Source organism: Ambystoma mexicanum, chromosome 3p (genome assembly GCF_040938575.1).
Source record: "Ambystoma mexicanum isolate Mex_15411 chromosome 3p, UKY_AmexF1_1, whole genome shotgun sequence".
NCBI lineage: Eukaryota > Metazoa > Chordata > Amphibia > Caudata > Ambystomatidae > Ambystoma > Ambystoma mexicanum.
Genome location: NC_090925.1, coordinates 525,882,330 through 526,026,508, shown reverse-complemented (window position 1 = coordinate 526,026,508; position 144,179 = coordinate 525,882,330). Strand labels below are relative to the sequence as shown.

At 46.3% G+C, this 144,179-nt stretch overlaps 1 protein-coding gene across 3 annotated transcripts; it reads left to right on the top strand.

The window, feature by feature from the left end:
- Positions 1-31,777: 31,777 nt before the first annotated feature.
- ZSWIM3 (zinc finger SWIM-type containing 3) lies at positions 31,778-129,692 on the top strand. Of its 3 annotated transcripts, XM_069651232.1 has the most exons (4): positions 31,815-31,864; positions 32,746-32,953; positions 49,590-49,732; positions 125,500-129,692. In XM_069651232.1, exons 2-4 carry the CDS (start codon positions 32,873-32,875, stop codon positions 128,654-128,656), a joined length of 3,381 nt encoding a protein of 1,126 aa, XP_069507333.1. In that variant the 5' UTR covers positions 31,815-31,864; positions 32,746-32,872; the 3' UTR covers positions 128,657-129,692. The 3 variants fall into 3 exon arrangements, with proteins under 3 accessions (XP_069507335.1, XP_069507333.1, XP_069507334.1); XM_069651234.1 differs by lacking the exon at positions 49,590-49,732 and having other exon boundaries at positions 31,778-31,864; XM_069651233.1 differs by lacking the exons at positions 31,815-31,864; positions 49,590-49,732 and having other exon boundaries at positions 32,667-32,953; positions 125,500-128,839.
- Positions 129,693-144,179: the final 14,487 nt, after the last annotated feature.

The window sequence follows — 144,179 nt, the reverse complement described above, 5'->3', positions numbered from 1 at the left end:
AAACCACACCCGATGGATGAATCTTGCTTTGCGTTATTCTGCATCCTCTGCAGCAGAACGCTCATCGTGTCTTCTGCATCTGATCCTGGGCCTAAGGAAAAAGGCTTACCATCCTGAATCCAGTCTTCAGCAACACCTATAAAGACAAGAAAGAACAGGTTAGCATTACGGTCTTCAGTGACAGCTCTTCACTTACCTGGTCCATCGGCTGTCACCAACGCCTTGCGCTGCATTCCGGCATCTGAAAGACAAAGGCTTACCTACTCTTCGTGCGCTCCGGAGGTCTTCACACTGCATTCCGGCATCTGAAAGACAAAAGCTTACCAACTCTTTGCACGCTCCGGAGGCCTTCGGCGCTGCATCCCGCATCTGAAAGACAAAACAAGGTGCGTTTAAAGACATTGGGGAAATTTAATACTCACGTGCCATTACTCCTTTCCACATCTAACCCAGTGGGTATTCCGGCACCCTGCAGCCGCTCCGAACTTGTACCTGCAAAATAAAAAGACAGTTAGAGCGCATCGTGAAGCAGGCAACAAGCGCTTACTTACGTGCTTCCAGGCGCTTCTATTCATCACACGGGCTCCATCTTCAACTCACTTCAGCCCGTCATCCGCCATTGCCGGAACCCTGCAAAACAAGAAACATCATTACTAAAGACTTTAAAGACATTAGAATTACTCGAAACTTACCGTTCGTGCAGTAAACGACGGACAGCAGTCCTCTGAAGTCAAGAGGCCTGCTCCCCTTATCCGATGAAGAAACTGGTTACAGCACCCTGCCCCGAGGCAGATGGAGAGCACGGCGTTCACTTACCTAAGGTGAGAGCGTTAACCTTGGGGGTTCTACAGGAGAAGAGAAAGGGAAGAAGAGAGAGACATTCAATAACCCAGTTCCTTAATCCCATATTTTCTATCTGCAGACATCTTACCCTTCGAGTCAGACATACAGTGCACATAGGTCCAGCCCAAAGAGCCAGCCGTGTGTTACACATCACCTTTGAAGATACGGTATACGCCCAGTCAAGACCGGCGCCTCTACGGGAATCAGGTGAGCGTTACACCTGGTGGCCGTCAAATTAGAATTACCCGCTAATATGCAAATTCATCCTGTCTTTCATGTTTCACTTCTAAAACCAGTTCAACCCGGGACAAGATTAACCAAACCACCTGACCCCATCCTAATAGATGGAGAACCTGAATTCTAAGTAAAAAACATCCTGGACTCTAAGATGGTTCAATCAAGACTGTTTTATTTAATCGACTGGAAGGGTTACAGACCACAAGAAACGTCATGGGAACCTAGTGACCACGTTCATGCTCCTCGGTTGGTGAAAAAATTCCACCGGAACTTCCCAGATAAGCCAGGGCCAAGGGGAAGAACAACTTTTGGAGGGGCCTTGGGGGGGATTGCTGTCATGATGCCTACCCCCCGGCATCCAGATCGAGTCCATCAGCCCCGGGAGCAGGCATTCAGATACTTATTAAAACCCCAGCAGCCCCGGCTGGGGGCTGTTTGGGTTCAGTCCTGGCGCCTTAGGCACCAGGCTCATCTTAGAAATCAGTCCTGGCGCCATAGGCGCCAGGCTCATAGACATTATTTACCTCATGCAGACCATGCTGCAAATGAATCCAAGCCAAAGTCAGGCCTGGATGGGACTTTTTTATTACAGGGACTATTTTATACTCAGGTGTGGTTCTGGAGAACTTCTTACCTGGAACTACTTTGGAGGCTATTTAAACCACGCCCGAACAGCAGCACACGCTTCGCGTTATTCTGCATTCTGCAGCGTAACGCTCACCGTGCCTGCAAGTCAGCATCCAGTCTTCTGCCACGCCCGCCTCGAATCCGGAGCTCATAGAAAAAGGGGAAAGAAGGAGAAAAGGTTAGATCACTGACATTATTTTAATTCCTTACCTGATTCCAGATCCAGCACGTCTCCGAGCCTGAAAGGACATTACTTCATCACGCGTCGCATCGCCAGCAGCAGCGTTGCGTCATACTCACCAGTCCACAGCATCTTTCGACTCGGCGCTGCCTCCATCATTTTTCTTCGTCGAACTCCAGCACCTGGGGGAAAAACAAAAGGAATAACAAGGTGAGCCGAGAGAGCCGACAAATACAATCGCTTTTACCACCATAGGCTTACCTGATTTACCACCGGAGGCATTACCCTTTAATACGCCACATCTTCTTATGCCGCACCTATAAAGGGAGAGAAAACAAGTTAAACTCATGCACCTTTTACCGGACTGTGTTGGGTAATACAGACTCTTACCTGAACGACATCAGCTGCCTCCAGGCAATATTTTTAGCTGCAATTCAACAAGGGAATGGAACAAGAGTGAACATCGGCAGAGGCGTTGCTAGGGGGGGGCTAAGGGGGCTATAGCCCCTGGTCTTTTGGTTGTAGCCCCAGATAGAATCTCAGGAGCTACAACCAAAAGACTAGCTAGCCCCCAGTCCCAACAGTTCCACCATTAGTCTAGCCCTGGGTCTTTTCCAGACCTAGCAACACCCCTGAACATCGGACATATTGAACTCTTTGAACTTTATAAACCCCAGAGTCAATATTCGTCCGGAACTCCTCCAGTACCTTCAAACCAGTGAAGTAACTGGTATCTACGCGCCCCTGAATGCCACGCAGATGGAGAGCTCATCATTTAAAAACATAAGGTGAGGTTACTAAAAGGGGATATCGGAGGTGACTAGTGGGGAGAACGAGAACAGTGGGGGGGGGCATCACTAAAATCCACGGGTGGCTAAATCCCTTTCTCCACTTGCAGGAGAATACTTCTCCGGGTCAAGCAGACAAGATTAGGCGGGCCAGTCCAGGCTGTCATCTCTGCACTACGCATCACGTTGGTGGAGACCGCAGCTGTCCGGGTCCGATCGACGCCCCTGTGGGAACCAGGTGAGCGTAACAATATGTCAGTAAAGGAAAAAAAGAGGGTGCAGACATGTGATGTCATCGGTGATGTCATCAATGACATTTGTGATGTCATCTTTGATGTCTTGGGTGTTAGTGTTAGCAGTGCACAATGGTGCGGCCAGTTATGGTTGATTAGCCTACCATAACTGGCGAATTTCAGGGGGTTTTCAGTTTTACTTTGAACCATAAGGGCACAGTTGAAGAGGTTTTTTAGTGGAGGGCATATATATATAAACAAACAATATATATTGGCACATGGTATTTTACAATCCACACACTCACAATCACAACTCAGTTAACACGCACACTCCCTGTGTTGTTTTCTCCCGCAAAGGTGCACTTACATCTCCCAAACGTCTCTGATTTGGGGGCACTGTCAATATTGCCTGCATAACTGGGCACAGCACACTGCTCCCAGTAGCAGTCAGGCCTTCTGGCAACACAACACCTGCAAAGCTCTTCTAGTAGTACACGGGTGACTGGTCACTGCAGACGGGCGCTGCAACCCAGGATGCAGGGTCAGGCAATTACTGATCATTCCGCACACCTGACTTTCATCACACTTCCCCACATGGATAAAAAGCGGAGCACAAAAGCACACTCTGAGCAAGGCAAAGAACACAAGGAATCAGCTGTTCCAAAATGGCAGTTTAATACATGGCAAAAGTTGGCAAGACCGAAAAGGATTGCAAGGACGGAAGTGCCCTTGACCTTTCCACCGAAAGACCGTAACTTTCATGAGCCTTCGAGAATAGGCAACTTAAGACCTGGAATCAAAGCTGAAGAATCCTGCATTATGTGTCGGAGGTGGCTACCACCTATATGACATGCTAATGCCCCCCTCTGGTCTGTGGACCGATTGGCCACACCTTATCTAAGCCCATTTCCCTATGCACGTGGTCCACTACATCGCCACTATTCAATCCTAGTACATGATTGGCTACCGGCACATACAAGCTACACCCTGCAACCTTGTGCTAAATTTACTGGCATCACCTCTGCTCCTCCTATCCCAAATCATCCTTCAAAGGGTGCATCCTTACCTACCCTCCCCATATTCAACATTCCATTCCCAACGCCTTTGAGCTTTGCAAATGGATACAATTAGTGTTTATCTGCACCGCGTGGGTGCCTCTGACCTCGGCTTCTCTCTTGGGGGATGGAAAGGAGATTTTTCATGGGATTCAGCTAAATATAGCCACAGCTCCACATCAAGGCCTTCATTCTGTTCATCCTGTGCAAGGCCTTGAAATCCAATATGGCAGAACTCTTGTCATATGGGCCCGCTAACCTCCCTTTTACCATGATACCTTTCTAACTTCCTCTTCTCTCTCCACATACTTCAGCTCCCTTCTCGCACCTCACTCAAAACATAACCTTGTGTACTATGTCTAAATACAGGGCCTATAACACACTGCCCTATCTATAACCTCTGCAACTGTAACATTAATACATGTCTTGCTCATTCTGCAATGCTATATGATGTATCTATTTGGTGTCAGAACTACCTACAAGGGATACATGCTCCTTCTGTCGTGCAAAACTCAATCTTCTCACACGGTGGAACTTACTAATAGGTTTTTCTCATCTTAAACCCTTTTACTTGGCTGAGACGCTGTATGTACATCCTAACAAGTGTTACATCTATTTGTACCTTTCTCTATCTCTCCCACTATTATCTCTCTCTCAATTGCACTATCCATTGCTCTCTCTATACATATCTCACTATATTTGTCTTTATTTCACTCTCTCCACAATCAACCCTTCTCTCACAACAGGACATCTACTCTTTCTCAATATTTCTCTGTTTCTCAGCATGAGACCTCTCTATGCCCATCTCTCCATATAAATCTTTCAATTTATGTATCTCTATACATCTATCTGTCTCTATATTTCTCTCTTTAACTCCATCGCTCCTCTCTCTTTATATCCCAATCTTTCTCTTCCTCCATCTCTATTTCTGTCTATCATTACCTTCTCCTCTGTTTCTGTCTATTTATATCTGTCTGTTTCAGTCGTTCTTGCTGAAATGTCTATGGGCACGATTTAGTAAAGAGTTTTCAATTGAAAAATTACATCAGAAAACATCTGGCACAATGTAACAAAGCCTACATCTCTACTACCTCCATGAATTACTCAGGAACCGTCGACCCCGTCGGCATCTCAGTCTTTGTCTGCGTTTCTTGAATCAGTCAAAAAGGACATATTTTATTGCAAAGGTTACATAGAAATGAGTGGAATGGAACAAAGTGAAGCAGCAGATGAAGAATTTGCCAGTATTGTTTGGACCTGTTCGGATCGGGAGGCCCCAGGAGCAGAACTCCTGCCCCTCTTAACATCAGGTAAACTCCCTTGAATATGTGTTTCACCCCTCTCCCCAACAGCCCACTCCTACCTTCACAACTCATCAGCAATTATGCCGCTCACCAGCAGCATCATAGATACCGCATCGCAGCAACCTCACCCACGTCACCATACATCCCATTACCACTCCAGCATCCACCACTACACGAAAACTGCAGCCCGTCAATGTCCGCTCAGCAATCAACCATAGAGCTGCCATCGCCGACCTTATCACCACACATGACTTGGATGCCATCTCCATTACTGAGAACTGGCTGACATCCGCCCCATCCACATCCTAGATGTCCTCCCCCCAATGGCTAAAGAATTCTACAAGACCCTCCAAACAAGATCGGCTGAGGCCTCACCATCATTCACACAGAATCACCAACTAGACATCGCTACCATTAGCTCTTTCGAAAACCCATCCTATATCTGCTGCAATTGGACCCACGTTGTGTCAATGCAGAGACTCTCTTCACTGGTCTGGGCTTCCTCTCTCGTGCACCCATCTTGTCTGCAACAGTCTTGCTGCTAAGCCGCCTGGCCTTCACCGGAGAGGAAATCTACCTACCTGATGGCATCATTGACTTAAGAGCCTAAGCCTTCATCTGCTGCATCATCGCATTTGTCCTGTTGGAAGGAGGGCCTGACTGGTTGTTGCGGCCCTGAAGAGTCTGGGAAAGACACTGTCTGCACCTGTCTATCATCATCTGTCTGCTGCTAGGCCGCCAGGTGAGTTTGTCATGCTTTGTGCACCTCTCTGTTCTTTCTCCCCTCTTTCTTTCCATCTGTCTGCTCTCTCCTTCCATCCATGGTGCTCTACATCTCACCTATTTACTATTACTAATCTACCCGCCATGAAACTTCCAACGGGTTGTTTATTTTCCTCTGGTAACTTTACCTACACTTACATTCCTGCGAATATTTATGGTGGTTCCTGTGCATTAACACAACTCAGTTTGATGATGTTTCCTTTATAGCCTGTGATTCATCGAGCTACCCTTCTGTTCATCATTTTGGTCTGTCGCCAGACTGTGATTCTAATGGAAGGGTGTGCTGGGAATGAACGTGCGAGAGACAAGCTGGGTTTTTCCACTATTGTCTGTATTTTTCTGCTCTTGCCTCCCATGCTTGCAGTTTGTCCTTCAGCCAGGGGCAGTCGGCAACTTATGAGGGGCAGGATTTGTCCCCCTTAAGAAGAGAGGTATCCCGAGAGGAGACAGAGAATTGGAACCCCCTCTGATGAAGTCTCACTGAGAGGGAGAACGCTGTGCTCCAGGCCCCGTTAGTTGAGGCATGATCTCTCTGCCTAACTGCCTTACGACTGGGTAGTGTTGTTGTGGCCGAGATTAAGTTTCTCCTACAACTGCACTAACGGTGATGTAGATCTATCATACCTGTCCTTGTTCATGTATCTATGTATAACCAGTGGCATTTATTCTATAGTATATGTATGTTTGTGAAGTGTGAATAAAAGGCCTGTAAAGAGCAAAATGTTTTCTAACTAATGGTCCGAGTGTGCATGATTGCCTTCCTGTGTCCAAGAACATTTAGTCCGCGTAATAGGGTGAATAGTTCTCAGTTCATTACACATGTCTGAAAAGCATAACAGTTGGGTCAGTTGGGAGATGACAACATTCTCCAGGAGTTTGCCCAGGAAGGGGATAATGGAGATAGGGCGATAGTTAGCAGGGCAGGAGGGGTCAGAAGAGGGCTTTCTAAGGAGAGGATGCACAATGGAGTGCTTGAGGGGTAGAGGGAAGCCAGGGAATGCGCAAGGGAGGCAATTTTGTCATTGATAGTTCTGGAGGAGCAGGGGAGCACCGGTTTGGAGGAGACTTTCATAGAGGGGACTAGCCTAGAGACCTCATTCACTGCTATGGGAGAGAAGAAGGGAATGGTAGAGGAGAGTTAAGGGAGGTATGACTGCTGAGGAGTGAGGAGGGAGTGGAGTAGAGGAGAGTGAGGACCGAATGTTCTGGGTTTTGGAAAGGAAGTGGGAGGCCAGAGAGGTACAGAGGGTCAGGGATGGCAGGAGAGATGTGGAGACTGCAGATGGATTGGCGAGATCCTTGCAGATTTTAAACAGTTCGCCAGAGTTGTTAGTGGCCCCAGAGATGGGGGCTTGAATGTGAGCCCTTTTCTTTGAGCGAATAGGGAGTCTGTATTGCCTTTGGAGCAGGCGACAGGCTAGTTTGTCAGAGGATGCGTCTGATGCCCGCACTTCCGCTCACCTACTCTGCACTTGCGTTTCAGGGGGGGTAAGTCGGAATCGTACCATGTGTTGCGCTTGGAGGCAGGCTTCATTTGGATCCTCATGACAGGAGCAAGGATATCCAGGCTGTTGGTTAGGGAAAGGTGAAGATTTGCATGGGCAGAGTCAGTGTGGGGTTTCATGGCAGGAGTGGGAGGGGGAATGAAGGTGGCAGCAAAGGCAGCAACTGACACTCACTTCATTGGTCGAATGACGGAGAAGGAGACAGACAGTGCAGGCCGAGGCTTAGCAGGGGGACCTAAGAGATCCAGATGAGAAGACAGGAGGGAATGGTCGGACCAGGAGAGAGGTGTATTGAGAAGGTTGGAGATAGGAATGTTAGAGGAGATTAGAGCACCCAATGTATGTCCGGCAGTGTGCGTCGGACCGGAGGGATGTATGGTGAGGGAAAGAACATTGCAGAGGCTGCGGAAGCATCCAGTGACCACCTCAGAGGAGTCACGGTGAATATTGAAGTCACATATGAGGAGAAGTTTGGCGGTAGAGTCAAGAAGGGAAGAGGTGAGGCCAGACTACTTAGAGAGGAAGTGGGTGACCGGACCAGGGGTCCTGTAGATGGTGATGAGATCTAGGCAAAGGCTTCGAGAGACACTGAGTCTGCAGAAGGGGCATTCAAAGGAGGAGTAGGACTGAGTGGGAATGATAGTGGCAGGGATTCAGTCAGGGAAGATCAAGGCCACTCTGCCTCCAGACCGGTTAGGCCTGGACTTGGAGAGGATCTTGTAACACTCAGTCAAGAGGGCATCAAAAGCAGTGACAGAGCTGTCAGGGAACCACATCTCAGTGAGGTCGAGAATGTTGAGTTCATCGTCTTTGTGAAGGAGACAGATATCAGAAGTGTGTTTGACGGAAGAGAAAGAGTTGAGGGGAGGGAGAGTTGAGGTTAGCTAGGTGGGCCTGGTTACCAACTTTGAAGGTCTTTCGAGGGGGATACAGGGACTTGGTACGCCCATCGGAGGTGGAGAAGGAGCAGGGAGGGTGGTTGCCAACGGAGGGTTGGCGGGAGAAGGGAGTAAGTTGATGAGAGATGGAAGACACCCATCAAGAAGGGGAAGGTTGGGCTGAGAGTCCTGGGCCTTGACAGTGCCTTTGTGATAGACATTATATATGCACTTGGAGGTTCAGAAGCCTGCCATGAGTAGTTCTCATCTGGTGCCTCCATTATTGGGACAGGAGGAGAAAGGAGAGTGGACAGAGACCATATTAGGAGTCCATAGGACCGGGGAGGGAGCGACAAAGAGGATGTCGGCGACAGTCTGCCTGGAAGAAGCGTTGACTTAGGTGTCGGCGATGGGCATGCACCTGTACATCTCTGACTCCCCTCTCGGCTCATCCTTCAGTGAACAATGCAAAAACTGTCCTCCATAATAAGCTCATCTGCTTCACATTAAAATATCGCAACTGTTGCAGAACTCATGGTTGCCTTCTAACTGAGCCCACAAAAACGTAGAATTTCATTGCAGTTTGGAAGTGAATGTCCAAAATGGCTGCGCGCCAGCACCATGTTTTAACTCATTTTCCCACACTCACTACAATCCACCCTTTGGACAATCAACTACCATATCCCAATGAAACAAAAGACGGTTTCCGAAACTGACAAAACATCCCTATCAAATTGGGAATACAAGAAATACAACAACAAACAACCAGAATAAACACAATTCCAAAAATACAAATTAAAGCATAGTTCAACGTCTCAGGAATCCAAGAAAACAATTGATCCCGCCAGCTCCCACCCTGATCCTGATTGACTTGGGAAATCATGTAATTTAAACTACCAATATGCTTCTCAATAGAACGGAATGGTCATCCAAATCAAACCAAAGCATCCCTTCAACGGCATTGCAACCCAAATTGTGCTTCAAAAACAAACAATCTATAGCAGCCCTGTTTCGCAAAATATCCTTTCTAACATTTCGGTAGTCCAACAGCAGCTATGTCAAAGCCTGAGAGGTCTCATTAAGCCCTTTAACCACAACAGAGGCTAATGTAATCAAGGATTTTTAACCACCAGCAGCCAACCCCCATACACCCACAAAGGAGAAAGCAAGCGCTAAAACCTCAGATTCAGACAACAAATGTACATTAGAATCACAGTCTGGTGACAGACCAAAATGATGAACAGAAGGGTAGCTCGATGAATCACAGGCTATAAAGGAAACATCATCAAACTGAGTTGTGTTAATGAACAAGAACCACCATAAATATTTGCAGGAATGTAAGTGTAGGTAAAGTTACCAGAGGAAAATAACCAACCCGTTGGAAGTTTCACATGTCGAAGATGGCTGGCAGTTATAATAGTAAAATGACATAACATTGCATTAGAAACATCAGTACAAGCATTAGTAAAACGTGCACATAACGCTTCTCAAAATCAGTTCCACTTCCCTCATCCATCAAGTCCAGTTGTTGGCATTTGCCAATGCATCAAGGATCACAAGTCATTACAGAGCAGACATCAGCCGGAGCAATGTCGTAGGTGACAATAAGCGTCATATTTCTCTATTTGCACTCAGTGTCAGCCCAAAATTTGCAGTATTCATAAACGGAAAAAGAATTTCACACATCTGAATCCTCTACCAAGGAATCATTATGCAGTACCCCGAAAACATGTCACAGCACAGGGGCTGGCATAGGTACGGCCACAGGACACATTGAACTCAAGTTTGCAGCATCATGAGCATCAGCTAGGCAAAAGTGCAAGATGTTCAACACTCAATAGGCTAGACAAACCCATACATTTTTAGGCTGTTCAACAATCGCAGCATAGCCATGCTGCACAAAAGACATGGACGTCGCGGAAGAGGGCAAAACATCACGCCCATGACCACGTTTTTTCAAAAAGCTGCGGTACACTACAGTCAACTAGGCATCAGGCAATGCAGTAAGATCCAAGCTCCTAGTCATCATCCAGATCAGTGGATTCAGTTGCAGGATGGAAATATTCACCAAATCCTTTCGCATGTCCCCGGACTCTCCCGAATGGAATCCACAAGCGCAAACATCATACACAGGGTCTGGAGAAGATAAAATTACAAAAAAAACAAAGATATCAGTGAAGTACATCATTCACGTAAATAACATTTGTCAGCGGGAATGTGGCTCCATTTCCTCTTTCCTGGTTCCATCACTAGAACAACTTGATCCACCCCTACCACAATTACATCTGACGGAACCGGCACACCACTAGGTTTCTCAACCCAAACTTTCCCTCCTGGAGCCATTTTGTCTGATGAGCCAAAATCTTTATCCCCACGTGTAGTTACCACAGCGGTTGGCTCTCCATTCTTTACCATAGACAATTTCACAGGGAAAATAATCAACTGTGCCACCCTATCACCTTTATGGATAGGTAGCATTTTCTGTACACTATTGATTAGGATCACTTTTATTTCCCCTTGATAATCCGCATCAATAATCCCTCCCAGTACCTGGATTCCTCTCAATGCTAAACCAGATCTAGGGGCAATTAATCCCATATGTTCTGATGGAATTTGTACTTCAATTCCCATGTCAATTAAACTGATTCCACTTGGTTCAAGTCCAATCTCCTCCATAGCATGTGAATCCACCGCTGCAGACTCTGGTGTCACTCGATAAGAAGCTAGAGCCCCAGGTGACATTTCTCAATACATCAACATTTCAAATGCCATGTTTGGTTTCATTTGCAAAGCTAGCATTAACATACGCATCAATGGACTCCATCGATTTGCAATCTGTATGTTATTCAACACTTACACTGCATTCAGAATGCGCTCACGCCACTCTTTCAAGTCACCATCACCAGTCTTTCACAACTGTTCTTTCAACAAACCACTCATTCTTTCAATCAATCCTGAAGCCTCCGGGTGATAAGGGACGTGGAAAAACCATTCAACGCCCTTCTCTTTACAATAGTCCTGAATCCATTTTCCTTTGAAATGTGACCCATTGTCACTTTGAATTTGTAAAGGTATACCATAGTACACTGCCACTTGATCTAATAATTTAATGGCATTCAATTGCGTAGCTCTTCTGCATGGTAATACCATCAAGTATCCTGAATACGTGTCCACAATCGTACACGCATACGGACATCCTCTGCTGATTGGCATTGGACCAATGTAAGTGATCTGCCAAATTTGTCCAGGTAATTTACCTTGTTTCAATGTGCCTTGAATCGCATGTGGAATAGATCTCTGTTTCTAATGCTGGCACACTGGACATTGCAAAATCACTGTGTTCACTATTTCTAGAGGAACGCTGCTCAATCTTGTGCCCACCTGATAGTAGCCTTCTCTCCAAGATACCCACATTTCTGGTGTGCCCAAATCCCTTCCAGATCATCTTCATCAGACCTTGTGTCCATAGCTGAAATGTTGGCATGTTCATCTGCAACAGAATTGAACCAACGTTCCAATGAGTCTGTCGCACAATGTGCATCTACATGATACACAGTCACTGTACTATGCATCAACATTATGGCAATATCTTGCCACCGTTCTTTTCCCCATAATTCTTTTGCATGAATCTTCCATCCATTCCTCTGCCATGTAGGCAGCCAAACAGCTAGTCATTTCGCCACAGACCATGAATCAGTATATACATAACAATTACCAGGCGCTTCTTGCTTCAATGCCTGATGAACTGCATACAATTCTGCAAACTGACTGCTCTTCCCTTTCCCAGATGTTGTCAATATTTTCTTTGTTTTTCGATTATATGACACTGCCTTCCAGTGTCGCTCATTCCCGACATATTTGATTGAACCATCCATGATCCAAGCATGTTGAGTTTGTTCACTAGTCACATCCCCATAAGGGACTCCCCATTTCAGTGGAGACTCATAGATTTCGGTCTCATCGGGTGGTTCCAAATCAACAAGCGGAAAGCCAGCCACTTGCTTGTGTAATTTTGCAATTCCACCTTTCCCTGTTTTGGCACAATCCTGAATGTACCATTTCCATTAATGATGCTAGCCTCTTGAGCATGTTGTAGTCAATGTGTTTAAGGAGAGCTCAGTACCCATTGCATGATCGAATTTTGGGTCATATCAATACATCATGACCCACCATAATTTGCTCTGCCTCTACAATAGCATGCCAACAACTGCTTTTCAGAGGGAGTGTATCTGTCACCAGATTCGGGTAACTTACAACTCCAAAATCCCAAAAGAACCTGCTTCTGGTCCTGTTTTTGCCACAAACTCCAATTGGTATAATAGTCATGCACAGACACATTTAATGCAACCTCACCTGGCCTCAATGGCCATAAATCAAGCACTTTTTGAATCGTATCTTTCGCCAGTTGAAATGCTTTCTCTTGTTCATCACCCCATTCAAAGTCGAATTTCTTTCATGTCACTTTGTAAAGAGGCACTAGAATCTGCCCCAAATGTGGTATATGGTGTCTCCAAAATCCATAGAACCCTATGAACTGTTGAGCTTGTTTGTTATTGACAGGTGTAGTAAACTCTGGAATCTTTTGTTTGGCCTTTGGCACCATTTCACGATGCCCATTATGGCAATGAATTCCCAGAATAGCCATGGTCTCTGCTGGCCCTTGAATTTTAGTTTCATTCATTTCCCACCCTTCTTTTCTCAATCCTTCAATAATTACCTCTAGGTGTGTCCGCCCACTCTGCTCATCCTTTCCTTGAATCAAAATGTCATCAATATAATGTGAGATCTGCACATCAGGTTTCCACGGTATCTTATCCAAATGTTCTGCCACCAGCCGGTGACAGATATTCGGACTGTACAAGTATTCCATGGGCAAACGTTGAAACGTATACTGCCTCCCATTACAAGAAAATGCAAACTGCTCTTGGCGCTCTTCTGCAATTGTCAACGTAGAAAAATGCATTTGCCAAATCTATCACCGCATAGAAGTTCCCTCGAATTTCTGGACATTTTCAATCAAAGTAACAGCATCTGGGACTGCGGGTATTAACGGAGGAGTGTACTTATTTAACTCACAATAATCTGCAATCATCCTATAGCTCCTGTCAGGCTTCTTAACCGGCCAGACGGGGTTGTTCTAAGCCGTGGTTACAGGACGCAACACGCCTGCTGCAACATATCCCGTGATAGTATCTGATATTTCATTATGCCCCCCAGAAATACGATATTGCTTCATCGACACACGTTTTGTTGCCAAAGGAACCAGCACTGGGGGCATCTTCAATTTTCCCACAATAACAGAGGTACACGTCAATACACTCACTCTGAACTGATAGGTCTTACCTCCAAGCACTAACGTCAATCCCTCCAGAATATCAAAGCCAATAATATATTCAGGGATAGGAACAATCAACACTTGATATCTATTCCTTTTCAAATTTCCAATTTTCATATCAACTTTAGTCTGGACTGCAAGGGTCTCTTTTCCTCCCAGCCGAGTTATGGTAAAATGAATACCATTAAATCTCGAGGGATTACCATTGATCAATGAGGCGTCCACCCCGGTATCAAACAAAGCTCAAACCTCTTGTGTATTCCCTGATCGCCAGAATAGTTTCACATTCACATGAGGCCGTCTGTCTACCTTAATCCGGGCAGACTCTACCGGAGTTTGACCACAATCTTATCTGTATTTCAAATGCATGTATTTGGACTCTGTCTCCAGCATCGCACTCACCACTTTTCATAAATCAACATAAGTCCGTTGATATGGTGAAGGCATCCCCATGTACTCTTCATCCATCTCCTCTTTAGGCGGTGCAGAAGGGGACTTGTCCTCAGCTCGCTTGTTCACATCTTGCCTTTTCAATTGTTTGTACCGCTTTTTCCCTTCAAGCCCTCGCTTCTTATACAGCTGGTACCGTTTGTCACTTCATTCCTCTCTCTCCATTTCACTGGGTCTCTCGTCAGCTTTATCCCATTCCCCTAGGTCTGCTAACGGTCTGATAGCATCCACCACCTCATCTGTTAATTTACCTGTCATTCCCACCAGCAAGGTCATAATTACATTCTTATAGGCCGGTGGGGCGGTTCGAATGATTGTATTTCATGCAAAGACCGACAATGCCACTACTCCCATATGTTCTGGATCATCAATATGGATGGCTTCTTTCATAGCATGTTCCCTAAACCTTTGGATTGCCTCTCACTGTGTGTATCACCTCTTCTCCTCGCTAGGTCAGTCCCATGTGATCCGATATTTGAGATTACATCCTTGAGCACCTAAATGTAACAAAGACACACGTGACTCTCTCCCTTGACCATCCGGAGGCGGCTCTGCACGCAATACTTCTTGAATATGGGTCTCATGGGACAATGGCAAAAATGTTGGAGAATCTGTTGGATCTACAAGAAGGCCTGCCGCACCTCCATCAAATAACCTAACCATCCATGTCAACTGAGACTCACCAGCCCTCTCTTTCCATCGATAATTTCCCCAACCTCTTGTTGAGAATAACCCTCCAACGTTGTCAAATCCACTGGACCACCCCCGGGATTATTAGGTGGCCCAGCTCACCTATGTGTAACTGGTTTAACAGTCACCTCTTTCCTTTCAGGCTCTGGTTTAGACAGTGTTTCCCTGTATGAACCACTCTCTGAACTAGTGCTGTCCACTATACTAAAGTCCCATTAGTCGGATCCCAATCAACCCCTGCGGAGGCAATCACTGTTGCCATTTTACGGTTGTTCACTCTCCCTCTTCTCTTTCAATACGTATATCGAGTCACTCTTACAGCATCTCTTTCGGCCACTGCCTGATATTTATCTGCCTTGTCATGATACAATTTCATCTGAATTTGCTGCATTAACGCAATCTGTTTCTCAGCAGCCAGCTCTTTTTCCAACCTCAATTCTACATTCTGCTGATGTACCTTTCTGAACGCATGCAACAAAACCCAGCCTCTTCTGCCCAAAGCTGAGCACTCCTTTCCATTCTCTACGAGTACTTGTTGCAAGCAAGCAGCCACCTCAGCCGGACTCACTTATCCTATACTTGTATCCCAAGTCTCACTCAAACCTGCACCACATGCCCAAGTCTGTGCAGGTTTTTCATATGGGCTCTTTGTCCACCGTGGAATCATCACTTTGGGACAATCTCCGCCTGCAGAACTTCTCTTTTTCCTAAATAAGGAGCTCATTGTTTCAATGAATGTTTCACGTCATTACCAAAATACCTCAAACACAATCGCGCAATTCACAAAACACACAGGAAAATTGCCCTTCTGTGTCCAAGCTTCAGATTTGTTTAGTATTTTGAACCAATTTCAACATAAATACCCTTCTCAAAGCACCACTATGTTCTGCTTTTCAGACACGTGTAATGAACTTAGTATTAACTCACCCTGCTACACAGACTACATGTTATTGGACACAGGAAGGCAATAATGCACACTCTGAGCATTAGTTAGAAAATATATGCCTCTTTACAGGCCCTTTATTCATACTTCACAAACATACATATAACTATAGAATAAATGCCACTGGTTACACATAGATACATAAGCAAGGACAGGTATGATAGATATACATCACCGTTAGTGCAGTTGTGGGAGAAAACTTAATCTCGGCCATGACAACACTACCCAGTCCCAAGGCAGGTAAGCAGAGAGATCACGCCTCAACTTACAAGGCCTGGAGCTCAGCGTCCTCCCTCTCAGCAAGACTTCATCACCTGGGTTCCAATTCTCTGACTCCTCTCGGGATACTTCTCTTCTTAAGGGGGTCAAATCCCTGCCCCTCATAAGTTGCTGACTGCCCCCGGTCAAAGGACAGACAGCAAGCATGCGAGACAAGAGCGTAAAAAGCCAGACTAGTCTCTCACATGCTCATTCGCAGCACCACTCATCAATGCACCTGCACATCTCTGACTCCCCTCTCGGCTCATCCTTGAGTGAACAATGCAAAAACTGTCCTCCATAATAACCTCATCTGCTTCACACTAAAATATCGCGACCATTGCAGAACTCATGTCTGTCTTCTAACTGAGCTCACAAAAAAGTAGACTTTCATTGCGGTTTGGAAGTGAATGTCCTCCAACTGACCTTCCCAGTTTTAACTGGGCCCTTTTCTCTGCCCTATCACTCTATCCACCTGCGGTGTCCCTCAGGGCTCTATCCTCTTGCTGTGGCTTTTCAACATCTACCTTGCCGCCTTCGCCCACTTGATCTCTTCCTTCCAGTGTTATGCGGATGGCACACAGCTCTCCATCAAGCTTCCTTCCCCTTCCTCCTCTCTCATCCTTGATTGTTTGACTGCCATTCAGTCATGGTGTGCTGCCAATGATCTCTGCCTTAATGCCAGTAAGATTGAGATCATTTTCATTGGGACCCTAGCTCCCACCTTCCCCCTCCCTCTGGCCACCCTCTATGGGCCTCCCTCCCCTCACCTTCTTGTGAGGAAAAAAACTTGATGTCATCTTTGATTCCTCTCCCTCTTTCTCCCCTCACATCGTGGACCTTGTCAAGAAGGCCCACTATCAGTGGCGCCTCCTCTGAGGTATTCTCCCTTTCCTCACCTTGCCCCAGAAACTTAATGTCTCCAGAGCTCTGGTCCTCTCTAGGCTTTACTACTGTAACAGCCTCTTCCTCAATCTTCCTTGATCCTCCCATCGTCCCCTTCAACCGATCCCGAATAGGACTGCAAGACTTATTCTTGGCCACAAGCTGTAACGCTCACCTGGTATCCACGGGGACGTCACTCCGCCTGTTCTGACCTCTTACGACCTCGAACCCTTCCCTGGAGTCTCCTCGACTGGGGACTGGGCCTGAAACACAGGATTGGTAGAGTTTAATGCTCTATTGTCTTGGTGTGCTTGAACCCCTTCTTCCCCGGGGTACAACCCTTCCCTTTCATCCACAGCTCACCTTGTTTTCTTGGAAAGTGTGCTCTCCGTCCTGCTTTCAGTGCAGGGGCGCGTTGATTGATGCGGGCTCCTTGCTGCCTAGTTACTTCACTGGCAAGAGTCCGACAGTTAAGTATAATGAGTCTTTTGAACTGTTCTCTAACTTCGTTCCTTTCCTTCCTTAGATGATGGCCGGCGTCCGGGGATGGCGACGTGCTGCTGAGATGAGTAGCGCTGAAGGTGAGTGAGAGCGCGGTGTGCAATGCGACCCTTTCGTATTTGTGTTGAACTGAGTTCTTTTTCTGTGCCTTTTAGGTGCCGCAACGTTTTCAGCGTGGATGCCGGTTATGAAGAAGAAATGCGGTGAGAAATGCAGCGCCTCTAGACTTTTTCCACGCTAACCTGGAGTGTCTTTTCCCTCTTGCAGATGGATGAGAAGTTCCGGAGACAGAGTTCCCCCAGAGCGGCTGGGATTCAGATAAGCGTTTGAAGCTCGTACAGTATTTAAAAATAAGCGTAGATTTGCTAAATGCTTACTAATGCCTTTTTTCTGTTCTTTTCCCGTTTCCTTAGGAAGCGGCGTGCCGGGATGGGAATGACACCGCCGAAGATGCCCGTAGAACAGAAGAAGCGATGAATGATGGGCAGAAGCGCCGCAAGGTAAGGCTGTTCCTAACAGTGTTCTTGTTCTTGCAGGTGCTGAGCGCAGAAGAAAGATGCAGGCCTACTGGAGACCGATCCGAACACGGTGAGTGTCACGCTGCAGGTGCAGAAAACACAAAGCATGTTTCTCAGCCTGGGCGTGGCTTAAATAGTCTCTGGGTATCCCAGGTGTCTCTGGGCTGAACCACACCCAAAAGACTGGACTGCACATGCAGTTCTGGCAACCAAAATTTGTGGGGGCATCCATCTTGTCCCCATCAATGCACTACAAGTCCAATGCCCAATGTTATCCTATGGGAGTGAGTGAGTCTGGTGCCACAAGCGCCGAGTCTGACTCCAAGTGGGTCTTCGGAGGGATGGAGAGGCCCTTGAGGGCCATGTAGGTGATTGTGGCCTGGCTCCAGCCTGACATCTTGGAGGGCTGGGGACATGAGGGGCAGGAATCATGACACAAGCCCAGGGATCGCATCTCTCCAGCCCTTATTCTCTCCACTGGCTCCTGGATGCTGCTAGGATCAAATTCAAGACCCTCTACAACATCCACAAGGCTTTCTGGGGCCCGGGACCCCACTATATCCAACTCTCTCTCCCTAAATACCTCCCTGCTAGAGCCCTTCGGTCTGCTAACTCCAACTCTTTGCGAATCAGATGCTTCTCTAAGCAAAGAGTGGGGGGATTGATGTCTCGCCTACGCAGGAGCATCCCTCTGGAATAGCCTCCCGGCCCCTCTGAGGCTTGAGCTGGTTCTCCTTAAGTTCTGGAAGCGCCTCAAGAACCTTCTTTTCTCCTCCTCCTTAACTCTCCCCTCCCCTGCTAACTTCTTCTTCTGCCTCAGTGAAGGGCTGCCTGGTTCGCTCTGAGAGCTACATGGCTCCAGTTCTCCCCATAAGATCCCACCCTCCATTCCCTGCACTTACCTGCATTCCCTGGCTCTTGCCCTCTTGCCTCCCCTTAGCACTTGCACTTCGCCCCGTCACCCTTTTCCCTTCCCACCTTAGCACTTCGTTTTTGCGCAGAACAGCACTTCCACCCTCCCCTGCACTCCTTGTCCTGCACTTGCATGATCTCAATGTTTTTATTATTATATTTATTGTATATTGGTTTACAAAAACCTTTACAAAATACCAATAATAAAACTTAAAAACATTAAAACACAATTCTTTACATTTATGATATCAAGTATACACATTCATTATTGAATTCGAGCACGATTCTTTTTCTTTTTGATAATTATACACATACATTATTGAATTCATTATAAATTTCCCTTATCTCATATATCATAAATACGTCATCACAATAAGAATAAGGCTAAAAACCATTTTCTATTTACATCAACCATATATCCTTTTCATTTCAATTTTTCGGTTTATAGTAGTAAAAGTTCTTTATACACTTTATATTCATAATACACCCAGCACCATTCAAGCAATACAATACAATATATAAATCCTATCAAGACACTTTGCAGATAATCATTAAAAATGCTATAACTCTGATCTTTAACGACATGTCATACCCATGGAGCATTTCAAACCATATGTTCTCTCTAGAAACACATGAAGTATCATCAACGAAATCTGAAAAGTAAGCAATCCTTTCATTACTCAACAAGGGACAGACTAACAAAAGATGTAACAGTGTTTCAATGGTCTCCTTATTCATACAGAATCTACAAATCTTCCTATTTTCAGGAATTAATTTCCTTATCGAACTAATTTCATTGGTATTCATCACGTTGAACCTGAACCGCATAATACTATTACGTGATTTACGAGATGAATATTTTACAAGATAAGACTCAAGTACTGGGAACCATTTCCACACAGATAAGGCTTGCCAATACAATTTAGAATTCATGATCACTGTATTGTTAGCTACCCAGTCAAACGCTTTAATCAGCATTTTGATCTTAGCTGGTCTCTCTATGAGACATTTCATTGTGACTCCGATATTACACAGAATATTTTCTACCTCTATTTTCAGATTCTGCATGTGTTTCTCAGTTACATTGTTATTAAATATATGATAAATCGAATTCGATCCTGCTAAAATACACTTTCTATATAGCATTGTTTTTTTGCATTCCATACTGCTTTTCAAAGAGTTAAGACCAAACTCATACCTTATGAGTTCGATTGGTATACATTTTGGAACAAAAAATAATAATTTTTTCCAAATTAGGGATTCAATGGTTTTTAAATATGGTGTAAGTTTGTCAGGGTAGAATTCTAGACCATAGGTCAATCTTGGGATGACCTTCATTGTATAAAAATCCCTACAGGCCGACATAGAGAATTTACCAAATTTGCTTTCAATTACTCTCATTTGTTTTCCGGCTTGACTTGCTTTATACTCCAGGCATTTCATCATAAAACTTTTTGTCATAGTACTTGAAAAAGAATAGCCCAAATACCTAAATGCATTCTGCAATCGTATTGCAGTTCCTTCCACAAACCACACAGGATTGGATCATTTCTTATTAGTACCACCCAGATTTATCACAACTGTTTTCTGTGGATTGATTTTCAGTTTCAATTCTAATATGAACCTTGAAAACCCATCTATAAGCCTCTGCAGTCCTATTTTAGATTGATCAAAAAGCAAAAAATCATCAGCATAGGCGACCCAGTTGATTACACTTCGTCCAACCTTGGGAGATAACAAGCCAGAGGATTCAAATACTGCATTTGCTCCAGACACATACAAATTAAATAAGATCGCCGCCAGGGCGCAACACTGTTTGAGACCATTCCTAGACCTTATCTCCTTAGACATCAAGCCTTCCTTGTTTAATCTAACCCTCAAAACAGTATTAGAGTGTAGGTGAACAATCATAGCAAGTAAACCTCTCTCGATGTTTAGAGCAGCAAGCCTTCGCCATAGTGAAGGTCTATCCACCATGTCGAAGGCTGCAGAAAGATCCATTGAAGCAGCATATAAAGGTACATGCACAAACTTTGATGCTTGACTTTGAAGGATAGAAACTAATAATCCCCCTGCATCAGTCCCCATACCTTTCCTGAATCCAATTTGCCGTACATCAAGGATTTCATTGTCTTCCATCCATTTTAACAAATTTTCCAGAATCATGGAAGAAAATATTTTAGTTTCAATGTTAATCAATGAAATGGGTCTATAATTCATCGGACTCTGTCGATTCCCTTTCTTATATATCAGTAGAACATGCGAAACTTTCCAAGAGTCCGGCATTGACTGCATTTCAATCACATCTCTAAAAATAAAATGAAGTATTCTTGCCCACAAAAAACCATTTTGTTTTAGCATCACAGAGGACAAATTATTTGGGCCAGGAGTGGCAGAAGCTTTCATTTTCCTAATCATAATTAGTATTTTTTCCACAGATACATCCAAAACCCATTTATCAAATTTCCATCCTATAGAAGACTCCTCGCAACTGGAGGGCGCATATAAATTCTCAAAGTAGTTACAACACACTAATTCACTAATAGGATTGATGTTCAGTTGTGTTTGTGAAGTCTCTGTGCTATTGATAAGAGCCCAGTAATTTCTAGAATTAGATTCCTTCATTGCTCTGAGCATTGCTTCACCGTCCTTCTGTGTTAAAGAAGCATGGTGATGAATCCTCCAGTTCTTATAGGCCTGACGCCTCAAGCGACACTGTTCCATTAGATTAGCAGATGACAAGTGCAATCTTTTTATAACACGCAGATCCTTATTCATCTGAGCTCTCTGCCGCTTAACATCAAGATCAAAGACGTGTTCATGAATTGATTTCCTAGAGGTTACTTCCGAAGGTGGCTGCATATGCCCAGTTATCATAGTTCCCAGTAAGCCACCAAATGCGCCCACCGAGTAGGTATCTTTTTTTGATTCAAAAGATCTTTTCTCCAAATCAAGTAACATCCGGTTGTTAAATTTGTCTATTTTTACAGTGTTCCATTTAACTCTGGTGCCCCTCACATTAACAATCGTTTGTGCACAATAAACCCTTCTGTGATTAGTTTGCTTTGTTAAATTCAGATCAATTGATAACATAGCATGATCACTCGCCTCATTGGGTTGCACCAGCATATCACTCACAATAAGATATTCACTTGCGAAAATGTAATCAATGATAGAGGTTTCTCCCCTGGCATTCCAGGTTGGTTGCTCATTAAACATCTGTGACAAGCCCCACGATTTGGCGAAGTTACACCACAGTGCTCCTCTATAACGTTTGTTGCCTATTTTCAGATTGGTGTTCCTTATAGTCGTTAAGCTCCAATATATCTCGCTGCTTGATATATTACAATCTGCATTCATATCACCTGCCAAAATAATATAACTATCCGGAGTGGAAACTACCCACTCCTCTATCAATGTGTTCAAGTCATCAATTAACTTTTCCAACATTCTATCATCATAGTCAGCATTATTCCAGTATATGTTTATCACCATTAAATGAGCATTACGATACATGGTTGTGATCTGAAAAGTAGCAACTAAACAGGATGTATACAAATGTTTCTCGCTTAACAATGAAATATCTTGATTATTGCGAAATGCAAGTGCCAGACCACCCTTAGGGCGGCCTCTTGCACCGCAAGTACCAAGCATACATAGAACCACATAACCATCCCACAGCAAAGGGCCACATGCCCATGATTCCTGTATCAACACAAAATCAAAATTCTCTAAAGATTTACATACTTTCTTGTTTAGGGCCAGGTGCAAATACCCCCTAGAGTTTCATGTGACAAATTTGAATAAAACATCATAGCTAAAGGGGCCTGCCCATATTCTTCAGTTGATCCAAAGAGTCTCTGAGAGACAACGCCAAAGTTCTCCATTCCCTCATTTCATTTATAGACATCACATTAGCAGGCCCCTGACCAGAGACCCCTCCCTTTACCATTTGGGAAGCGTTTAGAGGTGCATGCTCCAAGTTACTTTCAACCCTGGTTGCTTTTTGCTCTTGATACTCATAAGTGTCAAAGCCCCTCTTCTGTAGAGAGCCTGCTTCCTTTAATATCAAAGACCGAACTAGAGGAGACACAATCACCAATCGTACAAAGTCAAACCTGTGTGGGTGGATGTAATCCACCAATTGTAGATCAGATGAGGATATGAGTGATAATTCAGGTATATCCTGAAACAGACTCAAAATATATGATTGTTCAGGATGGGAGAATGTCCGTCGTCAAAAACATAATACAAGATCAGACTTGGATCATTTGGACAATGTGGTTGACACAGATTTTCGTCAGGTCCACCATTGAGGGCTATCCCCGTGCCCTTCTTTTCATATGTGTTGTCAAAATACCTACCCTCAGGAGGAGCATGCTGAGGATTCCGCCCTTCACTCACTGCATTCTTATTCGCCACATTAAACTCCGCCTGCCCACTGGTTTCAAGATTTGACCTTAAGCAAGAGCTTTTCTCTGCTTCAGGGATGATATTATCAACAGAAATGTTACTAGTTCCAAGTAGAGGGCTTTTTGTCTTGGGCAATCTTCCAGCTTTCTGCATGAGTATGTCCTTAATTATTGTTCTCACAAAATCTTCTGTGAGTAAATTGCCAGTAGTGGCGGACTCTTTAGTTGGAGTGGGGTTACTATTTGTCATAGGCTGGTAATTAGGTGGTAACCGGAATACTCTGGTAGATCTCTTTACTAGCCAACATCCCACAATTTGAGGACATCAGCTCACCAGTCATAACATTCGAGCTTAAACCATGGTTATAGTTCTTTTTCCCCATGCCTTCTTGGACTCGTACCTTTGTCGCCTCAGGATTTTTTACTGCCTGACATGGCCCAACCAAATCAGCTGGGCACACATATCGTCCATTCTCATCCCTTGGTGGTATCTCTATACGGAATGGAGCATCAGGATTCTTAAATAGGTCAAATATATCTAGGATGCCCAGTTCTAGGTTTTTTAGGTTAGTATCAATTCTGTCAGTGACTGTTTTATTTTTTAAGGCATCCGACAGCTTAGTTACAGCATCTGAATAGCCGTGCGGATTCGGCTCATTGGAGCTGTCAGTGGCTATCATTAATATAGGTGTCGCCTTCGCTTGCTCACTTGAACACTGTTCAGCCGAAGCGTCAACCACCAATATTTCCCCATTCACCCCATGATCTCAATGTCACAAAGCCCATTAGGACTGTTATTGGATCTTTCTCACTTACCCCCACCCGCCATTTGTCTTGTGGCGCCTTGAAACCCATCTGTTGTGTAGGCGCCTTACAAATATCCAATTAAAAAATGAATCAAATAATTGCTTCCCATTTTAAATGCTCTGATATAACAAAGAGAAGTGCTAAAGGGAAATTTTACAGATCTGACTGTGGGCAAGGGCCCTGTACTGCCTGTTTCTTTGATGTGTTTAAATGCAAATGAAAAAAGAAATAGACCAGAGCAGAACTCAGAAGTTAGTCTCTGCATGCTGGGAACAGCTGTTTCCATGCCCACGTGAGTCCCCACTTCACCCGCACACCTCGCAGATTATCACTGTGGGTACAGTGTTTTATGTGGGGCTTGAAGTGGTCCAGGGCTTGCCATGGCTGAGCCCTGGCAGTCCCTGAAAACTGTGTCTGAGATGGAGTGCTGCCGGGGCTTCCTTAAGTCCCCTGTTAACTCCAGCCCAACAGGCTGGGGCTTTTTTCTAAAGCCTGAACCTCTTGTGCATAAGCACGAGCTTCAGGCTTTAGAAAGAAATACTTTTTCTTCCTGAAGTGTGGCTCCAACTCCCATCAGGTCCCCATTTAAACTAGAGATGCAGGGATAATCACCCTCCCACCCCAGGTGAGAGGGTAATGATTGATGCAAAAGGGTGCCTGGTGGGGTGTTGGCGCACAAAATGAAGTGAGGAAAAACATAGGGCATGCCGCTTTTAGACCCGTAAAAGCCCCTGCTCGATATCTCCTGCCACTTAAGGAAATGGCTAGATGTATGCTTGATGTGGTGCTGCCCCTTTTAGGGTTCAGCACGCAGCGGAGTGACGTTGCACTACACTGCATGCCTTTAAATAAACGGGGCATTCCCGGCTGCGCAGAGCGACCGGGAAGCACGAACTGTGAAGGCCGTTTCCTGTGTGGGTCTGTAGGGGGAGGGGGCTCACGGCAAACAACAGGGCCGGTGATTGACCCACAACAGTGGCGACGAGGTTGAGTCCACACCCGGGCACGGCGGTGAACAGTGAATATTTTTTTTACCGAACGAGGTGATTTTCATCTCGTTCCATGCCTTGGAGACGGAGAGGAACGCGCGACTCAGCGGCCATTTTGTTGATACGGCTTAGGATGGTCGCGGCCCTCTAAAAGGGTGCTTGTGCACCATCCAGACCAAATTTTTGGAAATACCAGCAGCGACAGCTGTCTCTGCATGCGCTGCACATCAGAAGTCCTAATTTCGAATTTTGACGTGCATTTTCATTGAGTTGAGGTGAGGTGCTGGGGGTGGTCTGCTGTCGCTTTGTTGGTCCCCTAGGCCTGCCTAACTCAATTATTGGAACCACAGGGACAGATCTTTCTTATCTTGTGGGTTTTCTGCCATACATTGTCTGTGTGTTCTGGACTGGTCTGGTGGGAGTGACCCGTGGCTTCATTTTGACTGTTGTGGTGGGGGTGAAGATCAAGGGAGCCGGCTACTGACTCCATTTCAGCTGGAAGAAAGCTCCCTGGGTGAATTGCGGCCCCTTCTGTAATTTAGGTGGGGTGCCTGTGCGCTCACACCCATGAATGACCGGCTGACCAAGCAGCGATCCAACCTGCGAATCCACCTGTGATTCCTGCCCCTGTGCCTCAAGCATAGGCCCAGATGAGACCACTGGGGGCGCTGCAAACAATACCTGAGTTTGATGTGTCAGGTGCCCCATCCAGCCTGGGGCCCCGATGGAAAAGATGAATAGATCATCTGGACATGTACTTCCGGGCCACCATGGAAACAAATGAGGACAGCAAGCTGGCGACCCTTCTGTATTCTGTGGGGCCTGCGGTACACAAAATCTTTGAATCCCTTCAACCTCCGGATGCCTCAAACGGCGCAGCAAAGGCTGCTCTTCAAGACTACTTCCTGCCTTTGGCAAATGTGGATTATGAGCGCTTTGTAATGACTCCCACCCGTCAGAAGGACGATGAGACACCTTCTATGGCCGTCTACGGCAGCTGTCAGTGGCATGTGCCTGGGACAATCCAGATGCAATGGTCAGGAATCAGCTGATACAAGGATGTACATCGGGCAAGCTACGCTGACAGGTGCTGCTGGAGCCGGGCATCACCTTACCTCGTATCCTGGAATTGGGTCAGTGCCAGGATGTGTCTGAGGTGAGGGTGTCCAGGATGGAGGCTGGATTGCGCCCAGGCAAAGTGGAAGAGGTGTGTGCTGTAGACCATGGCGCAGGTGGCAGAGGTGCCAGGAGGCCAGAAGGCAATGTCCGTGACAGGGGTGGAAAGTCAGGGGAGTCATGTCTCAAGTGTGGGTATGACCTGCCCCACCCTCCTGAGTGCCCAGCTGCAGGGAAAGTGTGCGGCCGGTGTGGTCTGTCCTATCACTATGCCCGCATGTGTAGAGCCTCTCTACCGCTGGTGGTGCCAAGAGGTCCTATCTGGTCTGGCTATTTTCGGCAGTCACGCCTGCCCAATGTAGCCCAGGTGGAACAGGGAGAAGAAGGCACCCGACCTGAAGAGGAGGGGGAAGAAGAAGTGGAGAACCTCTTCTTCGTGCCTGCGATCAAAGAACAGGCGGCAACTGCGATGTCTGGTCACAGTCAATGAGTCATCCATCCCGGTCCTGGTGGACACTGGGGCCTCCGTAAACGTTAGGGCAAGGGAACATTACGATGCCAGGTAGATCCCTCAACATCTGGTTGCACCTAAGGCCCGCATATTCACGTTTGGGGGTCACAGCCAATTCCCCTTGATGGTGCCTTCGTGGCTGATGTGTGACATGGAGACTCTCGGATAAGGGCCCGCTTCTGTGTAACACCTGTGAGCAGCAATACTTTGTTGAGCTGCGCGGCGGCTGAAGCCCTAGGAATTGTTAGTTTTGCATACTCGGTTGAGGACATACAAATGCTGCTGGACAAATACTCCCGACTGTTTGAGGGGATTGGGCGAATGGCAGTAGACCCGGTGAGGCAGCACATTGACGAGTCAGTGCAACCCATCGCTCAAAACATTGACGTGTGCCCTCCCACTTGCAGGAGTTGGTGGATAGAGAACTGGACAATCTGGTTAGTCTTGACATCATCGAGAAGGTTGAAGGCCCAACCCTGTGGGTGACCCCATTGTTGTTACAAGAAAACTGAAGCAGCCACACCCGGTGAAGATTTGTGTCGATATGCGTCTCCCCAATAAGGCTATCAAGAGAGAGCGGCATTTAATGCCTACCATCGATGATATCATCCCTGAGCTGCAAGGGGCCTGGTTCTTTTCCAAACTAGACCTCAGAGCCGGATACCACCGGATACCACAAGGTGGTGTTGCACCCTGAATCACGGTATATCACGACATTCACCACCCATAGAGGGTTATACCGTTATTAGAGACTGAGCTTTGGGTGTCTTCTGCAGCAGAGGTGTTTCAAAACATCATACGTGGTTTCCTGGTGGACCTGGATGGAGTCCTCAATATAAGTGATGATATCCTCGTTTTTGCCAAGTCAGAAACAGAACACTTGCACAAGCTCGCCAAGACATTTGAACGGCTTCAGTCCCTTGGCCTGACTTTACACCGTGAGAAGTGTGAGTTCCTCAAGTCAGCGATCGAATTCTTTGGGTTTGTGTTTAAAGAAGGGGGAGTGTCACTGGACCCCCGCAAGGTTAAAGACATTAGGGACGCACAACCACCAGAGAATGTGTAGGAGGTGCAGAGCTTTTTGGGCATGGGGACATACTGTGGCTGTTTCATTCAGAACTTGGCCTCTCGATCGGAGCCTCTGCGAGCCCTTACTAAGAAGGAGGTCTCGTGGTAGTGGGGGCCACCGGAACAGGTGGAGTTCGAGGACATCAAGAGCACTCTCACGGCCGAAGACACCATGGCGTCTTGCAGTCGGAGATCGTTGTGGACACCAGCCCGTTTAGCCTGGGGGCGTTGTTAACGCAGGTTGACACCAATTCCGTGGTCAGGCCAGTGGCATACACCAGCAAGGCTCTATCTGAGAAGGAGCAGCAGTACTCCCAGATAGAGCGGGGGGCCCTGGCTGTTCTGTGGGGCTGTAGGCACTTTAGGCTATATGTCCTGGGACGGCTGTGACAGTAGTGACTGACCACAAACCGCTGCTGCCCATCCTAGTGGGCTCATCCTCCAAACCACCTGCGAGGATTGAATGGTGGATGTTGGCACTGCTTGAGTATGGGGTCTCACTGGTTTATCGGCCTGGGAGTAATAATGCGGCTGATTATCTCGCCATCCCAGAGGAGACCCGGAAGGCAGTGTGGATGACTGTGGGGAGGAAGTGGATGCACACATTCGTTTGGTGGTGGAGGCAGCAACCCCCAACTCCATGCAGCTGGAAACTGAGGGACGAACTGTCATTCTCCAGAGCTGGCCTCCTACTCAGGGTTGACCGGATCATCATCCCACAGGTGAAAGTTCAAGAGGTCATTGGATTGGCCCACCAGGGACATCAAGGAGCTGCCAAAACAAAAGCCCGGCTGCACCTAAAAGTGTGGTTTGCTGAGCTGGAGAGACGTGTGGAAGAGTTTGTTACGTCATGCGTCTGGTGCCAGGCGGCGTCTCCAGCACAGATGGAGCCTACCGTTGAGACCATGCCTCGAGGTATGCAGCCATGGGAGGTGGTGTATGCGGACTTTGGCTCCATGACCCGGGGTGCACACTTCCTGGTGGTGGTGGACGAATGGTCCAGGTACCCTGAGGTCGAGTTCATATAGTCTGTCACCTTTGAGAATTTGGTGGTGGCGATTGAGAAGATATTTGCTGGTCATGGACTCCCCAAGGTGCTGTGTTCGGACAATGGTGCGCCTTTCCAGGACAAGAGTTTGTCGCGCTGATGGAGGGCTGTGGAGTTCATCACAGGAAGGTCACCCCACTGTGGCCCGGGCAAATGGGGAGGCGGAGAGAATGATGAGGACTCTCAACAAAGTGTTCTGCATTGCGCAGTGACAAGGCCAGTGCTTGCAGAGGGAACTATACCAGTTTCTGCGTGTATAACGGACCACCCCGCACACATCTACGAGGGTGGCGCCTGCAGAAGCTCTCTTCAAACGGTGCCCGAGAGGGCTGATACCCGAGGTCGGGGAAAAGGAGCCGGCTGTCATTGATGACCAACAAGTGGAATGTGACCGGAGGCTAAGGACTGAACAGGAGAACCAGAGAAGAGGTCTCAGATCGCAGCAACTTGTTCCCGGGGATGAGGTGCTTATCAAGAACAGGCACCCACACGGGAAAATGTCACTGACTTATGAGCCAGAGCCGCTGGATGTGGTGGCTGTCAAAGGGTCCATGGTAACTGCCTCTGATGGCAAGGCATCTGTCACCCGAAACGTGAGTTTCTTTAAAAGACTAGGGGAACCTCAGGCGCAGGTATCCCCGGACAAAGACATTATGGTAGTTCCGGATGAGGGCGGGGGTGTGGTCCTTCCTCCCTGCTCTCCAGCCAGCGTGATGGCCACCGAGGGATCCCCACTCCGGCAGGCGGGCAGGAGGTACCCCCTGAGAACAGGGCGAGGGAAACCTGTCTGCCTCAGTGACTATGTGTTGGAGCCATCAGTCCGGATGAACCGGCTGGGACGCTGAAGTGTCACGGGAGTCTGGGTGGCTGTGATTAAGGGGGTCTAGTGTGGGTTTGTTTTGCTGTGAATATGATGGTTTAGTAATAGTGTTGTTATTTAGTTTGTTGGTTGTACTCATGAAAAAGGAGGAGTGTGGTGCTGCCCCTTTAAGGGTTCAGCAGTCCCTCTGCCGCGTGCCTTTAAATAAACGGGGCGTTCCCGGCAGTGCAGAGAGACCGTGGAGCCCGAACTGTGAAGACCATCTCCTGTATGGGTCTGTAGCGTGAGGGGGCTCACGGCAAACAACAGGGCCGGTGATTGACCCACAACACTTGAGACACGCGTGGGCTTTTGGTTTCACCAGAAGCAAGAGAATTTGTTCATGATTCCATGGAAATCCAACCATATTCTTGCACTTGACTGATAATGCCGAAACTGGCATTCCTTGGTGTATCTCCTGAATAAACACAACAGAATCTGTTTACAGTGCCTACAGGCATGGAAAAACAAGGGTAAACGCAAGTGGGCGAGATTCTTATCAAAGAACGGGCGCTATCCCAATTGCATGTTTTTGAGACTAGGAATCAAAAAATGTATTTGTTCCTTCAAAATAAATGAGTGTCCATTCGGCGTGCTGAAGCAGGGATCCTTGTTGTCAGCGCTGGTCATTGGGCCGGATTTTCCTGGATCCAAGATCCAGAAAAATTTCTCTGAGAACTCTCAGATCTGGCTAAATGTCTCCTAGGATCTTGGATCCGGCAAAACAATGCACTGCCATTCAGGTGTTTTAATGTTTTTTATTTGTTTTTGATGCCGAAGCCAGGATTGAAACACAGGTCTTCGGGGTAAAAAAAAACACTAGACCACTTGTGCGGCTATTCACTGCGTACACATAGCTCTCAACTCACACGCTTTTGGCGGGTGTCACCTGCCTTGTAAAGGGCTGACTCACCCGCCAAGCCTCCTGCACGGCCATTCATTCCAATGGGCATCTCACCCGCCAAAAACAAAATCGGGTGATTTCACCTGTATTTGCAACGCAAATGGTTGAGAGCTATGGGTACATGTGAAATGCTTGTTAGGATTGCATTCTGTATAAAATATTTACGCAAGCGCTGTATGCTTAAACAGTGAGCACCTTTTATACTTTGCTTGCATCATCACAGGAAACACTCCTCTCTCCTGTTTTTTTTTTACAAGTGTTAATATTATTTAATACCCTGAAATGGAAATGTTTATTTGGGGTTATGGGTGTTTAGAAGAATCTCCCGTGTTCACCAACTACTCTCCCTCTCCCCAAATGGTGTCACTTCTCGGTACAAGGAATGACACCGCACCTTACTTTTTTTAGGTCTTAACCACAGTATGTTTAAAATGGAAGTAGCAAGGTCCATTTGGTTTCACCCGCCTCCTCCAAACTCCAGTGTCTTAAACTCTTCTGGATATGAATCAAGATACGCATCTTAGCGTCCGGAAAAGATGCCTTTGAAGTTTACCAGCAACTCACAAAAAAAAAAAACAGTGATGGGTAAGGTAATATATGACGTGTGGCGTGCAACGTGCCTCGCAGCGCTAGTCATAGAACCAGATTATGCAGAATGTTTTTGTTCTCTCAAAGTGGTTGATACATTTTTATTGCTCAAGTTGGGATTCGAATTTAGGGCAACAGGACCACAGTCAAGCGACTGCACCACTATACTGAAACGTCTCGTGACAACCTTTCTAAATCTACCGGGATTGGACCATGCAGAAAAGAAATAAGTACAGATTTCTACGTTTAAAACATGTGCACCTGTTAAGATAAGCGCCGTTTTATAATTTGCTTGTAACATTAAAGGGAACGCTCCTCCTTTGGTTGGTTCGTTTTCAGCTGTTAATAATCATGTATTAATTAATTAATCAAATGGAAAAGTTTAGGGGGTGAGGGATTCTTCTCATACAGAAAGATCTCAAGGAATTGCACAACCGAGCGTGAAGTGACGTGTACATCGATCTTAAAGTCACAAGCGATGGACGTTGCATTGAACGTAACGTGTATGTCACGTGAGGATGAGATGTTTCTAGGGCCGTTCCTCTAACGGGAACTAGTAGTTGTTACTCTTACCCGGCTGTCTTTTACTTATATCTTGGAACCCTGTTACTCGGAATGTGTAGATAAGCGGCCCGGGTTGGTAATTTAGACAGGCGATTTAGCACAGGAAGTCTTTGCGGTTCGAGGGAAGCAAAGGGAGCCGGCAAACCAAATTAGAGAAGAATGAACAAGGCAGTCTAAGGCGAAGCAGCACACTGATTACTTTAAAGAAACTGGGTAGGGCGGGCAGACTGTTATTAGGAGGGCAGAGGGTAAGATTTTCTACAGAGAACATTGCTTGGCACAGGCTAGAGGCTGCTCAGGTGGCGGGGATAAACGTGTGGCTATCTAGGACTGAGTTACAAGGAACGGGGGATGAGTGGAGACCAGCAAAATTCCAAAACACAGGTCAGAGAGCTGCCAGACGTCAGGGAAATTAACTGGGCTAGGAGATGACGGAAACTACGGAGAGCACTGTGATAATAAATACGTCGACAGTGTGAAAAACGCCCGAAGAAGTGGGTGACTGGCATTAAAGCATACGAGAGGGAAGGGTGAATGCAGTAAATAATAGGTGGGGGAAAGGCAGAGCTAGAATGGAAGGGGCATACTGGGAGGCCAAGCATGAGAAACTAACCGCACTGGAGATATACCGGCGACACTGTGGCAAATAGGATGCTAGGGAGTATGATTCACACATCAGAAAGGGGTTACATATTGCAAAGCATACACGAGGAGTGTTAAAAACCAGAATAAAAGAGCAGTGATGGGTAAGCTAATATGACTGGGTTGACGCTACAGAGACTGTACATAACGTCACCACTGTTGAGTATTGCGGTGAAAGATGTTGGCAGGGTAGCGAAGCAACCCATGTTAGTGTGATTCAACACTGATGCAATATAATGGTGCATTTGATTATGCTATGCGATCACAGTCTAGACATTACTGGCTCACTTTGAGCTCTTTGTTATGCTTAGGGTGGGAGACCCCTGTGGGGTGAAGCGCGCCAAAGACTGAAGTGCATTCTGCTATGGAGATTGGTAGCTGTTTTCGGGATTATGATGATTTTAAAGAAAGCTTCATCTCTTTCAAGAAGGAAACAAAATGTCAGTATGGTTTACGGACCAGTGTGACAGTGAGAAACCACAACCGAAGAAATGGAACCAACATTCGGGAAGAAATCACGTAAGACTTGGCGTTGTTTTGAAGTTTTATCTTTATTGGATATTTAAAAGGGGAATGCATGGAAATTCGTGTAATTTACAAACCGAGAAGTATAGCCTTCGATGTAACCGTAAATGTTTTGAGAAAAGACCATGTAACTACCTCTAATTAAATGTATTGTGGTTTTTGTCTATCACAACTCTTGGCATTTTGGTATTTGAGTTTTAGCTAAAGCAAAACTGTCTAGAAACCAAACCATCACTGTACATCTAATTGAGGGCAACATATGGGCTAAGGACGTTAATGTGTTAGATGCACCTGCCATGGGGGTGGGATGTAATGTAGGAATGCAAGGTGGGACTTAGTTATTTACTCAAGTGTAAGATATGCAGTTGCTTCCTGAACTGCAAGAGCGTTGGTGCAGTCTCGATTGCCACTGTGATGGTGTTCCAGAACGAAAGGGCATAGCACGAGAAGGTGATAGGCTTGCGAAGCAGCATGGCTCGTCTGAGCTACAGAGTTTGCAACTAGGAAGGCAGGTCAGTGCTTGCTTTCTAGTTAATGCAGGAAGTAGTATTCAGGCTGGGATGGGAACCCAGTGCAGCACCCTTAGGATGGATGACATTTGCTTATATTTCTTGTTTCCTGTTATGAGTCATGCACTGCGTGTTGGGCAGCCCTAAGTGGTGTCAGCTGTTTAACCGAAACACTGGTGTGGAGGACGTTTTCCGATGTGTGAGATTACCACAGCCAGGGCTGTGGTTTTGAAGTCCTTGGTTGGAAGAAAGGACATGAAATGCTATTCGTTTTTGCACACAACAATCTAACCTGCCCAGTTAGTACCAACCACACACAAAGCGATTTTCGGATCAACACACAGGTAACGGGTACTGCCAACAACCTACATCCATCAACACCTAAGGTTTCTGCATCTGCCTTCCAATCCAACTAACGCACCCTGCCTTCCTTTCTGATGGAGCCATGCGCAGCGAGGGCAACATTATAGGCAGAAGGGCGTTATATAAGACCACTTTAGATTACAAGGGTTTGCTGCTAATATGCAGTTTGTGCCTTTTTATTGATATGTTTTCGGAAGGAGACCGTGCTGTCTTTCCTGCACCTGCATGATTTGGATGCCAAGGCCATGTGAAGTGTGAAGGCGTCAAGGTGCATGTTATTTAACCATCTTTGAATGGCTAGATGAGTGACCATGTAGGACACATTCTCTTTGGGGGGGATTAAGCTTCAGGTATGTGCTTGCCATAAAAGTTTCAATAGAGGCAAGGCAATTCTATAATAAAGTAGATGTCCTAGTACCACTGACTTTTAGGTATTATTGAGTGTCGTCCACATATTGGTGGAGTGTGGTGTAAATATATTAAAGATGGGTTTCCCGGTTTGCCGTTTTTATGGATTTTGTACACATGCAGACGGAAATTAATTGCTTTCCGGACTGTATTTATGTTTAAAAGCCATAAACAATGGAAAGCATGTGTTCACATGCTGTCAGGCAGCATGACCAAGGGCGCGCAGACTGGCAACTTGGAAAATGTAATCAAAGGAAGTGACTTTCTTTTCTAGACAGAGGTGTATTCTGTGCAGGGCCCCTTGATGGCCTGGTATACTTTTAATTCACCCTTTGTTTTCTGCACTAATTTGTAACGTGCAGCCCTTTCATCTGCAGATCAGCAGCGATTGGCGAATCAATGGTTGAAGTGACCATGGTCAATCTGCAGTTGTTATAAGATTTGTGCTTTCGGAACTTTTAGCACTAAATTAGCAACTGAAAGCCAACTATTTATGCGCTTCAGCTGCTCAATCTATGCCTCATCCCAAACCCAACTAAATGTGAATTGCAAAGTAAAGCCTGTGACCATTTTATTCTCTATGGTGATTTGAGGTGTAGAGTAGGCCGTTGTTTCTCAGCATTGCCACCATAATGGTATTCAGCAGTCTGCGTTCTCCTATACATCTTAAATTTGAAAATGCATCTTCAAAGTGAAAGAGCTCATGTCAACATTTGATTTGAAGAAATGTGGAAAAATACGAGTAAAACTTGTAAAAGAAAATAATAAATGCGAATAAATACAGATAAAAAGACCAAAAAATAAATATTGATAAATACCGATGGAAATGTAAAAGAAAATACCATAAAACCGTGAGCCTTTATTAACGGGACTCTGCAAGTGACTAGGTGGTGGTCTAAGTTGACCATCTGTATAGCTTGTCGCCTGTCCGAGAGGTAAGTTGTGAACCAGTTGACAACTGCCCGAGAAGCCTATTGTGTTGTGGACAGGCTGGTCAGTGTGAGGTGGTCGGCTGTGTTGAATGTGGCGGAGAGGTCAAGGAAGACTAGTAGGGCCTTTTCTTTTTCATTTTTTTTTTCCGGAAGCTGCAGGGGTTTCCCCCCTCAACCCACCGCTCACTATACTGTTAGCAGCCCCCGTTTTTTAAATGAATTTTAAATGTTTTTTTTTCCTCAGGTGTGCTGCGGGGGTGTCACCCGCAGGGTATTGCGGGGGACACCCCTACAGCACCCAGGTTTTATTTATTTCTCTTCGTTTGACGGGGGGATTGGTGGGTTGTACCCCGCAACCCCCGCTCACTGTTGTGAGCGAGTTGTTGCAGGGGACAACCCCCCAGCCCCAGGTCCGACCCCATCGAACATCTAAACGCACAACACGAAAAGTTTGAACTTTTTGTAGTCTGAACGTTTCGTGGTTTTTTTTCGTTTTAGGTCTTTTGGTGGGGTCGTACTTTTATAGTCTGTCAAATCGTACAATACCGGCTGTTTGAGGTCTACAATTTGGTCTGAGTCCAGATTGGTAATTGCAGAGCAGGCTGTGTTGATTAATCACATCATGTAGTTGGTTGGCGACTGTCTGTCTAAATCGTTTTCCAATTAATGGGAGCCTAGTGCTTGGTCAGTAGTTTGCATTATATCCTGGGTCCAAGTTTTTTTTAAAAGGAGTGGGTGGTTTAGTCTTTATCGTAAGGTTTTTTGGAAAGTCTCCTTGTATGAGATGGGCATTTACTATTTTGAGGCTGGGGCTGAGATTTCCCCCCTTGATCTGCTTTAGGATGACGGTGTGTAAACAGTTGGTGTTAGCAAGATCTTTGGGTGCCGTGGGGAGAAAAGGCGGTTCAGGTTTGTGTTTTGCTTCATAGTATCTGCACTAGAATCAGTGACTGCCATTTGTGATCACGTGTTGGGAAGCGCACACAAGGATATGAATGGGAGTTTTGAGAAAAGCCAAGACATTCACCCGGAGTCAAGGGTGTGATGTTTTTTGATCATGAAGAGGAGCCTACAATAAAAAACCTCACACTTCAAACAGTAAATAATAAAGATATTATGAGCTCCACCATTATTCTTCCCCTTTACAAAAGGAAGAATTCTCATTGAATAGCTTTTTTGCCATAATAAAAAAGAGGAGAGCGAGAGGAATAAACACCAGAGGCAGTTTCAATTGAATTAACAAAAGCATAATAAAATAGCAGGAAGGACAAAAGAAGGAAAATAACAAAAGACTTACCCCTGGTAATGTTCTTTCTGTTGGATGTTCCTCCAACAGATTCCTCTTCTTAAATATATTCTTCTCCCGCTTTGCTGTCTCAGAAAACTTTTCTGACAGCAGAGTGGCACTCTGAGGCATCAGCACCGCTGTGCTTTGGCAGTTACCATTCCTGCGTGCGGATTTGATGTCGATAATAGTATAAGTAGCACGCACCGCCCTATTGCATCAGTTTCTAGTTTTTCCTCTCTTCTGCTCACCTGTCTTGAGGGGTTATGCAATCCGTATGGGCATTGACAGAGAAAAGAAACAAAAATGTGCTCGCAGTCCGAGGGGTAGGCTGGGAGGGCGATGATTAATCTTAAAAGGAACATCCATCAGAAAGAACATTAACAGAGGTAAGTAATTTGTTCTTCTAATGAATTGAATCTAAACTTAACAAACAAGATGCAAACACAGGCAGGTGAAATAAAATCCAAGTACGACTCTCTTTCCAAAATTGGTTTCAAGGAGATAATCCTGCCAGTTTTCAATTTTAGACACAAACAAGGTGTTCCTGGGTGTTATACTTGACAGAACATTTCACACCCCCATCAGACAGTAATATTTAAAGAAAAGGTGTTTTGGTTCGCATGGTGAGCTTGCTGTCTCAACAGCCCCTGAGATCTATATCATCCAGGTTACCTCAGCTGTCTTGTTTGCAACCGAGATATGGGGATGTTCCAAATGCTCTAGTCCGGGGATGCCGAGCAAACATTTCTAAAGAAGCTCCTTAGACTACCAGTCTGAGTGCCCCATTAATGATGGAGTGTGGATTGGTCCTGGTAGTCTTCCAACTAACATGGAAACTGGTCTTTTACTGGGTTAGGCTATGGAGCTCATGGAACTTGGCAAATATCGGGAAGCGCTTACCGATCTGTTGAGATATCCGGGTGGCCGCTCTCTCCATTAGCTGTGCCACGTAAAGCGACAACTTGCATTAGCAGGTTGGGAAGATCCTATTAGTTCAAAAATTGATGTGAAATGTTCTGTCAAGTATAATACCCAGGAACACCTTGTTTGTGTCTAAAATTGAAAACTGGCAGGATTATCTCCTTGAAACCAATTTTGGAAAGAGGGCCGTACTTGGACACTTCCCAGAATTCAACGCATAAGCAGCCAACCTAAGATCCTCCACGCTCAAATCTCTTTCCATACACTCCAAAGATTCCAAACTCACTTTCTTCAGATGGCAGTCCTCAATGAATTGTCCAATTGTACTCTCCGTTAAGTTGGTTTCTGAAGAGTACAGGGTTTTGTAATATGACAGAAAAGCCGCATTAATCTCAGCAGGATCAAAAGTCACCGACCCATCCTGTCTTTCCACTGCATTGACAGATCTGCCATTATCCATAACCCTCAATCGATGTGCCAGAAGCCGATCACATTTTTCACCTGTTTCATAGTAGTTACTTTTGGTTCTAAAAAGCAACCACTCAGCCTTTGAAGAATACAAATCTTCCAATCGTCTCCTTTTCTGCTTTAATACTTCTAAAGTCTCTCCTGAAAAGTCTTGCATATTATTTCTCTTAAGATCCTGAATGTCATCAGTAATCTTTTTCACTTCTGCCTCTCTCATTTTTTTCTTCTTGCTTGACAAACCAATCAACAATCCTCGCATATATGATTTAAAGGCTTCCCCACACAAACTCCACCCTGACTTCACCAGTCCAATTCACAGATATAAAGAATCTCGCCTCTTGAACAATTTTGTCCACAAGTTCACCATCGTCCAAGAGGGAAACATTCATCCGCCAGGTGTTAGACTTAGGAACCGGGAAGGTCAATTGCAAGTCTATGGAGATTGGAGCATGATGCGAAATAAGTAGTGATCCGATGTCTTCCCTTCGGAATGATTGTGTACAGAGGCCAGAGGTCATAAGGAGGTCAATTCTCGAGTAAGCATTATGCCTTGCAGAGAAGAAAGTATATTGTCTCATTGAAGGGTTTTGCAATCTCCAAACATCTGTGAGGTTCCATTCAGCAATTAGTCTCTTTAATGCTGTTCTTTTCAGATTGTTGGCACTGTCCGCACCCCCCACACTTTTCAAGTTCAGGTTCCAAAACAACATTGAAGTCCCCTCCCAAAATTACATTAATCGCATTTACATTCTGCAACATTTGCGCTAATGCTACAAAGAAACTACAATCACCCCCATTCGGAGCATATATATTGCAGAAACAATACTGAGCATCCTGAATATGTGCAGTGACACATACTATCCTTCCATCCGCATCCTTCACACACTTCACCCCAGTGATCTGGAGACTCTTCATAAAAAGAATACACACACCCCTAGAAGCAGTAGTGAACGACGAACCATAAACATCACCAACCCACTCCTAATTGTTTATTATGTAAATGATGATACTTGACAAATGCCAATAAAAACATTTAAAAATAAAACAGCATGGAATGGGGAAAGCTACTAAGAGCCCCAAGGGTAGATACTTGAGAAGATAAAGGTCCATCCGTGCCATATATACCTTTCATTTTCATCATGGGGAGTCAATTGATGTCCGTCCTGATGAAGGAGTAGTCAAATTGAGGGATGACGAAGATAGAGCCACCCCCCCCCCACCTGCTAGAGGCCGAAACACACGTCTGTCGACACTGTTTTGTTTGTTTAATACACAGTGCATTAAAGAAAAGATATGCAGGTCTAAGACGGAGCACATGACCTTTTGAAGGTTAGTTTAGATTGTCATGTGTATGCCACTGTCAGTTTGCCAGAAGAAGATATTGTAGTAGGGTATGAATATTGTTACTGGCCAGTGGAAAGGCATTGAGGTGACAAGTCCAGACCAGTGTCTGTGTAATTAAATTAAATTATTTATTAATGTGTTATAGCTTAATATAAGCTTTTCACATAACATAAATCAAAAAATTACTAAAGTAAAATACTATTATGGTGTCATACATCATATTCATAAAAACAAAAGCAAAAAAAACATTATCATAATTAACCAAAGCAAAAAATGATAGAATTACAGTAATCATAAATACCATAATCACCTTATAGCAAAATATCCAAAATGGAGAATCAATTTAAAATGTCATCATACTGATGTTTCGACATGACGTAACATTGTACTTAATTCACCTGTATACTGTACATTTACATCAGATTTGTATTAAAGCTATAACATTCTTGCAGATTAACTGCAGGTGTAGACGCTTAGACATACAGTATCAAAATGTTGTCCCATCAGTTAGGGGAAGGAAATTCTATATAGACACAAGCCTCCAGATAAGGTGCGTACTAGGCATTTTTATGCATGAAAATCTTGTAAATACGACAGCTTTATTATTTTCCTGTGTACATTTACACACAGGTTTAGAGCAGAGGGAAGTGCAAAGGTCAGGTTACTTGACAGAAACCAGAAGGCTTCTTTTGATTTTTATCTACATGGATGTAATTGCAAGCCACCTCTGAAACAGAATGCATTTCTCTGAAGCCTTTCAAAAAAAGAAACTGCACACTCTGATAAAAGGAATGGTTTCCTAACATTCTGCTTCAGAAGCACTGTGCATATTTTCCTAGAATTTTAGGATTGTATAATTAATCAGATGGAAAACTAAGTTGCAATTAAGAAAATATTTTGTAGCAAATTATGCTTTTTTTACAGTGAAAGCAAACCAACAGAGTTCTGGTGCTATGTGCATAATCTTGTAGAGGCAGATCATTTTTACACTTATAATGTAATTTACACTCTAATTATAAAAACTGTGTGTAAAATGACTATGCACAGTATAGTTTACATCCATTCAACCTTGCAGTCAATGGGGTACATTACTATAGAAGGTCAGTGGCGGCAGAGTCTTTGCTCAAGGGTGATTGTCATTACACCAATCACAGGTGTTCTAGCCTCTGAAATCTTCAAGGCTACCATTAAAAACATCCAAAACCTGACTCTCCAGGAAGTACAAGCGCTGTTCAAAAACAAACAAAGGAAAGTTACATTGGTAATTGAAAAAGAAACTCGGCAAAACCTGTTCCTGTGATAATCATGATAGGCATTTAACTGTCTATAGCGCTTCATAAAGTGTTCGTCCAAAATCTAGGTACTGTCATTATTATACCTCAGTCGATACTCAGTTAACCGATCTCTGAAGGATGTTAGCCAATAAGATGGCTCAGCCGGTTGTGTACTCGTTGCTGCAATCTGTGCATGATCTGTAGGTTGCAGGTTCGAATCCCGGCAAGGCCAACTCAGCCTTTCATCCTTTCGAGGTCGATAAAGGAGTACCGACTTTGGTTTGGTGATAATTGTGATAAATATGTTCTATGTACAGCGCTTTGCCAAAAGCGATATATAAATAACCATTTGGCTATTAGATTAGATGTAGAATTTAGCATGGAGTCTGTGCCTCTCTGCACTGTTGTATCATAACATTGGCATGCCAATAGGTAGTAACTCCAGGAAATTAGGACTTTCATTAAACATCAAAAGACAATTCTGCTATCGAACGTCAAAACACACAATACAATTCATGTTTGCTTTACTATTTAATTGGCTAGGTTTTTTTATTTCAACATTTAACTATATACAGGAGGGATCAAATGTCCAGACCTTAGAGAAATAATGAAAAGTGTATTCTGTCACAATGCAGAAAGCTGCAGCATAGTAATGATTTCCATATAGTTTTTGAACTCTTTGGCTGGATGTCACATACATTTTACTCTCTTCCAAAGGAGAAAAGTCATGTTTACTCTCTTAAAATCACATTTACTCTCAAAGTTTAAAAATAGGGAGTAAAATACTCCCCACCTTAAAATCTTATCTGGAGCACTGTATAGACATGTCCAATAGTTTCTCTACTGTCCCAGGCACTATATAGCTATGTCCAGTAGTTTCTCCACTATCAGCCACACGTTATATAGTGCCATATAGAGTTTCATACCAGTTGCATTCAGCGCCCTCAACCAGAAATCTTCGCTGCTGATTTGATCCATACAGTGGACGAAATCTCCATTGCCTATTCTATACGTTTTTGCATCGAAGGGCATCTAGTTAGAACGTATTCACCCATTTCAGTGGCAGAGCTATTCATGCAGAGCCGGCAGTAGCGATCTGGTTTGGTCAGGTTGCTCATAATTCCGCTAATAGCCCGTACCGGTAATTGATCAATCCTCAATAAAAGGATAAAGCATCTCAGTCGCGGTCAAGGACACAAAGATAAATAAGCAGATGGCTTTTTAAAAGTGTATCTCATATGTTGAACACATTTATAACGTTTCAAACCTTCTAAGTGTGCAAAATTGTCAATCCAGTCATCTAATTCAGACTTTTTGGTCAAAGCGCATAGTATATTGGCTTGATCTCTATAAGGCCTGTTGATCCAGACGATCTTTTCCAGATAGTTGACCATCTGTTTTTCCATAAATGAGAATGTGGCAGATTTATTGATTTCATTATACATGGCTTACAATAGAGAGTTTTCTGCTTGCGGTGACATCTTTAAGTATAGTGCGGCCCTTTTCCTGAGTACTTGAGCTTTCAGCGAGATGAGACCCAGTTCCAGTCTGAGGATAGCCACTGGTATACTATTCGGGAGACCAAGTATTTTCTTCCAGAATTTCCCCTTTAGTATCTGGAGCCATCCCAAGTCCATCTGCTGTAAGGCTTCTAGGCCATAGGTAGTCATGGGGGTTAAGACCTGTTGATACAGTTGTCGTGCAGCCCAAACAGTATACCCACAATGAGACGTGGAAAAATGATATATCAGGGCACGAATTTGAGCAGCATGCGTAATTTGAGCTTGCTTACACATGGTATAATGGCCTTTGGGCTCTATTTCAATGCCCAGATATCTATAATAGGGTGTATATTGTATTGTGGACCCATGTATTTTGGCTATCTTCTTGCTGCTAAGGACCATCACCTGTGTTTTATCCAGATTAATTGTAAGGCCATTTCGTAGGGCATAAGTCCACAGTGCCTCTGCAGAGTTTCGAAGCCCACTGATTGTATGATCCATGATGGCTAAGTCGTCCGCATATGCCAGAACCGAACAATGGGTCTGGCTTATCTTAGGTGGACAATTGTGGACTGCTGCTATGGATTTAGGTATATCGTGAACAAAAAGATTGTATAATATCGGGCCCGTCACGCAACCTTGCTTTACGCCACGTGTTTGATCAATCTTGTGGGTCATATTACCCATGACGTCCAGTTTCAGAAAGACTGTAGTATTACAGTGTAGTAATCTGAGGTAGTACAGTATACCTTTGGGGCAGCCCAAGTTCTCAAGTTTGGACCACAGCAGATCTCTAGGTACTAAATCGAAAGCTGCCTTAAAATCAATGAATAGTATATACAATGGTGTATTCCCTGGAGTTCTGGCCTTATTACGGAGCATATCCATTACAATCAAATTATTCACTGTTGAATATCCGCCCCTAAAGCCACATTGGCATTGGTCTAAGATCTGTTCTCGATCCATCTATTCTTGTAGTTTGTGTAATAGGTATGTTGCGAACAATTTTCCCGTACAATCTAACATGGACAGTAGTCGATGGTTGGATGGATCTGTCCTGTCTCCCCTCTTATAAATAGGGACCAGGGTTGCTGTCGGCCATGATTCCGGGATACATCCGTCATTCAGAGTCTTATCAAATAGTATTGTGAGGACCTCTGCCCAATATTCAGGATTGTTTTTTAGTATGACGTTGGCAAGGCCATTTGGCCCAGGTGCTCTTGAAGATTTCAGCTTTTTTTTCATGGTAGTCAGTGATTCTGCGGATACCTTGAAAGAGGGAGATGGATGATCCAGAGATGTCTTCTCCTGGGTCAGACCTGCTGGGTAATGATTACGACCTCTCAAAAATTCCTCCCATTGGCCCACATCGAGAGAACTACTCGTGTCACCTCTGGCCTCAACAGTCCCCATATGGAGCGAGAGTTACCAGTGCAGAGTATCTGGACTGTCTTTTGCCATTTAACTAATTTGGCTGCATAACGTTTCTGCCTAAGCCAAAGTCTAAAGGTATTTTTGCGTTTCTTACTTGCAGTCTGGTCCCATGTGATCGAATTTTTACGTAGATTCTTGAGTTCTGCTCTTAAGGTTCTTTTGGCACCTCTGAATTCAACATCAAATATGTTAGATGGTTTGGCATCTGGGGCTTGCATATTTGTGTTAACAGTTTCATAGTTTTGCGAAAATGATGTTATCCACTCTTCGATCTCGTTGTCAGACATAGTGTGGAGGGCTTCACAGTCCATAAGTGCCACATCATTTGTGGCTTCTGCTGCTTTCCTGATGTTTTTATCGGACCAACAGATGTTAGAAGAGGTATGGTTCATTCTTAGTTCACCAATACGTCTGGGCTGGGCATGCTGTACCGCACAATTAAATAATAGCGTGAGAGAAGCATGATCACTCCAGTCATTATTGTTGTTCCTCATATCGATGGCCAGTTTTGCCATAGAGGGACTTAAAAAGATATAATCTAGTGTGCTTCTAGATCTGGTGTTACTCCATGTAGGTTGACCTGGATAGTCGCTGGAGGTTCTGCCAGTTAATATTTCAAAGTCCCATGTCTTCAAGAAGTTTAGCCAAAGTAATCCCTCAGGGTTCTCCTCTGCGTGCCACATCTTCCAATGTTCTTCGTTAAGGGATTTTTACTTTTCCCCGCTGGACCCACTATGTGGCAATTAAAGTTGCCTGCCATTATTACTAGATTATGTTCAGCATTGATCATCCAGTTAATCAGCACATCGTGGCAAGCTTCCTGGATAATATCTCGGCAGGAGGAATCAGGAGGGTTATAAAGATTGATCAAAAGCATCTTGTCCACTTTACCTTTACCGGGAAGTTCTATCTCAACTGCGAGTACAAACTCTTCCAAATTAGAGTTGATCCTAGTTGATTTTAGAGGATGTAATATTGCAATAAGGAGACCTCCGTAGGGTCTTCTCCTGGGTCCTTTTTTGGCTAATTCCTGGTGCATAGAATAGCCGTTTAAAAGGGCCCGGGAGGTAAGCCACGTCTCCTGTAGACATATGCAGGTGTGACCAACTAACATGGGGGTTGAGCCATCTTTGGATAATAAATGGCTAAATCCACGACAGTTCCATGTAACTAGGCTTTGATCTCATTGGGTAATTGACAGAGCAGGGAGAGACTCAGCAAGCCATTTAAGAACATTCTGTACATCTGCTAACTGTATTGAGTTGCCTTTAGGTATCTGTGGAACTGTAGTTTCGCTGCATTTAGTGCATGGCGTTTGCATTGGCCACTGTGGATCGATTTATGTTAGGGTCAGCAGCTACTTCAATGTCAACTTCCCAGAGATTGTCTTTGTAGTTGCGTATCAGATTAGCTGTTGCTAAAAATTTACAGTGTATTGCTGATATGTTGGGATTCCTAGCTTTCAATGGTTCAATGAATTCAAAGTCTTCCGATCTCAGCACTCTCAGCTGTGGGATGGAATGTAGTCTAATCATCAGCGCAGATCTCGGGATCCAGTCATGGTCATTATTCTGGTAAAGATTCTTGATAATGCAGGTTTTTCTGCCTAGTGGTGATATAGTGTTACCTTTGTCATCGTGTGGCGGCACAATTAACGGAGCAGGTATAATATCCATTTGAGGTGGATTGGTTGGGTCAATAATTGCGGCGTTCAAAGCGGAGTTCTTCTCCGGCTCATTTGGGCAATATGAGGGCTCTAAATCAATTTCAACCAATAATTGTGAAGTGTAGCTGTTGTTTAGGTCTCCCTCCTTAGCCGGGATTACCGCTGTGCTCTTAACGAGAATGAGCCAACTTGTCAGTTTACCCTCCTTGCCTGCAATACCTTTGTTCGTTCGGCCGCTTTCCGTTTAGATTTTTCCTTATTCAATATGGAGTGCTACCTTTTGCAGGTCTGGATATTTCCTCTTCTGCTCTGCTGTGTCAGGTAGTATTATGGCTGCAACTTGGCGCTTTTTTCTTGCAATCACTCTTCTGGTCCTTCACTGCTGTTTGCATGAGAAATAAACATCCGCATTCGTTGTTGTATTTAAATCATGGTCAGCAGTTTCTGGGCATACTGGTACTGGCATGTTCCCTTCATTTAGCACTGGCTCCAGGTTACTGCTATTTTCTGTGTTTCCTGCCGGTAAGGTAAGAGTAACTTCCAGTATTCTCCCGCACATCTTTAATAGAATATTCAAGGTGAATTGTAGAGATGTGATCGGGGATTGCAGGTCCCCTAAAGTAGTTTGATTTTTCTCTTGTTCTCTGCTACTATCTGGTGCCGATGATTCCAAGCGTACATCCAGATTGGGCGACGCAGATAGTCTAACAAATGTTTCTCGTTGGGAGTCGATAGACAAACGTTGGTAGCTATTGATTTGATTGCCCTGGTTGCTACCTAAATGAGGAGTCCTCGATCTCTGCATAGATAAGCACAGGTCCAGAAGTGAGTTGTTATCTATTGCACTTTCTCCTAGTGCCTCTATGGTGTTATTCATATCTTGGTTTCCTGTCGCCTTTTCCGCGGGGAGCAGTGAAATTGTTATATTTGCAATATTTGCAGTATCAGGAATCATGAAAAAGTCTGTGATAGCCCCTTTCTCCACAGTCCTTTGCATCCATTTATTTTTGGTATCAGTGTTCTGCTTCTTTGATTGCGAAGGTTATATCTTGTCGCTGAGCACTTTTTGACTGTCAGCATTGTGAGTCTAGTGCCTTTGCTCAGATCGGTGATCTCTCGTAGGTCTGTGCAGCGTGGTTATGAATAGAGGGGCAGTATTGCAGGGAGGGCTAGTAAAACCGTAGTTTAAATGCACCTTTCTCCTAGGTCTAGTCAGATCCAGGTCGTGCTAATAGTAGGGGCCTGTTAACTTTTATCGTTGTTTTTTTATTTAATTTTTAAACTATAGGGCGCCTTAATCCTTCTTCAAGTGCACCTAGTGTCTCGCTACAGGATCTGGAATGATGTCAGTAATAACCTATATGCTGAAGTGCAATATTTAATTGCTCCTTTGTCCCACTAATTTATAAAATCCCTGAGCCTTCCTCCTTTTCCATACTGCTCCAGCTGGAGCCAAAGGGAAGTGACTGGGAGATGACAAAGTGAGAGATGACAAAGTGTCTATCTATAGGGCACCCAAGTCTACTTCTGCTACTCTGCAGAGTTGCTGGAATCCCTAGTAACTAGGGTTACAGATCGAGTGGTTGCCGTGCATTATAGAGTGTAAGTAAAGTGCAAGCATTCACATAAAACATCCGGAACTGTTGCCACGTAAGGAAACCACCAAGACTGGGGGGTACCTTTTCCAGAGGGGGTAAAGAGGGATTCCAGGGGTTACTGGGGTAAAGGGGGGAATTGCAGGACCCAGTAGGAGCGTATGGTGAGCGAGTAGTGAGCATGCTCGTATAGTTCGCTCGCGTGTCACATTCACACATGCCGCATCTCACCTTCCTGATGACCCCAGCGGGAAGCGCATCGCCTAGCCTCACCTCCCCGTTTCTCTTGCTTGAAGATGGGGATGGCACTGGGGGGTAGACGTAGCGTCCCAAGCCGGCAGGCTTCGGCTCTGCTTCACTTTCACCTCACTTCCTCCTCCTCCGGAATCGGCCTCTGCTAGAGGAAAGCACCTAATGGAGCGTAGTGCGTAACGAGAAAAGATCGTCAAACCGCACCAACAAGGTTTCACACTGAAGCCGTGGAAACAGTGGCCGCTTCCGACAATCTATGTCTGTGTAATAAGAAAAGTGCATTCATTGTTAAGTGTAATATTTCTGTTTTCTGAGTCACTTTTAGTAACCCCATCACCCATTTTTGTGAAAAGTAGCCCACAAGAGTGGACTTGAAACTCTGTTTTGGTCCTATTGAGTTTTTAAATCTTTCTTACATAATAAAAATATGTATTTTTGTACTGTAAACCATTGAGCACAGTAATGTTTATGCAGGTCGAACTTTTCTGAATGGAGTGTGACTGAGTGAGAATGATGATGGATGGCTGGTCAGAGTCACGAAGAACATGTCTCTCCCACAGGTGTTCTTTTTTTTTTTTGTAGAGCTATAAACCTGACATTTTGTTCCCTAATATTTATCTGAAACTCTTCTCCTAAAATGTGTGCAGACTTGTGTGCACCAGAAGCTGTGCGTAGAGGAGTGAGAGGAGTATGCAGCTTCCTTCATGTCATAATTTTGTGTGGAGTTTGGTGATGATCTGACCCCTGGGCGGTTGCACCGCGTGACCAAAGCAGTAGGCAGACAGTGTAACCAAGGCTTTTTCAATGTATCACAAAGATTAGCAAGCCTTTGATTTAGGAGGCAGTTCATCCTCTCAACCATCCCGTTGGCCTGGGCGGGAGGGGTGGTAAACGGAACAAAAGGCACATTTCATTGAAGAAGTAGATCTCGTTGTCGAACCTGATGATGTCACAAATCCTGCATCAGGGAAATACCACGCACCAAAAATCTGGCAGTGCATTTAGCATCAGGGCTGGCACAAAGACCTGCCTCGATCCATCGTAAAAAAGGACAAACTACAACAATGAGGTAACAATACTTACTGCACCTATTATCCATTTCGACATAGTTGAAGGGTCCTCATGGGCGGAGCAAAGGTTTCTTTGAGTGTCCTAATGGGCTCCACCATTAGCCTGCCTTTGGCACGTTATGCAGTTTAAGAAATCAGTAACAATCTCTTGGAGATTTGGAGTGAACCATTCCTCTTTCAGTTCTGCTGGAATATATTCTCTGGACACTTGTGCCAGGAAGTGCAATTGTTTGAGGACAATGGTGAGAAGTGCTTGGAGCATAACAGGTTTCACCAAAATATTTTGTCACCAAATAAGCTCAGAAGAAGAAAGAAAGCACCCTCTCTTGGTCCACAAGTCTTTTTCCTCTTGGGTTGTCTGTGTTTGTACTTCAGCAAGCTGGATCAGTGAAAGGACATTGCAAGGAGCTGCGCTGTTGCTGGTTGTAATGACCTTCGGGATGGGATTTTCTGTATCGTCTGGTGTATCAGATTGTACTGCTTCTTTTGCTGCTGAGTCGGCTGCACTGTTGCCATAAGCAACGGGATCTGTATTGTTCGTGTGTGCTGCGCATTTGATTGCAAGTTCTGCAGAGAGGATAATGCATCTATCAGCTGGGCTAGTAATACAGCGTGTTGTACAGGGGTGCCGTCCGATTCTTTTTTTTTTCTTGAAAGGTCTGAGTGTACTATGGGCGTGACATACGTGGAGTAAATGGTGGTGGGACATCCTATGGACAGTTCTGGCGCTCTTATTAGTGCCACAAGCTCAGCTGCCTGCGCAGAATAACTGGATAGTAAGCGCACTTTTGCCAACACCTTGTATTCCCCGGACTCAAGGCTCACTACCGCTGCTGCAGTGTGCCTTATTTTGATCAATCGTCCATGAACCGTCAATGAAGAGCACCTTCCCCCTCTTCGAGAGTGTCTTTCTTAACACGTGTAGTCATCCGTGGTGTTCACATATGTAGTACAATCATGTACTGTATCATTTGACTTTACTAGTTCTGCGAGAAACGCTGCTGGATTAATTAACAGTGTGGCCCCTGACAGCATGAATGGAGGAGTTCAACAAAACAACTTCATATCCTGATGCTCTTTGGGTGTTGAGAGCAGATTTTGATTATTCTAGGATTGCAAAAACTGCATCTTCTACATTAAGGGTTACAGGTTATCCCATGGTGATGATAGAGGATTTCTGGATGGCGAAAGCAGCTGCTGGGACAGCCTGTTTGCATGCGAGTATTCCCTGCATTACTGGGCCCAGGAGACTGCTGTAATAAGCCTGAGACGTATGTCCCACTGAGGTCTTCTGTGTGAGGACAGCTGTCGTCACCTGACCGGTGGAGTGGGAGAACAAAAATAATTGCTTATTGTAATCTGGTGTGGCTAGAACTGGGGCACTGTTGAACAGTGTTTTAAGCTCCTGAGATGATTCGATAACCTGATCTGCCCAGATAATGGGCCCTTTTGCTTTCTGTTCTTTTAAACCTTGCAGTAGTGGTTTGGTGTATAATGAATAGTCAAATATCGGGAGGACGCTGTTGTGTGGCTACAAGATGGCTACTGCCTGAGAAGGCTCTGACAGGTGGCTTGTAAATCCTTAAATATCCTTCTTCCCGCAGATTACTTGGCGGTGTGCCTGGTCTATCAGGACCGGAGTCCTCTGTGCACTGATCGCACCTGGTTTCAGGCTCTGGAACGGCCTCGGGGCGATGTGCACCGTCGCGTGTGCTGACCTGCGGTGGGCCACCAGCATTGAAACTTGGTGAGTGCATCCAGTGTGGCGTGCATGGAACTGTGGCGCTCTGTGGCCATCTGCTGGCAGAGAGCCAAGGCTGCAGACGATTACCCACCCCTGGTTGGGGTGCACTGGTGGCTGGAGACCCAGGCATTAGTTTGTAATGATGTAAAAAAAAAAAAAAAAACTAATTCCACCCCTCCCCCCCCAAAAAGGATAGTCAAATATCCATGCTCGACAGTAGTTACATCTGGGTGCAAAATGTGCACTTGTCACTAGCCATTGGCTAGTGACGTTTGACTCTTGGCGAGTCAGAAATGGTGTGCTATGCATATGTATAACATTCAGGTGGCCAGTGACTTTTTATGGCTGGCTAGTAGCTTGCAACTTACATTTTTTCCCCTGGTTGCATAACCCTAAAAACTGTTGCATGTGATTGGCTGTGGTGTATTCTCTACTGCCATGGCCCTTTATGGAGTTATTTTTCTACCTGCTGATGATGATATCTGTTCTAGGTACACAATTTACTGCAGTTTGTCCTTGTCCACCTTGTAACCTTTGTCTGCCAGTAAAGTCACATTTTTACTGAATCCTTCCTGCACAGCTCCTCTGTGATACTACAAACCAGATCATACACGTACTGGATGACAGTACTCTGTACTTGTAAGTTCTCTAGATCCATCTGAAATACCCTGTTAAAGATACTGGGAGGCTCACAGTACCCTCAGGCAAACAAGTGTGTTAGAATCCTTGCCCTCTATAGGTGAATGCAAGAAGTAATGGCACTGGATGTAATGGGATCGAGAAAAAGACATTCTTCAGGACTATTACTGTAAAACATGTTGCTTCTGTGGGGATGTTACCCAAAATGGTGGCAGGATTGGGGACCACTTGGAATTCTGCCTCTACAGTGCTATTCAACGGGCGCAAGTCCTCCAAATTGTATTGCATTCGGTTATTTATATAGCACTCTTTCCTCATTTGTATGGCCTCAATGCACTTTTTTACAGCCCAGAAAGAGGCCAGGCATGTGGTTGGGCACTGTTGGTGGTTGCAATAGAGTGCTATTGTTGAGAGTCGATGTGTGGCCAGCCATACTGAATTTATTTTGTGGGTAGTCGCCGTATACTAGTGGCAGAGGTGTTGCGGTACGTCAGAGGTTTCAGTGTGAACGGCTGTATGTTCTGCTAGAGCGAAAGCATAGCCATAGCTGCATACTACAGTGCATGGATGCTTGGCCGTGCCTGAGGCCTGTGTCCACAAATGTGGTGTAAGGTATACGTACCGTAGTCTTCGGAGTTGTTCGGCTGGAGTGAACTTTGTCCAGTGTGGGCTGCGTGGTCTCATTATTCATGGTCTCTCTAGTGCAAGGGTCTGAGCGTGCACTGAGCGTGGGTGAGTTTATTGCGGTGTGGCTCAGTGAGGGCTGCAGGCTTCCCTAGTCTATTTGTCTCAGTATTCGTGGTCTCTCTTGTTCAAGGGTCTAAGGGGCGGTGAGCGTGGGTGAGTTTATTGCGGTGTGCCACAGCGAAGGCTGCTGGCTTCGCTGGTGTATTTGTCAGGTGGGAATGTTGTTGTGCATGGGGTGATGGTGTGTCAGGTGAGCCGCTCCGGAGCTGCCGGCCGCTGTGTTTGTAATTGGTGCCAGGGATGTTGGTTTCCGCAGTGTAGTCTTGAGGTACAAGGGTTCAGGGGAATATCAGGAAAAGCCAGGATTTTAGGGCCTTTCTGAATTTCAGGTGGTTTTCAGTGTTGCGAATGCGTAGTGGTAGGGGGTTCCAGATGATTGGCGCTTGGACGGAGAAGGAGGAACCACCCAGCCTGGAGGAGTTGTGAAACGGGATCACTAGGCGAAATGCTATGTGAGATCTGAGATTCCTAGAGGGTTGGTACGGAACAATTTTGTCTCGGAGGAATTCCGGTCTGGTGTTGTGAACGGCGCAGTGGGTGATGCACATGGCTTTAAAGCAAGTGCATCGACTAATCGGGAGCCAATGGACCACTCCGGTAGGGCTGATGTGTTCTCTAGCGGGTAGGTTAATGAGCAGGTGTGCTGCAGCGTTTTGGATTCTTTGGAGTTTCCTTAGTTGAGATGCCGGGGCACCTAGGTAGTGGCTGTTTGCGTAGTTTAGGTGGGACAGGATGATGGAGTTGATGGCCGAAAAACGGTGGGGCTAGGTGAGTTAAGGGAATATACTCCTGAGAATCCATAGATGAAAGAAGCAGGTTTTGGATCCGATAGTGGTGTGTTGGGTGAGGGATAAGTCTGAGTCCAATGTGCATACAAGATTATTTACGACGATAGACATTGCCGGTGCTTGTCCTAGTGGATTGGGCCACGGGATTGGTTGGGGGTGGAGGGCTGTTTTCCCACAAACTAGGATTTCAGTTTTCCCAGGGTTGAGAATGAGTTGGTTGGTCATCATCCAGTGGTCAATATCCGAGAGGCATGACGGCAGGTCCGGACTGCAAGAGCCTTGAGATTTTCAGATTTTGAGGATGATCTGGGTGCCGTCTGCATAGTTGTAGCAGGTAAGATTGTATGAGCAGATGATCACCGAAAGCGGTTTTAGGTAGAAGTTAAAGATTAGGGGTGATGGGGATGGTCTTTGTGGGACACCTTTTACCAACTGGTTGTGATGTGGATGTGAACTGGTGGAGGTGCTTGATTTGTGATAGATTAGAGATAAAGGAGGAGATCCGTGAGAGGGCCGTGCTTCTGATTCCTAGTGTTTGTAGCCTGTCTAGTAGGATGGTGTGATCAATGGTATCATAGCCATCTGCATCGGCTGTTATTTTTAGGTCGTCCCAGATGGAGACTAGGGAAGATTTTGTTCCCCTTAGTGGTCTGAAGCCTGATTGTGCAGGTTCTAGGAGGTTGTTGGCTTCGGCAAATTGGCCAAGCTGTTTGTATACCGCGCGGTCCATGAGTTTGGCGATGAAACGTGTGTTGGAGATAGGCCAGTAGTTCTGGGGGAGGAGTGGGTCGAGTATCGTTTTTTTGAGGATCGGTATGATGTAGGATGTTTTAAGGGCTTTCGGGAAACATCCTGATACGAGAGAGTGGTTAAGGGTTGTGCATGCGACACAACCTGCACAGGTGGAGGCTAGGATGTTGTTGAGGAGTGACGGTGGGCAGGGGTCATCAGGGGGGCATGACGGGCGGCTGGCTGCTACGAGCAAGAGGAATTCTAGGTGTGTGATGGGAAAGAAAGAGTCGAGGAATTGTAGCTGAGGAGTGCGGGGGGGGGGGTTTGGACGTTGGTCTGTGGGCGGGTGGGCGGCAGGGGTTTGTTTTAATTTAGAGATGATGGCGTAGTGTCTTTCATTTGCGGCATTGTGGAAGTGGAGTGATAAGGTGTCACATAGGGCTTGGTGGGGTCAGGCGCAAGCATGCAGGGGATTTGAATTCGGCTATGATTCTATGTAGTTCCTTACTCGGGTTTCCAGCACTTAGGATTCGCTTCCCATAGAATTTTTCTTCTTGCTGTTTTTTTATTTCCCGTCTGTATGTTCTGGTTGCCCTTGCTAGGGCGGTTTTGTTCTGGGCAGAAGGGTCGGCTCTCCAGGTCAGTTCCTGACGGTGCTTGAGAGTTTTGAGATTGGCGGTGAACCACCTAGGTGTAGGTCCTGATCTCTGCGAGGTCCGTTTTGTTCAGGTGAAGGGGGTGAGGACATTTGTAAGCCAGAGGTCGAAGGATTCGATTGCTGGAGGTCCTTCCTTGAGACAGTGTGTGGAGAGAGTTGAGGAGTGAGTGCTCTAGATCTGGGGTGTGCGGCCTTGAACGCTAACCGCTGTGCTCAGAGGTATGATGAAGCACATTGCTGAGTGATCAGTTCAAGATAGGGAGCGGGGGGTGCTGGGTAGATATAGTCGTGGTGCTGAAAGCGATCTGGTCAAAGGATTTGATGGTGAGTCGAACTATATGTCGAAGTCCCCTAAGATGGTAAGTGTTGCGAGTAGGATGAGGTCAGCGGCCAGTGCTTCACCAAGTGTCTGCAATTTTTTGTTGTAGCCTGGTGGTCTGTAGATTCGGAAACTGTGTGAGGTGGAGGGTGTGAGTTTTGATTCATAGTCTGTGGTGTTGGTGGAGGTGTCCTTGATTATTAGCTTGAATTGGTGTTTGTGTAATATTATGAGGCCATCTCCCCTTTGTGATCCGTTCCGGACAGTGAGGCTGTAGCCAGGTGGGAAGGTCTTGTGCGCGATGGGTCCGTAGTCGTCAGAAAACCAGGACTCGGTAATGAAATTGATGACTGGGTTTTCATCTGTGATGAGGACAGAGATGTGGAATTTGTTTTTGGAAACTGACCTGGCGTTGATAAGGGTGCAGGATATTTGGTGGGTTGCCCTTGTGCGTGCTGGATGGGTAGGGTTGTAGGGGTTAGCGGGGACCCATGTGAGCGCGGGCAGCGCAGTGGGTGTGGCTGGGTGAGGGGTGCTGGTGGAGAATGGAGAAGAAGGAACAACTGGAGTGGGGGAAGAGGGAAAGGGAGCGGTGGGTGGGGAATAGGTCTAGGACCGGGTTAGGTATGGATGGTGAGGATTCGCTCCTATACTGCAGTGGCAGTAGTTGCGAACTGTGTTGGAAGATGGGCGAGGATAGGAAAAGCATAAGGTGCCGTTGGTCTAAGCCTTTCCTTGACATTAGGACTGTCCTAGGAGGTGTGTGGGTGAGAGTTGGAGGGGCTCTGGAGCTTGGGGTTTTGGCCAGAGCTGCTCTTGCTGTGCTAAGGCTGTGGAGTTGGAGGTGCCCTTAGTTGATTGGAGACAGTGTGAGTAAAAGGTGTTGGTGGGCGGGGGTGGTGTGTGAAGGGTATTTTATGTCCCTTGCTGTGTCATCCGGAATGTTCTGCAGGGGCAAGGTTCTCTGCTCCCTCTCTCCATCTTGCCATTCTTAATTGCGCACAGCGGGATCTACATTTGGGGGAGGATGGGGTGAGGTGGGTTGGTCTGGTGAGGGGGAGGATAGGTGTGGTGTGAGGGGTTGTACGTTGAAGGTGTGTAGTGGTGGGGAGGTGGGTTGTGTGTTGGCTGGGCTAGTGTTGGGGTGCGAGTTGGCGGGGGTAGGGAATGACTGCAGTGGATCTCATTGGGCCTACTGGCGCGCCAGCGTACTGCTCTGCTTTGGCCAGTGGGGCATGGTGCCTGTCTGGTGTATGGCAGTTAATTGGCAGAGTTTCGTGGGTGAGGCTACGTTTCACAGAGCGGTAAAATGTGGGTATGGGTTTCACAGAATCCTGTGTAGTGGGAGAGAAGCCTAAGTTTCGCAGTACAGTATGTATTATAAAATAGTTGGCAGATATGTGGAAAACACATTTAGAATTGAAAGCCCTGTATAGTGGGAGAGAGGCCTGGGTTCCACCAAACACTTTAGGTTTCACAGTATAATAGGCAGATATGGGGCACACACCTAGAACTGAGAATCCTGCATCATGGTAGGGTGGCCTAGGTTTCACAAAACACTTTAGGTACTGGCAACATAGCTAGCATTGAGAATCCTGCATAGTGGGAGAGAGGTCTAGGTTTCACAATACAGTAGGTTTCACAGTATAATAGGCAGCTATGGGGAACACAACTAGAATTGAGAGCCCTGTAAAGTGGGAGAGAGGCCTAGGTTTCATGAACACTTTAGGTACGGGAAACACAGCTAGCATTGAGAGTCCTGCATAGTGGTTTCATAATACAATAGGTTTCACAGTATAATAGGCAGCTATGGGGAACACGGCCTAGGTTTCACAATGTAGTACGTTTCACAGTATAATAGGCAGCTGTGGGGAACACACCTAGAATTGAGAGCCCTGTTTAGTGGGAGAGAAGCCTAGGTTTCACAATGCAGTAGGTTTCACAGTATAATAGGCAGCTATGGGGAACACACCTAGAATTGAGAGCCCCGTATAGTGGGAGAGAAGCCTAGGGTTCACAGTATAATAGGCAGCTATCGGGAACACCTAGAATTGAGGGCCCTATATATAGTGGAAGAGAGGTCTAGGTTTCACAATACAGTAGGTTTCGCTGTATAATGGGCAGCTATGGGAAACACACCTAGAATAGAGAATCCTGTCCAGTGAGAAGAGGGGCCTAGATTTCATGTAGTGATATCTGTGGGAAGTTTTTCCTACTTTATACGTTGATGCCGGTTGGCGGCGGTCTGATTCTCAGAAAGGTGCGTTTGGTCACTGTAGCCACGTGGTTCTGCAGGATTGCGTGTGCGGTTATGACTTTTCAGCCACCTCGTAGTTGGCTGTTGTTGTGGGGTGGTACGGTCTGACACTGTACCCGGGCAGTTAGGTGGGGGTGCTGCTGGTCCTATTCTGGGCTCAGTGCATTGAGCAGGCTAGATGGACTGGGCCAAGGTGCCTCTTTGGTTGTATGTGTTGCTGAGGGAGTTTGGGGGCGGTTGGTAATTAGGCTAGGTTTATGTGGATGGCTGCTTCCCCTGCCGACACCTGCAGACACTGTCCGGAGCTGCTGCTGTAGGAGCCACCCTCAGCCTAGGGTCCCTTAACCACAGGGGCTGTCCGGGCAGATGGGCAGATGGGAAGGTGGGTTAAGAGCGGTGATTGGTTAATCGGGATAGGGGTGCAGGAGGGAGGAGGAAACTAGGGCCGGGTCCAGAAGGGGAGGGAGAGGGAGGGAGTGAGGGATACCACCACTCGCAGAGAGCGCTTTATAGATCCTATTACTCCGCAAAAACGTGCACAATTTACTAAATCAGGGCCTGCGAGCAGGATGTTTACCTCGAGGAGGAAGGACAGCAGCAGAGTCCTTTCGCTTTTTTTCACAGGATAAGTAGCAGTGTTGCATGGTGATTTGGACAGTTGTATGATGACCTGCTGCCATAGGGCCTCTAGGGTGGAGTAGGTACCTTTCTCTGTTTCTTTTGACATGGGGTATTTCACTCAGGGCCTGGTTTCAGTTGAATGTGCACCGCCCCTACACTTTTTAGTAACCCTACATCATGCTGGCCACTGGTCCACAATTCAGTAGGCACTTCCTTAAGTCTTCCTGCAAGGTGGTGATGTTGTTTCCGCTATAAGTAGGGTGAGGGGAACATCTCTGTTTTCCATTACTACTTGACAAGGGATGGTCATTTCAAATATTACCTTCCCCGCCCCTCTTCAGTGTGGGGTCAATGCACAGGACCGTGTGCCATTCAAAATCATTGTCCTTTCCTGCGCGGGCATGAGCATGTGACCCATCCTGTGTGAGAAACCTGAAGGTGTCTCACTTCCTAATCCCCGGGGATCTGTCATACAGGTGGCCAGGACACAGCCATCGCTATTGGAACCAGTTCCTGGGGGTGGACCAGTGAGGGCAGATGACCTTGATGGAGGGGTGGGTGGGTCCTCGGGGAGTGGAAGTGGGACACTCATGGGTGAGATGCAATATCTCCCTTCTTCTCCAGCATGGGGTCTGGCATGGATTCACATGCTCATGAATATTCCCCGTCGTCAGGCCGGGAATCCTCGGTATAGAAAAAAAAAATCAGTATCAGTTTTGTTTCTGATCTGTCTTTCTTAGTAGTAACCAATCACTGGTCTCTGGGTCATGCTGCCCCCAGCCAATGACTGCCCTCTCCCCAAACCCCGCAGCCATCTTTAGATTTTTACTGCACGTTCAAGTGTTGGGAGTCCTCGTGCTGTAGCTCTCAAGCTTTTGCTGCGTTTCGCGCTTTTTCAGGAGATTTTTCTCATTATTTGGTTAAATAGAGCCTCAAGCTCCACAGTTTCTACATCCGATCAACGGGGATCTGTTTCAGAGTTTTCTACGCCCCCTCAAGGGTGAAGATTTCGTCGAGTTACGCTTTTGGAGGATTCCAGAAGTTCCGAGGCCTACCCCGAACATGGCCCAGGAGAAAGGAAGCTCGACGCCCGGGAAGCTGTTCAGGACCTGGCAATGACGGGACATGTCCCCCGTCGCCCCCTGCTCGGACGTCCCCGCCTGACGAGATTGGATCCTTTCATGCCATGATTTCCAGGGCATCCAAGCTTTTCCAGCTCTGCCCAGAAGAAAAGAAGAAAGAAGGGTTCCTTTACCAACGGCGCGAGGCTAAGAGGAAGACGGTCCTCACCGTACAGCTTCTTGATGTCAATCTGGGATTGACGGGCTCGCCCTGCTCAAGAACCCTGCCACGGCGCCGGCAAAGAGGGACCGGTACGAGAAGAAGTACCGGGTCCCCGACGCTGCCCCCTTGTGCCTTCGGGCTCAACCTACCCCGGATTCGGTCGTCTCGGCGGCGCCAAAGAAGAAAGCTGGGGGGGCATCGGCCTCGACATCAACTTCCCCGCCGGACGGCGAGGGCAGGAAGTTGGACACGATGGGACGACGGATCATCTCATCCGCAGCGACGACTATCAAGGCGGCCAACGCCCTGGCTATTGTAGCACGCTACGACCGGGAGTTGTGGTTCAAAATCGCCCCTCTGTTCGACTTCCTTCCGGACGCCAAAAGGGCTGAGGCCCTTGAAATCCTACAGGAGGGGGAGATTGCTTCGGACCACGCCATCATGGTGGCAACGGACATCGCCGACACTGGTTTCCGTAAGTTGGGCAACAGCGTTTGCTTGAGACGACAAGGATGGCTCAAGGCCACGGATTTCCGCCAGAACGTACAAACTAAGGTTTTGGACATGCCCTTCGACGGGAACAACCTGTTTGGGAAGGCGGTTGATGAGTCCCTTCAGGCCATCAAGACAGACACAGAGACTGCCCGGGCACTGGGAGTGCTCCAACAACGACGGCCGTCCTTTCGGAGCTCCGGAGGCAGACAGGTGCCTCCAAGGGATCAGGCAGTGGCTCCTCCACTTACCGCCAAGCGGCAAGATCTTCATCCCAGGAAGCCTACAGGGGACGCGGCAAATCAGGTGGTGCCCGTCGTCGTCGACAAGGAGGTCAAGGAGGCAAGGCGGCCTCCAAACAAGATTGAACCGACCATGGGGTCGGGCCTCCGCCGAAGCACCCCGGTGGGAGGCCGGCTGGCGAGGTTTGTCAGCGTGTGGGAGTCCATCTCCACCGACCGTTGGGTGCTGGACGCCCTGGCCCAAGGGCACGCCCTCGAGTTTCAGAAGAAGTGCCCTCGCGTTCCACCCATGGCCAGGAAGGAAAATCACGTCCCTCAACTACTGTTGGAAGTAAGGGTGATGCTCAAGAAGGGTGCCATCGAGCTCGTCCCAAAGAGGCTTCGGGGCTCCAGAGTTTACTCAAGGTACTTCCTCGTAAAAAAAGAAGACAGGAGGATGGCGCCCCATCCTGGACCTATGACGACTGAACAAGTACATCAAGGCACAGAAGTTCCGTATGGTCACCCTCCAGCATGTGCTGTGACAGCTGGAGGAGGGTGATTTCCTGTCGTCATTGGACTTGGAGGATGCGTACTTCTACATCCCCATTCTAAAAAGACACCGAAAGTTCCTCAGGTTCGTGGTCCAAGAGCGGCACTACCAGTTCAAGGCTCTCCAGTTCGGATTGAAGTCGGCACCCAGGGTGTTCACCAAGTGCCTCGCACCGGTGGCGGCGCGGCTGCGCCTACAAGGGATCCACGTCTACCCCTACCTGGACGACTGGCTCATCCGGGCAAGGACAAGGGAGCTCGCCATGGAGCACACTGTGAAGACCGACCAGTTGCTCACAGACCTGGGATTCTCCATCAACTTTCCAAAATCCCACCTGGTTCCGTCGCAAGTCGCCCTGTTTCTGGGAGCCAAGCTCGACAGAGTGGCGCGGCTGGCCTCACCGTCGGAGGAAAGGACCATTCTGGGCAAGGTGCAGCGTCTGCTGGCCACTGACATGGCCATGGTAAGATCCATCAAGTCCCTCCTCGGGATGATGTCCTCCTGCATTTATCTGGTGCACCTTTGCAGGCTTCGGATGAGACCCTTACAGGAGTTCCTCGACGCCTGCTGGATCCAGTCGACGGGCAGCTTCGAGGACAGGATCCCTCTCAACGAGACGTTCCGTCAGGCAATCCGGTGGTGGAGTACCCGCTCCCATCTGTCGGCGGGCACGGACTTTCAGACCCCAGCTCACCAGGTGACGGTGACGACGGACGCCTCCCTGGAGGGTTGAGGAGCACACTCCGGAGATCTTCGCACGAGAGGCCTTTGGCTCACGGAGGAGAAGTCTCTCCACATCAACATCTTGGAGCTCCACGCGGTGTTCTGGGCCCTCAGGTCCTTTCTTCCGTCCCTCAAGGGCAAGGTGGTGAGGATCTTCACCGACAACACCACCACGATGTTCTACATCCGGAAGCAGGGCGGAACCAGGTCCCTGGCCCTATCCAAGGAAGCCCAGGATCTGTGGCATTGGGCCGTCGCCCAAGGGATGTTTCTGGTGCCTCTTCATCTGGCAGGAATAAAAAACACAATCGCCGACTCACCCAGCAGGGAGCTGCGCTCGTGCCACGCGTGGGAACTATGCCAGGATCAAGTCGATCGACTCTTCCGACGATGGGACGAACCCCAAATCGATTCTTTGCGACTTCGACGAATTCCAAGTGCCGGAGGTTCGCCAGCAGGTTCCCCCAGCCGAGGAGCATGGGCGATGCTTTCTCGTTCCCCTGGGACGGCCTATTTCTTTATGCGTTCCCTCCATTGCCGCTGCTGATCCGGCTCATCAACCAGCTCAAGAGGTCCCGGTGCAGGATGATCCTCGTCGCACCGGCGTGGCCGAGGCAGATCTGGTTCCCGGACCTTCTGGACTTGTCAATGTCCCCACCAGTCAAGCTGCCGACGGACGCGGACCTTCTCTCCAGAGAAGAAGGCGCCATTCTTCACCACAACCCGGAGTCGCTGAACTTGCAGGCCTGGCTCCTGCAGCACTAGAGTTTGGAGGGTACGACAGCCCGGCCGACTGCAGAGAGGTTCTTGCAAAGGCCAGGGCGTCCTCAACTCTCAAGTGCTACGGACATAAATGGAAGAGGTTCTCTGGTGCCGTGCACAGAAGATTAACCCTCTGCGGATTGCAGCCCCTCAAGTACTGCCGTACCTACTGTCACTGGCCAAAGCTGGACTGGCTCACGCCTCCATCAAAATACATCTGGCTGCAATCTCCCGATTTACCAGGACGACGGGACGGGCGTCCTTGTGGTCTCATCGCCTGGTGAAAGAATTCATGAAGGGACTATTCCGATCATTCCCGCCGGTGAAGGCTCCTGCCCCGGCATGGGAGCTTAATGTGGTGCTGACCAAGCTCATGGGGGGCCCCCATTCGAGCCTATGCATTCGGCGTCTTTGAAGTTCCTGTCGTGGAAGACAGCTTTCCTCGTGGCCATCACCTCCGCACGGCGAGTGGGAGAGATCCAGGCCCTATCTTGCAAGCCTCCATACTTGACTTTTCATGACACGAGGGTGGTGCTGAGGACACACCCATCCTTTATGCCCAAGGTGCTGTCGGACTTCCACCTCAACAAGCCCTTGGTTTTTCCAGTTTTCTTCCCGTCGCCTTAGTTGCTGGCTGAGAGGACTTTGCACTCGCTGGATGTAGCTAGAGCGCTGAGCTAGAGCGCTGAAGTTCTACGTGGACCGCACAAAGAGTTTTTTGAAGACGTCACAACTGTTTGTGAACTTTGGGACTGTGAATCAAGGGAAGGCGCTCTCGAAGACTTCCATTTCCAGATGGCTCTCCGGCTGCATCATGCACTGTCACCGGTTGGCAAACTGACAGCTGCCCGGCCGATCGAGAGCCCATTTGACTAGAGCTATCGCTGCTACCACGGCGTTCCTGTCTGGTGTGCCCCTGCTGGACATCTGCAGGGCTGCGACGTGGAGGTCAACGCACACCTTCACAAGATTCTACTGCGTCGATCGGGACTCCAGGGAGGAGTCCATGGTCGGCCAAGCAGTGCTGCGCAACCTGTTTGCCTAAGGTGAGCCTGGTGAGGAGGTAAGAGTTCCTTAATGTTGAGTTGCTGTATTGCTTAATGTTGAGCCTGTTGCCACCTCCCGTGGTTGTGCATGTGTGTACTGCTATGTATTCTCTTATTCATGAGCATGTGAATCCATGCCAGACCCCATGCTGGAGAAGGAACAAGTTACTTACCTGTAACTGTTGTTCTCCAGCATGGGTCTGGCATGGATTCACATGCGAACCCTCCCGCCTACCCCTCTGCGGCTCTTCACTTGGTCATACTGCCACTTTACGTGCTACCAAATCTGAAGATGGCTGCCGGAGGCGGGGCTTAGGGAGAGGGCAGTCATTGGCTGGGGGCAGTATGACCCAGAGACCAGTGATTGGTTACTACTAAGAAAGACAGATCAGAAACAAAACTGATACTGATTCTTTTTTCTATACCGAGGATTCCCGGCCTGACGACGGGGAATATTCATGAGCATGTGAATCCATGCCAGACCCATGCTGGAGAACAACAGTTACAGGTTAGTAACTTGTTCCTTATAACACCTTTTACCCATCCTACCATGTAGGATACTCTTAACACTCTACCCTTACACCACGAAAGACAACGTACTAACACCACAGCCGTTTACCGGACATGCAGACAATTGACCAGAATCGCACACACACCTGATGTCCCTGTCCCTTTCCCTTTCCCATATGGATAAAACGTGGAGCGCAAGAGCACACGGAAAGCACGCCAGACCACATAACGAGACAGCTATCCAAACACAGCCGTTCAAGAGTAGGAGAAAGGCGGCGAGAATCGAGAGGGTAACAAGGTGAGATGTGACCTTGCCCTTTCCGACCCAGACCCATGAAGCCTCTGTAGAAGGAATCGTAAGACACTGAACAATAGCCAACGTTGTTGCAGCAGATGTCAATGGTACACAGAGCATGCCTATGCTGATAAGCAGGACAGAGAGAGATGCCTGCTACCGTGGTTGACTCCAGATGCAAGTCGAGGGCAGAGCCGATAAGAAACCGAACTGTGTTGAACGAAAGACGCAAAGTAAGAAAAGTTCAAAGAACAGTTAACATTAAGAGAAAACGAGCTGCAGAGGGGTCCAGCACCAGGTGGGTGCTCACCCGAGAGACTGATTGATCCCACGTTTGTTGATACTACCGATACCAGAAGGTCTTAGGAGAGCCGCAAGGAAATGGTCAAAGTGGTCATACAGGGGTTTAGAAAAATCCTCTGTATAGTCGAAAGTCGTTGACTGACAAACCATTGGAAAGCTAATGGAAATTGATCCCGAAAAGTGAGAAAGCAAAAGGAACATTGTGTTGACAACAGTGAACCCGACAGAGGGAGGTCCATAGTGAGTTGTTTAAAAAGACATTAAAACCTGTGAATGCAACAGTTGAGATCGTTTGGAAAAAAAACTGTAGTGAACCCAACGGAGGGAGGCTAACATTCGAGAGGGGTCTGAGCCCAGAAGAGGGGGGCCTAGGGGTAAAGAATCATCTTCAAAGTACAATCAAAAAGGAACTTTTGTTTATAATTTTGAACATTCCAGGTCCTCGGAAGCAAGAGATCTAACCACCGAAGGTCCTGATATCGTGAAGAAATATTTGTGGATCTGAGCCCGGAAGAGGGGGACCCAGGGGTGAAGTTATCACCCAACGTACATTGGAAAGTAACTTTTTGTTTGTTATTTTTGAACACATCAGGTCCTCCGAGGCAAGAGACTTTTTGTAGAAAAGAGACTTAACCACCAAAGATCCCGATACCTGAGAACGGACTGTTGTCTCGCGTGGGAAAGCTCGAGCGCGTGCTGTGCGCCAGAGTCCTGCCTTGTCCCGTGCTCAAAGCGTGGGGAAGGGAGACCTCGGCTACCACATCTTGACTTATCATTTACAAAAACGTATTTCTTTCTTATGAATCCTATCCCACACTCTTTTTGTATTTAGTTGTAAGGATTGGCAATAGTTTTTTTTTTTTTTGTTTTGTTTTTTTTAAGTAAAGGCCCTTTTCTTTGACAAGACGCCACTAGGACTACCTTATTCATTATTTGATGGCGGTAGCTTGCTCCCATCTTCGATTTAGGTTTAGATTAGGCATTTTTCCATCTTGCATACACAGTTTAACCCTTTAAGTACCATGGGTATTTCTCCTCAGTGCCAGGGCCTTTTTTTGGTGATTTCGGTATGTGGCCATTCAATGGCTTGTAACTTTCTTGTTACATGAGCTATCTCGGCCAAATTTGGCTCCTTTTTTTTCCCCACGTGTAGGCGGTCGTAACGCCACCCAGGAATCCTAGGTTGCTGTAGGGGGGTGAGAGAAAATAAGCAAAAAGGGCGAAAATTCTGGGGTTTTTCAAAAAATGCCAATAAAATGATGTACAAAGAAGCCTGTGGTTCTTTTCCTTGTAAGAGCTAGGAACAAATGGTTTGCTGTGCTGAGTTCCCCAGTTTCCTGGCTTTCCAGAACAGGTTGAGAGGAAACGAAAAAACATTATTTTGATGTGGTTATCAACCGTTTTGTGAGAGGTAGGCGATTCTAGCCATTTTTGCCAATTGGACATGCATGGACGGAATGGAAGAAACGGGTTGGAAAGCCGAATTGGAGGACAGAAAGGCATATATTTCTGAAAAATAGACAAAATTCTGAGTTTAGGAAGGGGTGATTTGCGTAGGTCAGGCAACAACTAGGTAGGGGAAACTGCCATAGATTGAGGGAAAAGCGGGAAAATGACCGAAAAAAAGGTATGCGTTGGACATGGTTGGCTTGATACGGCAATGGCTTCTATGAATTTTGACAAAAGCAATGCTCCGCTACATTCCCCCCGACTCTTGCAGTTAGGAAAGCACACATTCTTTGTAGTGTTTTACAAAACGAGCAATACCACAAGCCCATGGTACACAGGAGTTTTATGCTCACAGCCTGAACAGACGCACTTAGCATGTGTAAATCCGGAAAACCAATGTGGGGAGGAACGGCAAGCATCCATTTTCTGAAAGAGCACAGGCAGACCTTTTCAAGGGTAGGTGACTTGTGCAGGTTACAAAAGTGTATGGTGCCTAAAGCAGCGACTAAATGTAGGTCACATTTGGGAAATGAAAGGGTTGTGTGACAAAGGGCACCAGCAAATGGGTCAAAACGTTATGAAAACCACACAAACACAACAAATGTTATACTTTCCTGCGTTCCCACAGGTGTCCCGATCAAAACGGTACGTCACATGTGTGGGTGCTCCTACCTGGGTGCCAAGGGGAAAACCTAAAACACAGGTAACTCCAAGTCTGTTTTCACACCTGAATTTGACACTTTATCCAGAAAAGTGCAACATACAGATATGGGCCTCGGGTGTCCAAGCCACCAAGGAAAACAGGGAACCCCATGCATTTCCGAAAAGAGGACACCCGTGGGAATCCGCAGAGGTATGATTTTCGCAAATCGGCCCAGAATTCATTACCCAGACACCCCCGCAAAGTCCGAAATGTGGGAAAAAAATGCATTTTCCGCACATTTCACTCGGCGCACCCATAAAAACAGGCAACCAACAACACATGGCCTACCGTCCCGGGTTCCCACAGGTGTCCCGATGAAAACGGTACCTCACATGTGTGGGTGCACCTACCGCGGGCGCAAAAGGAAAAGGCTAACCCACTGGTAACCCCAAGCCTTTCGCCACTGACCATTTGTTCATGTAGGCAACCTACAGATTTAGGCCTAAGGTGTAGAAGCCAGCAAGGAAAACGGGGAACCCAATGCTTTTCCCAAAAGAGGACACGCGTGGGAATCCACACATGGCCAATTTGGAGGGGCGGTCCATCTCATGTAGCCCTCCCCAGGGGCAGATAAGGGGGGGGGGGCTGTCCTGCACTTTTCCCTGGGCTCAGGGGTCCGTTCCTAGGAGCAGATATCTGGCCCCAGGGATGACTGCATGACATCACAATCTACTCCGTCATAAAGGCATGGATGGCAATTAATGGCCTCTGCCTCAATGGTGACAAGACTGAAATCATGATACTAGGTCAACAGAACACCCTAGACAAACTTGACAAACTATACGCCAACTTCTCCATTGACAACTCCATCATCCCCGTATCCACAGCCGTAAAGACCTTGGGAGTATACCTTGACTCCTCTCTATCCATGACCAGACAAGTCAGCGCAATCACTTCTGCTTCCGCACACACCATCAAGCTTATAAATGCCATCAAGCCCTACCTCTCCAAACCTAACTGCCTCTCTGTAGCTAGAGCAACCATTGGAGCCAAATTGGACTACTGCAATGCACTCCTAGCCGGCACATCTGCCAAAAACATAAACAGACTACAAGTCACGCAGAACAATGCTCTTCGGGCCGCTCTTAGTATCCCAAGAAGAGAGCATATCACACAGGCCAGGCACTCAGCCCAATGGCTCCCGGTCAAAGAACGGATCACTCTCAAAATCCTCACCCTCACTCACAAATGCCTCTCTCTCTCCGCCCCGTCCTATCTATCAGAAACCATCCTCAAACCTTCCTCCTCCCGTCCTACCAGCACGCAATACTCTAACCTAATCTGCATCCCACTCATCAAAAAAGCCAAAGCCAGAGGACTAAGTTTCCCCTACATTGCAGCCAAGACCTGGAACGCCCTCCCTGCAGACATTAGCGCGGAAAACTCTCTTCCCATTTTTCGCAAGAAGTTGAAAACTTCATACCTTGCAAAATAACTAAAACGCTCAGGAATCCATGTAAATATACTGCATCTCTATTGTATACATGTCCACTGTAATTTTTGTATTATATGTAATTACTGTACCCTATGTAACTAAGATTTTGCCTGTAACAAGCACCGCGATGCCTCCGGGCTGACGCGCGCTCTACAAATTTGAATAAATAAATAAACATGGCACCCAATCCATTGCGGGGGGAGGGGGTCAACGCCCCATCCTGTTAGAAAATTCCTCGACCCTTTGGGGTGCCCCGCAGCCCCCCTAAAAAGCGTTCCGCCATTTTCACTTTTTTCCTTTGGTATCCCAACTCCCCTTGGTGCAGAGAGGCACACTGGTGTGCCAATCTGGCCATGGGGTGCCCAAACCTTACTGCCCCGCCCACTGGGGGCCCTCTCCCCCCCTCACTCCAAATGGGTGGCGGGGGCACCTCATGCAGGTCTCCCTGGGCCTCCTACAAATGGCTGCGTGAGGTACACCCCCCCCTCCATTTGGGGTGGGGGGGAGGGTTCCCAAAAATGGTGGGACAGGCCCCCAGTGGGTGGGGCAGTAAGGTTTGGGCACCCCAGCGCCGGACTGGCACACCAATGTGCCTCTCTGCGCCAAGGCAGGTATAGTAAACAAAGAACACAATTCAAAATGGCAGGCTGCCCTTTCGCAGGGGCGGAGGGGCCCCCTACAGCGCTGTGGAATTTTCTTATGTGAAAGGGGGTGCACCTCTCCACCCACACCCCAATTGAAGGGGCGGCCCATCTCATGTAGCCCACCCCAGGGGCAGATAAGGGGTGGGGCTGTCCTGCACTCCTCCCTGGGCTCAAGTGTCTGTTCCTAGGAGCAGATATGTGGTCCCAGGGAGGGCTGCATGACATGGCACCCACTCCATTGCGGGTGGGGAGGGGAGATTGGGTCACCACCCCGTCCCATTCGAAAATTCCCCGTCCCTTTGGGGTGCACCCCTAAAATGCGTTCCACCATTTTCCATTTTTTTCTTTGTTTGCAAAACTTGCCTTGGCGCAGAGGGGCACATTGGTGTGCCAATCTGGCCCCGGGGTGCCCAAACCTTACTGCCCCGCACACTGGGGGCCCTCTCCCCCCTCACTCCAAATGGGTGGCGGGGGCACCTCATGCAGGCCTCCCTGGGTCTCCTACAAACGGCTGCATGAGGTACACCCCCCTTCATTTGGGGTGGGGGGGAGAGGGCCCGCAAAAATGGTGGGACAGGCCCCCAGTGGGTGGGGCAGTAAGGTTTGGGCACCCCGGCGCCAGGTTGGCACACCAATGTGCCCCCTCTGCGCCAAGGCAGGTTTCATAAACAAAAAAATGAAAAATGGTACATTACACTACACTTTAGGGTGGGCTGAGGGGCACCCTAAACTGCCAGGTAATTTTCTAATGTAATGGGGGGGTGACCCTCTACCCCCCACACCAAATGAATGGGGGGGCATCTCATTCAGCCCTCCCTGGGGGCAGATGCCCCTTCTTAGGAGCAGATATCTGCCCCTAGGGAGGGCTACAAGGGGTGCCCCCATTTCCCCTTGGGGTGAGGGGGCTACCACCCTTTTCTGTAAAATATATCCCTGTTGGCTAGTGGCCCCCCACTCCCACCCAAAATTCCATTTTTGTTTTTGTGCTTCTCCTTTTTTATTTTGCCCCCTTCCCTGGGGGCAGATGATCAGCCATCTACCCCCAGGGTTGTACACATATGTGCCCCCATGTTTTGTGGGGCATGGGGGGGCGAGAGCTGCTTACTGTAAGCAGCCCCCCCCATTCAAAGACATCCCTGTGTCTAGTGAATCTCCGCTTTCCAAGGACACCATTTCTGAAAAAATCCCTGGTGGCTAGGGCCCCCCCCCAAACCTCTTTGCAGGAATCACACAAAACAAGGTGCCAAAAAGGACGAGCTATCTCGTCCTTGGCACTGTGCATGCACTTCCAAGGACGAGATATCTCGTCCTTGGCACTGTGCATGCACTTCCAAGGACGAGATATCTCGTCCTTGGCACTTAAGGGGTTAATAAACACCCTTGAACTGTGATCACTTGGGTCTGTCCTTACTGTTGCCACAATGAGTTCCTTACACCTGGTGATTATTGCCTCTAAGTGCAATTTAAGGATGGTTACAGGCGCCCTCTTTTGCTCTACTGCTGGCCTGAACAAAAACTGACGGTATGTGCAAAGGTTTGTTTCGAATCTCTAGCATTTGTCCGAACAGAATTGCCCCCACAGAGTTAGAAATTGCCAGGAAATGGGAGCTATTTAGCTCCTGGTTAAAACCAAGGGGAGCCTGGTTAGCTTGAAACCAATACCTACCTGCAGCTACTTTTGAATCCTGTAACAAGTGGTCTCATACATACCTAGCTATGCGAAATTAACTCTGTATGTTTGGATAATGTATTTAAAGGAAAATAAAGAACACATCCAAGAGACATTGGAGCATATTCAATAATATAAAATGGGCAAAAAGGTACAGTTTGTATGTTGTGCAAAGTTAAATTTGCTGTACACTATATTCTAGCTCCTGGTTAACCAGAGATAAATGCTACCTAACTGGTTATGCCTGATACCCAGGAGCTGCTCTTTGCTCCTGGTCAACAAATCCCAATTTCAATCCCTGCCCAATAGAGGAACAAATCCGGATGGAGTGGTGCTCCTCTAAGCGCACAATGCTTTTATTACTGTGGTGGCCCTTGTGTGGTAAATGCCTGATGTGGAACACACACTATACCTTTCGCTGTAAATGGGATGGTCATATTCAGCTTACACATTAGGTCTCTACCCAGGAGATTAGTCAGAAAGTCTTGTAAAAATAACAAAGAGGTTGATAGTTCATGCATACCCACGGTGGCTAGGTAAGTCTTCAGTGAAAGGAACCAGTACAACTCCGGCCCCAGAAAATCCATGCATGTCCATTATGTTGTCCGACATAGGGATCTGCCCCTCCTTAATGCAGGGTTTCGTTTATCCTGTGTCGACCAATAAAGTGAGTGTTCGATCTCCCATCTTCACTCCGACCTGGGGTTCCTTATATGGGTAGGTGGTTACTGATAGTACTGGGCACACCAGACCTCCCTGTGGGCTGTCCTGTTGAGAAAATATGTTTGATCCTAGGATTTGGAAAGGGTTGCCCCCTAGCATGCTTTCCTCAGTGTAGTGAGTTACTGTGCCCTATGTCAGGGAGTTCTTCTCTCACGGCTATACAGGTGAAAGGGTGAAATCTGGTGCCAGGGTTTGCACTTGCTGTTGTATAGGGCCTGGCGCATAACCAGTGGGGCTTGGGGCCTGCAGGGCGAACTCTGGTTGTGGGTTGTATTTAGGCTGTGTGTTGGAACGTGGGGCGGTATGTTGGGACATTGTAATTTAAGGGCATTGCTGGTCTGCCCCTCTGTAACCTTCCTCTAACTCTCTGAAAACTTCCCATTTCCCTCCTCACATCTCTGGGTCTCTCTGGCCATCCCTGCTGGGCCTCTTGCTTCTGTTGCCCTCCTGTGGCACTGGTTATCACTGCCCGCTCCACCTCATCTTCGCTAGTTTTTTCTGCACCAACTTTGCTTCTGACCTCTGTGCTTTCTCTGTCTGGTCCTTGTCCTTTTCCTGCTTCTGTCAACAGTAATGCACTATGTGTGCCTGTATTCCCAGCCATTCATTTGCTTCTAATCCGACAACCTTATTATAATCTGCGTGTACAACTGCAGGGAGTCCCCTGTGCAGCAAATGGTAGAAACCAATAATATTCTTGTCCCACGCTTCCCCTGTCTCTGTCCACCACATTTCTTGTATCTGCTGTGTATAAGCAGTGGGGTCTTCATCTACCTTCATTTTGCAGGCCATGATAGAATGCATATCGGGTCTGTCAGGGTACATGTCTCAACACTGTGCACACGTGTGCTCTGCATTTATTAAAGAGGGCGCCATCCTGAGTGGTGGTGCATAACATTAAACCTGCATATCGTGCCTTTTTCCACAGCTCGTCTGCTTGTTCCCCTAGCAGGGAGGCAAACATACTTTTTATGTCTCCCACCGTTAAGGTGATACCTGCAGTATGTTTCTCGAGGGCATACATCCACTCGCCTGCTCTGCAGTAAGGTAGGGCAAGGTGTTCATTATGTTTTGCAGCTTCATCTAAGGCCAGGGCACATAATGTGGTCCCCCTGTCTCTTTTGCAGCAACAAGAACTGTGTTCTGTGAGAAACCAGAAGGTGTCTTACCCGCTTGTTCCCGGGGATCTCTGTCCCAGGCGGCCAGGGCACGGCCATCACCTTTGGATCCAGAGCATGGGGATGGACCAGTGCGAGAGGATCACCTAGGTGAGGGGCCTTTGGGGAGTGGGACACCTGATGGCGAGACGCGGTATCCCCCTCCCTGTAACACCTTTAACCCATCCTACCCGATAAGATATTTAGAAACTCTACTCCCTTCCCCCTTTTCCCTTCACGAACACTGTCACACAGACAACCCACTCTGGGAGAAAACAGACTCACTAATATGGTCAGGCAAGGTCAGGCAGTTACTGGTAATCACTCACACTTGACTTCCATTAAACTTGCCCATACGGATAAAATGCGAAGTATGAGAGCACACTCAAAGAGGCAAAGCACACGAAGGAACAGTACTTTCCGGACGGCAGCTGAACAAAGGAAGGAAGATGACAAACCAAGAAGGGTACGCAAGGAGGGAGATACCCTTGAACTTTTCTGCGAGAAACCGTTAATTTCCAGAACCCTTCAGATTAGAAAGCATAAGGCCAGGAAACCAGATTGAATAATCCTGTATTGTGTGTCGGAGATACCCAGGGTACTCGGCTGACTTGAGTCTGGGAGGAACAGCAGCCACAGTGGTACTGTCCTTGGCTCCAGGATCAAAGCAGCGCCAGAGAGATCAACAGAGCCAGTGAGGTGGGGAGACTGATGCAAGACAGGTCTGTGTTGCAAGCGGCACATTGTATAAAGAGCGCAAGAGCGCAGATTGAAACGCGTGTGATGAAAGACGTGAGGAAAGCTTAATTGATGATGAATGTTTGAACATTAAAGGAAAAAGATACAATACCAGGGACAGTGGTCCGGCACCACAAGGGTGCTCAATCGAAGGTCTCTGTAAGGTATCCAACCAAGAAGTGGCAGGATCGAAAGCAGAAGATTGGCAAGAATTTTGTGTGAAGTGAATCGAAGTGGTCCTGCAACAGTTTATTCAAAACCAGTTGCACATTCGAAAGTCTTCGATGTTTGATTTAAGAGGAAAGCGTAGAAAGTGCGATTACATGGTCCAAGCCCAAACAAGGTAGACCAATTGTGAACATTGTATTAAAGGGGACCGAGCCAGAAGGAGGAAGACCCATGATGAACACTGGAAGCTAGAACTTATGAATGTGAAAATCCTGATAAGAAAGGAACTTTGGTGCTTGTTTTGTTACGACAGGCCCTCTGCAGTAAGAGACTGTTATTGGGGAAAAAGGTTTTGGCAGAAGGCCCTGATACCTATTCTTTGAGCTGTATCCTTGTGACAGAGAAGCCAGAGTGTGTGCGAAGCTCGAACGTGCCGGCTTGCACCATGCTGAAAACGTGGGGAAAGGAAGCCAACTGCTAAACTATCCTGACATATTAGTTACTTGAACACTTTTCTTTTTGCATACACTATTGTCCCACACAATTTTGTATTTACAAGTAAGGATTGGCAATAGGTTTATTAGTATAGGCCCTTTTATTTTGACAGAGACTTGACTAAGACTGTTATTTGTTTATGGTCGTAGCTTGCTCCCATTCTTAGATTTAGGTTTAGATAGCTGTTCAACCAACCTATTGAAGTTCAATAAACACCCTTTAACTGTGATCACTTGTCTGTCTTCACTGTTTGATATCATGCCTTCCTTACAGTTCCCTGCTGCTTGGGTCGGGCACCTCACACCTGTTTTTGTCTTTGCTATGGCCATCCGAATGGGCAACAATTGGAGTCTTCTACTATATGGTGTTAACTCCTCCTCAGAATCTCACTCACTTCTTTTGTCCTCCTCCCATTCCCTAAAACTCCTGCCCCTGTACTAGTCAATATCCACATCCTGCAATCCCTTGCTTGCGTTGCACACAACTATCCACATCGTCTATGGGTGTCTGGGTGACTGAAACCTGGCGGTCGTGGATCTCTTTACTATCAATCCTAAGGAGAATTTGTCCTGGCCTCCATTCATTATCACATATATGTGCACGCTGCCCTACCCCTTGTCCCTATTGTCTGCTTTTAATCCCCAGTGCTCGTGATGGCTCTCTTTCTGCCTTTTTGTATTGTCTCATATAGCTGTTGGTGAGCCTGGTCTTCAATGTCGGTAATCCATGAATCTCTGGTGGCTCCCTCCCCACCCCTCGATTTCCCTGCTGTTGCTTCTCCACTGACCTCTCCCTCCCCCCACCCCTTCCTCTGCTGGGGGAGAACCTGGGGTTGGTGTATCCTACGACAGGTCATAGGGGTAAGAACCGTATGGGGGTGGCAGGGTACATGTTCGTGGTAGTGCGCTTGCATGTTTAACCGCTAAAGTGGATCCCCTCCCACCACTGTCGGAGGTACTTTCTTGTTCTACAAACATTTGCTATAAATGTACAATACCTTGCCGATTCCTCAACTGTTTCCGCTTGTATGTGGATCACAAATATTTATGTACATGTTCCAATAAACTTTTAGAATGCATGCGTGCCTTCTTGAGGCCATGGTGAAAACATTTTCCCTATTCCTTGCACCCACTCTTTGTGGTACTTCAAAATCTTCTCTTTATACTGCGGGAGAGCCTTAACACGTGTGCTCCAATGGCGTATCCATTTTACTGCAAAGCTCTGCCCCCCCCCCCCCCTCCCTTGCCTATTGACAGCACCTACAACCAAAAACATCAAGAGTTTCTATCTCCAATGCTCACAATCGGACAATATTAACCAGTGTTATGGAAGCACTTATGGGTGATTGACATGCTTTTAAATATGATGTGTTCTCGTATAGGCAGCCAGTGTGCTGGCCTTCTGGCTGCAGTTATGTTTTCTTTTTTTCAAATGTTAAGAGCTGTTCGAAGGGCATTGTTTTGGATGAATTGTAGTTTCTGTAGGTTCCTGGCTGAGGTACCTGGGACGTTAAGTAGTCCAGCCTCGAGTCGATACCTGCTTAGGTGATAATTAGGCAACTGTCTGTGGATTGGAACTGTTTAGAGGCGTTTAGTAGTTTGGTAGTGTAAGCAGCTGAAGAGGCGATGGCACTCACCTGGCGAGTCAGGGAAAGGGTGGATGACTAGGGTCTTTACTGACGACGAGACGGGGATCTGGATGTTGTCAATTTGGAATGCGAGTATTGTTGAGGTTTTGTAGCACTGCTGGAGGTCCGATCAGAAGGATTTCGGTGTTGTCCCCAGTAAGGCAAAGGCAGTTAGCCGCCATCCATGTCTGAAATGTGGAATAGGTGTCATTGATGGTGTTAGTCGACCACGTACTTACATGTAAGTGGGAGAAGGATTTGGCTGTCATCGGCATGGTTGGTGTAGGCTATGCCGATGGAGTCTAAGATGACCAAGAGGGGCCTATTGAAGATGTTGTTTAACGTGAGGGATATGTTGGAACCTTGCCGTACCCCACAAGGGATAGGGGAAGGCGAGGCACTGGCGTTCTCGGCAAAACCTCTCATGACTCTTCCTTAAGAAAGGAGGCAATCCAGGAGGTAGCCTTTGGGGAGAAGGTTAAGTCAGCTCTGATTGACTTGCATGTAGAGCAGGCCTCGCAAAATCTCATCGCCCACTCACAGTCGATGGGATATTATTAAGGACGAGTAACTTTTCTGTGGTGCTCGTCCTTGCTGGCGTGTAAGGGGATATTTGATGTTAAAATGCAAACACTTTCTGCATTAAATGGCAAACCTGCGTGGCTGGCCACCGGTGGCAGCACTGCACCAGAAATTATGTGCTTATGGTGACCTGCACAGATCAGGGCGTTTAGAAATTCGTCTTTTGTGCGAGGTTCGCTTGCAGTAGAGCCGGTCACAGCGCAGGGGCCTATCAGCGCAGCAGTCATGGTGCTGCTGAATTTGTAAAATATAAACCATGTCTATGGATAAAACCTCTACTGCGCTGTAGCCTACAGAACCATGTGCAGAGCGGGCACTTAGCATGTTCACTTAACGCTACATTACACTGTATGCTACAGAACGGTGTGAAGGCACTAAGTATACTTGGATTACCCGCTACAGCAATTGTCTATAGCACTGTGTACTTTGTGATCACAAGACATGTATCTGGATCATAATAAAATTATAATAATAGTTATACCACATTGATGCTGTGTGTCAAGATAACTCTGTGAAATCTTATGTCAGCCTCATGTAGATCGAAGTGCGCTCAGTGTGTTTTGATTAACTCTCCCATTGCGAGTGTACAGCACCATGCACACACATTTTTGAAGAAAACATGTACTTCCCTTGCGTGCACACAGCACTATGTACATTGGGAGCACACTAATATATCTTTACACGTTGCCAGCCACACTAGTGTACAGCTACACATTGGATGTCCTTACACCTTTTGTCAGGGTAACAGCATCACTTTATATTGTACTGCACCATGCACATTTTTATCACACTCGGGTGGTCTAGATAAGCCAACCTGCTTTAGTATACAGCACCACATGCACCTTGAACAGTCTAAATAAACGACCAGGGAATAAGAGTTAAAGATCTGCACATAATGCAAGCACACTCAACATGCCTGCTTAAATAATCTCATAGCTGCACTTTTGAGTACAGCATCATGTACAGTGTATCACACTGAAACATATCTGTGCAAAAACTCATTCTAGTGAATAACACTAGATACACTGTAATCCATGCTAGTATAAAGCACTGTAAGGAACGCATGGTGGCAACAGTAAAGACAGACACAAGTGATCAGTTGTTTATTAAACTGTATGCAGGTTGGAAAAACGCCTAATCTAAATCTAAGATGGGAGCAAGCGTCTGCCATCAAATGAAAATAAGGCAGTCCTAGAGGCGTAGTGTCAAAATAAAAGGGCCTATACTAAGAAACCGATTACCAAACCTTACAACTAATACAAAAAGGGGTGGTAGATGGTTTTCAAGAAAAGAAAGAAGTGTTCACAAATTATATGTCAGGATGTGGTAGCTTGGGTCGTCTTTCCCCACGTTTTGAGCACTGGGTAAGATGGGTAAGATGGGATCTTGCAGCACAGCACACACGCAAGCTTTCCCAGCACAAGTTTGACAGTTCTATTCCAGTTTATCAGGAGCCGCGATGGGCAAGTCTCTTTTACTTTCAAAGTCACTTGCCTTCGAGGGTCTGACGTATTTAAATAATAAAACAAAAGTTCCCTCCAACAAAATTAAAGTTTGTTTCCTGGTTTTACTTAGGGTGAGGATGCGTCCCCCTCTTCTGGATGCTGACCCCTGTTCTGTTCTACGTATTTCTCAGGTGATGGCTTCACCCCTGGTTCCCCCTCTTCCAGTTGCAGACCCCTCTTAATTTGCAGCCTCCCTACACCGGGTTCACTTTGGCTTTTCTCGTACCTAATCTTAATGTATTTTTAAACAGTTCTAGTGGACATCCCTCAGCCAGGTTCACGTTTGTCAACGCACTGTTTCTTGGGACTTTAGACTTTGCCCTCTCTTTGTCAGCATCCCTCGTCCGGGTTCACTCTTGCCAACTTCACATTTACTTTTGCTCTTAATGTTTGCGGGATTCACTTCCCTTGCTTTCTCTACAGTTCTTAGGTCAAAGGCTTTCGACTACACAGGGATTTTGCTTGACCTCCTGTATGACCACTTTGACCTAACCTGACGGCTCTCCTACAGCCTTCTGGTAGTTTCACTCAGACGGGGATCGAATAGAGTCTCTCGTGTTAGCACCCATGTGATGCTGGTTCCCTCTGCTTCTGGTCTCCCCTTTAACACTTTTACAGTTCTTTGAACTTGGTTCAAGTTGCCACTTTGCGACAGTCATTCACCACACCCCGGCTCTTATCGGTTCTCCCCTCGACTCGCCGGCTGTGATGAACCGCTTGGCTTTCTTCGTAACTGGAGTCAAGGCCAGTACCAGGGAAGCAGGAGTCTCCCTCGCTCCCGCTTTTCAGGGTCGACACACTCCATGTACTGTTGACAAATCTGTTGCAACACACTTGGGCTATTGTCCTCGCTTGTCCTCGCTTTCACGATTCCCTTTGCGGAGGTTTCGCAGGTCTGCGTCGAAAAGGGCAAGGTCGTGTCTCTCCTTGTGAGTCTCTCTATTTGCCGCCTTTCTTCTCCTCTTGAACTGCCGGGTCTGGATAGCTGTGTCGTTGTGCTGTCTGCCTTGCTCGTACTGTGCTCTCTTGCTCCACCTTTTTATCCCTGTGGGGAAGTGAAAGAGCCATCAGGTGTGTGTGATTCTGATCAATAGCTGACTTTGCTTGACCCTTGTATTGGGACATGTGAAGCAAACGGCTCTGGTGTTAGTCCGTTTTCTAGTGTGTCGTGCGAAAGTGTTTGTGTCGAAAAAGTGGGACGGGGCGTGGTTTTGAATGTCATACGTGGTAGGATGGGGAAAAGGTGTTGAAAGAAGGGCGATACCGCATCTCAACCGTGGGTCTCCCACTCTCTGAGGACCCCCCATGCAGGTGATCGTCCCTCCCTAGTCCACCCCCAGGAACTGGACCCAATAGTGATGGCCGTGTCCTGGACACCTGGATGACAGATCCCTGGGGTTTAGCCAGGGGAGACACCTTCAGGTTTCTCACGATACACTGTGACAACGGTATGATTTTGTATATTCCACTCTACTGCACTTCAGTTCACAGCATTGTGCAAGCGTGGCAAATGCTCCAGTGTACAGAACTGGGTAGGTACACTTGACGCCCCCACTGCAGCCTTATATAACCCGTTGTTTACTCTCTGAGCATGCTCAGTCTGCCTGGTTTAATCTTCTACTATACGTCAGTGCGGATGGGTACACTATAAACACACTCAGTATACGGTTTCACTCATGGGTACGTTCTGCGCTAACATAGTTTGTCTGGATAACACTCTTCAACACTTAAGGTACAACATTCCATACCCTGAAGGCACAATATGTATACCTGTATCAATCCCATGCCACGCTTGCGTGGAGCACATTCAATTTATCCTACTTCGGGTTTGATTCTGAACTCCATGCAAAATAAGAAAAGTGTTATTCCCTGATGGAACAAATCTTTTCTCATTTGATCCACATTCTTTATCTATATAAATATAGGTAGATAATAAGGAGCAAATAACAAAAGTTTTGTTCCATCAAGGAATGGCTTTTTTCTTATTTTACATGGAGCTCAAAATCAGGCCCTCACTTTCTGCTGCACCTTAGTGTTTGTATGTTCGGATAAGGACTTTTCTGCACACTAGTGTAGAGCAGTTTAAAGGTTAGTATACCCATTATGTCAAGATATACCATGATAAGTGTTCCCTTGTACAGTGCTGCATACACTGAGCACAAAGTACCTCTTGAAAAACCTGCAGTTGTGTGCAAGTGTAGAGCATTGTGCATAATTGTCACCCACACAGTATAGTAGATCTGCTAAGTAATACATACTGTCCCATTGAAAGCAAGACGCATGAGTGTTCTGATCAGGCCTGTGCTATCCCGACCACCATCCACTGTGGAGTTCCACAAGGCTCCTGCACCTCGCCTACACTATACAACATATATACCCTACCACTCTTCTCTGACATGGACAATCACGGCATAGCTTATACCAACTCCGCCGATGATACCCATGTTCTCATACCCCTCTCTGGATCCTATGACCTCGACCTGGCCACACTCAACAAAAAAAAATATGCCTTCATCCAAGCCTGGATGGCAGCTAATGGACCCTGTCTAAATGGAGAAAAACAGAGATCCTTCTAGTAGGACCAAAGGAAACCCTCAACAAACTTGACAGCCAATATAAATCATTTAATATTGAGAACTCCGTTATCACAACCTCAGAAGCAGTCAAAACACTGGGAGTCTTCCTGGATTCCACCCTCTCATTAACGCGTCACGTCAACACCATCTCCTCATCGGCAGCACTCACCACCAAGATCATAAATGCAGTCTAACCATACCTCTCCTCCAAAAACAGCCTCACCATAGGTAGAGCCACTATTGGGGCTAAGCTGGACTATTGCAGTGCTCTACTTCTATGAACTTCAACAAAAAACCTAAATAAACTACAAATCACCCAAAATAATGCCCTTAGAGCGGCATTAAGCATACCTAAAAAGGAACACATCTGTCAGACCAAACGCGAAGTCCATTCGCTGCCGGTCAGAGCGTGTACTTTTCAAAACCCTGACCATCGCTCACAGGTGCCTCTCCCTCCCAGCCCCTCCTTACCTGGCAGAAAGAATTCATTGAACCGCCTCTACCAGACCCAAGAGAGCCCAACAATCTCGTCCCGACCTTCAAAACAGCCAAAGCAGGGGGGTGGGGTGCAGCTTTCCATTCATAGCATCCAAAAGTTGGAACGCTCTACCCACATCGCTCAGGAATTAGACCTCCCTCACAGCCTTCCGGAAAGCACTCAAAACCAAGCTCTTTAACTAGCCTTACCCACAAGATCTCCTGGTACTCCTGTAACCCCAGGACCTCAGTAAATCCTTTGTGATAACTGTATAACTGTTCATTTTCTCTCCTATAACTTGTCACTGTAACCAAGCAAGCTCACTGTAACAGCGCTGCGATGTCCTCGGGCCGTTGTGCGCTTTATAAATTCAAATAAATAACTGCGCTGTTGATGAGTGCTGTTGCACAAAATATAAAGACAGTCTCATTAAGTATAGCAGTCCCTTTGAGGAGTTCTGGTTCTTTCCTATTACAATTACAGTTCCCCATCTCAGCAAAGAGGCAGTAATAAACTACTAAAATAAAGTAGACCTACTCTGAAGTGGAGGTGCCGTACCACGAAACGCAATTCCTCCGAATATTGGTTAAGTGTGAGGCAGGACAGCGCAGAAGGGAACATTCACAGTGGAATGGAGTACTCGTCACGATAGTGTCACTAAGATTATTGTAAAATGTGCCACGCGTGCCAGCGACATGTGAGGCATTAGCAGGACACTTTCCATTCCGATTGAAACCAGCAATGATGCAGCAAATCGCTGTTGATCATTAGGTGCAATGGTGGTTTAGAAATAGGCTGCAATGTTAACGACTGTGCCCAAATCACCCTTGCTCTAAATGAGTGGCGCAGAGTTGGCTTTTGAGCCACTGTGGGTGCGTAAAAGGGGGATTTGCAGCCACAGTGCACCACTCAAAATACCCGCACCCGAAAGGCTCACCAAAGGAGGGAGCATTGAGACATGTCAAATTTCACAGAAAGCACTTGTACGTTTTTTGTAACCACTAATTATGGGGCAAGTGCATTTCTGTTAGGTCGAGTGTAAAAACTAAGGCACTCGACCTGCAGGACCAGTGGCAATTTTAAGAATTTGCAAGGCCTGTAGAGTTTGGAAAAGTATTTTCATGAGAATTCCATATAGATTTTGAGGAAGGATCGATCTTCTGTGTTCTTCTTAATTGGATATAGGGAGGTGTAACAATATGCCTTTAAGGCATGGAGTATGGATGGGGTATGCTCAAGTGAGGAAGGGGAATACCAAGCCTTGTCCGATGGTGCCTGCTACTCTCCTGGAGGTAGCCCCCCCACCCGCCTCCCCTGAGCCCCCCATGTGATCCTCCCTCATACAGCCGCCCCCAAGGTCAGGATTAGGTAGCGGCTGCCATTCCCTGGGGAGAGGAGGGATGATTCATCGGATTCATCACAGTACTCAAACCTCCTGTAGTTCACTTGCACCTCAGAACTCTGGGATATCCCATCCTTTCAATATACAGGACTATCACTTAAACTACAACTTTGTCTTTCCCCGTTGAGAGAAACTTTCCCCAGTAATTCTTTTAACACATATGCAATAACAACAAATACCAGGAAAGTGAGAGAAAAACACTCTTATCCAACACATGCTCTCTGTTTACTATGCAATCTCTGAGTGCTCCCGATACTGTGTCCTTGTAACAGCCTGCATAGCCCGGCATCCTCGATCCAGAAATCAAGCAGGCCTTTAGGGAAACATGACACCTGCCCACCTCTCCCTTGGTGCTGTAAGGAAGACATGGTATCAAACAGTGAAGACAGACACAAGTGATCACAGTTCAAGAGTGTGTTTATTGAATTTCAATGGGTTGGTTGACCGCCTATCCAAGCCTAAATCTAAGGATGGGAGCAAGCTATGACCATCAAATAATAACACAGTCCTAGTCGAGTCTCTGTCAAAATAAAAGGGCCTATACTAATAAACCTATTGCCAAGCCTTACTTCTAAATACAAAATGGTATGGGACAATAGTGTATGAAAAAAGAAAAGTGTTCCAAGAAAAAATATGTCAGGATAAGTGAGCAGTTGGCTTCCTTTCCCCACGTTTTCATCGCGGGGCATGGCGGCACGTTCGAACTTCGCACACACTCTGGCTTCTTTGCCACGAGAATACAGTTCAAAGCATAGGTATCTGGGCCTTCTGCCAAAGCCTCTTTCCAAAATACAGTCTGTTATTGCAGAGGGCCTGTATTAACAAACAAGCATCCAAGTTCCTGTCTCATCAGGATTTCACATTCACAAGTTCACTTCTAGTGTTCATCATGGGTCTCCCTCCTTTGGGCTCAGACCCCTTTTATCACAATGTTCACAATTGGTCTCCTTTATTCTGGCTCGGACCATGGATCTCCCTCGTTCGGGCCCAGACCCCTTTAACACAAAGTTCACAATTCAACAAAAAAAGCCAGGGGGTTCCCTTCCCCAAGCTTATCTCCCTTGGGGTCTCCCTCTGGCGGGCTCAGACCATTTTTAGATGTCAAAGTCTTTAGAGTGTGCGTGACAATTTTACAAAGACCTTCGCAGGACCACTTTAACTTTTTGACACAGTTCAACTTTCGCTTTCTTCCTTCTCTGGAAGTTTAATCTCTTTTCTTCACTTCACAGTTCAGTTAGTTCCCTTCGATCCGGTATATGTGTCAACTTCACACACTTACCCAGATGCTTTCTGGTACTTTGAGTACTTTTCAACAACTTCCATAAGCTTCCACCTCTCTGGCTCACGCCTCATTCATTTAACACTTTTTTTTCACTTTCTCCATATCAGCCAGATTCTGGGCAACTCACTGGCTGTATTTCTTTGGTTGTCCGTCCTCCCCAACTCCACCGTTCACCGGGAGGAAAAAGCAGGCGTCTGTGTGGCACTTCAAAGGAGGGACATCCTCCACTCTGTGGGTCTTGCCTCTTGAAAACCTTGTGGCCTCTTGAAAACCTTGTGGCCTCTTGGAAATGTAATTCCCTTTGCTTGGCTCTCTCTGGCTTTCAGCTTTTTCTCAATCTCTGTGTACATTCATTTCCTCAGCCCAGGAACAGCTGTCCTCTCTTGTGCCCAGTCCTGCTCGCTGAGGGCTTGGGAGTTTGGTAGGGATCCTCTGCCAGACTCGGCCTTCCTTCTGTCTTCCCAAGAGCAACTGACTTCTCTTCCATGGCAGGCTCATTTAAACACCTGTGAAAGTCTAATGTGTTGTGCCTGCCTGACCTTGCCTGTCCTCGTTAACAGGACAGTCTGTTGTCCAAATGGAAGTCTGTCTTCTGTGTCTTAGTGTGTGTTTTGTCAGTACTCTTCATCCTGTCAGTCACTCTCCTCCTCGTCTCAGTGTTTGTGTAGAAAAGGAAGGTGGGGGGGCGGGAAGTCATATCCTACAAAATAGGATGGGATAAAAGTGTTGGCAAGGGGGATTAGTGCTGGGTGTCTCCGCCATTGGGTGTCTCCACCCCACTCCCCGAGGACCCCTCACTCAGGGGATCCTCCTACACTGGTCCACCCCCAGGGACTGGTTCCAAAGGCGATGGCTGTGCCCTGGCCACCTGATTTACAAATCCACAGGGACTAGCTAGTGAGATACCCTTTGGTTTCTCACAGGGCGCACACAAACTGTTCCCTAAAAGCGGTAGCCGCGGCCTGAGGCATGCAGCAAGACCCTGGCGTCCTTGAGAGGGGTTTGGTGGAGGAGTAGGAGGGAGGGGCTGGAGTTGGCATCAGGATCACCAGATGTAAAGGGAGACCCTTAGTGATTTCCAGGACACAATGATGAGACGCACGAGTTGTGAGAAAACACAGATTTAATACAAAGAATTAACGCCGGGGAGAGTCAGTCAGTCAGTCAGTCTAGCAAGACCGAAAAGCTGAAAACTCACCACACCACCAAGATAATGGTATACCATGGTTATCACTGTATATACAGTGTGCGTATTTAATCATAATCCAAATTAATATTTTTAAGACAGCTCACACATTCAGACTCGCACCATGAACAAGAAAGCACCAAAATCTTGTCTTCAATTTATTATAGTTTAATCCGAGCCAGATTTGCACAGTCTGGTGGTCCAATTTGACAAGACCTCTCGAAAGGGGGTTCAATAATCAGACTTTTTCCCTCTTTGGTGTGGGGCCAGAGAACACCCTTGGAGATTAGTGAAGTTCATTACATGGCTAATATTATGCAAATTCAATTATAAAACCAGATGCATTAGGAAACATTACCCATTTTTGTCCAGATACCGCACAGCTGATTCTCGCAAAGGAAGTCCTTTACCTATGTTGCACTGGATTAATTCTTAATATTCCTTATAATGTATTCAGGGAGCAAAAATTCGAATTGAAAGCTACTAGCCAGCCATAGGAAATGCACTCTCCACCACAATGCTATATATACACAGAGCACACCATGTCTTACTCACCAAGAGTCCAACATGACTAGCCAGTGGAGAGTGCACATTTTGCACCTTTTTATATATTGTTTGTTGTGATCATTTGTCTGATTTGTGGAATGGGGACAAATAAAAACGCTTTAACTGAAATGTACCAAAAAAATATACTTAAAGTATGTTTCGCCTGCCCTTTTGCATTTCATTACCTTCAAATACACCACCAAATCAAGGTTTTTCATTTTGACAAATGATGCTGGTAGGTGTAAAGTAAGCAAAGGGACATTTTGAAATGGTTTAATGAAAAATGGGATGCAAGTCCTTATTTAACTAAAAAAAGTAATTCTAAGACTGAGTGTTATATAAAGCTATAAAAAAAAGTGAGGCAATATGAGGAGGGAGGCAAAACCTTAAATGCACGCTTTAAACATTAATAACATCTCAAGTGGCACTTTACAGACATTGTTATAGATGTGAGACACCGAGGGTGTTCTTACTTATAGACCCCGGGGATCCTTTGTTCAGGTGACCAGGGGAGGGCCATCATGCTTGGATCCCAACCTTGGTGGTGAACAAGCGAGTGAGGAACACCTGTGCAGGGGATCCTTGGGGATTGCGGGAGGAACGCCTTTGGGTGAGACATGGTATTCCCCTTTTTTCCGACTCACCCCTACCCGATATTCCCTCAGTCTTTATGGGATATTGGTATCAAAGTCCCATCCTGCCCCAGCCCTTTATCTTAAGGAAAAGAAGGCGAAAACATCATGGGAAACCAAAACTGTCCCTAAATCTGAATGCATACAAAATTCTCCTTTCTTGAAACCCAGAGGATATGATACGAAACTCCCCCGTCCTGACAATAAATTACATGGTTTTTCGATAATCACTGTGAAACACTACAATTCCTGTTTACTCTTTGCCAAAATACTGAGAAGAAGAGAAAACCAGGAGTAATGAAGATTACCCACACTGCTTGACAATGGTTCTGTCCCACTAATAGGGTCAGGCAAAGTCAGGAATTGAATTCCAATTGCACACAATTGGCTGTATTAAGTATAAAAGGTGGCGCACAAGAAGGGTAGCGAGCAGCAAGAGGGGCGTATTCAGGGAAGCAGTTGGAAGCAGGATCGTGAAGCAGAGACCGAGGACCCGGTAAAGCTAGGGGTCGGGTCTTGTGGTTGGTAAAGGAGCTGGAGCTCCTGTCTGAATAGGACCTTGCGAGGGGGAAGCTGTAACGAGCTGGGCCGTTCCCAGGAAGCCTGCTGCGTGTACTCGTAACCCCGGGTGTTGGCCAAACACTGGGTTGTCAAAGGGCTAGTGTGAAAACCCCTGCGAGAATCGGCTGAGTAGTGTGGGCCCCCCTTCGCTCTTGTTTCTGATACCCTAATACCTGTGAGAAGAAATAACCATACAGACAGAGTATTTGTTTCGTGGAAAATTATGGCCGTAGGCTATTTTATTTTCTACAGAAAATAACACCACACCATAATCATAATGACCAACAATAAAAATCGCTTTTGGGCACGACGTGTCCAGGGGTTGTGAAGCCCCGCCTTCTCTTAGGCTAATCTCCGATACCCATTGACGTCCGTTCCTGGACACGCGCCGCCGCTGCCTACGACTTGTCTTGTACCGTATACGAGTACTCGGCCTGCCTGTTCCATCTTCTTCTTCTTGTTGGGCGGGCTGGGTGGCAAAACGTTTCCTGTCCCCCTTTTCCAGGCCCTGGAGCTTACCCGAATGAGGTTGTGCCTTGCCTCACGTTGGGGTACTTATACCCTCCTCCCCTTTGTTGTTCCCTTGGGGGGGGGGGGGGGGCTGGACTTCCTTCCTGCCCCCATTGTCCTTCCTCACACCTTTCCCCCATTTGTTGTGGATTTCCCTGGCAACGGAGAGGGTGGGGGCGCCGCATTGTCTGCCCCTCCCTCTTTGGTTCACGCCGTTTTGGTCCCCCACCCTGCGCCTAACCCCCCAGGCCCTCCATCGCATCGTACTTTGTACGACCCGGGGCCTTTGGCAGAGGAGGAACATTGCAAAGCCGAGCACTGTTACCAGAAAAGGAGCATGAGCCAGTGAGTGTCAGCAGGGAGAAAGACACTGAACTGCTTTACGCCCGAGGGTGAATGTCAGCTGCAATAGTTACAAGTAAACCGAAAGCATTAGTGAACATTTCTGGATGGATGAAACTGCCACATGAGTAGTTAGAAAGTAGCCAGCCTTGGTTAAAGCAATTGAAGAGTTTGTTGCAGGCAAAACTTTTACGTGTGTGAACTGTTTGATTGTAACACTTCCAATTGAATGTGGTGACGCTAAGGAATGAGGGAAAAGCAAGCCGTGCGACATGCACATGGCATAGAAAAGCTTACTTTCCAAAGTGGAGTGAGGCTGGAGGAAGCACAATGTTTTGGAATAAAATGAAGCGGCAAACCCGTGACTGAGAATAGAAGTAACAAAGAATTGTCCAAATGTTTTAAAGTGGACCGGCGAGTGAAACATTAAGTGGCAAAAAGCTTTCCCTCTCCCCCCCCATTAAACGAGGGAATGGATGAAAGTCAAGCAGTGTGAAAGAAACGCTGAACAAGCCAAGAAGAGAAGGGCACAGGAAAAACCCATATCCTAAGGAAGAGAGGTATTGTGGGAACTGTAGTCAAAGTCCAATAAAGGGAAGGCACTTTGGAAAATGCTTCAGTAAGATAAAAGTTAATGAACTAATGAAGGTCAAAGATACTTCAAGAAAAGGCATGTAAGTATAAAGAGATGTGCCGCATTACTGAAGGTTGAAGATTGTCAGCGAAGGGCGTTCACTGTTTGCAGTTGAGGGGCTGTGGGCAGGTACGCCTGAGTAAAATATCATTGATACTGTGAAGAGAAACCCTTTTGATGTCAGAGTGGTCACACACAGGGGTGCCAATACTGTGTGGTTTTGAAGGTCTCTGACAAAGTGCTGCTGGTGAACATTATTTGATCCCTGCTGTTGGAGTGGTCACGTGTGGGGATGATAGTACCATGCACTAGCGAAGGTCTCTAACAGGTGAAAAGTACCAAGTATAAAGGTGGTGAAGGGGGATTTCCCTGAGCTCCATGAGGTGGAGCTGGCACAAAGAAGAGTTTGTAGCACAGGTGGATTTGTGGATTTATTTGGACACTGAATAAAGTAAAAGGTCGGGTCAGAGGGGCCTCAGTAAATAAGAAGAAAATAACATTTTGTTATAAGTTTTGAGTTTGAGAAACGTCACGTGGGGAGAGGGAAGCCCAACTGAAGATAAGTGAAATTACCATTGCTAAGTATTGAACTGTTAAGCCACATCAGCAGAGAAAGCCTATAGAATTTGTGAGAAACTGATGAACTGTGCATTCTACCCACCTTAAGGAACTTTGTGACTACTCCAGTGACTTGAACTTTGGGAAGGGAGTGGAGGGCCACTTCCTTAGCCATTCGACATTCATTTTGAATACAGTCTTTTGTTTTATCTACATGTCCCTGCACATAGTTATTGTAAAGCGTGGGGGCAAGTACAGGTTTATGGCAGATACTGTTCTTTTATTTTGACTAGACTGACTTGGACTCATTTGTTATTTGTTTAATGGTCGCGACTACTCCCATTATAGAGTTACGGCCAGTTAGGAATTCTCCCAACCTAATACAAAATAAAGGTTTTTGAAACATGCATCTATAGTGTCTGTGTCTGCTGTTGATTCCGTCTTACTTACATAGAGAAAACGATTCCTCAAAGGTGCTGAACATGTGTTAGGTGTGTATATACTTATTTCATTGTGTAATTATAAGTAGGTCCATGGCATATAAAACCCAGCACTGGCAGCTACATGAGCAAAGTGCCACACTTTGGTATGGACAACTCCATGTACAGCAAAAACCTATCCAAATATATTGGTCTGGAAGAAGCAGAGAGGGTATGGTTCTTATACCGCGCACTGTTGCCACTTGCGTGGTTCCTGGGCGGTCCGGTGGCTCTGTAAAGAAAGAGGCTACGGGGTAATTTAGCAGGACTGAGCAGGAGAAAAGAGCAAGAGAGCTGTGATGTGCTGTTGGCAGCTTCAATTCGGTTCACACTGTTTGCTGAGTGTAGGTGTGTTTTTCGGTTGACTGCCATCATGCGCTGTTGTGCAAGGCTATTTTTTTTTGTTTCGTTGTTGTGGTGAAGTGCGTGCGGTTTGTTGTGCTGTAGAGGAATGGATGTGTTTAGTTCGCAGTTTGAGAGCTGTATGCAGAAGGATGAGTTTATTCAGTAGGGTTGGTTAGTGCCGGTACTCGGTGCTGCAGATAAGATTTTGAGGCAGGGGTATTTTACTCACTATTTTTTAAACTTAGAGAGTAAAGTATGAAAGGCTGAGTTAGCCTTGCCGGGATCCGAACCTGCAACCTACAGATCAAACAAAGATCACAGCAACAAGTGCTCAACCGGCTGAGCTATCTTATTGGTTAACATCCTTCAGAGGTCGGTATACTGAGTATCGACTGAGGTATAATAATCACAGTGCCTACATGATGGACGAACCATGTATGAAGCACTACATGAAGTTAAATGCCTATCTGTATTATCACATGGACAGGGTTAGCTGAGTTTCAATTACAAATGTAACTTTCATTTGTTTGTTTTTGATCAGCGCGTGCACTTCCTGGAGAGTCAGGTTTTGGATGTTTTAATTGTAGTCTTAGGTTTGTGAGGTTATAACACCTGTGATTGATGTAATGACAATCGCTCACCCTTGAGCAAAGACTCTGCTGCCACTGACCATTTATAGTAATGTACCCCATTGACTGCAAGGTTGAATGGATGTAAACCAGAACACACATTTTATGCACTGTTTTTATAATTAGAGTGTAAATTAAGTGTAAAAACGACCTACCTCTGCAGGATTATGCACACAGCAAAGAAACTCTGAAAAATACAATTGTGCAATACTGGTTTGCTTTCACTGGGGGGAAAAAGCATAATTTGTTACAAAATATTAATTCTCAATTGCAACTTAGTTTGCCATCTTATTGATTATACAATCCTAAAATGCTAGGAAAATATGCACAGCAAGGCATAAATTCGTTTTCAAAAATTGATTAGCAGCGTTTTCTAATAAAAATATTTTTGATTAACAAACAGGCCCATTTGATTAGCAATTTTGTACTAATTTTGTCAATGGCACCAGACGTTATTTGTACCAAAGACATGAAATGAGCAACAATACAGCAGTTTTGCGTTCTGCTGAAATAAGACATTAGTGAGAGGAGTAGGGCCTTGCAAATTCTTTAAACTTCAGTTAGACCGGCTGGTCGGATAACTTGGTTTACATATTCAACCTAAGAGAAATTCTTTCGACCCATAGCAACAGAGGACAACAAATTTAAAGAGATTTCTGTAAAATGGTGCATGTCCCTACAAACACGCCAGCCATGCACAGTGATACATTTATTTGGCATTTACTGCAAACAAAGTAAATGTTAAATAAAAGTTTCAAGCATCTCTTGTAAATGCTACTCACCCTTCACAAAATGTACTCGGCTGGGCGAAAAGACTTTGCAAGCCATAGATGAGTGTCTGTAAAATGTAAAAGGTTAGCTACGTGAATGGACACAAATAAATAGATATGATAAAAAAGGCTCTGAAAACAGTTTGGCCAGCTGTCTCCTGCAGGTGCTAATATATAATACAATCAAAGAGCAAAGCGAGCTTTAGAGGCTAACTACAGTGTTTGGTATTGCAGTAGATCTGTAGATGTACAGACTGGATGCAACTATTGATCGCTACTTTGCGTAATAATTTAGTTGGCTTTATGTATTTATTATGTAAGAGAAAAGAAAGACTAAGCAGAGTGGATTGCGCAGCAGGCAGTGAACTGGCCAAACTAGGTGGAATATTGTAGTTTGTGATCCTCTCATTTTCAGGGTACCTGGTATAAAGCAGCAGGGTGGTAATATAGAATCTCAGGGGTATGGTCATGGGTTGAGCACCAGCTGCAAGATGTATGCAACCTGCAGGTTACAAAACTAGGGTTGCCATCAAAATCACTTGATCATGTACATTTTCAAAAGTTCACTAGTCAACATGATGCATCTTAACCAACAAAATGAAATATAGTTGCCACTATGAAATTCAGATACGCTACCTTAAACTTTACTGTAATGCATGGAGATTATGCAGTGTTTTACAGTATCAATACTGTAATTATGCATCATGTAACATCTTTCATTTTAGGAATGGAATTGCATGACTGTCTTTTTAAAAGCTATAAATTGACATATACTGGTTTTTGCCAGACAGGATATAGAAAGTTTAATAAAAGTATCATCCCGATTACTTCTGGTATGCAATAATAAAAAAAAGAAATTCTTGCCTAGCACCTCTACACATGCCTTTGGCACTTAAGAGTGAATGAGATGATTACTGGTTCACCTCCCCCCCCATTAGCACTTGAAGAGAACAGAGCAAAGAGGGCGAAGAGAGCACTGAGGGCAAGAGAAATGCAGGGCAAGCTGTGCTTTCATTGAAGAGGGCAACTTAAATAGCTAACTTTGCTACACAAGTGTTCATTTGATTATCAAACCTACAGAATTGCATAGTAAATTGCTATGCAACACTGCTTATTTTATGCCTTGCAAAGTGCTTCTGTTTGCTCTATGAGCATCTACACACAACGCAGCAGAAGCTGAACGGAAAGAAACCATTCCTTTTATCACAGTGTGCAGTCTAATTTTTTGAAAGGCTTCTGAGAAATAAATTCTGTTTGTTGCTTTTCTCCATGGTTTGCAATTTCATCCATGTAGATAAAAAATCAAAAGGAGCATTCTGGTTTCTGTCAAGTAACCTGATCTTTGCACTGCCCTCTGCTCTAAACTTGTGCGTAAATGTACACAGGAAAATAATAAAGCTGTCGTATTTACAAGATTTTCATGCGTAAAAAGGCCAGGTACAAACCTTATCTGGAGGCCTGGCAGTAGCCTATCCTACACCATCTGTTTTTATTGGATGTGGCTCGTATCCCTTCCCTTGTCATACAGTCTGGTGCACTACACTTACCCCTCCTAAGTTGTGTGCTGGACAGTGGGCCCTCATTGGGCTAGATCTTCCCCTCTAGTACTCTCACGTGTGCCGCAGTCACACCCCCACACAGGTTCATTGAGGTTGGGATGTGTTCCTCGTTCCCCGTGTTCCATCAGTTCCGAGAACGGGGCATCTCTCTTCCCCCCCCCCCTTTTTTTAAATCGAAGGCTCTCTATCAGTGGTCCAATTAAATGAGACCATCTCTGTCCCCCTTTTCTGTTTGACCCTCTATAGGACGGGTACACCTAGGTCTCCTTTCCATTCAACCGCTCTCTTCTTCCCTGGATTCCACTCCAGTTCAGCTTACTCCGCAGTCCTTCTCTGATGTGTGTTCTTTTCATGGTGCATCAGTTTTGTTCATTAGTTTTTGTCCCGTTTGAGTTGGAGAGCCAGGATTTAAGAGGTTTTCTGAATTTTAGGTGGTCCTTCATAGTTTGTATTTCTCTGGGGAGGGAGTTCCAAGGTTTTACGGCTAAGCAGGAGACTACTGATCACCACATTTTTCTTGTGTACGGTTTAGGTTCTAGGTGAATGTCGTTGCTGGATCGGAGTGTTCTGGTGAGTTTCTTCTGTATGAATTCCGCTCATAGGCTGTGGATTGCTCTGTGTATTATGCACATAGTTTTGAAGGTGATTTGTTTTTGACTGGGAGCCAATGTATTATTTATTGTAATTGTATTTATTTGTATAACACTGGGGACCCACAGACATCAGGGCACACATAGACGACATACATATAGGGGAACAAGACATAATACCTCAGGATACAGAATTCCGGGTCCAACTGGATTGAGCTCTAATAAAAAAGTAGTGTTTTCAATGACGATCAAAGGAGTATACGTTCTTGTCCAATCGTAAAGTGAGATGTAAAGGAGTCAGACGGGAGTGTTTTGTGTGTTTGGGACCCTGACTGGAGCTGCTGCAGTCTTTCTTCGCTTTCTTTGCTGCTTTCCTTGCTGCCAGAAACACTTTAAAAACACGGTCTCTGACACAGAGCATTGCAGAGTCAGGCAGAGTGTTTTGTGTGTTCTGTGTGGACAGCGAGGAAAGAGGGAGGTATCCTGCTGTACCTTGGATTGCATGGTAAGCTCACCTAAAAGCAAAATATAAACTCTTGTAGAAGCTGTATTATAGCAAGTGCCTTTATGTGAGTCAAGGAAGGCATGGCTAACGCTTTGAAAAACTGATATCTTGCTGAGAATTCTTGAGCACACCGACTGGCTTACACTTGGTTGCATTTGAGACCTTGATCTGGGACCTACGGGGCACGGCAGACAATGAGAGGTTGTGGAGGAGAGGGAGTACAGACTCTCCCGCGCACTCTAAGGCAAACTAAATGCTGTTCTGAAGCTAAAGGCTTGCCTAAAAACATGCTGCCTTTGCCGATATTTATGCAGCCAATGACACAAGTCTATGATCACAGAGGACACGGAATGTGGAGGGTTGGCGAAAGTCCTGAAAAGGAAAGCCACCTTTTAACCTGAACCTTATATGCTTCCAGAGAAATGTCTCAGACCATTTAAGGGAGGGATGGAACAATTCATGATACAATCTAAAAACCCCAAACAGAAAAGGGAGAGACTATCTACATTGGATTTAACCAACGCAGAAATCCCGAAATAATTGAAATACAATTGTTGAAAAAGCCTAAATCCAATGACTGTGACTCGGCCACAGACTTGGATAAAATGAAGACTGCAAGATCCTCCCCTATGGAGAATTCCTGCATCCATTTAGAAGCAAATGATCACTCTACCCTAGAACCAGTGCAAGCAAGAGATATCCCCCCACTGCTCATAAACTAGCGAACGATATAGCTTACATCAAAGGATTGCTGGGAAAGGAAGCATTCAGAATAAAAGAGGAAGGAGGAGACCAACAATCTTTCCTGAAGGAGGTAAAAGAACCGTTGAGTAAGCAGAGTCTAACACAGGAAGGAAAGAACTGGGAGGAAGAAAAGGCATTACACACAAGCCTGTGTAATAAGAAACATCAAGGAAAGGCTCAGATGTCTTCTACAACTTTAAGTCACAGGCGAACAAATACAGACCATATAGAGGCAGAAAGAACCAGATAATTTCCTTCCTCTACAACCCTAGATGACTCTCTTCTCTCCAATAAAACACCAGGCCCAGCCTTGTTCGCTAACATCTACAGTTATAAGCACTCAGAACAGCTTAATATCAGCGCTGACAATATCCCTTGCTCCATTCCTAAAATTATACGAAGCTATGTTGGAGAGTTTTAAGTATCAAGCTACATTATTGGCAATGATTAATTCGAAAGTAATCAAAATCGAGGCTTTCATTACTTCTCTCCAGACAAGGGTTGATCAAGAGGCAGCCGCTGGAAGCCAAATCCAAAGAATCGTGCAGGGGACACTAGAAGCGGAACGGCATGAGAAGAACCTGATCCTAACATTTTTGATGGAAATCATGCATTAGAAAAAGCACATTATCGCATGCACCTCATATGGTACTTTTGCAGGAACCTCAATCCAATCGAGATCCATCATCTAACCTGGCGGATGAGCAGGCAGAGTGAAACGACACACACCAAAACCTTAACATCAGTGACGAACCAGCAGAGACCTGGAAGGCAAGGACCGGCAGCGTGGGAAAAGAAGAAAGATTACAAGATAAGTGGAAACAAATTGATCCAACAGCTCAAAATTCTGTGAGGGGACATCGGGCACCCTTTCCCATACCTATAGAGACAAAAGCTCCCAAAACTCTAGGTGTGTCCAATCCGTTGGAAGTACAGCCCTTCCAGATTTTTAGAATAACCAATTCAGCCAATGCAAAACAACATATTGGCATGGAGCAGAAACAAAACCAAAATCTTCTGCTACTAAAAAAAATTAAATCGAATGCAGCAAAAACATTGAGACCGATCAAAACCCCACTGCCGTCAATGGCAAAGAGCCCAAGACATCACCCTCGTCCACCACAAAATCGGGGAAGTCAAGGTCCATGGGCAAGAACTGACCACTCAGAATCTTACATGGAAACAGGAGGTGAACAATCTATCCAGTGATCAAGTGGATCTATTGGATCTCTCGACCTACACCATTGAGGAGGAGGAAGTGGGGAACAGCCCCTGGTTCAATGGAATTGAAAGAGGAACAAGAGAGAATACAGAAGTAGTATTGGAAGGCCTTCAATTGGTTAGCCCTAGAGTAACCTCTTTACAAGAATCCAATGGCACAGTGGACGAAAGACTGGGCCAAAGCCCCACTCGGCACCTGCAAAAAATCCAGACTGTACCTGACTTTCTAACCTCGGAACAGAAAAGAGCTTGTATCCGCAACATCAAGAAGGATACGATTGACATGGGGGTGGAGACCTCCAAAAGAGCTGGGTTGAATTACAAAAGGAGATCTGAAAGAACAGCTTCTGACGGAGGGGAAAAAGGCTGACCAGAGAGATCAAGAGTGATACAGGCAGACAAAATACTGATGACAGCACAGTACAGCTGCAATGTCTCTTTCCAGGTGATGATCGACTAATTCTTAACCGTCTTGAGCGTGATGAAACTTTTTCAACATATTCCTCCACTAAGGTTTATCAAATCAGATGATCTTAAATTTAGTGGGATTCCTTAGGTAATCTGTAACAATCGTGTAATCCTACACTTGTACTCAGGGATGGTAAAAGCATCTTTACTGGACCTGGCACACTTATTACTACCAGTAGGATTTGACTGGTCCGAGAATAAAAAAGAAAGAAAGAGAAGGAGACAATATATGGAGAATTCAACCATAGGATCAGTACCAAAAAAAATGCAGACAAACGGCACAGTACCAGGAAAACCTAGAGCAGGTAATCCATCAGAGAATTAAAACGTTGTGCAGGATAAGACTGGTGATCAACACACCATCATTAAGAAGAGCCAAAAGGGATCCCATATGGTGTTTTTTAAAACCAATGGAAACACTGACCGTGAAGTAAGACAAATAGAAGCTAAATCCTATAATGATGGAGAGACAACAACAAATCATGATAGTACCATGGCCCTATACAGGCATACTTGTTAACAACTAAATAAGTCATGGACGCTCGGCTATTGGAATACCAGAGGACATACACATTTGCTAATGGACAAGGATATTGCTAGGGGGAATATAGATATTATTATATGCCTTGCAGAGACATGGTTGAGAGGCCCACAAAACTAGATGGCTATTCCCCCCTCTTAAATCCAGACTACGGTGACAGGAAAGGGAGACCTTCAGCCGGCCTACTAACCGTAATAAAGCACGGTATTGGCATTGAAGTATCTAGGGTTCACAACCCAAATGCCTTCCTGCAAGAGATATGTGACATTTAAAAAATGATACAAGCAAACGACTCATGTGGGGTTTAATAATAAATGTCTACTGGAACCCTGTGATGATAAAAACAGCTCCTCTGAAAGACCAGATAACTGTAGTCCTAGAACTCTTTGTTGGAATGCATGAGGATAGATTCATCATACTGGGAGATTTAAGCATCCCATGCATTGATGAAAGAGGAATCATAATCGATGAAGATGAGGAGCATACGACTGGACGTATGCAAAGTGTCGCAACATGGCTCGGGACAATGCATTCTAAAGATCTGTACTTGCTGCACTTGCAAACGAAAGAGAGACCCACCAGCAAAGGCGACGTGGTAAAATGGCATCCATTCTTCGTATTTAGATTACTTATTTGTCTCGCTAGAGATACTGGGAGACATAAACGTGATGGGGATCATTAATAAAGAAGCTAACGATCACGCCCTCTTCAAGTTAACATCGGAAAGAAAAATGACAGCAAAGAGGAGCAGTGGCGCCCAAGGGTGGCTGCTAATAATACAAAAACACGTTTAAGATTGAAATCCCAGGATATTCCTATTTTGCTAGATGGCTTTGTAAAACGATGGGAAGAAAGAGCTGACATAAACTATGCTTCTTACTGTTGTAATTCACCAGATCAGTTAAAGTGGTAGGAAACCTCCACTCACTCCATGTGGGCGACGGAAAGATGAAACATGAGAAGACATTGCTTAATAAATACCTGGGAGTGATAACGAAGCTTGAAATCAAAGCCTGTTTCACGCTCCTGTAAAAGTGAAGAACAAGATACAAAAACTGGCTGTTTGGATATAAGGCAGTACTTATTCAAAAGGATGTAGAAGCCATGCTTCAAGCGTTGGCCATGAAGGACACCAAACAGATCTGGCAATAACTAAACAACCTAACTACTTCCAACCGATCTGCCTTAATTAATGTGGTGACGCAAGAGGCCTGGAGTAACTTCTATAGAGACCTCTATGGGATGGGATTAGGCATCTCAATGGAACTGAGGAATGAGTTGAACCATCCTTGGACCGTCACGATGGACAGATTTGACCTAGAGATCCTCGTAAAGAAACCAAATGCCTCGAATGCGCCCAGCTCGGACGGATTAACAAACTCTATGAAAAAGAACCACAGGGAGGCTTGGGTTCCGTTCATCTTTGACCTTTTCACAAAAGTTCTGAGATCGGGGACTATCCCCGATTCTCAGAGAAGAGCTATTATTGTGCCAATCTTCAAGAAGGTCATAGGACGAATCCTTTGTACTATCGACCTATCACCCTCCTGGATGTGTTGGTAAACTCTTTGCGGCCCTGCTATTAAAACCCCTGAGAAAGTGGATAGAAGACACTAATAGCTTTGACCCGTGACAATTTTGGATAAACCTTCTAAAGGCCAGTGCCTTAACAACGCTAACTAAAATATACCTCTCCTTCATAGATCTGAGGAAGGCGTTTGACATGGTGGATAGGACTTTATTATGGGAAAAAATGGAGACTGGAAACTGCCCTAATAATATATTGGGCCCTATTAAGCCCTCTATTCCTCTACCAGAGTCCAAATTAGATTGAATGGCCAGGGAACCCTAACAAAAAAATAACACATATCAAGGGTTAAAGCAGGGATGCTGTCAGACACCTACTTTATTTTATTTCTTCTTGGCAGACTTAAAAAATTGTGGAAATCGGGGTAATACGTTTCCCCTGCAGATCAACAGCCAAACAATACCATGCTTTGTATATGCGGATGCTGTAGTCCTCATGGATCAAACGCCCATAGGTCTTCAGAGAGCGCTTATAGATCTGCAAAAATACATGCAAAAGAATGGCTTAGAGATAAACTTTGCCAAATCCAACATTGTAGTCTTTTCTTCCAGTTAAGGGCAAATGGAAAGCAAGATTTAAATGGTACTTGGGGACCGAGATCCTATCCCAGGTTGCCTCGGTAGTATACCTTGGTATACGGATAAACTCCAGTTGGGTAGATCTGCCTCACCAGCTGGAGTTAAAGACAAAAGTTAAAGCCCTAATGGCACAGGGCCGACTGATTAACAAGAAATATTGTAGATTTTCCATCCTCCCGATCAAGGTTGTGGCCTGTTTGACCTATGGTGCAGAGGGTTGTACATTTACTCTGTGGAGGATGTGGGGCACTATAGAAGCTTTCTTTTGGAGAAAGATTCGGAGTGCCTCAATACGTCCCGATACCAGTGATTAGATATTAGCTGGGGCTGACCTCTATGTATGCCAACACGGTCTGGAAGAGGCTATCTCTATTCAGGAAATGTGTACTGTCTCCAAACCTGTGCTTTATTCAGTCTTAAAACAAGACAAGAAATGGAAGAAAAATAAGCTTTTAGACCAATGGGGTAAAATATGCTTAACCAAGATCGGTTCCTTGGGTACATGTTTGGATACTCTCCGACTAAACCCTGGAAAAGTCGAAAACTTTTGAAGGAAGATGATTGGATCGAAACTCGGAGGTTAAGGGGGTTGTATACATGTCAAAGTCACATGATTATTCAAACAAAGGCATATGACTCCCTTCCCAATTATCTGACATTTTCCTTCTGAATGGTATGGATCTCAATTAATGAGATTCCGTTTTAACATACTGCTGACAAAGCAAATTCTGAATTCATATGGACCAGCCCCTGATTCCAAATGTAGATTCTGCAATCGGCAGGAAAATACAGAAACATAAAACATATTGTCTTATTCTACTCAGGACTAACGGAGATATGTAAGATATATTGGCAATCTGATTGATGGTAGATGTATGGGAGATGTCAAAGCCATCTGGACTTGGATCACTGTCAGTGAATCTCAACCTTTGATTATTGCGACTATTCCGTTTTAAATTAAAGTTTGGGAGGGATAGCCAAGGATAACTCCTAGGAAGGGATTAGTGAATGAGTGAAGACGTCTTACTTATCTTTTTTCTTATTGACAACTGACGAGACATGGGTTTATACAGAGAAAGGTTGGCCGTTAATGGATTCAATAGACACCCTGGCTTTTTAATGTTTTGGAAACTTGATGTTTTGATAATTATGGTTTTTCCAATTTTGGAGGGAAAAATAAATGTTCTAAAACAGAACCTTAAATCTTAATAATAAAATAAGAATTCCACTGATGGGCTGCTAGGGTAGGAAAGGCCTTTTCATAGACCATTTACCCTTCTCTCTTTGTGTCTGTTGACTAGAGCAATGGCAGTTGAGTGTAAATTCCGTTAAGGCTCGTAGGGGGTTACAAGAGCCTGGATGTAGGCCGGGTCCTTACCGTTGGGACATTTATGCACAAGGGTAGCTGTCTTATTCTGGCTTGTATTGGAAGCCAAAGTTGTAGCATTCTTGGCGCTGGAGTAATATGGTCCCTTCATGAGATTTTGTGGAGAACTGACAGCTGTGTTCTGTATCCGTTGCAGTTTCTTCAGTAAATAGTCCGACATTCCGAGGTATATGATGTTGACGTAGTCTATCCTGGACAGTATGAGGGAGATGATGGCTAATGTTTTATGCGTGAAGGCTCTCCTTGGTAGAATATTTTTGATAGTGTGTAGATGGAAGAAGTATTTCTTAATTATCGCGTTTACTTGTGGTTAGCTCGTTGTACATTAGGATTCCAAGGTTTTTGACCGCTTTGGATGGTGTTGGTGCTGTTCCCAGTTCTGTGGGCTATGGGATGTAGTTGCTTCCTTGGTTTTTGGATGTAATCATGATTTGGTCTTGTCCGGTTTGAGTTTGAGGTTGGTGTTCATCCATTGGTGGAGTTCTTTGAGGCAGTCTATTAGCGTTGTGTTCTCCTCCTGTTCATTGCAGATTTTGTAGATGATTTTGGTATCGTCTGCATAGTTGTAGCAGATGAAGATGTCTTTTTTGATGAGGTTGATTAGTGGTGTCATATTGATGAACAGGAGCGGGAATAACGAGGATCCATGAAAAACTCCACAGGTGGTGTCCTGCGTTGTGGATTTGAATGATTTTATCCATAGTGTTTCTGTTCTTTCAGACAGGAAAGATTTCATCCGAAGCAGCACATTGTCAGTGATCCCCATTTCTTCCAGTCTCCTGATGAGGATTTTATGTTAGACTGTGTTGAATGCTGCAAAGAGTATCGGTGCAGAATTCGTGTTCGAGTCTGCGTTGGTTTTTAGGTTGTCCCATATAGAGAGTAGTGCTGTCTCTGTCCCTCTCATGGGTCTGAAGCCAACGTGTGCCTGGTCCAGTAGCTGGTTATTTTCTACGTATTCCACTGTTTGTTAGTAGACATATGTCTCTAGTAGTTTGCTGGATAGGGAATGTTTGAGATCGGTCTGTAGTTTGAGAGGTCGTCCACATCGCCCGTTGTGTCCTTGAGGAGTGGTTTTCTGTAGACCAATTTGAATGCCTGCGGTACTCTCCCTGTTCGTTGAGAGTGATAGGTTAAAGAGATTTAGGTAGTATTCCACTGGTGTACCCTGTGTACGGATTGATGTATAGATGTCTAGTGGGCATGGATCCATTGGGAGGGGGGGGAGACCTACCTTGTTGCTTTTGTTTACCTTTTTGAGGGGTTTTTCTCTTGACATTTGGGCAAAAATGTTCAGCTTGTTCTGTGGTCCCGGGATGAGTAGCGGAAGGTGCACAGTCTGGTTGATTAGTTTACTTTGTATGATCCGGTGCAAGTTTGTGATTTTATTCTTAAAGTGAAAAGCGAGATCATCGCATAGTTTTTGCAAAGGCACTGTTGTGTTTATTGCATCCAGGGGGATTTCTTATCTCTTTTATAATGTTTAATAGTTCTTTCTGAGTGTTTGTGGCTTTTGTGTTCCGGTCGTCATAGTATTTCTTTTTCCCTTGAAGGATTTCCTTTTGGTATGCTCAGATTTGTTTTTGATAAATTATTCTTTTGGCCTGGTCGTAGTTTTTCCCTCCATTCTTGTTCTCGTTTCCGGTTTGTTTTTTCATGTTGAGGTCTGGCATGAACCATCTCCCCACTGCGTTCTTTCGTGATGGGATGAGGGGTATTTCTGGTGTGTTGCTGTTGATTTGCTTCGGGGATCCACTTCTGGATTGGGTCCACTTTTTCATCTAGGTCTGTTGCTTTCAATTTTGCGATCAATGGTTTGAGGATTCTAGCTCTTCCAAGTTGCTGTTTATTTATTTTAATTGGTTATTTATAACGCGCTTAATACCCAGGGGTTTCTAAGCGCGAACCTGGGGATCGACCTTAGGTTGCTCCGCATCGTCTTGCTTCCAAGGCGAGCATGTTACCCCTGAGCTAACCTTTGATAGTATTCCAATTTCTTTTCCAGATCGCAGGGTACTTTTGGGGCTGTTTGAACCGTTTTGATGGTAGTTGGATCGCGAACGGTATAACAAGGTGGTCGGTCCATATTATTTGTATTGGTGGCGAAGTTAAGATATGTTTTTTGTTGGCAAAGATTGCATCAAGGGTGTGTCCTGCTAAGTGTGTCCCTCCTTTGACTATCTGTCACAGTCTCATTGTCCCAAGCTGCTTATTTAGCGATTTCTGCACGTTTGTGTTTTCTTCTTCAAACCATGTTCCGCAAGGAAGATCAAGTGATCATGTTTGATGGCCAGATTTGTGATGGCCTTCTATGAAGGTGTCGGAGGTTTGCGTCAGAGGTCGGTGGTCCATATATGGGTATGAATGTGAGGTTTGTTTGTTGGTCCGATGTCAGGTGAAGGACTAGGGATTTGCAGTTCCGGATGTTCAGCGGGTCAGTTGTTTTTATTTTTAGGTGCTCTTTGTAGGCTACTGCAAGTCCTCCTCCTCCTTTCCTTTTCCGTTTCCCTGTATACATTTCAAGTTGTCAGGTAGACAGCTGTGTAGTGTGACTCTGTAGCTGTTATCGAGCCAGGTTTCTGTTACAAATAGGATGTAAATTCCACCATATGTGAGTAGATTGTAGATTTCTGTAGCGTGTTTGGACATTGAATTTGCGTTCATTAGGTTGCAGTGTGTTTTATTTCCCTAATAGTGTTGTGCTTTGTTCTTGTATTCATCTGTGCATACCCTTGTTGGGGAGTTTCCTCATGGAGACTCCTAGATTATAAGCATACAGGCATTATGGAGACACCTAGCACACAGTGCTGGAGGTGGAGAAACGCGCAGGTCTGAGGCACAGCAGCAAGCGGGGAACACCCCTACCCGAGACACCCGGCAGGAGGGAAATATGCACAATTATGAGCTACAACAGTAAGAAAAAACACATAGACCGGAGAGACCTGACAAGTGGGAAAAAATGCCCAAACTTCAGACACAAATAGTAATATCAACACACAGATTTGAGAGACCTGGCAAGTGGGAAACCGCCTATATTTCAGACACAACAGTGAGTAATATGAACACACAGAATTGAGAGACCTGGGGGCTTTGGTGGGCAAACACACGTTGGCCTTGCAGCAAACGAAAACCATAAAGTAAATGGATATTTTTGTAATTAAGTACCAAACCTAAACACATTTGAAAACCATGAGATCAGTGGTTATCCTTTGTTATAGTCTATAATTGACCAAAACAAATAAGGCACTGGGGTTTTGTACCTTTTTATGGAATGTTATTTTAATATCTTTTCTGTACTAGCAATCAATCAAACTGGTTGTAATCGTTGCACACTGCTAAACGAGCAGCACAGGCACCCATTGCGTTTATATCAATAAGGCAGGACTTTAAACGCATTATAAATTACGACATACTGTGTGAATGTTGCGTCATTATTGATTCTCTGTTCGTGGGATTGTACGTTTTACTGTGTCATTATTCGTTAGTCAAAGTAAACTTTAGAGTTTAGGGTAGAAAATGGAGCGTATGGTTATGGAATATTGCCTAAGACTGCTCGTCAATGAAGGAGATAATGACATCAATGCCTGCTGAAATTAAACTTTGCGGGCCCCTCATAAATATGCACTTGCCACCCCAAATAATAATGCCATACCAGTAATATCACAAACACTCTCACAAGAACTGCCACACACAAGTACATTTTACCAATAACTACAGTGATACACATCTCATAGATAAGACATGTAATTATAAATGCCTTTGCATACGCTACAAGACAGGTACACCAAAGTAACTAATATTGCATCTCATCCTGGCTTGACAGATAATTACTGAGTCTAAAGCAGACCATGAAAATAAGGCGTACACAAGACTTTCCAGAGCCTTCTGCATACGCTTTAGCTAAAATAGCATTTTGATAAAAGATAAGGAAAGGGAGGTTGATACTGAGGTCCTGATGTTACAACTGTGACGTGTACATTTGTCATGAGACTCAGTGCTGTCACAAATTGAGAATAGCGCCTAGCAAAGTCTGCCCGGCCTGCAGCATGGAAATTTCACAGAAAGTCTACTATCTCTCCTTTGCACTTTCCTCAAGTCCACCAGCACTACACCTCCTTCTCGATCTATCTGCACTGTTTAACCTAGTGGACCATAAGACCCTATGCAGTCACCTTACTACCTCAGCTCCGTTCACCCACAAAGCCACCGCATGGATCACTTCCTTCCTCGAAGTTTTCTCAGATCAGCCCTGCGCAGCACCTACTACCATCCACTGCAGAGTCCCGCAGGGCTCTTGTATCTCACCCACCCTCTACAATATATTTAGTCAACCAGTTTTTGACATCTTGGACGCGCGACATGGCGTACATCAACTATGCCGATGACCCTCACCACCTCCTCCCTCTCTCTGGCACCTATGAAACGGACGCTAAATCGTTGCACACCGTCTATGCCACCATACAGGCCTGGATAGCGGCCAACAGGCTTTGCCTAAAAGGGGAAAAAAACAAAATCCACTTAGTCGGCCCCAAGGAAACTAGACTACTGCAACGTCCTCTTTTCGGGCACCTTAGTGAAAAACGTACAGACTGCAAATAATTCAAAACCATGCTCTCCGTGCGGCCCTTAACATACCTAAGAGGGAACACATCTCAGCTGCTAGGCGACCCGAACACTGGCTCCCCGTCAAAAAAATGTATCCTCGAGGTGCTGTTGCGCTCGCACAGTACGGCCGCCTGAACAAGCTGCTCCGTGACATGGAGGATCCTTTTCGCTAATTACTCCTTCTTGGTGCTCCTTTCCTGCTTGGAAAACCAGACTTGTACCCACTACACTACTGCAGGTTCTGTCTGGCTACTGTGGCTCGTGGATGAGCCGTGGCTGAGGAATCATCCTCTGCAGGGTTGCTGCCTAAACTCTCTGCGGCGCACCGCTCTGCGGTTCCATTCGGAGGTGGACTCTGACCGACTCGAGGGGCGAGGCTGTCGGGCCTGATTGCAGGAGGGGCATCCACCGCTTGTATTTTCACAGCAGTGATTCCGGCCCCCTGGACAGCCGGGCTGAGGTCTCCGCTCTTTCAGCCCCTTACTGCCAGGTTACTTACTGTAGCCCTTGCGGTGACCATCTCCAACACTGGATTCTCAAAGGCTCCTGCCCGCAACCGCCGTTCTGAGCCTGGGTTCCCTGCGGCGTGCAGAAGCTGCCTCACTGGCTCCATCAAATTCCCACTATCTACTGCGGAACACCCTGCGCCCGGAGCCGTGACCGGCTCCATCAACTCCAGAGACCCCGCTTTGCTCTGCAGTTGGATACACCGGCCTGTGGACCTCAGCAGGACGGCTCCGAATACACAGCGCTATCTCCTTCTCAAAGCCTAAGGTATGGTGCCCCTTGGGCACAGTGTCAAACGACATACTGATATAAACATTTACTTTGCCCCGATGAGGCGCTGCTTCCACTGATAATGAGCGAGGGATGTAATTGGCACGTCGCGTCCTGATGCCCCGAGCTGGTTCCCACTGCTCCAGGCAGTGCTTCAGCATCCCAACCAACAACGCACTACGTTTTCCTAACCTCCCGGCTGCTGTCGCTCAACCAGCATGGCCCGTGCCTACCCGCTGCTCTCAGCGCTCCCCTTACATGAAACGCCTACCAGTGCCTCGCATCGAAACATCCTGGAACCATATGTGTGTTCCATTGAACTAATTGACCTGCTGGCATTGAGGAGCTTCTGAACACCTTCTTGGCCCGTGGTGCGTTTCCTCACTATCTCTCCCTCCCCACATTTACAGCTACTACCCCAACCCGGGGTATGCTACCTACCATAGGTGGGGTTGCCCACTCACATGTGGTTGGGGGCTGGAATCCTCGCTCAACTGCCTAATGAACACCTGGACTGCCCACACAACTGCATCTCACCCCTCCATACGTGGGAGGTGACAATTCTCCTGCGTGCAGTATAGACTGGACCCAACAGGCACAATCAGCAATAGAGGTTGGTCGCACGGACACAGCCCTCACTGAATAACTGGCTGGTTGAACCTCAGTAGCTCTGCGCATCACCCTGAGGGTCAGTATAGGTTCATCAGGCTATCCCTCTGTCTGCCACAGCCCGGTTAGGCCCACGACCCACGGGTACCCTGTGTGTGGCCCGACTGCTACCACCCGGTTTGTACCCATCCCGGAGCCCAGTGACTGTAACATCCAGCTGCTCAGCCCATTGGGGTGAAAGAGTCTGAGTACCATCACCGCCTAAGCAGCTCACGCCACACAATCTCCTCCTTCTACTGCCAGCCCCAACGCCGTTGAAGAGCATAATCTCTACCCACGGCAGAGTTGTTGCTTTTCGCCTCATCGCGGGCTACTACCTACACCCGGCTGTTTGGTAGCTCATCTTGACCACCTTCGTCAATGCATTTCACCCTTTTGTACGTGAGAGGCAACAATCTGTTCGGCTATAAATCGGGTGGTCATTTTGACTACAACTCTATCATTGATTGACTCAGACCGCCTGCCTTTTGTTTGGGAGTGAGGGGAGTCATGCAGACCTTGTGCTCATTGTGTCTACCTTCTGGAATGTTTTGCATGTGACTGCTCCTCTCCGCCCTGAGTTGCCGGATCCCTGCTCGGCCTGCTCCTGGTTCTACCGAACCATGACTGACCTCCCTCTGTATCAGTCCTACCTGGCCCAACTACACCTTGAGAAGCACGACCCTGCATCTGGCACTCAAACGTGGGACACTCTGAGCATTCCCACCATAGATTACTGCTTGCTGACTATGTTCTTTGGTCTGTCCCCATCTCATGACTCTGCAAGGTCTACACAACTCTGCTTCCGCATGGCAGATTTTGATCATGACCAAAGGAGCCAACAAAATGCAACGCTCCATCAACATGTATGCAAAAGCTGTGCCAAAACCAAATGAATCCCTACCGGAACAGGAGGCACACACGTCAGTACCCCCTGAGGCTACCGAGTCTCACAAAATGATGGAATACATGCGGGAGGGATTCATAGCTCTCCATTCAAAACTGGATGACATGAGCCGAACTATATGCTCGATCAAGGCTCACATGGAGAAAACTGACGCTCATGTGACGGAGGTGGAACTAGAGTTGTAACGGCTGAAGACAACATTGTTGCCATACAGGCTGAAGTGAATGCCTTGTCCAGACAGGTTCACAATGTCAGCAAGAAAAATGAAGACTTGAAATCGCGCTCCAGGCGCATTAACCTACTCATCATCAGTGTCCCAGAGGATAACATAGAAGGCCTTATGGAGGATTACATTGAGCGCACTTTGCTTTCGCTGCTGGATTCTCTGAAACTTTCCTTGCAGTTCGCAATTGAGAGAGCCCATCGTTCCTTAACAGCGAAAACCCAGGCCTGGCGCTCCTCCTTGCCCCATCATCGCAAGAGTTTTAAACTACAGGGACAGGGATACCCTCCTTTGTGCGGCTAGGGCCAAAGGCAACCTCTTTCTGGGCTCCTCCAGAATCCACCTTTATCCTGACTTCTCTGTGGCCATATAACAAGAACGAAAAACCTTTCTGGCCATCAAGAAAAGACTGCAAGACCTCAGAGTTAAATACTCTATGCTATACCCCTCTAAACTCGGGGTCGAACACTCTAACCAAGTCTTTTTTTCCTTTACCATTCCAGACGAGGCATCTAAATTCATTGATGATCATTTTCCTGTTTTATTGAGCCTGGACACTGCCCCTGCAGTTTCCCCACCTTTGCTAATGGGGTTTTGGGCTCAGAGGGCTGCTACATCTACAGACCATTGAATTTATGTGATCAAATGCCATCCGGCCTTATCCGGCAATGTTTGCGTTCAATTTCTTTACTTCCTCTATGCTGCCTTTACATTGTGCACCACAAAATGCCTAGCCAATGCCCCTCCTCGGATGCACTCCCGTTCATGGCCAACGCACGGCCCCCCAGGCGATGACGCAGCTGTTCTTGATTAGATTGAGGGTGTTGTGGGTTATCACCTCTGTGATTGGGGGCGGGATTGGGGTGTGGGAGGGTTGGGAATGTTTTATTGTTGAAAAAATGTTTGACATGCGGCTGGGAATGCAAGTTTTTGAACCCTTTTATATTGGTCCTGTCAGATCTAGGCCCTGCTTCTTTCGCTCTGACCCTTGTGGATCACCCCCCCCCCGGCGGGGGTACTCGCTCATTGTTGATTCTCCCTCCCAATGGCTGATAACAGTGTTATGTGTATGAGCTGGAATGTCAGATGGGTTGGGTAACCACCTTAAGATGCAGAAAATGCAGCTGGATATGGAACGGTACAAGGTTGAATCGCGTTTCTTGCAAGATCCGCACGCTCTCTCCAGCGGATGTGAGAGGTTTGCAAGATCATGTTGCCCCCAATGCTATTAGACCTCCTATTCTACCCAGAATCGAGGAGTCCTGATCTTAATTCATAAAAGCCTTAAATTCCAACTTAAAGTGTCTCATATAGATGCCCTAGGACGTTCCGTGTTATTATTGTCGGTCCCTGATGAGCAGGGAGGTTGTCTTACTGAACATATATGGTTCCAACATCTATGATCCAGACTTCTATACACATCTCTGCTCCCTGCTATCTGGATTCCCTCTTATCCCTATCCTATGGGGCAGGGACTTCAACACTATTTTAGATATTAACTTTGATATATCTGGCAACAAACCTCGCCAACTTTCCAAGGCAGGCAGAACCATCATAGACTTGCAGGGCCAGTTCGAAATGTCTGACGCCTGGCGACTGATTCATCCCGACTCCCGTACATTCTCCTTTTACTCCTCGGTCCACGATTCTCACTCACGTATAGATAGATGGCTTATACCAGATACACTTGTCAAAACCATCACTTGCATGTCTATCCTTCCCAGAACATTCTCAGACCACTCCCCGGTGACTGTCTCACTGAGCTGGGGTGCAGATGAGCAAGGGGCTCGTTCTTGGAGGTTGAAACCGCATTCTTTACAAGATGCCCCCTTTGAGACTGAACTGGGTATCAGCATTGACGACTTCTTTACACTTAATACTGGTACTGTCAGATACCTGGGAATACTGGTCTCCAGGGACAAGCTCACACTCTACGCAGATAACCATGAGGAATCCCTACAGGCAATAGGCTCCAAGCTTCAGTTTTGGGGGCGGCTCCCAATTTCATTAGCCGGCCGTGTTGCCATTCTTAAAATGGTGGTCCTCCCTAAACTTTTATACCTATTTGTTAATATTCCTATATGGCCGGGCAGGGCCTTCTTCTCTAGGCTTAGATCCATGGTGGTAACATTTCTCTGGAACGGTAAGACTGCTAGGATTAGCTGGGAGAAAATGGCAGAACCCTATGCCTCTGGAGGGATAGCGGCCCCCGATTTCGAACTTTACTATTACGTCTCCCAAGCTCAATTTGCGAAATATTGGTATAATGATGAGAACAATACACCCCATGCATGGATAGAGGAACACACCACACATCCCACGAATATACAGTCAGTTATTTTCGATCCAAAGTATAAAGACACATGTGCATAGAATCCGGTTAGCTGTACAATCAGGGCATGGATGGCGATATTTGAGAGGCTGGGAGTGGAGGTCCCCTACAATCCAGAGGTGCCGCTTTGGGACTTCCCGGGCATACCCCCCACGCATGATGCTAACATACAGGAGTCCTGGGACCCTAACCGGGAAATGAAACTGGGTGACATGTTTGTGAATGGTGTTTTTGCGGACCGGGGTCTCTTGCTGAGGGCACTTGGGGGCGGTCCCCTGAAAACGTTGCAATACTACCGTATGAGGTCTGCATTCCAAAAGAGGTGGCCTCTCTTCCCGGATGAGCCCCCACCCCATCCATGTGTGCAATTGGTAACATCTAAAAATGGCCTGGGGATTGCTAGGTTGTACACAGCCGTGCAAGCTCATACCCCCACATTAAATCAGATAAAGGAGCAGTGGGAAGCGGATTTGCAGGGGACCATTGATGAAAAGAAATGGGCCAACTATTGTGCGTTATCCAAGAAGGTTTCGCTTAATGCTGGTCTAAGGGTGATTCAATTTAAAATCCTGAACAGGCTACATTATACGCCGGCCAGAATCACAAGGTTTGCACCGGATGCCTCTGACGCCTGTCCTAAATGTAATGCTCCCCAGGCTGGATCCTTTCATATGTACTGGGATTGCCCAGTACTGAGGGGATTCTGGAGGGCGGTGGCTGAGCTCCTGGAAGAATTCACTGAGGTTCCCCCCCGATTTGACTCCTCAGAAATACTTGTTTGGGGACATTGGCAAGCAACCAGAGAAAATTAGAAGATTATTTAACATTGCATGCGCTATTGCCAAAAAATGTATTTGACAGAAATGGAAAAGTTCTCTCCCGCCCACCCTAAACCAATTTCTTCAAGAACTGACACATGTCAACGAGTCAGAGGAACAGTTTGTTTTAACCCGACCCTCGGCATACAGGCACAAGGACATTTGGGGCCCGTTCAGATCCTATCTATGTAACATGATTGCCGATGCTGACTTGTCTTCATAATATTGTTATGTGAAATGTAACGGATATTCTACCCCTGATGTAACTGTTAAACAGATGTGCTGTGACGGCCTATACGTGACCATTAATAAAGAGTTTTAAAAAAATAAATACTGGTACTGTCAATACACAAGCCACTCTATGGGAGACATTTAAGGTTTATATCAGGGGCATCGCAATCTCCAAGGAGTCAAGGATACTTAAGGTTATCCAAGAGTGAAGCCCGACTTGCCCTCCTCGAAGCCCAATATGCTTCTTCTCAATCACCGTCACTCTAACCAATATAGTTACAGAATTTAATGCGTTCTGCACCCATGCCGAGTGCGAACAGAAGTTCCTTGATGACCCCCAGGCTGCTTGGAGGTACAGGGAGGGTGAGCGCCCATCCTTGTACTGGCCAGAATTATCTGTCAGGAGAATGAGACGTCACATATCTCAGCCATTGAGAGGGCAAATAGTACTCTAGCTCTGTCATCACCTGATATCAATACCGAATTTCACACTTTTTATGAAACCCTCTATTCCAACACTGATAGTGCTCCCACCACTGACATAGAAACATTCTCGCTCTCTATCCTTTCCCCAGAAACTAGGGATGCCCTAGACACCCCGATCACACCCGAGGAGATCGCCAAGGCCATATATTTGTTAGCCTCCGGGAAAGCCCCTGGGCCGATGGGCTCCCCGTTGAATTTTATAAACTATATAGGAACCGCCTGGTCCCTCACTTGTCTATACTCTGGGAGGATGCCTGTGGAACATGAATTCTCCCCCACTCCTCTCTTCGTGGGGCAATAATCTCGGTACTACTTAAACAAGACAAGCATCCCACACAATGCGGATCATACCGACCCCTCTCTCTTATCAACTGCGACGTCAAAATGTATGCAAAGGTACTAGCCCTGAGATTGGCTCCCTACATGTCATACATCATTCACCCTGACCAGTCGGGCTTTATTCTGGGGCTCTCCACCTCTCTCAATCTGCGCCGCCTATTAAACATAATTGCCCGTATTGACCTAGGCACACAGGCAGTTGCAGCTACCCTTGATATGCAGAAAGCCTTCGATTCTGTGTCCTGGAGATATCTGTGGCTGGTTCTTGAAAAATGCAACTTTGGCCCCTGCTTCAGATCCTAGCTTAAACTTCTCTACTTCTCTCCTGTCACTAGGGTTTGCACGGGGGACCGGTGTTCAGCCCCATTCCCAATAGCTAGAGGCACGAGATAGGGTTGCCCCTTCTCGCCACAAATGTTTGCCCTGACCATCGAGCCCTTGGCAGACTGGATACGCCAACGACATGCACACAGAGGTATAAGACTGTCAGGCCCACCTGAGATCATTTTCTGGACGATGCTGTCCTCTTCATCCGCACACCTGATCGCAATCAAGCCCCGATATTGGAGGACGTTGTACGCTTTGGTGTGCTCTTGGGCTCTGTGTGAACTGTTCTAAATCTATATTATTTCCCTTGACCGAGGTAACCACCCCCTCTCCCCCCCAGACCCTCTGGGTTTTGCATGAGCGCAATCCAAGATTGCCTATCTTGGAGTAGTGGTTACACGTAAGCAGAGTTCCTTGTATGAAGCCAACTTTGTGAAATACCTTACCACGCTTGACCGGAAGTACGTGGGTTGGGCTGGACTACTGATTTCCTTGGCGGGCAAGACCACCATCCTTAAAATGGTAGTGCTGCCCCAGCTCCTGTACAGATTTCTGAATGTCCCCATATGGCCGTGTCGGGAGTTCTTTACAACTCTCACCCGACCCATCAATACCTTTTTGTGGCACTCTGGCACGGTCCGCATGAAACTGGAAACGCTAACCGATCCCTAAATCAAGGGGCGGTTTTGGCACTCCTAACTTCAAGAGGTACTGGATAGCTGCTCAAGCCCACTTTGCATCACATTGGTTCGTACCTACTGATCCTCCTCTCCAGGTCAAACTCTGTCTTGCCACTGATGGTAGAGAGAGGCGTTCCTTGGCTCTACCTGCCCATCACGTTAAATTTGCTCCCCTTGACCCAGGTGGGTCTACGCCACTAGCCCTTGATAGGCTATGGTAGCACGCCAGCACCCGGCGCCCCTTCGACAGTGACCTTCCCCTTTTGGAACTTCTTCTCGGAATCTCCTCGTGTGGACACTGCAACAACACGCCGTTGGTCAGATGCTGGCCTCAGCATGGTCTGAGATGTCTTTGAACAGGACACTTTGCTAGAATGGCCCAACCTAGCGGAACCTTTGCTAGGCAGGCCCTCCCACTGGCTACACTATGCAGGCCTATGTCGCTCTCTCTAGACCAGGTACACAAACTTTCCTGCTATCCCTCCTCATGACTCGATATTATCAGAATTATTGAATACCATGACCTTCAAGGGTAAAGTCTCCAGATTGTACACTATCCTCCAAAGTACGGTAACCTCCCCATTCGCTAAGCTAAAGGGACTCCTGGAGCAGGGATCTGGAGGTCGAGATGACAGACCAACGTTGGGACCACATGTGTGCCTGCACTGACGACATCTCATTTAACTCAAAATTCCAACTGATTCAAACCAAGGTACTCCCTAGATCCACTATACCCAGATTAGACTAAACCGAATGTCGAAAGACCATTCACCCACGTGGCCTAGATGCGCATCAGACGATGCAAACTATATGCACATGGTGTGGTCCTGCCCGCGCCTCTCCCTGTTCTGGGTGGAAGTATTTACTATTGTGTCTGACGTGCTGGGGTGCACCATTACCCCTTCCCCGATGATATGTCTTTTTCGCAAGCTTCCCCAGATCGGACGGGACTCCAGGAAATTGGCTGGTCTCTGTCTACTGCTGGCAACCCGCTATATCCTTCTACTTTGGCTTCGCCCCATGACCCCCACACGCTCATTGGCTCCGGGCTGTCACTTGGGCCTTCGATACTGAGGAATGCTGGGTGCACCTACAACCAATCATGTCCCGACCCAGGAATATCTAGACCCCATTCTCCTTTTATCTCTCTTCCTTGTCTGCTGATACCGATGATGATGATGATGATGACGCCAGCGGCCGGGTCGCTCTGGTATCCACCCCATCCAACCAATATATGTTTAATGTCATTGTGTTACCTGTATCATGATTACCGTTTCCCCAGACCGCTAATTTGTTGGCCTACACGCTCTTCCTCCACCACATGTACACTGAATGTATACTTTGACATCTCCTGTATACTGCTCATTGCTTTTCTGCTGTTTTGTCAAGCTCAACGTTTAAAAAAAAAAAAAAAATGGATCCTCTTCAAGACTCTTGCCATCACTCATAAGTGCCTCGCCCACACAGCCCCATCATATCCCTCAGCGAAACTAGTCAGAGCCAGCTCTTCAAGGTCTGCTAGATCACATTACTCCAACCAACTCAACCTCCCATTGTCAGACGTTCCCTTTCATAGCTGCAAGACAATGGAATGCCCGTTCACTCACCCCCCACCATGAACAAACCCCTGCATAATGCCTCCCGCTAAGCCCTTAAAACGAGGCTCTTCATCTAATCCACACACCCACTTGAATGTGCTTTAATGTATTGCATGTAGCCGGTTCACTTGTAACCCTTTGAACCACATACAATGACATATGTCCTAGGGATTGTATCCTCCGACGTATTCCACATCTTTGACAGTAATTACCACAGCTGGAAAAACCTTTTCGGCGTAGGCGTCCTGCGTCGATATGCTCCCTCGAGGACCTCCGTCGACGTCACCTTATATCTAGGACGCACGGCGCCCATAGCCTCAGTTCCGTGTTTTCCGCAAACTTGTTCGCTTCGGAATCTCGACGCGCTCGATTCCTCTATTTCATTTGTGAAAGTTGAGATCATGTCTTCGTCTTCTTCTACCCCGAAGTTGGGCTTCAAAAAGTGTTGGGACTGCGGTTCCAAAATATCCATTACGGTCCCGCACGACGTCTGGCTCTGGTGACTGGGCGAAAGCCACGCCACCGACGACTGCGATGACTGCCAATCCCTGACTTGAAGGCCTTGCGGGAGCAGAAGTAGTAGTAAACGGTAGGTAGGGTATCTTAAACCCGTAAGCTGAAATCTGCTGGACTTTCGACCAACTACTCGAGGGGTGACTCTGTGTTGGCCTTAAGTCCACGGGGTCTCGGTCTCAGAGTGGTTTCGCCATTCCTCTGCCTCTTCTAGGCATTCTCGGAAGCGCCGTCACCGGTCGCCATCCCGGTCCTCGTCAGAGGACTCCGCCAGACGGCGGGTGGCTTGTCCCACCAAGCATTCATCGCCGGCGGAATGGGATGCATTCCGCAAGGCGATGATGGCGATTTTCGAATTGCAGGGCACCGTTCCGTCCGCGCTTTCGAGAGAAGCCGGCAAGGAGCGAGCTAGAGCCACCACTCGCACGCCTTCGGGGTCGGCGCGATCATCGGGAGCCGTCAAGGTCCCGATCGGACAAGGTTGATCGCCATAGCCGTGCCAGGTCCAGGTCCTCGACGCCGTCGAGACCGTCGGAGCCTGTAAGGCCTTCTAAGAAGGCATCGATGCAGTCGGCGCCATGTCCGTAGAGGGACTCGCTCGAGGCTCCGAGGAAGTCGTCGACGCCATTGGTGCCGAGGCCGTCGAAGGACACACTCGGGGCTTCCGGCCTCGAAGCTGTTGTCGAAGTCGTTCGCACCTCGGTCGACGTCGACGCCAATTCCATCGGCACCCTCAACGCCTTTTGAGGAGGATTTATCGGAGGTGCCTTGGAGGGCTGTGGAAACTCTGAGGAAGGCCCTCAGTAGGTCAGTGAGCCCTGTCTTTGAGCCCTTTCATCTGGGGTTATGGCTTTAAAGGCTGCCAACTCAGTTTGTGCCTTGGCAAGATTCACTCTCACTCTGTGGAATTGTGTACCTTTTTGCGGCTGAACATATTCCCGAAGAGGAGGAACGGGATGGTTTTCTAGCCCTTGTTCAGGATGGCAAGGATGCCATGTGTGAATCCGTTCAGTCGGGTCTGGACGTGGCAGACTGTGTCAGCCGGTCCATGGCGGCGAGCACCGTGATGCGCAGGTTTGCGTGGTTGCAGAAGTCAGGGTTTGCTCCTGATGTACAGTCCCGGCTTCTCAACATGCCCTTTGATGGTGTCCATCTTTTTGGCAGCAATGCTGACGAAAGCCTTGAGAGATTGCAGACCTCCAAAGCTGCGGCGAAGTCCTTGAGCACTGCAGTACGTCAACCTCCGCCTTTTCGTCCTAGGGGACAGCAATGGAGGGGAGGTTCCTTTCGATACTACTCTTCCTTTGGTAGAACGAGAGGGGCTGCCAGTCAAAGGGGCCAACGTAGGAGTACCAGAGGTGGAAAACAAGGTACTCGAGGTGCCAAAGCAGCTTGGGCAGTTGCCTCTTTGCCCTCAGGCACTGCAGCAGCCGCTTCCGCTCAGTCATAAGGCCATGGCCCATGGTTCGCCAGTTAGGGCCTCATAAGTCGGTCATATATAGCTGAATGAATGGGAAAACAAGAAGGCTGCGATAAGGGAGGGGGGAGAGATGATTTAACTCGAGTCCTAAACTGTAAACTAGGTATAATTACCATAAAATTAGGTGGCAGATCTCTAAAGAGACTGATTTTAATGTGGGATTGCAGGATTGCATTGAGGTCTGAGTGTTTATTTAGCTCTGGAGTGGTCGAGGAGATTATCTTCAGACATTGAATTGTAAAGTCAACATTTTGGATGAAGGGGCGCTATAATGGTGAATATGAAAATAAGCACGGCAGTGCATAACTAATGTTCCTTTGAATTGACAGAGAGGGTAACTGTTGTATCACTTTGGCTGTTTCCCGACATTCTTGAGAGATTTGCGAAGTAAAAAGAATAATGTGTATTAGGCCCACGGTGCAGATAAAATAGTTGATTTAAGCAGAAATGTCATGATCCATGCCCCTGACCTCCTCGGGTATAACAGCCCCCTGGCAGCAATGGGGCTAAAGCCCTTCACACTGTCCCCAAGGGCCTTAAAACTCCATCAGAAACATACATGGAGTCAGTCCTGTTTCCTTTGGCGCCAGGCTCATTATCGGGAATAAAGCAATACCAGTTTTGGACCTTAATCCAACATGGAGGCCTATTACACAGCTCAGTTCTTTAGAACCAAGCCATGCGGTCTAGTGTTTTGGGTGTGGCTGGGCCTGGAACTTCTTGGCCTGGAACTACTTTGCCTGGGCTATTTAAACCACCCAAACAGCAGAACATGCTTCAAGTTATTCTGCACTCCTGCAGTGTAACGCTCACCGTGTCCAGCTCCTGCTCATCTGCTTCTCCGGCGGCCCGATCTGAAGCCCTAGATCCGGATTCCATTCATAACCTGGAAGAACAAGAACAGCATTAGCAAGCAAGAACACTTACCTGTGAAGTAACCGGCCTTGAATCCATCCTGCACTTCGCTTACCTCGCCCATCTCCGGAGTTCACCAAAACCTGTAAGGGAGAAGGAACAAGGTCAGCATTAACGAAGCACTTACCTGGGCAAGAAGCGCTTCGATCGCCAATCACACCAGAACATCTCCTCAACCTGTACAAAGAAGAGAACACAAGTTAGCAATTAACACCAATAAACAGCGCAGCGCTCCGCGTATCAGTAACTCACCATGGTCTTCGCCATCGAGATCGCAACCATCCCTGTCAAAACAAAAAGGGACATTGTTAGGGAACAGCGTAGTGGAGCAAGACGCCGAGAAGACAGAGAAAACCGAGGGAAAGAAAGACAGAATAAAGACGGAAAAGACATTATATCTCACCTGGAAGACAGCAAGCAGAGTCAGAGTCACAGCCGGTCTGGACCCGACATAAGGGCACACGGACTAGTGAAGCAACTAGGTCCACGGAACGCCCGCACCAACCACGCGCCCCCTGCACAGAGACACAGGACAGAGAGTTCAATGCACAAAAACCTAAGGCGCTACCCAACGTCTGGCACCTATCCAAGCAGAGAGGGGTCCGGGATAGCGCTCAGACCTCCATCCACTATCGTGTGGCGCCCCCATGGATACCAGGTGAGCGTAACAGAAACCAATTCTAAATTACACATAGCTATGGGGTACAAAGAAAGTCTCCCATGTTAAAAAGTAGCTGTCACTACGTTTGGTAATGGAGTAGTTTGCAGTAAATGTGAACAAATTGTGAAAGGAGACTTATCTTAATTGCCACACAAACGTTTATACATTGATAACTATCTATTTAAAACCTAAGTGCAATCCAAAAGAACAGGATGTTAATGGAGCAGTCCTAATAGAAATAGGAGACTGCTTTGATAAGGGTACCATATACATCGGTAGTAAAATTAGAAGTACAAAATATTAGACCAAACCTCAAAAGTGCACTTGAGGATATTCAAGTGATAAGATACATTCGAAAAATAAATACAAAATCTGTGCAGCAAATGTAACGGTCATCAAGAGATTGTATACAAATGTAAACAGTGATGTTCTGAATCACAAACACAGCCGCCTATTGTCCAAACAGGAATAGCAATGGATTTAAAGAAGATCTCAATGTTTTCTAGTCAAGTGCCCCGTTGAGTATGAGGAAGCTCAGTCTGGGGGGATTTTGCCATTCAACTCTTCATGCAAAATAATGTTAATGATTGTGGGTGGGATTGGATGATAGAAAGCGCAAGTGCAAAAGGTCTGGGTTTTGTGGGATAGTTGTGGATCCTATTAATATGCTAGCCTTTCGAATGTAAATGACTTATTTGAGATTGGTGGGGGAGTAGCGGGGCGTGAGCATCTTGGCCAAGGTGTGTACACAAGTGAGTAAAAGTAAGGACATTGGTCTTGCAAAAGGGGGTTGGGGCAGTTGGAAGATCACTTGACTGTTGGCATTGTCTGCTGTTAAAAGTATTGGGCGAGCGGGAGCCTAAGAATCTAGATAAATCCAGCTTGTATTAAAAGAAGTGGGGGTGGGGGGTTGTGGTTGAGTGCCCAGCTTTCATAAAATCAGAGCAGGTAATTGTGATGCGCTAGACAACGCGTGGGCTTCCAGCATACTTTAAAGTTTAAAAGAGCAGGATGGGCATGATCAAATGGAAAAACAGCAAGACCTAGTGACCGATGTTGTAACCTGATAAGGATGGAAGGATTCTCCCGACGTTGATTTATGGGCGGGCCATCGGGCGTGCAGTATCCTAAAAGTCTGAAAAGTATAATATATAGCAGACAGAGAAGAATGAAGGGGTGGCCTTAACTAAAGTCGAAAAGGGGACACATTCTGCTATAGGCTGAAATTATCCCAGGATCAAAAGGATGATTGTGGGGTGGGGGGTGGGAGGGTTCCAGGTAAGGGCCTGATGTCTAGCCGAGATCCAAAGGAAAGTCTGGCCTGAATGTGAACATCTAAAGGTGAACACCGCTCCCTGCCCCCAGACACCATGTGAATGAGACCGAGGGGTCATTCAAGGCAGCAAGGGGAACAAAGAGTGTGCCTCAAGTGGCAAGGAGTAGTGATATGAGAGAAAGAAGTGAATTGGCTGCAATTCAACTTGGGGAGCGGAACGAAGAGAATGGGGTGGAAATAGAGCAGTTAATTGTCATGCAGAAACTGTTTTAAATACTTTAAAGTCTTTTAGCACTAATCGGCAATCTCCCAACAACCTTTGCTTTGGCCTCATCAACCCTCACTGGACTCTCTCGAAGCTCCCTTGGCCTAGGGCAATTTACCCTAGCTCCAGTGACCACGTCTTCCTGTTGTACACCCTAGATACATGCCAAACTCTCCCCCCTCACATTTCTGAGTCGTATCTGATCTTGCAGCCAAACTTCTTCCCTAGATCCACCCAATACCCTCTCCTAACTGGAAGTAAGGTTTATTACCGCACTCCAGGGTAGTTTACCTCCCTAAAACGAAGGCATGGCTTTATTCTCCCAAAGCTCACCTCAAACACCAAGAGGTGCTGGCAGGATGAGAAATAGCTTAGAATACTCAGACACCCCTATCACATGTGTAGTAGAGGCAGACTCAGACTCCCCTATCACATGTAGAGGCAGAACTTTGCCACAGACTGCTTCTTTTTATTTTATTTTATTTTTAAAGGTAAGATTTTACTAAGTTTTGAGATGCTTTTAACACTTCCGAACAGTGCCGGCACATATCAACATTATAGAACAACAACCTATCAATGCATCATTTCACCCCTCCCCCATCTATCCCCACCTCCCTGGGAGTACTCTCAAATATCGCATTTCATAACAAGAACATATCCGACAAGGCAAGTAAAAACATTGGTCAAAGAAGAAAGTCTAGGGTAGTTCAACCGAGTTGAGGGCTCCCAGCCTTGTTGGGCATGTTAAGGCATTAAAGTCTCTCTGGACATAGTTCAGAAAGGGCGACCAAACCGATGTAAACTTTAGTAGAGAGTACCTCAAATTGGCTGTAAGTCTTTCCATGGCAAAAGTGTTCCAGACTTTGTCCAGCCACATACCAATAGATGGCGGTTCAGGTCTCTTCCATCACTGCAAAATTTAAAGCTTGGCTTGAGCAACAGGTTTGCTACCAACTTGAGTTCTGCTGCCGTGCACATTTGTTTAAGGGAGTCATTCAGGCCCAGCATACACAATATGTGGTCTTTGGAATCTGTGTCCACTATGTCATTTAGCTTAGACCGGACTTCCAGACAGTAGCCTTGCAACGCCGGGCAGTCCCATAGGATGTCCAATAGGGTCCGCTCTGCCCTGCACCCTCCAACACAACACAGAAAACGCTCGGCACAGCTGGTGCAGTCGGAAGGAGGGGGTTCTATGCCATCTGGCCAGTATCTTAGCTTGTGTTTCTGCCAACTGTGGACATAGTTTTAAGTAGTTTTCAGCATAAATCCTGACCAGAAATACTATTGAAAGCATCACCAGGCCAACTAGTCAGATTCAATGCACAGCCGGGCTGACAACCAAGCAACCAAACAGGACTAAAAGTGAAAGCTGACTATCCATACCAACCAGCCACACACGTACTAGCCTTGATAAAGACCCTGAGAGGTCGAAACACTTGTCAGCTGACCACCTAATTCACCCTAATAAAATGCACACAACCCACTGCAAACAAGGACATAAAGAGTAAGAATATTTTTGAAGTGCACTGTATCAAGAGTATAAATATGTTTTAATCCTGACACAAGGTGTGTAAAACACCTCCCTGACCCCCAACTAGCCCAAATCTCACCAGAAATCACCACGTGCAGCGCAAGTTCATTCAAAGCCCTACTGCCCAAACGTTTCTACTAGATATAATAGCACCACTCGCTGCTGCTTTAAGAGTGTCCCAGTGGGTCCCGTAGGTGGTGTCTTCTGGGGAGTTAGTACTGAGATAGAGCCTAACCGTATCCTTCAACCGCTGCAGGCACAATAGGTCCATCATGAACTTCGGGGATAGTCTCCACTGAGCCCTCGGGTGTCTCCCCGTCCTGTCCCTAAGCCCCACCGCCATAGCCTGTCATTATCATTGGTTCGATCTCGGTCGACAGAGTCAGCTCTATCAGTTCAGCTGACAGGAAGATGTAGTCTATTCTTGACGCTGATAGGTGAATGTGCGAAGTGTGTGTATATGCTCTTACCGATGGTTTTCTATTGTGCCAAACGTCCATCGAGTTAAATTCCTGGAGGCGTTTCTTCAGTTTGCACAAGACCACGCCCGATTACTGGTATGTCGCCTGCGTAGACCTGCTGAGCACCCCATCCATGGCCATATTCATATCGCCCAGGAGTAATAACTCACCCTGCCCAAACTCCTCCAGGGAGTCCATCACTTGCAACATAAATTACTCCTGTGAAGTGTTTGGGGCATAGAAGGCCACAATAGACACCAATTTCCTGTGTATAGTGCCCACCACCATAAACGTCCTCCCATTAGTCCCTCTCTTGATCTTAATGTGGACGAACCCCAGGTCCATGTGTATCGGGACCATAACCCCCTGCTTTCTTGCTTTCTGCTGAGGCATGAAACTGGTGCAAATAAAAACTATTGCAGGTTCCGAATTGATCCCTAGCCACCAGGTGCATTTCCTAAAGTGCTACTATGTGCACCCGAAGGCGCCTGAGTTCTCTAAACAGTTGTGCGTGTTTAATTGGGGTGTTAAGGCCCCAAATATTCAAGGTTGCCTACCCCCATGGTGCTTGGGCAAAATCACAGTCCGCTTCATTATCAGCCCCACCACCTCTGCACCTGTTTCCATACTTCCTGCCTCCCTCCCTGATAAAACACCCCAAACATATTATTCACCCCAGACCTGTGGGACAGCTGCCCTAAGAGCACTCGCAAAAATGTTGTCTTTAAGCCCCCCCCACCCGCCCATGTATCCTTGTGTATGCTTCCACTCAGGCTAATTCTCAGAGTGGAAGGTATAACGCCCTCCCACCGACCCTTGCAAAACTGCTAGACAACATTTTGATTAGCCATCTCTCCAGTAGCACCCTGGAAAAATGCCCCCCCCCGCCCCCCAGCAAGGGCATATGCCAGTACATTTTAACCAATACCCTAGGTAAGCGCGGGATCTGCCAAGCCGGGTGGCTCTCCACCAGTCCCCTGCTGGATCGCCAGCTGACCCTGCAAGACCTCGGGAGAGGATATCAGCGTAACTGTCCCTGGTCTGATCTCTTCTTTCCCTGCTAGACCGTGTTCCATTCACCCGGGACGGGGGCTCCTGCGCCCATGCGCCCTTTCAGCTGCCCGGTGCTCCTCTGTCAGTTGAAGGTTCAACAATTTCACTCCCTCTTCAGCTGAGAACACTGTATGGACTGTGTCCTCCAGTTTAAACTGCAGGCCAAAGGGATATGTCCACTTGTAACGTGTTTCCCGTCATCGTAGCTCCTCTGTTATAGGTTTCAGCTTCCGCCATCTCTGAAGTTTGTTCTGCGAGACGTCCTGGAATATCTGGATCATAGAGTCTCTGAACTGGATTTTGTTAACCCTTCTAGCCTCCCCCAGGATTGCTTCTTTAGTCTTGTAATAGTGAAGCTTTACCACAACGTCCCTGGGGGGCAGTCCAGAGAGTCTTTCTCTTTGGGACGATCCTATGGGCTCTGTTAATCTTAAGTTCGGCCTGCATACCTTCAGGCTGGAGCTGCTAGAGGAGTTAAGTGACAGAGCCCTCAATACCCCTTTAGCACCTTATTTAAGATATTTGATAACGCAGGTTCTCACTCCTCGCTGTATTCTCTACTTCCTCGCACTTTAAACGCAATTCCTCAGTATCCTTCCTGAGTGCAGTTAGGGAGCCTCGCACCTCTCTGAGCTCAGATGCCAGGTCTGTGGTTGACCGTTCACATTGGTCAACTGTCGCCCTCAGTCCCCCAATCTCTTTCCTTAGTGCAGTCGGACATTTCTTTAGAGGTCTGCTATCTCAGCGCGCAGGGAGTCTCTTATATCCTTCCTCGGGACATCCAGTGCGTGGTCTAGGAAGTCTGGCGTGAGCTGCTGTGCGCCCGGACCCGGTGGGTCTGCCTCGTTAGCTTCACCCTCCATGTCACTCCGCTGTGTTGGCTTCTTTGCCAAATAATGCTGAATATCTTGCGTTCTGTTCTTCTTGGCTGACTTGCGCATTGCCCCCACTTCTTCTGCCAGCTGCAAAGATAGGTGGGTGATCACCCCTGCATCTGGAGGGAGGTGGGGGTGGGGGAGCTCAGCCTGCAAAGGTGAGAATTGGATTTTGGGAGGGTTCTCTTGCTGCTGCCGGGCATTTCGGCAGGGCCCGGGGCCCTGACTACTTTCAATCTCATTAAGTACCACCGGCTTCAATTGCATACAATAGTGCCTGGGCCTGGGCTCTCGATCAGCGCCTCACAGGTGTGCTGGGGTGCATAGTCTTCCATTCACCTCAAGGGATTTGTGCTCAGCCTGCGGAGCCCTCTTCCACCTCCAGGTGTAGGTCTTTTAGGTGCCTCCTAGTGGGGGCACTGCCCTTGCCACAGAGGGGCTCCCTCTGGTGGTGTTCAGGCCAGCAGGGTGCCACTACGGGTTGCCCCCAGCCGGGGGATGGGAGAAAGCTCAGCCCAGCCACCAGCCCCTACTTACTGGTTATTCCACGGTCTAGGGCGCCTCCAGTCCTCCCAAGGCAGCATTGGTTGCTGCCACTGTTATGTGAGCTCTCTTGGGTAATGATCAGGCCGGCAGGGGGCAGTTACAGGTTGTCCCCAGCAGCAAAGCCCAGCCGCCAGCCTCCACTTACTAGTGATTTCATGACCGTGGCGACCTCCAGTGTCCCTGAGGGCCCTGCCTTCGCTGCCATTTTGTATGCAGATCCCAGGGAGAAGGGCCCTGGCATCCCCATCACTCTCTTTCCCCACAGGGTAGGTGCTCGCTGGATCACACAGGCCTGCTCTGCTTCCATCGCCCCGCCTCTTGTGCTGCTGTGGGACGCAAACAGAGCCCAGCTGCTACTGGCGTGCACAGAAGCTGCAGGACCTGGTCTCCATGGTCCCCCTGATGTTACTGTGAGGCTGGGCATACTTCCACCTCCGTGTCTGCCACACGCGTTCCCCGCAATCCACTACACTGTGCACGGGAGAGGCGCCCATTTTCAGTTTGGCGCCACCAGAAGCCAGCACCGACGGGCTGCAGCCCCAGCGCTACACCGCAGCCATGCCCCTCAACGCTGGCCCACTGCTCTGCCGGCAAAACTAAGCACAGGGATGCCCAGAATTGCTGCCCACAAGGTAGGATTATGTCCAAATACGGGCCGGTGGACGGAGAGGGTTGAGGACGTGCATCCTACCTCTCCGCCATCTTGGCCACGCCCCCTCCCCCCACAGACTGCTTCTTAATGGTGTGCCTCTGGCCCTCTCTCTCTGGCCACAGAGTAATCTTCCCACTGTACTAGAGCAATTTACCCTAGCTTCAATGACGACCTCTTCCTGTTGTACACCCTAGGTACATGCCAAACTCTCCCCCAAACATCTCCGCGCCCTATCTGATCGTGCAGCGTTACTGTAGATTTCTTCGAATACCATTTCCCCTAATGTGATTTCACCGAATGTATTTCACCGAAAAAGGTAGGGGAAATGGTATATGTGTAATGCATAATAGGTGGGGTGTGAGGTAAGGGTATAAATTAGGATAGGGAGGGGGTGAGGAGGCTGCAGGGGGTCCCCCCAGGCATTTAAAAAATAATAATAAAGAAAGATCTGATTTTTCTGTGAAATGGATTTGGTGAAATCTCCACTGGGAGAAATATATTCGAAGAAATCACATGCATCCATCTTGCAGCACACCTCTTCCCCGGACCCAACCACTGCCCTCTCCCAACTACAGTACCACACTCCAGGGTAGTTTACCTCCCGAAAATGAAGACATGACTCTGTTCTCCCATAGCTCACCTCAAAGAATGTGCAATAGCTAAGAATGACTCGGAGACTCCTCCCCGCCCCCCACTATATGCAGATATAGAGCTAAGTCACAGACTGTTCCCCAATGGTGTACACCTGCCCCTCCCCCTCTCTCTGGTCAGAGAGTAATCTTCCCACTGTACTGGATTCCCAATTCTTGCTGCCCTGTGGTTGAGTTGCGGCTAGGGCAGCTAAGAAGTAGACCTAAAGCAGACTGCATATTTCAACAACAAACCACGAGAGATGTGCCCAATGTGCGAGCACCTGAACGCCAGAGTCGTTGCTCCTCATTGCCGCTGGATTGAATCCCTTGCAAAGAGGTTTAAAACCACTGAAACTTTCCAAATCCTGCCCTCTGCTAATCCTCACCTGATGCTGCATTGGGTTGAGTGGATGAGCCGTAATGACCCGGCGATAGTGTCTGACCAAATCCTCCAAAACACTAAACCTACCTCTGATGCAGCCCAGCTCAAGCCTCGTGAAGGGACTCATTGCTACATATTGTGCGAATTTGGATAGTATGTCACGAGAAATAAACCCCTTGTGTGTGAAGGCCCAAAGAGTACCCAGAGAACAAGGCACCTCAATCTAGCAGGTACGCAGTAATTCATGCCCCTGCCCCCACTAAAATGAACAAACACGCAAACCTACATAGTGAGCTCCACGCTCATTTGTTCCAGGGCTAATCCTCCGGTTCTACAACATTGAGCCACTCCCACCCTCACCCTCTTCTAGTTTCTTCGCCGAGACCCACACCTCTTCAAAGACCTCCTACACTATCTCCACTCCTCAAACAAGTCCCCTTTCCCCTTTCACACTAACTCCCTTGATCTGGCGTTGAATCGGCTGTGACTTTCTGTAGCACTTCACATACACTGAGAACGTTATGACAAACCATACCTCTAGGCTATGCATGCTTGTACCAGAGACCTCGGTCTCTCCAGACAAGAAAAGTCTAGACCAGCAGTAGAAATAACAGCAGCGCACAAAATGGAAAACTAAATAATAAAGCCACTTAAAACGTGGTAAATGCATCCTTAACGAGAGTACAACTCCAGTGTGGATGGCACATGGTAATAGAAGATATGGCTAGATGGTGTTACTTCTGACTCAGGGCATCCTGTGAGTGCTATTTACCCCTTGGCCATCTTCAAAAGCCAAGTATAATTCATACAGTTTTATGGGTACGGGTGTACACAGCCAGTAGTCAAACAAGTTATGTATTGGGAGTGCAGTGGAGAGTAAAGCATATATTCACTTTACCTGTATGTTAAGCTTTCGCTGCCCGAACGGTGATGGCACCAGGGACAGGTCTGGGGCAGCAGGCTAACGGGAGTGCCCTTTGCTAAAGCACTTCGCCTGGGTGCCTGGGCAATGGCTGCACTAGAAGCATAGTTTATGATGTGGGGAGTGTGAGGTGAAAGAATAAAGTCAGAAGCAAACCAATAACTAGGCCAGAACAGGATGCAGTGGTAAAGTACCGACAAAGAAGGACAGGAAAAAATCACAAAAAGTACTAATATCTATCCAAGAAATGGTTAAGGTTGGTAAATACATAACAGGGCTCCCATGCACATGTACAGCGTCATAGCACCCTTCAAGGTTGATCATGCTGTGTGATTGCAGGGCATCATCAGCAAAGGTAAACACAGGAGTGTCCAGACACATTAACAAAATACAACTCAGGCGAGGTTTAATCTCCCAAAACATATGGACGCGGTCCCACACAGGGATAGTGCAGATCTACTGCAGCACGCCTCAATGATAATGATGCATTAATATTAAAAATGTGTGTCCAAAGCTGCTCGACAATGAAGGCAAATCTACACTGCCCATTGCCAATACAGTCACTTGAAAGAAACCTCTCCAGTGAAAGGCGTGTAGCCTAACCAGAATAATGTCCGCCTGTATAACGACCATGCCGAGATATGGGTGAATTCCGCACTCGCAAAAATAAAATGGGGAGGAGCTAATAACATGACCGCTGTCGTATCACACACCACCTCTGCAGCCAGAATTCTGATGTAGCTCGCAATGGAAATGGATATGTGGTCTACTCAAATACAAGTATGCTGAAAAACCATGTATAGTACTAAACTTTCTCCAACCAAACACATCTTCACTCTTCATGGTAAGATGGAAGCTATTCCAAAAGAGAAAAAGTAAGCACTGTTTTATCAAGATCCAAAAATAACTGGGTGTTGAAAGCACACTAATGGCATGCCTCCAAAGGTCCACAAAAGTCACGAGCAACAATAGTATAGTAGTCCTGTTGCATTCAAATATCAAGCTCAGAATTTTATTAAAGTACAACATGTGGCCTGCTGTGTATTCAATAGAACAAAAAACAAAAGGGTACTCCGAACACACGTGTCCCATTAGCTGAGCTAATAGGCAGGCTCGCCGTAGAAGGTTTAACTCTTATGAATTTTACAAGAAATCGGTCAAGACAGTCGGACTGTTTGCAAAAATAGTCGTTAGTGTAACCATGCTTAATTGTTGACCATTTCATTTCTCTAGCCGGAACTCTTCTTAGCAGTGTGTCTTGGTGCTTTGCCGTCTTCTCTTCGTAGTGGGGGCCCTCATGATCCTTTCTCGGTTACGCCGATGCTTGTGGGCTCAGATTGAGTTCCTATCTTTGGACCCAGGTGTTGCACTCGTACCCACAGTTTCATGTCAGATAAATTACGTGTCCCCCACTTTAAAAGCTTCTGATCAGAATACATGAAATCACGTATTGCTTTTTATTGTTTGTTTAAACATTGACCATCTTAAAGCTTGCCCCTGTCTCGATAACTCAAAATGCAAAATCTGTTTCAAGGACTGTATCTAGCAGCATAAAAGATGCTGTATGTCACAACATTGCTTCTGGCAATGGAAACTGGAAGATGGTATTAAGAAGGCTTTGAACATGTTGTATGTTTAGAGGAAATTGTCTAACACAATCATGTTTTCTCTTGCAGGTTTATGCACATGAAATTCATATGTGTTGAGCCACAAAGCAACATTAAGAAGAAGAAGAAGAAGCAGCTCTCAAATGGCTGTCCAGCGTATCTCGTTCTGGAGTACAGCGAGGAGTTGGACCGTCTTGTGATTAAAGAACAGAACAGCAAACACGTCCATGTTGGCCCAAGAGGCTCCCACATTGAAACACGAACTGCTTCTGTGGTGCGGGATCCCTCACCTGAGCGCTGTAACAGCCGTCCTCATAAACTACTCGGAAAAACACTGCAGCAAAAGCCATCTATAGAACAGAACAGCAAAGGCATTCATGTCGGTTATGGACATTGCAAGATTACAAGAAGAGCTACTACCTCTGCAATACAGGAGAGTACACCAAGTCACGACTCTACGTTTGCTCAGAAAGCACCAAAGAGGAGACTCCAACAAAATTCATCTTTGGAGCCCCTAGTGATCAATGAACTGAATGGCAAAAACATCCATGCCGGCCTAGAGAGTGCTCAGATTGAAAGCAGCACTTCTCCAATAAAGGAGACCACATCTGGACCTGGCATCTGTCCCCCTAAGAAACTACCCAGGAAGATCTTACCACAGAAGCCATCTGTGGAAAGTGCCCTTGTAAAAGAACCTAACAGCAACCACTTCCATATTGACCAAAGGGAGTCACTGGCTGGAAACCAGACTCCTCCATTATGCGAGAGTACACATGTGCCAGTCACTAGCCCTCCTCACCAACTACTAAGGAAAAGACTTCGTGAAAAACTCCATGTGCAACGGGAGAAACCTCACGTGCAACCAGTGTATAATGAGCTTCAAGCCAAGGAGCCAACTTATGCAGATTGTTCTGCTTCTCTCATTGAAACAAACGCAGCCTCCACAACCACAAACGAAAATCTGTCTGGGTCCGAGCTTCAACGGGTATCAAATGGAATGAAGGAGCTAGTAAGAATTGATTCTGGTTCCCTTGCCTCATTTACCCTGGATAGCACAGAAAATCTGGACAGGCTAAGCTTTCAGACCAGCACAATGTGCACACTTTTCACAAAATTCCCTGAGAGCCTGCTCTTACACCGTGTGCAGAGTAAGAAGAGTGGCCACACGCTTTATGCATTCTTGGTGGAAAGCAAGGAGCGAGTGGGCAAGGTAGTGCACTTTGCTGTACTTAAGGATGACACAGCAAATAATGTGTCCAAAATGCTGAGTGTCTTTGCACAATTTAACCCAGACTATCGGAGAGTTAAAGTTGTTTTTACAGATCCCACTTTTGTTCACAAATCCTCTGTAAAAGAGTCTTTCCCAACAGCACAGATCCTTCTGTCAGTTTATCACACAGTGAGGCTTATCGAGAAGAAGGCCAAGGAAGCATCTGGGCTCAAGCATTACATGGAGATAGCTCTGAGAGATGTAGTATTCTCTACCACGATTGAGAACCGAAAGGGCCTGTCGCAGATGCTGAAAAGGGTGCTGGATCCTGACTTTCACCAGTTTTTGCAGACTCATTGGTTCTCTTGTGATTTGCTCTGGTACATGCATGTCAAGAAGGGTCTCCATTCCTGCAGCATCTATATGGACAGCCTACAGCTAATCATTCATAAAATCACAAGCATCTTCACCAAACAACCATCCCTTGCGACTGGTATACTGTACATTATGGAATATGCAGACTGCTTCAACTCCAAAGGTTTAGATAACCTTAATCAGGGTTCCTTATATAGCACCAAGGTATTTCCCAAAAAGATGAAGAAATCCAGAGCCAAAACCAGACTTCCCTCTTTACCATCTCCTGTCGTGCTACTGCCAACTTCTAGTAACGAAACCAGCTCTTCGCCTTCCACTTGTACCAAAACCAGCTCTTCACCTTCCACTTCTACCGAAACCAGCTCTATACCTTCTCCTTGTACTAAAAACATCTCTTTACCATCTTCTTGTACCAGAACCATCTCTTCAGCGTACTCTTTCGAGTTTCTGCGCAAACTAGCAAAGCTGCTGCCCAAACCAGTTTCATCACGGGACAAACCAGAAGATCTTCTAGCCAAACCAGAAGCCTTGCTGACCGAACCTGAAACTCTGCTTCCCAATCCAGGAATACTTCTGTCCGAACCAGAACATCTTCCTAAAATGGAGCCCCTGGAGCTGGAACCAGAACCCCTCAAGCAAGAATTGGAACCCCTGGAGTCAAAACCGGAGCTCATCGAGCCAAAATCGGAACCCCTAGAGACAAAGCCTGAACTTGAACTCCTGCTCCCCAAATCAGAACTCCTGCTGCCTATGCAGGATCCTGAACACGAGCCCATGGAGCCCAAGCTAGAAGCTCTAGAACATGTGCAAGAAATCCTGGAGCCCAAGCTGGAATGCCTGGAACCTGAGCAAGAAACCCTTAAGATCACGCCAGAACATCAGGATGTAAAACTATGGTGGCCTGAGGTAGAACCCAAGGAAGCAGAACCACTGGCACCTGAGCCAGACCTCGTTGGGTCTCAGCCAGGTCCTCTGCGGCTTGAAGCGGATTTCTTGTGGCACAAACCAACATTCCTTTTTCCAAAGGATAATCGAATGCCAGAATTGGCATTTATGCTGCCAGTGGAAGAGGATGCCATGCTAGTTGCTCTGCGAAAGCTCTGCACAGAGGTGGCATACCAGTTGTGCTTAAGTGAGTGGGAGGTGGTTAAGAAGTCCAAACAGACCATTCGCGACTGTGGTACCCGCATCCTAGTGAAGCTTGTAGAGAATGTGCATCAGGTCAGCAGAGATTGTCAAACCTGCAGCTGCTACTTCAGCAGCCGTTACAGGCTCCCCTGCCGCCATATCCTGACCGTTCTTCATTGCAGCAAGCGGCCAGTGAAAAAGGACATGGTAAGCCACAGATGGCAAAAGAAGCCTCACCTGCCTTCTCTTACAGAAGAGACCAGTCTAGGCCCTGTCGGGTTTACTGCTGTTAGTGAAGAGGCAGGTGAGGAGCGTTTTTCCAAGATTAAAAGCTTGAGTAAGGAGCTAGCAAACCTGCTGATTCAGTGTGAGGGATACGAACACAAGGAAAGGTGTACCACCCTCCAGACAATTGTGGACATGTGGAAGGAAGCCCCAAAACCAACGGAGGAGGTTAGATTAGAAACTTTGTATGATTGTGGGGATCTGCCCTTTCTTTGGTCGAAACAATAGGAGCCAGAGATGGAAAGTTTGGATCTGGCTGAAGCGTGACCTGCAGATAGTCCCAACCATAGGCTAATTGTGATTTTGTTTTTGAACAGCCACATTGTCGACAGCAGTAACATTGGGACAGATGCCATCATAATGTATGGTAAATGTTTAGGTTGCACTAAATGCTTTGCAGCTTATCTGAGATTGTCTCCTGTTGTGGAGAATCTTCACTTAAAAAAATGCAGGTGAAATGGGCCTTTGGGTTTCCGTTAGAAATGCAGTGATGTGTGGGCCTTTAGTGAATGGGCAGCGCGTTATCCCATCTTTTTCCACTCCCAACTCAGTCTCAATTAACAGGACAATTTTCTATCCATAAAACGTTATCCCTTTAAAATAATGTGCCGTCTTTCACATTGTGCCTAATCCATTTTTTAAGTTAATTGTATATTTTTAGAGGCACTACGAATTCTGTTCTGATTTAGCAATGCTGGACGCTTCCCAGAAGTTTTTGGATTATAAATGTATAAATGTAGGTGCACGTGGACATGATTTGAGATGGGACAGTTGTCGACATCCACATTTCCAAACACTGTAACAAAAACAGAACTGTGCTCCTTGCCCATGTTTTTACTTTGGAGTCCCTATCATTAGTGTCCTGATCGCCCCTGCTGCTCTGCGTTATTACTGACCTGTCCCCACTTTGTACTTTGCCCTCACATGACTCTTCCAGTTTACAGTAGTACCCCAGAGCTGGTTTCCCCAAAAGCTCTATGGAACCACCTCACTCTTGACTTTCAACCCCTTCTATTCCAGTCCTGGGAGCCTCGTGCACTTCAATAATAGTGTCTTTTTTCACACCCATGAATTAAAGTGCAATTGTTTTTTTTGAATACTGTATGTTTATTTAATCTAGGCGGGGACAGGGAAACGCCACATTCTCTAGGACACCAGAGTCACAACTGTTCTCGGAGTAAACTTTGATGCCCAACTGTTCGAAGACAAATGGTTTGGTCAAAGTTTTCAATATCACTACGTAATTAAAAGGAATATCATTTTAGATGACTGTTGAACTTTGTGTTGATTTGAGAGAAATAGTGCAGTGGTGGTAGTCTGAATAGTTACATTTAGAAAAAGACAGAAATGGCTTTCAGGAGCTGTCCAAAACTTGTTGAGTTTAAGCCACTTTTTGAATCTCTCGCTTGGAATAACATGAGGCTAGTTAATACCCACATTTCTACTTTGCTTTTTGATGCTGCCATGCTTTTTCTTTAGCTTACATTCTCATTCCCGTCTTTTGTCGTATTTTTCTGTGCATGTTTGCCTGCGTGTTGCAAGATGCTACTTGATAGGAAGCTTAAGTGATCTCATGTTAACTGCAGAAGTAACTACGCAAAAGAACTGCTGAATTCTGCGTTGGTGGGAACTAGAGTTTACAACACCTCTCTTCTGGGCTAAAGACTGGGAAGAGGTCCATAGTTTTCAAACAGAAGAGAGATCTCGGATGGCCTGAAACTGGCAAAAGAACATGACACATTGTTATGCATCCCAAAATTCATCATGCTCTGCACAAGTGGATTTGTCATCTGCAAAAATGTATTTTGTAACCATTGTACAACTGTGTCCAATTTTGGGGGCCATATCTCCAAAAGGCCAAAGTCAAACTGAAATCTTTCTTGATGTGCCCTGCCAAAATGCGAATCTGATGGTTTAAAACACAAGTCTAGTGAAGAGATGCTCAGAACAAACCTAGTTACAATTGAAGGGAAAGGGGATTATTTACAACTTTAACAGTACTCTTGGAAGTGACATCCATTTGAGAGACCTTGGAGTTTGAGATCCATATTAGAACTGTTGAGATGGTAGGCTTGGAGTAACTTGATCAAATATTTTAATGTCTGAGATAATGATGTATGAAACGGCCTTCTACACAACAAAAGAGGTGATGGCTGGAAGGTTTAGAATGAAGCTTAACTTCTCGCATTGCTTGGTGCAACCCTCCAGACCATCGTTCTTTGCCTGCCAAGCTATTGCAGAAAGGAGAAAGACCATGTGGAAATCAGGATGGGTCCCACCTCAAAAGGGGTAATCCAGCCCGAACTGCTTGGTCACATCCCTTCTGCACAAGACCAAAAGCAACCACAGACATGTTTTGACCTCATTGGGTTTCATCAGTGAGGTGTAGCTTGTGTCTCTAGGTCTTCCATGCACTGGGCCCATGTCTGGGCATACCCGTCGTAGATGGTGGTTTCCTTGGGCAAGATTAAGAGAACAATATTGCCAGCAAAGCAAAGAAATAGCGGTACACAACACAGGGAACTGTGCAGACAGTGGGCCTATAATTTCTATCTGGCAGTACATTCAATTTTTGTGAAAAGGTAGCTTCCACAAACTTTGAGAGTTGGTTGGGACGAATCAAGGTAATTCATCTGGAGCTGCCCGCTTCCATCTAAAACATTTCCCTGATGGGCCGCTTTCATCAATATGTAATGAGTGTGTATGAATGTTTATAGAGTTGGGAGCAGGGGGGTGCCTGCCAAACGAGCAACATGCCATGGAGAGGGGGTGGGAACAGAGGTTGCAGTGGGGTCCCCCACTTTGGCAGCGGTGAGGGAAGCCTTGCAAGTCGCAAGGTTATGGGGGATGATGATCATCCATTGATTAATCGACATGTGATGATGCAGATTTTACATAGTATCATTCCCTTAAGAGTTATAGCTAGTGATGATGAATTACTGGTAGATTAAGTGGAAGACGCTGGGTTTCCTGCCTCGAACATTGTATTTTGATCTAGTGACATCCTAAGTTTTGTAAAGTTGCATGTAGAAGACTTATTTAGATGAGGATATGAATGTAAGCTGCTATCCATTCCGAAGGTACAAAAAAAGAGAAACATCAAGGTCAATGAACAAAGAAGGTATTGTAGGAAGAGAGACTGAGTTATTAATGAAAAAACTGTCTGCTAATGTTTCTTTGGTTAAAAAGTCTGAAGATAACTTGGATCTTGAGGGTTTTTTGCCGTGGATCCCCAAAGCATTTCAGACCTACCTTTTATAAACAATCCTGATAGCTGGACTCTGTTGTACTTGTGGAATACAAGAGGACATAGTAATTTCTGGGATGGTGAGGGGTTGAACGAATGGTGCAATCTTTTTTCCATAATCTTATTGTAGGAAACTTGGATGGTAAAGTAGTTTGTAAGCAGGCAATCGGTTAACATACCATAGATCACTCTTTACTTCTTGACTCCCTCTCTTCCTTTGGCTCCAGGGGCTCCGTCCTTGACTGGTTCACTTCCTATCTTTCCAACCACACCTTTTCTGTTTCTTGGGGCGGCTGCACCTCCCTCGACTATGGAGTTCCCCATGGCTCCGTTCTTGGCCCTTTTCTCTTCTCCCTGTACACCTCTCTTCTTGCCCCTATCATCTCCTCCTTTGGTGTATCTCACAATTTCGATGCTGACGACACTCGGCTTTATCTCTCCTTCTCATCTTTCACCCCCGACAACCATCATCAACTCTCATCCTGCCTCACTGCTATTAAATCCTGGATGTTCTCCCACTTTCTTACCCTGAACACTGAGAACACTGAAGTTCTATTCTTTCCTGCTAATAACCTCCCTCCCTCCTTCTCCTCCTCCCTCCATTCTTTCCTCCCTCCCATCTCCACCTCTGCCCGCAATCTTGGTCTCCACCTCGACACTAACCTCTCCTTCACTCACCACATCTCTTACCTCCTGGTCCTGTTGCTTCCACCTATACAACATACGCAAAATTCGTCCCTTTCTTACTTTCCACACCCCTAAACTTCTAATATCTTCTATACTTTCCACGCCACTAAACTTCTAATATCTTCTATTGTTCTGTCTCATTTTTGGCCTCCCTCTCGCACATCTAGCCCCTCATAAATCTATCTACTTTCTGCCATACGTTCTCTCCGTCTTCTCTCTCACAGGACTCTTATCTCTTCATCCCTTACCTTAACTGGGTTGGCTCTCTTTTCGCTCTCAACTTAAATTCAACTTCCTCTGTCTTGTTTTCAAATCTCTCTATGGTCTTTCTCCCCCCTACCTTGCTTCCCTCCTCTCCTTATATTCTCATTCTCTCCGCTCTGCTGATCTCTTCAGACTTACTGTTCTACCTGCCCCTTGTGCTCAATCCCGTTTCCGTTCTTCCGACTTCTTGCTCCACTTCACTGGAACCTTCTACCTCTCTCTCCGCTCCATCTCCTCTTACTCCTCCTTCAGCACTTCCCTAAAATACCACCTACTCCAGTCACCTGCCTGACTTGTTCACTGTCCAATTGTACTCAAATTTATATTACTGTCTGTTTCATGGTAAATTGTTCGTCATATTGTTCTCTGCTACATGATTCATAAAAGAGTTCACTTTGCTTTGTAATGTATAACCTGTTGTTCTATGTACAGCACTTTGGCTAAAAGCGCTATATAAAATACAAAAAGAGAAATGCCCAAGGGAGGTCTACATATCTCAGTTGACAATCAATCAATCCCCAAAGTACGGAATTTGTTCTCGGAGGATTGATGAAGAGAACGAAGGGAGAAAAGAAAGAACCATTCTTCATGATGAACGTATATGATCCTCCTGGGATTATATGGCATAAAGCTCTCTTGGAGGCGATTAAAATCTATGATGTCGTCAGTGGAAACAAATAGTGACTAATTAGGGGGGGGACCTCAATGCATATATTCCCTCAGTGACAGTTGACACTAGACAGTTGCCACTAGTCCTATTGGAGAAGAGGCCTTCTCTAGTAATCTGAAATATCATTAAAAGGGTTATTCCTGGGCTAATTCTCTGCGGTTGGGTGGATTCACAATGCTAAATGGTAATTGTGTGGGAAATCAACAGAGGCTTTACTCGGGTCATTTAAAAATCCTTCTCAGTGATAGATTAACAATGTTGTTTTTTTAAAACATTTTTTTAGCATTTGGTTTAAAAGTCAAACCTTACAGCTACAATCTCAAAATATATTAAACCAAAACACACAAGTTAAAAGAAAATTGTTTGCATCTCCACAGGGGGATATACCCCAACAAATAACTGATAAAAAAGCAATATGGCTCAAATTTTGGTCCTGCTTCACGCCTTAATGACCTGCTTCTTTTTCCAGCATCACAAATACTTCCTTCAAGAACGTCAATGGCGGCAATGTTACAGAAACTCTTAGCTCCTTGAAGTAAAAGGCGCCACCAGACCTCCGCTGACAATGTTGAAGCTTTTATTAGTAATCTTCCAATCCATCTAGTTCTTTGCAATCGTAGAACCGGGCATATCGGAGACAAATTATACAGCATTTCTCTGTTTCCTTTGCACAGTCTGCTTTCATCCTTCCTCAGTGATTTAGCTTTTCTTGCTTCCGTCAGTTCTCTAGTTGGCATCAAGTTCATACAGAGTCGCATAAATTGACTTCCGAGTGCACTACAGGGGAACCCTTCCAAGTATCTTGGTACTTTACCCCTAGGTCTACATTCCCGATCCTGGTGACCATATAGTTTGTGATCTCGCCTTTTCTTTTGCAACAATCCAATCCTGGTCAAATAGCTTTTGCTTTACCTTGCCTGGGTTCCTTTTTAGGGCATCTTCTGAAGTGTTTAAGTCATGCAATATTGCAGTGCAAGCTGTTTTCCAAGCCACTAATAGAATTTTTTAATTCCTTTTTGTATCTTTATTCAAGACATTGAATCCTCCCTTCTTTAATCCCAGAAGGCATTTATGATAAAAGGATAATGTTTTCCATACAGTGATATAATGATGTTAAGCCCAACTCTTCCCTAATTAACTGGCTAGGCGAACCAGCTGGCAAGGCGAGAACTTCTCTCCAGAATAAGCCCTCCAGTTTGGCCCATATTGCTGCTGAAAGAGTGAAAGACGCCTCCGCTCCATACATCAATGTCAGAGCCACCTTCAGTCGATTGACTCCTAGTTTTACTTGGTAGAATATCCTCTCTTTGAGCATCCGCTGCGCTGTTATTTATGCTAATTCCTAAATAGGTAGTTGCTGATGCTTCACTAATCTTTTCTCCCTTTAAGTACCAGGATGGTTTTGTCAAGATCCTTTGACCAAGTCGGCCACCCAGTGACAAGACTCTTGCTTTTGCTACTTTAATTTTTGGACCATTCGCTTCGACGTATGCCCCACCTGTGTTTGATCGAGAAGGATAAATCGTCTGCATAAAGCAGGCGATTCAGCGGCTCCCCTTCAATTCTTGGTGGGAAACATCTAACCTCTTTAAACTCGTTGTCCATATCGGAGATAAAAAAGATTAAACATAGCCGGAGATAGAGTACAGCCCTGTTTTTAGGCCTTTAGATGTCTTTATGGGGTCTGATAGATTGCCTGTTCTATTCAATCTGACCTGCAAAACCGTGTTAGAATATAGTGAGGTCAAAACTTCTCTGATGTCCTGTGGGCAATTCCAAAGTTTTAACTTCTCCCATAGCCTTGGTCTCTCAACAGTGTCGAACGCCTGGGCGAGGTCAATTGAGGCGAGAGAGATTTTTCCTGTGTTCTTTTGCTTTACTCTAGATTTCAGCAGGTTAATTAGGAAAAAGTGTAAGGAAGTCCTGAAGCCCTTAACGAAGCCTGCCTGCCATTGCTCATTTTGATCTACTTTTCCACTCCACTCTGGAAGGGCCTTCAATATAAGTGCTCCAAATATCTTTCCCATTACATCCAAGAAGGCGATAGGCCGATAGTTACTTGGATTATACCTATTGCCCTTCTTGAATATCGGGACGACTATGGAGGCGGTCCAAGAGGCCGGGATCTTCTTAGTTCTTTTGATCTCTCTGAAACAATCACACATCCAGTTCGACCATTTTTCTGGGTCTTTCTTGAATATGCAATTAGTAATGCCATTAGGGCCGGCCGCCCTTAAGTTGCTAGCAGTTTTGATGAGATTAACGATGGCTTCTTTAGCAGTCGGGAATAACCAAGCTTCCTTAGTCATTCCTTCCTCCTTGATATCATCTTGGTCTGAGGAAAATAGTGCAATGAAGTGCTCCATATTTCTGCAGTATTTTTCGTTGAAACTATATGTAACATTTTTCAAGGTCCCTTTGAAGCATTGCCCACTTAATGATTTTTCATCAAGTTTTTGTAGGATTGTTTTAGGCGTTTTACACTGAGTGTCTTTTAGATCTTTCATTTATTTTTTTTTTTTAAATCTCAAATGTGCCTTTTTAAGATCTTTTTTCTTTTGGGCTACAGCCCCATCAAAAGCATGCAGCTTTGAGAAAGAAGTGCGACTGCCCTTCCTCCTGACTTCGCTGAAAGCCATAAAATTCTGTTGACCTGACGCATTTCCACTTTGTAGGACCTCCTTCTGTCTGACTTCCTGCAGTTCTTTCTGGATTGTTAATCTATTTCTTTCAGGTTTGACTAAAAGGCTGTTGTCCATGCTCAGAGGATTTACCCCCAGCCATCCCTTAATTTTCACACTTAGGATTCCATGATCACTAGAATCTGTCATTGTCACATTCATGTTACTTAAATTCGCATATTTAATTTCGGCAGCAAAAATATAATAGAGTATCTTTTTTTCGTTGCCTCTCGTCCAGGTGGCATTAAGCGGGGATGTCCCTTTCAGTGTGGCCGTTCACTATGTAAACGTTTCTTTCTTCCAGTTCCGTCCTCCACACAAGTCCTCGGATTTCTTGGGGGGGTATTGCAAAAGACAAAGCTTCCTTTATCAAGCTTGTTCCTTTTATGGAAGCAGTGGATATTGAGATCTCCACATATTAGGATATCCAGGTTACTCCAACTTCCCATTGCTTCCTCCAATCAAGTTATGAACCGTTCTTTCAAATCCCTCCGCTGCAACTAAGACGATGTTCCAATATTAATTTAGTATCAAAAGCTTCCTTATGGGTTTATTTTCACTCGGCCCTGTGGATATTAACATCGCCTGAATTAGCGGTGATGGGCCTTTTACAAAGATTACCTTTTTTTTTCAGTGTCAATAAGAGGCCTGCTCGACTGCCACTCTCTCTCTTAGTCGCTGGATTTATGAAAACTGAATAACCATCCAATAACGGTGGATCTCGCAGCCATGTGTCTTGCAGACGCACTATATATCGTACTCTTTGAAATTTAAGTCCCCTTTTCCGAAGAGGTGGGAGACCAGCATAATGTCCCTAAAATGAGCCTCCGAATACTTGTCTGCCAACTCATTTATTTTTGGACGCTATGCTGATGAATCTTCCCCCCCGCTAATGCCCCTGCCAGCCAGCCATTCCCAGTTGATTTCTTTATTTGCTATCCTTTCATCCTTAGCCTGGGATCTGTAGTTCTATTGCCTTCAGTTGTTGACTGTGATGCGATAATTAAGATTTTTTTTGTTGGGACTTAACTCTTCTGTTCTTTGCGTAATGCCTTTTCAAAGGCTGTGTCCTTATTTGATCTACCTTACCCACTGTTTTGTTTGGGGTGGTATCCATGGGTCTGCCCTTTGATCCAATTGGGCTCCTAGTCTAAGCATCATAATTGTAATGTGAAAATCCCATCTGCAAAAGTCTCCCACCCTCTTACAGCAATACATTTTTCTTCCCGAGGGTGGACACATAGATTACAACTTTGTCCAACCTTTCCTCTTCTGGCAATTCAATTGAGTGAAAATCATTGGATTCTATGCCCCTAAAGGCCTGTATGCAGTGTATTCAACGGAGGATGTTCGCCCTATTTAATATAAGTTCATCATTTATCTTTAAAATTCTTTGCAAAAGTAACCGATGGACGGTGGTGTCTTTATAATCCCTGCTCCTTTGGCAGGACGTTTGGCCCGCCTGGCCCCTATTTTCCTGCGATCTTGTTAAGTTCCTTAGATCCCGTGATGGGCTTTTCACTTTTGCTATTTTTTGCTCTAGCTTAAAAAAAGGGCGATTTTCACTTTTTGTCCTCCTTAGTGGTTTTAAGGGGTAAAATTTAGTTGGCTGGCCCTCTAACTCCTCCTCCGTTGCAGAGGACATCTGCCTTTTACTTTTTGGTGTTTTGGTTGGACTTTCAACCAGGAGAGTTTTCTTTTTTTTTTCAAACTTTATTTAACATATTTACACAAAATTATAAAACAGAAGAACATACATGTGAGAATAGATTAGCAGTCAATTTCTACATAACACATGCCACTACCAATTGCCATATCACATTACCATAACATACCCACCCCCACATCTCACTTCAACTACAAGCCATAACAGAGACAACACAGTAGACAAGACAAACACCCTCCCACCACCCAACCCCCGTTGTCATTGTCACACCTACAGAGCAAGTCTTACACTTTAATCAAACCATTAAACGATCCCCACATCTCGTCATATTCAACCTCCCTATCACGCTTAAGAGCTTGTCTTTTCGTACCATGAAAGTGTTTGCATATCTGAAATCCAATTTTTATAGTTGCTTTTTTCTAGATTTCCACACCTTCATTATAAAATCGTTATCTCCAGCTTTGCTGCTTCGGAAAAAAAAATTCTCGGCAGAGGGTGCTGTGCTCGAGGTCGTGGCATCGATTGTCCCTCGACAGACTCTGTACTCTGTCGACATCACCGATGGTATGAATAGCTCGAGCCGCACCCGTTGCTTCAGTTCCGTTTTTCCGATCGCTTCACTATCGAGAATGGCGCGCTTGAGATTTTCTGTGAAGAAAATGTCTTCTTCGACACCCAAGACTGGGTTCAAGAAGTGCGTAGATTGTGGATCGAAAATGTCGATCACGGATCCTCACTGGATTTGTCTCTGGTGTCTCGGTTCCAGTCACCGGACCGACGACTGTGGTTCCTGCCAATCCATGACCAAAAAAGTTCTTCGTGAGAGTAGAGGTAAACTGTTGGTGGGGAGGGAAGCCTCTAAGAAGGCTACGTCCAAAAAACATAAGAAAGCGACTTTGATCTAGGAGTAGATCGAGACACTCTTCTTCCTCGTCCAAACGTCCAAAAAAAAATGAAGAGGAGACATAGATCTCCATCATCATCTTCCGAGTCGACCGAGGAAATTCGATGTCCGACAAAATCGGATTCTCCCAGAAAATGGGAAGAATTTCGTAAAAAGATGATGGAGGTATTCGAGAATGCGGCCTCAACCCCCTCGAATGAACCTCAGAAGAGCCATACCCCTAAGGTCACTCCATTGGACGACAAAGGGAAGTCTAAGACTACGTTGGTAAAAACCGGTGGTGTCGAGGATACTCGAAAAACTCGAGTCAACGGCAAGTTGTCGAGGACTCTTCGAGAGTCGAGCACCTCTCCGGTGCCATATAAACATAAGTCGTCAAAGGGTTCGACGAATTCATCGGCGTCGAACATTTCGGCATCGAAACCAAAAATAACCTTGACGCCTGTATCGAAGTCATCTTCGAAGTCATCGAAGATTCCTTCGACAACTTCGAAGGATTTTTCCATTCCTTCGACGCATATGGTAGAGGAAGAAAGAAGATTTACTCCGTTGCCCAGGACAGACTTTTTAAGTCCATGTCCTCAATTTATGAGGAATCTGGCTCGGAGGAAGAGGAAGTTACTCCCTTTGGAGTTTCATATGGCACAAAACAACTTACTGAGGAACTCATTGATCAAGAGTCCAAAATGAGAGACCTGAGTGACACTCTACATTCTGCCAGTGGAATTGACACCTTGACAGAATTAGAGTTTGCCAGACCTGATCCTGCAGAACATGCAGACTCAGGGTAATTGAGTATATGGGTTGGAGTAACACTTCACCCGTTTTTGAACAAGATGACATGACGGATATAATTGTCAGAGGTCCTCAAAAAGATCCAGTTCTCCCCTTTCACAGGGCTCTTCAGAGGAGGGTGGAGAAAAACTGGGAAAAGCCTGAGAGCATTGCTGCTGCAGATAGGCATCCGACTCCAGAAAGTCTAGTTATTCAGGTAGCATTGACATCAAAGCAAACTGCATATCCCACTATCCCTCCAGATAGAGAGGATAAAAAAGTTGATGCCTGGGCACGTAAAGTTTTCACTTCAAGCAGTATGGCCCTTAAATCGACAAATGTCACCTGTACCCTGGCCAGTTTTACCCATGCCCTGTAGGACTGTATTTCCGGCAGCGGCTGAGCATATTCCGGAAGGCGAGGAAAGGGAATGCTTCCTGAATATAGTCAAAGACGGTAAGGAGGCAATGGGGGGATGTCTCCAGTCTGGACTGGATACTGCTGATAGTATCAACAGGTCCAGCATTGTGCTACGCAGATTTGCGTGGTTGAGGAAGTCGGGGTTTGCGCCAGACGTGCAAGCCAGACTCCTCAACATGCCCTTTGATTGGTTCGAGGCTGTTTGACAGTAAGGCTGATGAAAACCTAGAAAAACTTCAGACCTCGAAAGCGGCAGCTAAATCGCTTAGTGCCTCCATGCGCCAGCCTCTAAAACCCTATTCCGGCTCATCTTCCTGGAGGGGTCGTTCTTTTCGTTACTACTCCTCATTTGGTAGAGGAAGAGGACACGCTTCTCAAAGGGGCAAAATAAACTTCCCTCGTGGAGCACGAGGAAGAGGTGCAAAAATCAGCCTCAGCAGCGGCATCTGTACCCTCAGCAACTCCTGCAGCCGCCTCCAAATCCCTCTGAGACCTTGTTGCACAAAACACCAGTGGGAGGCAGGATCTCAGCATCTGATGGAATGGCGGGGCATTACCTCAGATGCTTGGACACTGGAAACAGTAGCTCAAGGTTACTGTCTTCCCTTCCAAAAAAGGCCTCAGAATCATCCACTGGGAGCCAGCTCAGTAAAAACTCCAGACCCGCTCCTGTTGCAGGAAATTTTAACCCTGCTAGAGAAAGGTGCCATAGAACAGGTAACTGTAGCGAAGAGGAACAGGGGTTGGTACTCCCCATATTTTCTCATCCCAAAAAAGGACAGAGGACTGAGACCCATCTTGGACTTAAGAAACTTGAACAAGTTCCTCAGGAGGAACAAGTTCAAGATGGTCACTCTTTCTCAGATCCTTCAGGCTCTCCAACTCCAAGATTGGTTGGTATCTTTGGATCTTCAGGATGCTTACTTTCATGTGCCAATCCATCCAAAGCACAGAAAGTACCTGAGGTTCGTGATTGGCAACTCTCATTATCAGTTTCGGGTTCTGCCATTCGGGTTGACCTCCGCCCCGAGGGTTTTCACCAAACAGTTGGCAGTTGTGGCAGCGAGTCTCAGGAGAGGGGGTATTCACATCTACCCCTACCTGGACGACTGGTTGATCAGAGCAAGTTCTCCAAAACAAGCTCAAGAACATCTTTCGATCACTTGCCACTTCCTCCACAAATTGGGCTTCTCCCTCAATTTCAAGAAGTCCCATATGATACCATCCCAAAAGCTCCAGTTTATCAGAGCAGTCTTGGATATTTCCTTGGGAAAAGCCTCGCCTCCCGAAGTGAGAGCTCTCCACATCCAGCAGATGGTAACGAAGTTCCAGAATCCCAATGTCTACCGGCCTTTGATTTTTCTCAGGTTGCTCGGCCTCATGGCATCCTGCATTTTCCTAGTACCAGAGGCCAGGTTGAGAATGAGATCCCTTCAATGGGCACTCAGAACTCAGCGGTCCCAGTTCTCAGGCAATATGTCGGATCTTCTGCAAGTCCCGAGCGCAGTTGCTCAGGATCTTGTATGGTGGGCTTGCAACAACAACATTCTCAAGGGAGAATCTTTTTGGCAACCATGGCTGGAGATAACAGTAGTGACGGACGCCTCACTCACGGGGTGGGGAGCACACACCAACGATCTGACAATCAGTGGTCGTTGGTCTCCATCGGAGTCCAAACTACACAGCAACCTTTTGGAGCTGAGGGCAATCTGACTAGCTCTGAAGGACTTTCTGCCCTCTGTATAGGGAAAGAATGTCCTGATAATGACGGACAACACGGTGGCCATGTACTACCTCAACAAAAGAGGAGGAGTAGGGTCACTACCACTGTGCAGAGAGGCAATGCAGCTATGGTTCTGGGCAATACGAGAAGGAATCTCTCTATCGGCAATTCACCTAGCCGGAGAGAAGAACACGGCTGCAGACGCTCTGAGCAGGCAGAGCACGGTCTCTCACGAGTGAGAGCTGGCTCAGGAAGTCCTTCTGGAGATCTTCGCCCTTTGGGGAACCCCTCAAGTGGATCTGTTCGCCACCGCGATCAACCGGAAGTGCGATTAGTACTGCTCAAGGGAATTTCCTCAAAGAGGAGCTCTGGGAGACGCATTCATAGTGGAGTGGAAGTTTCCACTGCTGTACGCGTTTCCCGCAGTCCCCGTGATTCCTCAAGTAATCAGGAGGTTGAGAAAGTTCATGAAAACCATGATCCTAATTGCCCCGGATTGGGCCAGGAGGACGTGGTACCCTGGACCTTCTAGACATGTCCATCTGCCCTCCAATACGTCTTCCACAAAGAGAGGATCTTCTCTCGCAAGAGGAAGGTCGGGTTCTCCATCCAGAGGTCAAGACACTCAACCTTCACGCATGGTTTCTGAGAGGTTGAGATACAAGGATTGGGATCTTCCGGATGACGTAATGGAAGTCTTGCTTTCGGCCAGAAGGCCAGCAACTAAATCTTTGTACCAATGTCGCTGAACAGGTTTAGTAACTGGTGCAAAGATAAGGATGTGGACCTTTTTCAATGTGGCACTCCAGTAGTGCTCTCCTTTCTATTACATCTAGCCAATCTGGGGCTCCAGATAGGAACAGTCAAAGGATACCTTGCTGCGCTGTCCATTTTCAAGCGCACCTCGGAAGAGGTTTCATATTTCAAAATACCATTAATCATTCAATTCTTAAAAGGGCTTACTAACGTATACCCTCCAGTACCTTTTCATGTCCCAACTTGGGATTTAAATTTAGTACTAACATTTTTGACTTGCATACCTTTTGAGCCTCTGCACGCCTGTCCATTGAGGCTTCTAACACTAAAAACTGTCCTCCTTGTGGCCCTGTCATCGGCCCGCAGGGTTAGTGAACTTCAGGCTCTCTCATGCAAACCACCATATACTGTTTTTTTTATAAGGATAAGGTAGTCCTTAAGGTTAAACCTTCCTTTTTACCAAAGGTAGTTTCAGACTTCCATTTGTCACAAAAAATTATACTACCAACATTTTATCCTCCTCATTTGAGCAAGGAAGAGGAGAGACTGCATAGACTAGATCCCAAGAGGGCTCTTACTTTTTACATCTCATGGATGTCTAAATTACGACAAGATGACCAACTGTTTGTGGGTTATACTGGTCATAAACTGGGCTTATCAGTAACAAAACAGACCATATCCCGCAGGATCATTTTGGCCATAAATGAATGCTACAGATAGGCGGGAAAAGACCCACCAGATGGGCTTCGAGCCCATTCTACAAGGGGAATGGCTACTTCTGCGGCTCTAAAGAGGGGAGTTCTGGCAGCAGATATTTGTTCAGCTGCAACTTGGAAAACTATGCATACTTTTATCAAGCATTACTGCTTGGATACTGCCTCCTCCAATGAGGGGTTATTTGCCAAGGCAGTTCTGCATTCTGTCCATGAAAACTGTAATTAGTACTCCCACCTCCAAAATTGCCACTGCTATGGGAGTCTATCAGAAGATGAGGAATACGTGGGAGGACACAATCCATTCGAAGAACAAGTTACTTACCAACTGTAACGTTCTTTCGAGTGGATGTTCCTCCCACGTATTCCTCATCGACCCTCCCATCCTACCCCGCAGTACAGTTTACGTTTTCTTACACTTTCCTCTCACGAAGAATGTATCTGTCATGGGGCACGCCTGGGTGTTCCTCCTATATGTTCATCGAAAAACAGAACTGAAGCAACGGGCGCAGCTCTAGCTATTTATACCATCGGTGACGTCGACAGTGTACAGAGTCCGTCGAGGGACAATCGACGCCACGACCTCAAGCACAGTGCCCTCTGCCGAGATTTTTTTTTTCCGAAGCAGCGAAACTGGAGATAGCGATTTATCAGAAGATGAGGAATACGTGGGAGGAACATCCAGTTGAAAGAACGTTACAGTTGGTAAGTAACTTGTTCTTCTACTATCAACCGAGAGAAATATTACTGACTTGAAAGTTCGAGGGAATAAATCATTTGCCACCAAATCGACCCGATCCAAAACATCCTTCCAAAAATCTAACACTCTACAAACCATATGTTGGAAAGTCCTTCTTGAGCAGTTACACCCACAACACAAGTCATTATCTGCCAATTCTCTCCTATTCATTCTCACAGGCGTCCAATAAATACGTCCTAAAAAGTGCTGATGGATGTATCTCCGGTTTAGACCCGCTTTGACTTTCACCGCTACTCTCCAAGCATAATTCCACGATTCTTTAGACAATTCCATTCCCATTTCTGACTCCCATTCTCAGCTTGTCCCAAGAGTCACACATACAGTTCTGTAAAGGCATCAACTTAAAGGTCGAAACCGTCCCTGGTGGTGTGGTAAATAATTCAGATTTGAGGTCATCAACTCAAAGGACCATTCAACATCTGTAATCGTTCCCTCAGCAACTGCTCCAGAGACCTATGTCTCCTGAACTCCCTGTTGTTCTACCCA

Bases quoted from the DNA above. Each gene is read 5' to 3' on its own strand.
- ZSWIM3 (XM_069651232.1), top strand. From the start codon at position 32,873: ATGTCAGTATGGTTTACGGACCAGTGTGACAGTGAGAAACCACAACCG. The intron at 32,954-49,589 runs GTAAGACTTGGC...TTCTTCCCGCAG, and splicing joins AACATTCGGGAAGAAATCAC to ATTACTTGGCGGTGTGCCTG. The intron at 49,733-125,499 runs GTGAGTGCATCC...TTTCTCTTGCAG, and splicing joins GCCACCAGCATTGAAACTTG to GTTTATGCACATGAAATTCA.